This window comes from Rutilus rutilus, assembly GCF_951802725.1.
Source record: "Rutilus rutilus genome assembly, chromosome: 3".
Classification (NCBI taxonomy): Eukaryota; Metazoa; Chordata; class Actinopteri; order Cypriniformes; family Leuciscidae; genus Rutilus; species Rutilus rutilus.
The window spans coordinates 56,978,569-57,122,747 of NC_140211.1; the positions used below are offsets into that span (position 1 = coordinate 56,978,569).

The window sequence follows — 144,179 nt, forward strand, 5'->3', positions numbered from 1 at the left end:
CCAAACCACACCTATGAGTAATGAAGCTACTTCAGACCAACCCATTTTAGATTTGCATCGGGCGCAAGAGTCATTTATCCCGCCGGTATAATAGCAACAGCGCCCAAGACCCGCCCACAAAGTTACTTGCGTTTCGCGCTTGATACTTGCGTTTCAGATCGTTAAAATAGGGCCCATAGTATGTGATGTTTTGTCAAAAACCAAGGAGGTATATTGAATTATCAACTAAGATGTTATTATAGTGTTTGTTCCAATATTCAAACTAATGAATCCTTAAAGGGATAGTTCGCCCAAAAATGATATTTAACCCATGATTTACTCACCCTCAAGCCGTTCGAGATGCATATGTCAATCTTTTTCAGACGAACACATTTTCAGTTATTTTAGAAAATGTCTTAGATCTTTCAGTGGTTATAGTGTGAAGCTATGGGGTCCACCTCGTTCAAGTCCCAAAATGTGCATGCATCCTTCACAAAAGTAATCCATCCGGCTCCAGGGGGATAAACGAAGGCCTTCTGAGGGTAATCCGTGCGGTTTTGTTGTAAAAATATACATATTTAAAACTTTATAAACGAAAATAACTGGCTTCCGGTAGCGGTCGATGGGCGTTCACGGAGATGGATGCTGGCGTATGACGTAGGACGTAGCGTAGGAAGCGTCGTGACGTAGAACGAACGTGACAGTGCAGCCAGAGAGCAGAGCAAAACAAAACTCTACGTTCGTTCTACGTCACGACGCTTCCTACGTTCGCTATTTTTGGGCGAACTATCCCTTTAACTTTGAAATACATATGATAAAATGTATACTTTTTACAAACAAAGATTACACTTGATATATTATTGAAATTGTAATTGTTGTTGATTTACATATGAAAACTTTTTAATAAAATAGCAAAAAATATATTTACAAGGTAGATGTAAGCAACATCTTAATAGGTCAATATAAGCCTTCATATTAAATTATTTATTATTGTTTTTTATTAGTGACACATTTGGGGAGAGGATATATTCCAACACTTTCTGAAAATACAGTATGAGAATTAACTGCATAGTTACTAGAAATGTTTACCTTGGATATTATACAATTTGCATGCATACAAAATAAGTCATCACATTCTTTACTTGTGATATACCTCAAGTGACACACAATGAAAGGCTCATTATGCAGCTCATAATGCGGGTCATTGTCTTCTCAGGTGTGAATCAGAGCATTATTCAAGAACCTTCACACATATTGCCTTTCCAAACAAAACGTGTCTTACAAAATTTAAATCAATGTATTGTTTTATGTGAATGATTAGACAGGATGATTTTCAGATAATTTTGAAGCAAAAACTCTAGGCGACAACATCAATTAGTCAAAAGTCTTGGGCATGTCAAAACATCTCAAGGACCCCAAAAACACCTTAGACCCCAGAGGGTTAATATGTTATGAGACTATTCTAGACTGTTATATTTTTTATATTGTCTAGCCAGCATCTCGGAATTTTCCACTGGTTTCGACACAGAATACATTTTGTTCAAATGTTAGAATGTTAGGCCTAAAGGAGAAGTAAGGTTAGATGTTAGAATTATAATTAGTTTAAAATACAGTTTACTATTTTATTTATTAAAAAATCCATCACAAGACATAAATGAAATGTGTATGTATTTGAAATAAAATATATACATTGTGGTGAATGTCAGCTTGTCTCAAGAAAAGGATTTATTCATGATATGAGGCCATATGCCATGCATGTGTAGCAGGGTGGAATAACTCCACCTATTGGGAGATCGTGCGCATGCGTGTGGCTTATTGGCTACCCTTGTATGGAGTATAAAAGAAGTGGGTTTTGGCGACCGGATATGCGGCTCCTTTGGAGTTAATCGCCATTAAACAAGAAGAAGAAGAAGAAGACCGGATATGCGTCTTGGTATTGCCATCATGTCATCTGTTGCCGCCGACGGCTTAAGGCCTCATTATACTTCTGCGTCGGACCTACGCCGGAGCCTATACGCCGTAGGCAACGTGTTGGTTTTAATTTATACTTCTGTGTTGTTGTCCGCGTTGACGCGCACCTAGGGAGCATGTGAAACCCCGAGGGAGGGGTTCTGGCAGACCAATCACAGCGCTGGCGTCCGCGTAGAATTGACACGTTGTTACATTTTTGGAGAGGTGCACGTCAGGTTACGCCGTAGGGTACGCGCGCTACACACAGCCTACGACGTAGCTACGGCGGCAGTTCGACGCAGAAGTATAAATAGGCCTTTAGACCGTGTCCTTCTCTTCCGTCTGCTGTGCGCTCGCTGTCTACTTATCACAGGTATGTTCAGTTTCCTTATAAACAAGTGTTGATCGTGTTTAGCTGTTATCTGTTTTATTTTTAGTAACGTTAAATATTTATAGCATGTTATTTACAGCGGTATGTTTCGGATCGAGCGGCTGTATTCCCGCATAGCGTGCGACCATGAATGGTTTGTTTACGTTGACCATCCCCGCGGTATGTATAATTATAGCTTTGTTTAGTAATCTGTTATTCTCTTTTACATATTCTTGTTATGCTCTGCAGATCTGAGGGTCCTCCCCGCCTACTCGATGGGATTGAGCGTCAATATTAAATCGTGAAGCGTCTAATTGTGACTACGTTGCTGTTTTGCCTCTACGTCTAGTTTATAGTAACTGTGTGCACGTTGTTGCGGTGTCGTGACGCCTTGGTCGGGGCTGGCGCGGCTTGCTGGCTGGTCTGTCTTTACCAGCTGCCACCTGCTTGATCTTCTGATTGTGTATCAGTATATTGAGTCTTTGTTTATGAATGTTTATTTGTTTTGTTTTTTGTTATGGTTCATACTTCATTCTGGGCATTGTAAGTATAACTGCTGAATCTGAGTGAAGTGTGTGCTTTTAATTTGTTTTTGTTTCTTTTAAGATATGTCATTTGTATTTTGTTGTTTTCTTTTGCTGTGTTATACTTATATTGTTTTCTAGAAGCTTGTTTTGTTTGTATTCGTTTTTTTTTCTCTGCAGGAGCGGGGGGTTTCTGGAGCAGGGCGGCTGGCTGCTATCGTATGGTGTGTGGTGATTACTAGTGCCGTGTGTTTTCTTGCATCCAATCCTCACGTGTGTGTGTGTGTGTGTGTGTGTGTGTGTGTGGGCGTGTGTTTGGGTTACTGAGGTTCTTCTAATTGAGGCAGCCAGCCTGTGCTTCCAGGTACCTCCGCTGCTGGTCAACTAGCTCAACTTAAATATAAGTTTGTTATGTGTGTCTAGTACATATTGTGCACGTTACTATAAAATTGATTCTAAGAATCTTGCTGTAACATTTTAAATATTTATATTTTCAGTGTTGATGAAAATAAAAGTGTACATCTTTTGTCTTTCTATATGACCCACGTCTCCTCACCCATCCTTTTGATTAACGAACCTGTGCGCCCTTAGGGCTGTTATTCCCCAGTATTTTGGGGTGGCGTAGTCGACCATTGTTGCCGTTATTGGCGTCTCTGCTGGAGTTGCCCCCCTTCCCTCTTGCTACACATGCAAACAAGAAACTGGTTCTAACCACAGTTCGAGGGCTGTCATTCCACCCACACAACTTTGCGATGCTGTTTGCAAATGTTCGTTAGAAGAACTATGGATTCGGGAAACACAGACTCCTTGAACTATGCTGATAACGACAGAACTTGTGACCATAGTTGGCTACTAACAATGCTTTTGGGAAAGGCACAATGGACATTCGCAAACAGCATCGCAAAGTTGTGTGGGTGGAATGACAGCTCTCAACCTGTGGTTAGAAGCCTAGTTTTGAGCTGTGCGTAGCTGAATAGTTAGGCCAATTTTAATGTTGGTCATTATGGTGGTACTTGGAGAACCAAATATTTTCTGAGGTGGTACTTGGTGTAAAAAGTTTGAGAACCACTGTGTTAGATCAAATATTTAAAATACTGTATTTATGTTGTTTCTACATTAATTTGGAGATTAAATGTGAAATTATTACAATATAAAAATATATTAAAAACATTAATGTTTAATAATGAATTAATCAATCGCGATTAATCACAGAAATAATGTGGAATTAATTAGTTCATTATTTTAATCGATTGACAGCACTAATGAAAAGATAATCAAACATTTAAAAACATACATGGTGTTTTGATAGTTTTTTTATGGTTTTCATTTGATAGTTAAATTAAAACATTTTGACAACATGAGGTATCATGTCACTTTCTTTTTACATCAGTGCAAAACTTGGGCTTGTGTTTTAAACCTGTACCACTCCATTACATATGCAAAACAACCAGACAAACAGGACTGTAACCCAGCATCACGCCTCTTTAATGATCACTCTCTTGCTTGCTTTATCTGTGGGACACTCAGTTCTTCGAATTAATAAGGACACAAAACCTAATAGCCTACAGGAATAATGAAACTCCTTCAAAATGTTAATACATTTCTTCTCGTGTTGGCTGGCCTCTCAATAACTGGGTACGTAGTTACTACTTTGTCATTTGTAGCTGGCTTACTGTTACCTTTAGTGTTTGGATCTAAAATGAATAATCTACAACATATCAGTAATTAAACTACTTAGGAGTTTAAGTGTCATTTTTATTTGGACTGATAAAAAAAAAAAAAAAAAAAAAACCTGTACACATGGTAGCTTAATTACGCAGTCTAATTAACAGCAGTCTTTGTGGACTAAACTGTGGAAATTATCGGTTTTCATATTTTAAAATACATAAAAATATTTAAAATAATTACAAACTATTATACTTTGCTTTGCTGATATACACAAAAAGGACCATCTGGCCATAACTGTATTAACTTTTTGACACACTGCATGTACACAAAGGTCAAGTCCTGGTTGAAATCTGCAGACCCAGTTTTACAGTTTATTTTTATTTATTTTGTATCCACCCAGAATCACAATATTGTTTAGGCTACATGCTATAGAGCTGGTAAGTCCCGCCCCTTCCGTAAAACCCCGCTGGACCTCAAAGTTGAAAAACCGTCAATGCAAGTGAACGGGAGAAAATAATTATTTTCTCCCATTCACTTGCATTGACGGCATTCACTTGCATTGACGGTTTTTCAACTTTGAGGTCCAGCGGGGTTTTACGGAAGGGGCGGGACTTACCAGCTCTATTGGGCTGCTTGAAATTCACAGGCTGCATTTTGTTTCTTTTTACCAACTCGTCAACTGATTCAGACCAGAGCAATCAGTGTGGTGTGAAAAGGAAACAAAAAGGCTGAAAAATGCTACAATGTATACTTTTTAGCCCTTGGTCCGGACCAAATGAACCGAACTACAGATGTGAAAACACCCTAAATTATCATTACATATTTCCCCCATAAAAATAAATATTTATCATTAAAATAATCATAACATTTTTTTTTTTTTATCAACTTAATGGTTTATTTTTCTCAGTGTCTTAAGCATGTTTTCTTGTTTCTTTTTTTTTTCTAAAACGAAATTAAAGGTATAGTGGAGGATTTTCATCAAGACTATTGGTCCTCCTAAGTGTCAATCATTCTGGTGATATGTTTACGTAAGGCCGTCGTACGTGCTCGTGCACACGATTCACATGATGGCGTGCGCTCAAAACACAGGTTGGGCTTCCCACTGATGCCTCAGTCGCGAAGTTTCTACTTGACAGGTAAAGTTTGACATGCTATTTGGAAAAATCCATTTAAAATCACTGCTAGTAAAAGTTAATGTAAGCTATGATTAGCTCGTGTATGCTCTCTCGTGCACACGTTTAATAGGCGTTCCCTCTCGGGAGCAGGTAGAGTGTTGCGCATGTGCATTTTTTCAAAAAGTGGAAAAGTGTTTGTCTCGTGAACACTCAGGATTAATTGTTTATTAACTCTAAGAAATGTGCATTTCCGGGGCATGGGAAATGTCTTTCTTAATTTACAGTACTACTAAGAGCAATAGCAAAAATCTTAAATGATTAGTGACTCCAGTTATGAGCTTGAGACACGGACAACTTTACGTGTGACATGAACAAGATTTTATTAACTAGTCTAAACACTTAAACTACTCTAACATACACAACACATACATGCATACAGTTTACCAAGGGAAAGAGAGCTGAAGCAGAATATAGGAAAGCAAGAAATTATAGCATTGTTTGAAATTCAGCAGATCAACAGCCTTGAGCAAACCATCAGTTTAGTTCTAACACGCCCTTCTTTAAAGGGGTAAGGATACTTAGGCCCGGTTTCACAGACAGGGCTTAGACTAAGCCAGGATTAGACCATAGATCAATTAGGACATTTAAGTAATTTTTATAAACATGCTTAGAAAAAAACATTACCGATGTGCATCTTAAAACTAAAAAGGCACTGATATATTTTTAAGATCAGTCAGTGCAAGTTTATTTCAGTGGAAACAGCTCAGACTTACATTTTAGTCTAGGACTAGTCTTAAGCCCTGTCTGTGAAACCAGGGGTTAATGTATCAAATAATGAGACTAAGTTTGATTGTCCCTTTGAACATGCAATTTGATTGGATGTTTAACACAAGAATCTTTAAGATGCTTATAATACTAATGCGTCACAAAGTTAGCAGAATGTAATGTAAATGAACAAAACGGGGATGAAGATTGGAGTTTATAGATACCAAATATGCCACACATTTGATTTGGTTAACCATATTATCCAAAGTCTGAAATATTAACCATAGAGTTTACAAGAATACAAAAGACAACCACATTAAAGGAAAATCATGAGCAGTAGCGGTTTTTGGCACGGGCGAACCGGGCAATTGCCCGGGGCGGCATTTTTGGGGGGGTGGCACCGCCGGCACGAGCAGAAAAAAAAAATCTGCGCCGCGAAGCGGTTTTCTATTATCTATCATTTCACTGTGTGGGGAATTGGCAAATTTGCGCACCCTGCAGCTGCAGACGCCCCTGCTTGCTGAGAAGATGCCTTGCACAGAAGCTGTTTGTTTGAGAAGGAGAAAGGGGAGGGGGCGCGGAGGCGCGGGCGCGGATGACAGTTCACCTCTGGGTCTCTCCCAAATGGAACGGACGGACGGGGGGGGAGGGATCCTCGACTTTCCTCGACTTTCTTCCAAATAACGCACATTTCATTCATAATATTATAAATACAGTCCTCTATATTTCCTGCACATTTTTGTTTTTCTGAATGGTCTGAATGGCTAATAAAAATAGGTAATACAAAACGATTACTTGGTCACCACCACCAAGGTGAATTGGTTTAGTCTTGACTTCTGATCATGACTCGTGAGTGACAGTTGGTATGGGGGGATCAGGGGAAATCTGTTGATTGTCGATGTCGAGTGCCAAATAAGAGATGGACAAGAAAGGTCAAAGCCATCAGGTGCCCAATTTAGAAACGAGCGAAAGATAAAGGTATGCAATGCAACTATACTCCACTTTAAAATGAAAATTCTGTCATCATATACTCACCCTCATGTTGTTTCAAACCTGTATGAATTTCTTTCTTCTGCTGAACAGAAAGGAAGATATTTAGAAGAATATCAGTAACCAGACAGTTTCTGGTCCCATTGACTTCCATACAGTAGTATATTTTTTAGCGCAATTTTCCACCGGACAAAATTGCGATTGTTAACTCATGATTTCTGTTCTGTCTGTGCGCACCAAACTTGTACTTCTATCTACTCCTCAACCAGACCACCTAGAGACTTCGGGTTTTCGGCATTATGTTAAGGAAGGTCTAATCTCGGGAACGCACAAAAAAAATCCAGGAAAAGATTTACTATCTCTTACGCCGCCTCAGGGCCGGCGCTAGCTATAGGCAGAGAAGGCGATTGCCTAGGGCCTCGGGCTTTGAGGAGGGGCCTCCATAACCGTAACATCCCCTATATAGCCTATATAGTCCACCAGTCAAGACGGACAGAAATAGGCCTACTAGCCTCATTGTTCATTGGATATTGTTGAATTGTCACTCATCTGCAGTTAAACCAATTAATGTTTCCGTTTCAAAGCGGGTGCCGGCTTCTGAACGTTTGTGTAACGAACGCATCCATCAGGTGCTGCGAAGCAAAAGCCTAAATAGGTACTCAAAGAAGCACAGCTCGTAATGCAGGTGTGTGAGTTGTCGTCATCTATTTTGGAGTGATTGCAATGTATTCTAAATATAAACTTGTACTGTAGATCAGCGTCATTTCTGGAAAAATCATTCACCGCTTTATTACGAGTTTAAAAGAGCGCGAGCGTCATTAACGTGCCCAGACGCGACGCTTTGAATTTGCGCGTACAAGGAATAACATCGCGTCGGGAGCTGACTAGTAAAAAAGCTACAAAAGTAAAAGACAAGACGTTTGTATTCAAAGTTAAAAAGCCAACACACTACAGCATTTTTAAATGTTTCAAATAAAGGATCTCATATCTATGGGTCTATCTTCTAAATTCTGCTGATGAGTAAAAAAAAAAAAAAAAATCCTGCTCAGTAGCGACCGTGTCTTTCTCTAGCATATTTAAGGTAACAATGCAATACATAATATCATAATATCTGCAGTCAATATTGATTAAATGGGAGGGAAAAATCCTGCCCATACCGCAGCTATGAAAAAAATTATAAAAGCACTTATGTTCATCTACTGAAGTGGTATTCTGGAACTGTGAATAAATTTAATTAAACAGCAAAATAACAACAATAACATCTTCATTAAACAAAAAAGAGATTACCTTAGATAAAGTTTGACTAATATGTACATACAGTATACAGTAAAAAGTCTGGACCCATTACTATTTTTAATGTTAAAGTTTCATATTATGCTCTACAAACCTGCATTTATTTTTATCAAAAATACAGAAAAACAAAAACAAAAACAGGAATATTCAGCAAGGATGTGTTAAATATATAAAAAGTGATAGTGAAGACTTTTTTAAAACAACTTTTTAAAAATAAAACAATCCTGAAAAAAAGTATCACAGGTTATTAAATAAATATTAAGCACAATTTCTAACATTTGATAATAAATCAGAATATTAAAGTTTTCTGAAGGATCACGTGACACTACATTCAGCTTTGCATCACAGAAATATATTTTAAAGTATAGTAAAATAGAAAACCATTTTTTAATAATATTTCACTATATTATTTTTCTGTATTTTTGATCAAATAAATCCAGGCTTGATGAGCATAAGAGACTTCTTTCAAAAACATTAAAAATAGTAATTTGTCCAAACTTATGTACTGTATAAGTAAAAATATACTAAATTTAAAATTAAATGTTGTATAAATATAAAGGTTAGGAATCATATTTGTTTCAAGTGTTTTTTTATTGGGGATGGGGGGCCTCCAACATGAATTTTGCCTAGGGCCTCCTAATGTCTAGAACCGGCCCTTGTGTTGTGATCCCATGACGTCAGAAAATTGCGCTAAAACACTCACTGAGTTTTTATTACTTGTTTCCTACTATGGAAGTCAATGAGACCAGAAACTGTCTGGTTACTGACATTCTTCTAAATATCTTCCTTTCTGTTCAGCAGAAGAAAGAAATTCATACAGGTTTGAAACAACATGAGGGTGAGTATGATGACAGAATTTTCATTTTAAAGTGGAGTATCCCTTTAAACGGGTTTAAATGTAGGCAGTATTGTAGGCTACATGTTAAAACAAAATAAAATATATGCTGAAATGTTCTCATCCCGAAATAAAGGAAGATATCATGTAGCCTAAACGAGTGTTTGTCGTGTATTTTACAAAGGTTTAGATGATTACGTTAATAGTGTTTTTTTTTTTACAGTAAATTTGTAGTTGAGTTATGTGGTAATTGTTTATTAATTACACTGTAAAAAATAAAATAGTAAAAAAAGGGTCATTGACTGTCAGCTACGGCTGCCAAACAAAAACCGTAAAAATAAAGTAAAATATCCTAATTTAAATGAAGTGCAAAAAAAAACATTTTTATTCTCTTGCATTTGAGTAATATTGTGTATGTATTTAAAATAACTGTGTTCTACGTTATGTATGTACTGTATGTGAATGGTTTTGATACTTGATTTTATCTCTCTTTCTTTCTTTTTTTTCCTACTACTATTTTTTTCTCTTATTTTGTTTTTATTCTATTTTTTGTACTGTAAAGCACTTTGGATCAACTACGGTTGTGTTAAACTTGTGCTATATAAATAAACCCTGACTTGACTTGACTTGACTTGACTTTTACAGCAATTTTCCTTAAATGATTTACAGAAAAACACTGTTATTTTACAGCTATTTCCTGAATTATTACAATCAAACACCTTCATTGTAAAAGAAATCCCATAAAATAAGTCAAATGACTGTCAGCAACGGCTGCCATACAAAAACCGTAAAATTAATGTAAAATATCCTAATTTAAATTTAAAAAGTGCAAAATACTTTTACAGAAATCTTCATAAATCTTTTTTAACAGAAACACACAGTTAAAACACAGTTATTTCACATTTATTTTCTGAATTTTTTACTGAAAAACATGCAGTTAATTATATGCATGATTTGCTGTGACTACTATACGTCACTGCATCAGCAACTACACGGTTACTATCAGTTAAATAAAGCAACATGCAGCATATCATCAGTGTTTTTCTGCTCATTCTGAACTGAAGCTCAGGCTCTACTCTTCAACACAATGGTGACACACGAAACACACCATACAGAAACACTTTAAACCCCAACAGAACATTTAACACTACCAGATCTCTCAGGATCTCAGCATCTTCACTTATTACAATCCAGACTGTATTTCTTTCATATGATACTAACATTCTTATTGAGAATTAACAGTGGTTTAGAAGTTGAAGTTTTATTGAAAAGAATAAAGTTTGATGTCACCATGATGGAGATCAGAGTTTGCTTTAGTTGGGCTCTTGAACTTTTAGTGTCTAACTTTAATGTTTCTCTGGCTGCTTTAACTGTGTGTCTCTGATGCATATTTGTTTTAGCAGGAATCCAAGAGAAACTCAGATCAGATGATGTTGGTCACTTTTTAGTGATAATAGTCATCATGTAGTGTTCTGCCTTATTAATACCACCTGAAGTGAAATATCTGATTAAGTCGTTAAATATTAGTTGTTCATTTTGCATGACAAAACTCATGAAAATCCTGCAGTGCTGCGATACTCAGATTTTATGAAGTCGTTATACAGAAAATGTTCTGACATATAGACTCACTCAGACATCAAGAATCAGCGTATGAATCGCAACAATGGTGACAATGAAAAAAAAAATCTGAATTACTATAAAGTCACAAAAAGGCTTTATTGGTTGTCACCATTGTTGAGATTCATATATTGATTCTTGATGTCTCTATACTACTAAAAAAATTACCCAGCTCAAAACTTTTTCTGTGCAATATGTATATATATATATATATTTTTTTTTTTTCAGATTGTTATAATACTGATGCCACAATATTTCAAGGATCATGTGAAAAATTATGACATTAATTATAGACATTGTATAAAACTAAACTCCATCTACATATTATGTAATCTAAGCTAATGTATTCAGAGATTTGACTGACATATCATGAATCAGATCACCATATAGATGACTATAACATCACCATTAAATGACCAAGATCATCTGATATATTCTCTAGCATTTATTATTATAACAAATGTGTATCAAATACACAGTTAAAGCTGCCAGAGAAAACTAAAGTTAAACCTCAAAGGTCATGAGCCCAACTAAAGCAGACACTAATCTCAATCACGGTGACATCAAATTTATTTTAAAGTTTTTTACACTTTATTTAAATTAGCATATTTTACTTTAATTTTATGGTTTTTGTTTGGCAGCCGCAGCTGCCAGTCATTTGACCCTTTTTTTACAATTTTTTTTTACCATGAAGGTATATGATCGTGATTATTCAGGAAATACCTGTAAAATAACAGTGTTTTTCAGTTTATTTAATTTAGGATGTTTTACAGTTTTTTGGGGAGCTGACAGTCATTTGACTATTTTATGATTTAACTGTTTTGTTTCTGTTAAATTACAGATTATATTTGCAATTTTACATACGTTTTTATGTAATTTAAGAAAACAGAAAAAATACTGTATGAAAATACAATCATTTTTCTGTTATAACAAATGTGAATTACTGTAATTTGTCATTAATGTCACAATACCTAAAATAACAGCTGAATTTTTATTTTACAGACATTATTTGTAATTTTACAGTGTTTTGAGTACAATTTAAAATTAAAGAAAATTATCGTCAAAAAATCAGTTATTTTCTGTAAAATTAGGATTTTTTTTTTTACAGTTGGGTTCCCTATATTTTCACTCTAGAATACTGTTTCAGGTTATAGCCTAATTCCTGGATAATTATTTTATAATTCTTTATTAATGTAATTAAAAAACAGCACATCAGTGGCTACCTTACGGCGTGCCCTTTTAATTCCCATAGTGCAATATATTGTATTTTTTTCTGAATAAAAAGGAAATAAGTAGAAATTAATTGTTGCCATATGGCAATGCCATACCATAGACATAGAGGGTTAAAAAACATTTCTCTAGACCATGCACTTTTTTTCTCATTCCAGTGACCTGCGTTTCGAGTTTTTAACCGCAAAAACCACGTTCTGTGTGAACGACCCCTTATTTTTATTAACTCAAAGTTCTAGAATAACTGAAAAGAATGAAAATAAAACTTTTTATTTAAATAAAGTTTATAGAAGATTTGCAGGTTGATCAAGTTAAGAGTTCAGCCATAGCATTTTTGAACGAATTGGGAGAGTCATTCAGTGATCCATTCATAAAGACTGATTCTATGATTCACAATACTCACTGCACATCTAGTAATGATGTTTCTAGCTAAATGAATATATTTAAAACATTACTCTCATAACATTTATTTATGCAATTGTAATTGCAGTGTAAATGTTTTTTGATAAACGGTAAGATGCATTTTGATTTCATTTGATTGGTAACAGTGTAGATTAGTGTATTTAGTGTAAGTAACTGATGTTCATTGATGTGTCTGTGCAAGGCCCTGACTGATGATCTTTTTAGCTGCAAAGTTTTCTTTCACCAGCAGAGCCCAGTGTTGTGCAGTTTTAAAGTAATAAGTGAGTTGGCTGAAGAAGGTCTATTATACCTGGAGAAAGCCTTAGCATTCCCCTTCATCTCATGGCAGAGGACTCTGTTAAAACAGGACTTTGATCATGGAAGAACACATTTGAAGTTTGCCATCTTTCTAACATTTTAGAACATTCTAAAAGAGCTCATTTCAATGGTCCCCATATTTATATGGCAATTATGAACACATCACAAAGGGTTCCCAGAGTTTGGGTTAGGTTAACATAGAAACATACTGAAACTAGAGCAGACATCTTGATTGAAATATTACAAATGTTATATAGGTTTCAGATGAAGGGATTTAGTGTTTTTATGAGTATCAGCTCATGTGGGAGTAAAAGGAAATGAGATGAAAAGAAGAATCCATAACCTTCAGACTTCGGACATACAGCTTTTAATAAGAGGGGAACACGACACAGGGAAATGTGAATTTTGCAAGGAGAAAGAAACAGTAAAACATGATGAAGATATGTCCCAAATCTTATAGTGAAGGAATATAAATGATTTATGAAATTAAGAAGAGTTAACAAACATTTTGAAAAAGAATTTCAAAAAATGTATGTTTGTTTTTATGACAATAGTTGAAAACGACAGAGTTAGGTAAGACATTCATGGCCTAGTTTAGTTCACAATTCACATATTCAATTCAACATAGTAATACATTTATAAATTCTGATCCACACTCCATACCAGTTAGTGGTGGTAATGCAAACATCTTAAAAAGATATAAAACATATTATCAAAGTCAAAGCTTAGATTTAATTTTTTTTTTTTGAAAATCTGATTCTGAATCATCGAATTGCTTTCAGTTTCGTGAGTTTTATGACAGTCAGTCATTGTTTGCGGATACCACAAAAATACAATACAATCCTGTCGCAAAAATCTGTATTCTCTTATGAAACAGCATTTATTTTGTTGTTGTCATAATCTGTTTCAGTTTCAGTCTGGACTATTGGTGTGTATTCCTTTCTATTTTTTGTGTTCGTATCACTAGTTGTCATGGAGACTAATTATGTTGCGCACCTTTTTCTTGTTGAGTTGTTCATTACCCTGTGTATTTAAGCCCTCAGTTTGGTTCAGTATTTACTCTGCGTATGTAAAGCTGTTGGGGTTCTTCTTCTGTGGATTATCCTTTGTTTTGTTCTGTTAATAATGTATTAACAGGTTCATCCAGATCCGTATCTCCTCATCATTCCTTCATCTAGTGAAGGGAGAAACAAAGCTTTTCAAAACTTTGAATCAATTGAACCAGTTGATTCGCAAAATGATTTGTTGTTTCAAAGCGCTCAACATGCCAACACGGTGGTGGTCAAAACGGTGTAAATCCATTGAAAACTCAGAGAAACCATGCATAATAACCTTTTACAAACCAATTGCAAATGTTTTATTGAAAGTGTAATCTATTAAATGCAATTAACAAAATGCGTGAGTCATTTTTATTAAATTCTAGAGCTTGTTTTGTGGAGAGCTTGGTTAATCAGGCCAATAAGATACCATTAACTCTTCCTTTCATTATACATGTCATCAAACATGTCTACACATTTATAAAACTTTTTTAAACAGACACTGGGTTGTGGATTCACTGAGATAATCACCCCCTAGAGGCCAATCACTGACCATCGTAACAAAGCCTCGTTTACTCAAATTACATGACTTTGGCAGTTTGATACACGCTCTGAATCACTGGTTCGAAGCAAAGGATTCGTAATATTACAAAGCTACGATTACAAAAGAGCCCATCACTACTTTTATCTTACTCGACCCACCCTGACCTTTGTAAACTTCAAATATAGATCAATCCAAGATGAATGTTTAATGGTAAATGCGTTGAAGATTAGACAGCAATTCATAAAGTGATCTGAGGTTTCCTGTCAACATGCGTCTGATAATAATGAAAATCATGTCACGATTACAAAATTATACTGCAGACTATCATTCCAAAATAATAGGGCTGGGACAATAAATCGATTCATCACGATTCCTGGATAGATTCCAATATTTTCTGAATGCATCGCCATTCTCTCTCGAATCGATTCTGAGCTTAGTTTTAAACATAGACTGTTATTTATGCCTCATGGTGTGTATTGTTTTCTCTTCTGGTTAGTACTGAACGGCCTGTTCGACCCTGCTGGTAGATGTTGTAACTACACGTATCTAAGAACACAAGGCATCTTCCTTCTTTGATGGCCATTCAAACGTAAACGTGTAGTCTAGATAAAGTTACATATTTGTAAGTAACATATTGCAAATATTTCAATATATTATATTTTACCAGTGACTAATATATATATATATATATATATATCATCTGGTTGCCCGTTGACGGCAACATTGCCCAGCAACATTGCTCAAAAAGTTGCCCTGTGTTAGCCTGGCTTCGCCCTCCTACGTACTTCCGCTCAATTTTCATTTTCCTTCAGTGCTCCATCTGGGTTTGCGGTATATTCGCGGGTTTTCTCCGGCCAAATTTTTACCGTTAAATCAGCAAACAGAGGGAGTGGCTGAGAAGATGACGTTGAGGTTGTGTGCTTGTTTGAGTTGTAGGTTTAAGTCACAACCAAACGTTAGCGATTGGTTATGGCAGATCCAGAGTGGCTCTGGGCAGATCCAATAGTTTTAAACTTCAACAGAGTACCCGCCTTCAATGAAGTTAACGCTTGTCAATGGGGAGTGGCCAGACTCTCTGTACAAATGAAATGTATGCTGGTAGGACCAGGCTAGCCTTGTGTATCATCACCTTTACTGTGATACTTTAGGCCTTTAAAACCTGTTATATGGTAACTTTGTGAATAATCTCTTTGCTTATTTGAATGTTTGTGTATAATATACGCATGATATACATATGTCCTCATGTAGGACACCACCACCATATTGTCTGACCGGACTAAGATGTGGTGCCCTGTTTGGTCAAGTAGGAAGGGTTTGAGGGACAGAAAAACCGCCATCATTTACAGGCAGTAAAAATATAAAAACTTCTTAAAAGTGCGTGGTGCCAGAGACAGTCCGAATGGTTGGACCATGTACTGGTAGGCCACCACTTTGAACGCAAATCTCAAAAATGGTCTGTGATGGGGGGTTATTTGCATATGAAAGTATGCATGTGTTTTAATCGGTGTTGGTTTGTTAATTGGTTCTGTTCTCCTCCGTTACCGCCTGTTTGTTTCCTTGGTTACAGATTCATATGAGTTTCAGTTCAGGTGGGTCTAGCCAATTATCTCATTAGATTTTTTTGTTTGGCCTGTGTATTTAAAGGGTTAGTTAACCCAAAAATGATAAATCTGTCATTAATAACTCACCCTCATGTTGTTCCAAACCCGTAAGACCTTTGTTCATCTTCGGAACACAAAGACATGATTCATATCTTCCTCTGCGCTATAGTTCTTAGCCGGTTTTCACGTGTATGAATGATTCTGAAGACATTATCTTATGCCTAATCCTGATTTCAAGGTTAGAATTATGGCCAGTAACAGAAGAAAATGCAAACACGAGCCAGATGTTTTTGGCTACATTTGGGGGTTTTACTACATCGAAACAGCAACAAAATTACAGATATTGAGAAAAACAGAAAGGATTCAATTTTTTTTTAAGTCATCATAAATGAAATCAACTTGACTTAAAAAAAGATTAATCCTTTCTGTGAAGGATTATTGTGAGTTAATGAATGTGGTATTTGATTAAGGTTAATTAGTAATATTAATGTATTTGTTCACTGCTTTCTCTCTCTCACTGTGACATTTTTGTGTAAAATTTCTAAAAAGTTATAGGCCTACTTTATGTCTCCTTTTGTACAATATTAAATAAAAATGCTTTAATATATCCTTTAAATTCTTCGGCCTTATTCTTGACCTTTGCAGACATCACAAATACAGCTCTACTCTTTGTTTATTTGATTCTACCTCTTTATTCTGTTAGTCTTGAAATATAAATACATGAAAAACAAAAACTGATTCAGATCATTTTCTTTATGTAGCTTTTACATGAACATCAAAAAAGACTAATATAACAATTGAGAATAACAGATCTATAAGAATATCCCACTGACAATAAAATCTACTGCTTTTTATGATATAAAACAAAATCACTTCATATTGCTTCTGGATTCTGCATTTATTTACATTATTTATCAGAAACTTAAAATAAATACTAGAGAAAAAAGGTTTCTTTTAAAAGGTGACAGACATTAATTTTATCATGGCTGCGGGTGTTTTTGTTGAAAATACTCTGTAAAACAGTTCTAGGAAGATGTCGACCACTGGAGTGTGAAATAACAACGAGTGTGAAGCTGAGAAGAAAAGAATCTGACCACAATCGCATCACTGTCGCAAAAAATAAATGTGTGAACTTTAGTCCCTAAATTTAATCGGCCAACCGACTAACCACAGATTTACAGTAAAACAGAGTTCAATACAGCATTCTGAACAATTTAAATCAACAAAACATGAGTTTCTGTGCAAATATAATTGCAAGTGATCAACTGAGAGCAGATGAGAGCGAAGAACTGTAAGTGTAGAGAGGCTTTAACCGTGTTGTGTCTTTTAATGCTATTATCTATTCGATACTTGATCTTTTGATACTAGGTACACTGAAAAAAATGATTCATTGACTAGTTGAATTTACTAAAAAAAATTATGTTAATTGGATCCACATAATTGATTTTAGCTACATTTAAACAAATGCATTACGTTGAACTAAGTTCAGCTTAATGCATTTGTTTAAATGTAGCTAAAATCAATTGTGTGGAACCACTTACGATAATTTTTTTTAGTAAATTCAATGATTTCAGTAAATTCATTGAATTCACTAAATGTTTTTATCGTAAGTGGTTCCATACAATTGATTTTAGCTACATTTTAACTAATGCATTAAGTTGAACTTAGTTCAACATAATGCATTTGTTTAAATGTAGCTAAAATTAATTATGTGGAACCAATTAACATACTTTTTTTTAGCAAATTCAACTAAGTCAATGAATCATTTTTTTCAGTGTATTTTATTACACCACCAATGGTCAATGTAACTTTACCTATATCATGTCTCCTATCTAATTACTCCTCATTTAATGACTCACACTTTGATGTACATCACCTTCTCTTAGAATGCAGTGTGGATTCGTTATATCTATCTGAGTATTAATGAACAGAAAATAGTACTTAAGACAATGGCTCATAAATCTTTGTCACAGAGGAAACTCCCTCCAGAAATTCCACCCTTCTCATTGGGTGAGCCAGCCTGCATAGGGTTGTCCTTTGTCATGCTTTAAAAAGGCCTTTCCACTAGATCAGCCCACTTTTTGTGTTTGTGCTGCTGGCCTCCACTGTACTCCTCACGTTTAGAGGGGGGAGGGGGGAGGGGGGGACCCCTCCCCCACTGGGGCCCAGCTCCCAGGGCCCAACAGGCCTGAACAACGCCTGCCCTGCTTTCATACTCCCAAAAGGGAGTCAGACTCTTCTTCAATCCAGAAAATCTGCAACTTTACCATCACGGAACGGACAACGATCAACTCTTGGCCTTCTCGGTACGTTCAGAGTGTCGTGCTGTCCAGCGTGGCCTCAGCAGGCATCGACTCACAACAGCCATGTGCTCATCCGGAGAGAGAGGACTCTCTCTCCACCACAACAGCATCAAGGACAACCTCAGGAGTTCCACATCTTCATTCAATGCAGAAGAAGTCCATCACAACTCCCACCATTTGCTCGTGTCCTCTCCGGCCCAGGGCTGGCAGGCCACAATCTGCACTTCAGCTATGAGAACAGTGTTGAACTAACCACGAAAGTCCAGCATATCTTCTCCATCCAGCAGAGAAGAAACGATTGCAACTCATACAGTGACATTTGACACTCAAGGACCAAGCAACAAATTCAATCTTCAACTACTTCAAGAATTGACCATGCAAGTATAAGGTGCTCTGAAAATGATAAGCTTTTGGTTCTTTTCAATGTTAAATAGATCTTTTCCATAGTTCTATTTCCTGTTTCCAGTTCCACATCACTCACCCCCTTTACCTATGAATGTATGGATGAATGTATGTATGTTTGTGTGTGTGTTTGTTTAGTTTAGTCATGTTTAGTCATGTCATGTGATTTAGTTAATAAAACCCTTTTACGATCTTGATCTTGTTACATGCTCTAAGCGCTGTACAGGCTAAGGAATAATTATTTTTCAGTGACCATGAAAGATACATTGTTCTTAGAATAATTAATAATCAATCAGTTCGTTGGAACTGATTAATTGATTGTAATATTAATTTGGCTTACCTCAAAGTTAATCTAATTAACTGACCCAAATATTAATAATTAATCATAATTGGTAATTATGGATTATTATTAATATTTCCCCTTTGAGCTAATATCATTACACGGTTAAGAGAGGTAACACGACTAATCTGTTCTACCACCTCAAAAAAAAACATGTCACTGAATACCAGCATTGCCAGAATAAAAAAAAATATTGTGCTTTCATTTTGCCCTTTATTATGTTTTCATTTTAAGTATCTGTGCACTACACTTGGAAGAATTCTCTTTATTTAAAATAGCCATGCCTAATACTGGAAGAATTTCCCTAATTAACAGTATCCGTTCCTTTATTAACAAGACACCAGTTTTCATTTCATTAAGAGAACAAAATGTTTAAAACCAAATGCCTTACATTAGGCTGCAGGTAAGAAACTTTGTTTGAAATATGTTTTTATTTAAAGTATCTCTGCATTACACAAAATAATTTTCTTTGCCTAATACTGAAAGTGTAGTGCCTTTTAGAATGGTTTGCACTAAAGGAAAGAAACCCAATACTTTAAGCTTTTTCTTTGTTAAAGTCTCTGCAGCTAGTGTACTTGATTTTTATTTATCTGCAACATTATATTGTATAATTACAGTTTTACATAATAAGGGCCCTATTTTAACGTTCTGAAACGCAAGTATCAAACGCGAAACGCAAGTAACTTTGTGGGCGGATCTTGGGCGCTGTTGCTATTATACCAGCGGGATAAACGACTCTTGCGCCCGACGCAAATCTAAAATGGGTTGGTCTGAAGTAGCTACATTACTCATAGGTGTGGTTTGGGCGTAACGTGCAATAAACCAATCAGAGCATCATCTCACATTCCCTTTAAATGCAGGCGTGCTTGTTCCATGGCGGATTGCTATTTTTTTTAACAGTGGATTTGCCAGGCGCAGGCCGACGTTCTCGTCAGGGCCGGAAAAGACAGAGAAGTGACATTGTATGGGGATGGGAGAAACCCACCGAAATTACCTTCAGTTAAACAGGCATATAATAATTTGGGTAAATGTGTAAGCTAGATTTATGCCTATTTTTTCACATCTTCATTGTAGTGTGTGTCTCGCACTACAATGATTTCCAATGACATTTGTGTCGTAATATTTTCCTTGAAATTATGTATGGTTTGCAAAAATGGGAACTGCTACGTCTGTGTAGGTGAGAGAAGCAAAGTGTATGAGCCTTCTGCACACGCTACATGGCCAAGCATGCGCCCTTAAAATAGCATCTGAAAAACCTGCCACTGACTTTAGACTAGGTTTTTCCTGGTCTGTGGCGCAAATTGTTTTCTGAAACTGCGCCGGAACACGCCTCCTCTTTTCACTGAACCGCCCCCAGGAGTGCAAGTTCATTCCCTAATTTACAGACGTGCGTCTGTGGAGGGAAAAGTCCGCTGTGCGCCAGGTGCAAAATAGGAATGATACATGCGTCGGTGTACAAAGTCAATTGCGCTGGGTGCAAGATAGGGCCCTAAATGTTCTCAAAACTACACACAACGTTTCTTTCTTTCTTTTTTTTTAAATACATTTAGCAGTTTGGCTTTCCTTAGGGTCTATGTAACATGTTTTGAAATGGTTCTATTATAATTTATATTGTGCTCTTTATCGCAAGAGGCTGCAATGTATATTGCAATATGGATTTTAGGCCATATTGCCCATCCATAGTCCCTACCAGCCGTTTGTTGTAGTCCTTAAAAAATTGAGTCAGCCCTGCAAACCTGTTGGTAGACAACTTAGTGGATAGTGGAAATATGCACTCAAACACTCTGGAGACCATCCCAGATGATGTCCCACCAGCAGGGAGGCCTTACCAGGGTCTCTATTGTGGCCATCCTGGTCCAGCAGCACCACCAGGGTCTCCCTGCTCAGCTGAATAAAAGTCTACATCATTTTTTCTTATTTTATGTACTGTAAATTTAAATGTTTGTTGATTTTTATATGTTTAAGGTATGTTGTAAATAGTTGGAAAAAGTACTTTTACGTAGCCAATAGAACAAATGATTTTAATTTAACAATTTTATTTAAAAGGTATAGAAGAATGTTTCATGTAGAAATTATGACCGTCATTACAAAAAATAAACAATGTCCAGAACAATTCATTCTCTTTTATTTACACATTTAAAGTTGCTTAAAAATAAATAATGTACAGAATTTTTCTTTCCTTTTAAAAAAATAAGTGAAAAAAAGTTAAACAAGAATATATAGAAAAAAATATATATTTTTCAATCATTCTCTCAAGAAGAGAAAACAGCCTGTCCATCCTCTCCCTACTCTCCTCGCCTCTGCTTCTCTCTGTAGTTGCAAGTCTTCTCTGTCTCGCCGCCTTCGTGCTGCTGCTGCTGGTGCTGCGGGTGCTGGTGCTGCTGCCCCTGGCTCCTCCTCACCGTGGGCACCCATGAGGACAGGGGGGTTGGTGCAATGCCTCTGTCCCAACACCTCATCCATGAGGACAAACCAGGGCCAAGTTTCAGCAGTGGGTTTCCCACTCACACCTCACATGTCCCAGGACACTTGCAATCCTAAGGCAGAGCAAATTACCCATGGCTTGTTAACAACAACAGCACAATATATTTCAGCAAAGACGTGTGTATAAACTTTCTTTCTTTGTAAAAAATTATTAATATTATTTATTTTTTCTGCCTGAATGGGAGTTACGGTTACCCTCCCCAGCAGACCCATTTTCTCCAGAATTGCTCTAAAAAAGCAGAAAAGGGTACTTATGAAAAATATTAACACAGGGGTGCAATCTTAACATTAGTGCATTGTTAACACTGCAAAATATGACACATCAGGACATGCATACAAAATACAGAAATAATATTTCTGGATTCTCAAATTTGGTTAAACCTTTGTAGACATAGCTTGCATGACAGCACTACAAAAACAAATAAAAGTGAAACCCCATTGCCTTATCTACTGCGTTTCTTATTGTTGTGGGCTTTATAGGGTGAGTGATATTTCTTATAATACACAAGTGAGACAGACTAGTGCAAATATTACAAATAGGTTGTTGTCTTGCCTCCAGTTTTTCGCCCTGTTAAGAAATGGTCAATTTCAGACCGCAATTTGAAGCCACGCAATGTTGACGAAGGAGTTAAGATGAAGTTTATAAGAAAGAAATACTTGTGGCTTTTAACTGTGGTTTTGCTAGCTATTTGAGTAAATGAAAACATAATACTTACATTTAAATGTGAATTTGCCGTCCACCACCGAACTCTCGGGCGCAATTTTTTTAAAATAAAAATGCTGTCATCACCGGTGCGCAATGACTTATGGGGTAGGATAGGCCGTTAAGGATCCATTTTGGGTCCTGTCCCAAATGGAACCCTAAGCACTCGCGTCTCGCGGTCTTCCTCTGAGTCCGCACTTTCGTGACGTAATGCCGCTTTGACTGTCGGGAAGAAGTCTGCTGCGGAGCCCGTGTGCATCAAAGGCACAAATCGACCACATGGGGGTGCTCGCGAGCACCCTTCTGAGATCTAAAAATGACAAATGGGACACACTGCGGTCTCACGGACTTAACGGACACGCGCACGCGGCAGCCATTGTAAGTCCAGAAGACCGAAAGTGCTCATGAAATGTGCCATTTGGGACAGGGCCTATGTATCCTTCCTTTCACGGGGAAACGAAGGGTGCATTTGGCGTCGCTTTTGAATCAGGGTAGCCTTCGTCGTGCTGCGATGACGCAACCGGCCTTTGAATACGGCCTTCGAAGGATGCAGAATTGAATTGGGACAGCCTTCATCGCGCCGCGGTGACGCAATAGGCCTTCAAATGCAACCTTCCAAGGATGCAGCCTTTGAATTGGGACATCCTTCGTTGCGCCGCTATGACGCAATCGGCCTTCAAATATGGCCAATCGGCCTTCAAATACGGCCTTCGGAGGATGCAGCCTTCGCATTGGGACACAGCTAATGGATGTTGCACCGGTATTTTCTTCTTCTTCGGATTTTTAATGCCGGTTGGCAAACAACTTTTTAATGTGCATTACCGCCACCTTCTGAAATGGAGTGTGGACCAAAATGGCCTACTTTGCTCACTACTAATTAAATAAATAAATACATAAATATCTAACAAAATTATTAATATTAATACATTATCATTTACATCATTATTAATAAAATTTTACTAACAATTTGAACTTATATCCTTCAAATGAGCCCAGTTTTTTTCCAAAAAACTAAATATTGCTCTATACCCAACATGACCTGAATTCAATTGTAATATTTCCTTCATTTCAAATCTAATTTTTTCTTTACTTAGCCTATCTTTCATAATCATCCTTTCCTGCTTATACTTACGACAAATAATAATTACATGTTCTAATGTTTCACTACTATTACACTGCTCACACAACCCAGTTTCATGTTTCCCTATTATTTTAAGTGTACTATTTAATCCAGTATGCCCAAATCTCATTCTCGAAATAATGTCCTCTTCCTTTTTATTTCTATTATTTTCTCTCATTCCTCCTACCTTCTTCTGGATACTATAGAACATTTTCGCTTGTGTTTCCATATTCCACTCCTCCTGCCACTTATTTTTCATTTCTGCTTTGATTATGCTTTTAACTTCTGCCTTACTATAACTTACTGCCAAATCTACCTCTGTTTTTTCTTTTTTTTTTTTTTGCATTTTTTTGCATTTTTTGCATTTTTATCTGCCAATTCATTTCCGACTACTGGAATCCAGATACATTTCACTATTACTCCTACTTTATTGATCCTGTAAACAGTTTGGGCTATTTCCAACATAATGTCTTGTCTTGCTTCTGACTGCATGTTCTTGAATCTGGTTAGTGCACTACTTGAATCTGACCCTATTAACACTTTGTTTGGCTTTCTATTTTCTACCCACTCAAGGGCTAAAAGAATGGCCAACATTTCTCCTGTAAACCCTGACAATTTATCATTTATCATATCAACTCTTTTATTTAACATAATATTCATTTCTGGTATAATGAATGCAGCTCCTACTCTATTATCATCTGTTTTTGATGCATCAGTATATATCTTAATAAACACAGAATATTTTTATGGACGGTGATGACTGAATGTTTGTAAATTGATCTCTAAAAAAAAAATGAAAAAAAAAAAGTATGATGCAACATGAAGAAAAAAAATGAAAAAAGACTTCCCAGCAGAAGCATCGCTTGTATGTATATATAATCTTTGTTCTGGCTAAGTTAACTTTTAAGCATATTGATTTCGTGCTGTAAAAGTAATGTTCATGAAAGCTAGGTGGCTTAGCTAATTTTACTATTTTGCTGTTTGTTTCCTAGTTTCACTCTCTCATCACTCGTCTCATATGTATGGATTCAGTATAATGTGAAGAAAATAAATCTGCATACAAAGAACTCAGGATTTCTTCATGTTCATTAGGGATGTCCCGATCAGGTTTTTTTGCCCTCGAGTCCGAGTCCGAGTCATTTGATTTTAAGTATCTGCCGATACCGAGTCCCGATCCGATACTTCTATAATACATAAAAAAAGATTAAATAAGAGCGAAAAAACAGATCCAGGATGTTCCTTATTTTTTATTTAATTCACCTTATTTTAACATTCAACAACTCTGTTAACAAACAGAGCACTTCTGTGAGGTAGCTTGAACAATCAAGTAATAAATAAATTCTTCACTTTCGGACTTTAGTGCAACAGTAAATATAAAAAAGTCTAATATATAAACAAATATAGCACCTCAACTTAAAATACCCGGTAGCCATGTAAACAAATAAAAAATAAAAGTGCTACAGTGTTAGCAAAGCCAGTAATGTGCTTTTAGGAACTACATTACTAAAGGCCTCATTATACTTCTGCGTCGGACCTACGCCGGAGCCTATACGCCGTAGGCAACGTGTTGGTTTTAATTTATACTTCTGTGTCGTTGTCCGCGTTGACGCGCACCTAGGGAGCGTGTGAAACCCCGAGGGAGGGGTTCTGGCAGACCAATCACAGCGCTTGTGTCCGCCGTAGAATTGACGCGTTGTTACATTTTTGGAGAGGTGCACGTCAGGGAACGCCGTAGGGTACGCGCGCTACACACAGCCTACGACGTAGCTACGGCGGCAGTTCGACGCAGAAGCATAAAACAGGCTTAACTCTTACGCCGGTTTCACACTGCACTGTTAGCAGAGCGTGCAGTGCGTATTTTTTTCGGATTAAACCAGGCTTTAGAGCATTCACACCGCGCGCAGAGGCGGCGCGGCAGTGCGTAGCAGAGCAGAAGTGCCGCGATCGTTTCGGCGCCGAGTCTATTATTGCTGCGCTGCTTTTGCTGAATTAAAGTGACAATACATTGATCACGGCCAAAATACACCGCAGTTTTATCCAAAAAGTGCATTGATGATATCTATTGTGTTTTAAACAGTCAATCAAATGACCAACAGCAATAAAAAATAAAAATAAAAAATTCCAAAAACAAACTTGTTGCCATAACAATAAAAACAAAGATGAACCAAAAGTTATATAAATGAAATTATTAATAAAATAAGCTTCTTGACAAGTCTTTTCTCTTAAATGTATTTGAAAACGAAATAAAGCAATGCCAACTTATCCATAGAGTACTCTGTCTGTAGCCTACACAACCCGCGGTTCAGCCGCGCGTGACAAACACTGCCAGTGTGAAAGGAAAACGCGCGTGTCCTGCTCCTGCTCACCATACGCACTGCTCCTGCGCTGCTTACGCGCGTGCAGTGTGAAACCGGCGTAACTCTGTGCCACCGCATAACTATAGATGTGTTAAAAAATAACGAGAATATATATACATATATATCCGAGTCCTGATCGGGAGGTAACGTCCGATTCCGATCGAGTCTGAAAACACGTGATCGGGCCCGATTTCCGATCACGTGATCGGATCGGGACATCCCTAATGTTCATGAATAGAGAGAGTTTAGCTGACTGTTTAGTTGGAGTTGTTACACCTCAGCGAGAACAGTACAAACACACAGAAGAGAGAGAACAGGTTTTTACACATTACTCATTACTTTGACCATAAGTGTCCATCACACAAACTGCCAACAGGAAGGAAAACATTGCCACAACATGTCTGCTTAGAAAACCTCACCCTTTGCACTGTAAAAAAAAAAAAAAAGAGCCAGCAATACATAATACTCTATATCCCAACTATTTTTAAGAGTAGCAACTCACCAGAAGTTCAAGTTCACTTTATTTATATAGCACATTTACAACAGCCACTAGGCTGACCAAAGTGCTTTACAGAACACCCAGATAAATAATAAGAAAATATTACCTGCATAACAACACATAAAACACAAATAAAAGCAGCAAAGCTAAGAGCAACCTTAAAACCGGAGTAGCAAAACAGTGTCAGACTCAAATATAAAATAGTCAAACAGAATAACATAGCATAAATAGCATCTGCAAAGTTACAATGTTTAAAGTTCAAAGCAAACGAAGATATTTGCTTTTAAAGAAATCGTTTTTTAAGGACTACAACAAACGGCTGGTAGAGACTACACAACATTCCTCCCGGGTTAATGACATAACCAACCCTAGAATTTACATAAAACCTGCCCCCGGAATACAATTTATAGATTATCAGATCTAATATGCTAATCAATGACTAGAAGATAGTTAACTCCACATAAGCAATATAAATTCATCAACTAACCATTCAGAATGTCCTGTTGCTTCTACATGTTGTCACTTCTTGAGTCTCTCCATCATTGTCTGACTCCAGTTTGAACATTGGGTTAGGGTTGGACAAATTTCAGAGAGAATCCCACCAACAAAAATAATACAGCAGTTTCCTTTCAAGGGAACTCGAGCTTCGTCGAGATGCGGTGGGAACGCCCCTGTGTGATTGCGTCGTGAAGCACGTGTATAATCAGTCCATTGGAAAGATGCGACGTCATAGGCGGGTGAAGTCACTGACCAGGAAACTATAAAGCGCACCTGAAAACAGACCGCGCTAGCTTCTGTGCCTTCAGCAAGCGCTCTCTGTATACAGTCCCTGTCTATTTAATGTTGTCTGTCATTGCAAGCACAATATTTCACAGAAAGATGAGCATTGCGAGAAGCTGTCCGTCGAGGCACAGCGGCGACGTACATCTTGGGGTTCTCAAATGGATCTGACAACGGGGTTTGAGACAGGCCCAGCCCTATCTCAGCCTTCACCTGCCAGATCCAGTGCCTTATCTCAGGGAGAAGCACGCGCTGCTGTTTCTTCTCCCCGGGATGAGGCACCAATGCTGCGATTATCCAGTTCTGAGGAATTGGATGTCGTCAGCACTGATGCAGGGGATTATGAGACTTCGCCATCTCATGCCTCTGTTGATGAGGAGCTTATGGAGGTTGTGACTCGCACTGTTGCCAAATTAACTGGCCAGCCGAGAAACATGATGAGCATAAAAAGAAAAGTTTACTAGTTGAAAGATATTTACCATCTAGGTCACAGCCTCCTCGTCGGGGTTTGCCGTTTTTTCCCGATCTCCACACTGAGGTGTCAAAGTTGTGGAATAAACTGGTTTCTTATCGTGTTTTTAATCCTAAAACATTTAATTACAGCAATGTTATGGGTATTAAAGATTATGGTTATATGACAATGCCTTGGGCTGAAGAGACGCTCACAAGCTATCTCTCTCCCGAGCTCCGGCGTTACCCACCAAGCCATTAAAAGCCACTTCAGCGCTGGTCGGTAAAGCGTATTCGGTGTAGCGTATGCTTGCATACTATATCTATTTTGCAAGGATAACAGGCTGATCTGCTTAGGGACATGGATGATTGTGAGGAAGTCAGCACTGACGCAATTCGAGAATTGCGTTTCGCAACAGATCTATCTCTCCGGGCCACCAAGGAGACGGCCAAATCAATAAGCAGTTCTATGGCAGCCCTGGTGGCCACGGAGCGACACTTATGGTTAAATTGATCTGATATGAAGGAGAGAGACAGATCTGTTCTTCTGGACACTCCGCTTTCGCCTTCAAGTCTTTTCGGCGACGCTGTAAACTCTGACGTCGATAGATTCCAGGAGATGAAGAAGCAATCAGCGGCATTCCAGAGGTTTCTTGCTCACCGATCTAATGTCCCTGAGACTGCTGGGCGGGAGCAATCTCGGCCGACTACAAGCTCCTCGCAGCACAGAGTGCAGCAAAAACGGTTCCTCCACAATCAGGGGGGCCTAGGTGGCGGTCGCAGTCAAAGCCTGTTAGAGGTAGGCAAGATCTGAGGACTGGCATCATCTCTAAAAAAGCTTCGACAAAGAAGAAGTCCTGACGCCGAGGCTATCAGGATTCTGAGGGTGGTCCCCTCTGGGGAGGGATGGTTTCAAGAAACCGTTTCTCCTCGGCGCCCTCTGGAGGGCAACTCTCTGAGGAGGGTCGCAGCGCTGCCAGTTGTTGTTGTTCCTTGCCGGTTCGCCGTTTCAGGGCACCGAGGTGTCAGCGTCCCCAAACGATCCTCCGAGGAGGGTCGTAGAACCGTCAGTTCGGTTGTTCCCTGCCGGTTCGCCGCTTCAGGGCACCGAAGTGACAATTCGACCAAATCCAGAGGCAAGTCTCGAGAGACTGGTTCCCTTAGTAGAATTTCTGCCAGTGTGGAAACTACTGCCAAATATATCTCAATGGGTCCTGCATATAATAGAAAAGGGTTACAGAATTCATTTTGGTTCTCGTCCGCCCAGACTTCTAGGGGTCTTCCCGGCGGTGGTGGACCCCGAGCAGGCTCTGGTTATGGAGCAGGAAGTACTGACTCTTCTACGAAAGGGGGCTATAGACAGGGTTCCTCCTCCCAGCAGGGAGTCAGGATGGGGGGTTTCGTCCTATTCTAGATCTGCGCCAACTAAACCGCAGGGTTCAGAAACTCAAGTTCAAGATGCTTACACTCAAACAGATTGTGTCACAGATTCAGTCCGATGACTGGTTTGTCACAATAGACTTGAAGGATACTTACTTCCATGTATCCATCCATCCTTATCACAGGAAGTTCCTGAGGTTCGCTTTCGGGGGCAAAGCATACCAATATCGGTTTCTTCCGTTTGGCCAAGGTTTAATCACCCTGCACTTTTACGAAATGCGTGGATGCAGCTCTGGCTCCCCTGAGACCCCAGGCCATCTGCGTGTTGAATTATATTGACGATTGGTTGATTTTAGCTCAGTCCGAGCAGATGGCAGTTCAGCATCGAGATGTTGTTCTGTCTCACATGAAGATGCTGGGGTTGAGGCTCAACCCCAAGAAAAGTGTGCTCCTCCCGTCTCAGGGGACCACTTTTCTAGGTGTGGTATGGGATTTGACAACGATGCGGGCACAATTGTCACCAACACATATTCTCTATCGATTCTCTCAGTCATAAATGGTGTAAAATTACTGTAGGTCAGTCACTCACTCTGAAACAGTTTCAGAGACTGTTGGGTCTCATGGCAGCTACATCCAACGTAATAACTTTTGGCCTCATGTACATGAGACCCCTGCAGTGGTGGCTCAGGACCAAGGGGTTTTCTCCGAGGAGAAATCCGTTTTGCATGATCAAGGTCACGCGGCGATGCCTACGTGCCTTAGTCATGTGGAACAAACCTTGGTTCCTCGCCCAAGGCACAGTGCTGGGGGCTTCTTGTCGATGCATAACGCTATCAGCGGATGCTTCCCTCACAAGTTGGGGGGCGATCATGAGTGGTCGCTCAGCAAAAAGGTCTTTGGCAGGACCATCTACTTTCTTGGCACATAAATCGGCTAGAAATGATGGCGGTGTTTCGAGCTCTCAAGCAGTTCCTGCCAGACCTGAGAGGTCGCCATATGCTTGTTCGCATGGACAACACATCGGTGGTCTCTTATATCAACCATCAGGGGGGTCTGAGGTCACGTCACCTATGCAAACTGGCTCATCAGATCCTCCTATAGGTCCATAGGAAATTACCGTCTCTCAGGGCAGTATATATTCCGGGGCATCTAAATCAGGGAGCGGATATCCTGTCGAGGCAGGGGCTGAGGCCCGGGGAATGGAGACTTCACCCCGAGGTGGTGAAGCTCCTTTGGGAGAATTTTGGTCAAGTTCAGTTCGACCTTTTCGTATCGTCAAATACAACGCATTGTCCCATGTGGTTCTCTCTTACGCACCCAGCTCCTCTCGGGTTGGATGCTATGGTTCAGTGTGGCCGAGGCTTCACCTGTACGCTTTTCCCCCGATATCTATGCTTCCGGGAGCTCTGGAGAGGGTTCGCCAGGAAGGAGCCCGTCTATTGTTAGTAGCCCCGTACTGTACCTGGTGTTCCTTCTGGACAGCTCTGTGATGGAGATTCCGATCAGGAGGGACCTGGTGTCCCAAGCAGGGGGCACGATTTATCACCCTCGCCCGGAGTTGTGGAAACTGTGGGCTTGACCCCTGAGGGGGCCCAGCTCATAGAATCAGGTCTCTCGACCAAGGTTGTGAAGACCATACTCCAATCTAGAGCTCCCTCCATGAGAAGACTGTGTGCTTTGAAATGGAAACTGTTCTCTCCCTGGTGCGGAGAACGCCAAATGAATCCTGTTATCTGCCCTGTTGGTACTGTACTTGATTATCTGCAAGGGTTTCTCTGCAGGGTTTTCTCTTTCCACCTTAAAGGTGTATGTGGCGGCTATATCTGCTTACCACACTCCTCTGGGTGGTGCATCATTGGGAGAGATCCTCTCATTACTCTTTTTCTTCGTGGCAACCTGAGGCTGAGGCCTGCACTGAGCAATAGCACATCAAATAAAAGTTCTTCTTTTGGCAAAATTACATTTCCTTAATAGCCTAAACAGAGGCTTTACTCCCTTCAAACTTAAATTGTCAATGTTTCATTACATCACTGTTTGAAAACACTAATTTTTTGTACCTTTTATAAAGGGCATTTTCCACTAATTTTATTAAATGTATGCTCCATCTTTCATCTCAAATTTGATCAATATATTCAATTAAAATAATAAGATACTAGGCTGTTACCAATCAAATTAAATAATTAACATTGAAAAATTATAACTGTATTAAATTAGATTATTTTAAATATTTTTGAATATACAAATAAGGAATGTTGAAAAGAATGATACTTAATGAAACTAAACCGCCAGTAGGAGGCGGCAGGCGACCGTCTTAATGAGCGAGTCATTGAGTCATTCATTCAAACGATTCATTCAAACGGCTGATTTATTCTGAATGAGGCAGTTTATGAATGGGTAATTGAATCTTTGACTCAACCGATTCGTTCAAAATGCTGAATCATTCAGTAATGCAACAAGTGTTGCTGTGAGATGCGCGATGGTTCTGCTGTGATCTTTGTTTGGAACTATTTTCGCTGCTGAAACAGAACAAAAATAGTCATTGCGTCTAAAATGTAAGTGACTTAATTTTAACTATTTGTTTATTGACCTGCTATGAAATCAGTCTCGGTTTCAATCTTGATGGCATTCAGGAAAACAGTTACTTCTATAGCCTAACGTTACACACAGCAATATAAACAACATCTCTGCATGCTCTCTTCACGTCGTCCTTGTAAAATAATTATAATAAGTAAACGAACATCAAAATCACTTCGCTGAGAATGAAACGCCACTTACCAGCAGCCGCAGATTTGAAGATATCCTCTGGTAGTGCGCATGTGCGTGCAGCGTGAGGAATGAGTTAGGCCTAGTCAGGTGAAAGGTCATCATGTGGGTCATTTTATTTACGGCTAAATTATTATTCATTAATTTTACTAATAGTTAGATTGGGCAGGCATCCACAAAAGGGCCTTTAATTACAAAAAAAGTAGAGGAAATTTTGCCTTGACAAAAGGGCACTTTGGGCACCAAGGGGCAAAGGGGCAGGTGCTCAAGCTCAATACTCTTAGATCGACTACAAAATTATACTGGTGTTCAAGGACAAGCATTAAGCTGGTTCAGATCATACTTATCTGACCGCTACCATTTTGTCTATTTAAATGGAGAAAAATCGATCATAACTCCAGTAAACTATGGAGTGCCGCAGGGATCTGTGTTAGACCCTCTATTATTCTCAGTATATATGATGCCACTTGGAAATATTATAAGGAAACATGGAATTAGTTTCCATTGTTATGCTGATGACACTCAAATATATATTTCGTCACGGCCAGATGAAAACGCTAAATTATCCAAATTGACAGAGTGTGTTAACGATATAAAAGATTGGATGACGCGTCATTTTCTTTTATTAAATCCAGACAAAACAGAGGTACTACTTATCGGTTCAAAAAACCACCCGCAAAACCTCTCGCAATACAACTTTAATATAGTAGGATGTCCTGTTACTTTATCCTCTACAGTAAAAGACCTGGGTGTTATACTCGATTGCAACCTGTCTTTCGAAAATCATATTTCATATGTTACAAAAACCGCCTTTTCCACCTTAGAAACATTGCTAAGCTACGTAATATGCTATCAGTTTCTGATGCAGAAAAGTTAGTTCATGCATTCATGACCTCGAGACTAGATTACTGTAATGCTTTATTAGCTGGTTGTCCTGCATCCTCAATAAACAAGCTACAGTTAGTCCAGAATGCCGCCGCTAGAGTTCTTACTAGATCAAGAAAATATGATCATATAACACCGATTTTATCATCACTGCATTGGTTACCTATAAAGTTCTGTATTAATTATAAGGTATTGCTACTGACTTATAAAGCCCTAAACGGCTTAGCTCCAGTCTATTTAACGGATCTTCTATCGCCCTATAATCCATCGCGCTCTTTAAGATCACTTAATTCAAGGCTTTTGGTCATACCTAGGATATCCAGAACCACCAAAGGAGGGAGAGCATTTTCACATTTAGCTCCAAAACTCTGGAATAGCCTTCCTGATACTGTTCGTTGCTCAGACTCGCTCTCCCAGTTTAAAACTAGATTAAAGTCGCATCTCTTCAGCCAGGCATTCATATAATATTTTTAATCTTACAGTTCAAATTACAATCCGGCCTCTAGTTCATAAACGCCAGAGGAGAACTGGCCCCCGACTGAGCCTGGGTTCTCCCAAGGTTTTTTTTTTTTTCCATTGGGTCACCTGATGGAGTTTTAGGACACCATTAGGTCATTTGATGGAGTTTTTCGGTTCCTTGCCACTGTTGCCTTTGGCTTGCTCAGTTGGGGATATTCTGGGGATATTTAATCTGATTTTATCAATCAATAAATTCCACTAGAAACAAACCTTGTTGTATTATTTTAATTTAATACTGTGAAGCTGCTTTGATACAATCTGTATTGTGAAAAGCGCTATACAAATATACTTGACTTGACTTGACTTGAAGCAATGGACTGCGAGGTCTCAGTGGTTCAGAAAGCCTCATTTTGCCATCACTAAGGATGGCTGACGCGAAACAGTCGTTCCAAAGCTTTGCGAGATCCCGAAGCGCAGATGTTTCGAAACACTGATCCGAAGCGTGATTCAAAACACCTATGTCACGTGACAATGGCCAAACGAAGCCTCGAAGTGTTTCACTAAGTGTTTCATCAGGTGTGGTCCGCCGAATCAGCGTTTGATTGACACGGTCGGGAACAGACCACACAGTCGCACATCTGTATAAAAGTGAAATCAACGCATATTGACCTCGTGGGTTTTTGTGAGAGGAGTTTGATTTTGAGATTGCGGATTTTTGGTGATATAGTGACATAGTGCGATTTGATTAGTTATAGGCTATTTAGGCTTGCATTTAAATTTAACTGGAATTTAAATGAAACTGGAAAGAGATAGCAGTAATCTTTCCTCATTTGTATGTCCTAGCTAAAAAAAATATCTCTGCCGTCGGCGCCAATGGCCTCGTGGTCAGTGCGCCGACATGTAGCGTCTTTGCACTCCCGAGTTCGAGTCCCGGCTCGTGGACCTTTCCCGCCTCGTTTTTTTTGTCATCTCTCTACTGTCCTGTCACAATAAAAGGAAAATCACCAAAACAATATATATATATATCTTTGCATGCCAGCAACAAGTGTCCCTTGTGAGAGGATTTTTTCAAAGGCTGGAGAAATTATCTGTAAAAAAAGAAGTAGTCTAAGTCCTTCCACAGCAGAGAAATTTATATTTTTGAATAAAAATCTCTAAAAAAGTGAGACATTGTGGCTTGATTTCTTTTATTAATATTCATTTTGCAAGACCAAAATAACACTATGCACAGTGAGGAGCCTATAGGTTACAATCTTCACATATTAGAAAATTATAATATTAAAAAAACAACAAATTTTTTTAATGGTTCGTCAAGGTTGTTTCAGATCAACACCTGCAAGTGACCACTAGATGTCACCGTTGAGACGGGTGTCGGATTGATTCAAAGCCTCGAAACAATATGGCACATTTGGTTCAACTGTTTCATTGCTTCACGAGGCCTCGATCTGGCCATCACTAGCCATCACTACCTTTCCAAACAAAACTTGTCTTACTGTAATGATGAGGCAAGGACGAAGCAGAGAGAGAATCCACATGCAAGCTTTAACCCATTTAATCCCACCGGTCACAATAGTGACCGTAAAAAAATGTTTCATTTCTAAGGCTATAAAAATGTTACTGAATGATCTATCAATGCATTTCCAGCAGATATTGAAATAATAAAGGGTCTCAATGAAATATGTGCAGTGTCGCATGTTTACTGTAAATTGTCACATGACCAGAGCTGTTTACTTCCTGTTTGCGCCAAGAGAAGAGGATGGCAGCAAGAAAGCTCCCAAAGAAAAGGTTATTAAAGTATGTTAACATAAAGATAGGACATAGATTTTTGGTTCACATCATGTTTAAGGTGTCTAGTATTGATATATGCATTTGCAATTACTCAACTTTATTTAATGTGGTCATAGAACTCACAAACATGTCAACGGCAACAATAGTGACCGGTGGGATAACCCATTGTATCAACATGCTAATACACATAGGCTAACTGTTCTACCTTACTTTCTGCTGCTACCTAACTTTCTACCTAATTTTACACACAGACACTATCCCGTGACCTCGAGACACTATCCCGCTATCCCGTGGCCTCGAGACACTATCCCGTGGCCTCGAGACACTATCCCGTGGCCTCGAGACACTATCCCGTGGCCTCGAGACACTATCCCGTGGCCTCCAGACACTATCCCGAGGCCTCCAGACACTATCCCGTGGCCTCCAGACACTATCCCGTGGCCTCCAGACACTATCCCGTGGCCTCCAGACACTATCCCGTGGCCTGCAGACACTATCCCGTGGCCTCCAGACACTATCCCGTGGCCTCCAGACACTATCCCGTGGCCTCCAGACACTATCCCGAGGCCTCCAGACACTATCCCGTGGCCTCGAGACACTATCCCGTGGCCTCGAGATAGTATCCCGTGGCCTCGAGATACTATCGCGTGGCCTCGAGATAGTATCCCGTGGCCTCGAGATACCATCTCGTGACCTCAGGATACCATCCCGTGGCCTCCGGACACTATCCCGTGGCCTCACGATACTATCCCGTGGCCTCGATACACTATCCCGTGGCCTCCAGACACTATCCCGTGGCCTCCAGTGGCCTCCAGACACTATCCCGTGGCCTCGAGACACTATCCCGTGGCCTCGAGACACTATCCCGTGGCCTCGAGACACTATCCCGAGGCCTCCAGACACTATCCCGTGGCCTCGATACACTATCCCGTGGCCTCCAGACACTATCCCGTGGCCTCCAGACACTATCCCGTGGCCTCAAGACACTATCCCGTGGCCTCCAGACACTATCCCGTGGCCTCCAGACACTATCCCGTGGCCTCCAGACACTATCCCGTGGCCTCCAGACACTATCCCGAGGCCTCCAGACACTATCCCGTGGCCTCCAGACACTATCCCGTGGCCTCCAGACACTATCCCGTGGCCTCCAGACACTATCTCGTGGCCTCGAGACACTATCCCGTGGCCTCCAGACACTATCCCGTGGCCTCGAGACACTATCCCGTGGCCTCGAGATAGTATCCCGTGGCCTCGAGATACCATCTCGTGACCTCAGGATACCATCCCGTGGCCTCCTAACACTATCCCGTGGCCTCAAGATACTATCCCGTGGCCTCGATACACTATCCCGTGGCCTCCAGACACTATCCCGTGGCCTCCAGACACTATCCCGTGGCCTCCAGACACTATCCCGTGGCCTCCAGACACTATCCCGTGGCCTCGATACACTATCCCGTGGCCTCCAGACACTATCCCGTGGCCTCCAGACACTATCCCGTGGCCTCCAGACACTATCCCGAGGCCTCCAGACACTATCCCGAGGCCTCCAGACACTATCCCGTGGGCTCCAGACACTATACCGTGGCCTCCAGACACTATCCCGAGGCCTCCAGACACTATCCCGTGGCCTCGAGACACTATCCCGTGGCCTCCAGACACTATCCCGAGGCCTCCAGACACTATCCCGTGGCCTCCAGACACTATACCGTGGCCTCCAGACACTATCCCGTGGCCTGCAGACAATATCCCGTGGCCTCCAGACACTATCCCGAGGCCTCCAGACACTATCCCGTGGCCTCCAGACACTATCCCGTGGCCTCCAGACACTATCCCGTGGCTTCAAGATAGTTTCTCGTTGCCTCAAGATAGTATCTCGTGGCCTCAAGGATTTTATAAGGATTTTATACACTCTTATGCACACGCACACACACACACACACTCACACACACAAAAACACAAAAACACACACAAAAACACACACACACACACACACACACACACACACACACACACACACACACACACACACACACACACACAAACACACACAAACACACAAACACACACACAAACAAACACACAAACACACGCACAGGTCAAATAGACCTATATTCAGTCTGTCCAATGGTTGATACAACACAGTATCCCACCGGTCACAATTGTGACCGATCATAAAACACACTTTTTCACATACTTTTCCATGAAAATTTTAAAAAATTATGATTGATTGTTTCAAAGGGATACTAATGACACATGATTTGGATATTTTTGTGTCTGAGAAAAATTTGGGATTAAATGGGTTAATGAAACAAACAGGAAATCCAGGGCAAACAATGGCACACGGAACTCAGGACAGGAACATGGAACATGGAAACAGCTACAACAGGCAAATACACAGGCAAACAAGTACTAAATACACAGGCAAACAAGCTAAATAAGATAACAAGGGGGCGTGGTTAATCAGAAACACCTGGGGAGACTAATAAACAAGAAAAACTACAAAGGACTACAAAACATGGCACAGGACAGGAAATAACAAAAGTCCAGACAAGACAAGGGGAACACAAGACAGGAATCATGACACTTACAAAATCAATGTATTGTTTTATGTGAATGATTAGACAGGATGATTTTCAGATCATTTTGAAGCAAAAACTCATAGGCGACAACATCAATTAGTCAAAAGTCTTGTGGACACACATTTAGTATGTGTTTTGTGGCCTTATTTCAGAATTTTTTTGTTTTTCAATAACCATGCATACACATTATTCTTTCAAAAATACAAACATGTACATACATGTTGTTCACATATTATGGTATCCCTGTTTGTGCTAAACAGAGTGTAATTACACCTTTGCCATTAATATTTTTATAAGCAACTGAAAAAAGCACAAATGTCAGGGCATGTCAAAACATCTCAAGGACCCCAAAAACACCTTAGACCCCAGAGGGTTAATATGTCATGAGACTATTCTAGACTGTTATATTTTTCATATTGTCTGACCAGCATCTCAAAATTTTCCACTGGTTTCGACACAGAATACATTTTGTTCAAATGTTAGAATGTTAGGCCTAAAGGAGAAGTAAGGTTATATGTTAGAATTATGATTAGTTTAAAATACAGTTTACTATTTTATTTATTAAAAAATCCATCACAAGATGTAAATGAAATGTGTATGTATTTTAAATAAAATATATAAATTGTGCTCAATGTCAGCTTGTCTCAAGATAAGGATTTATTCATGATATGAGTCCACATGCCATGCCATGCCATGCCATGCCATGCATGCAAACAAGAAACTGGTTCTACAAGAAACTGGTTCTAACCACAGGTCAAGGGCAGTCATTCCAGCCACACAACTTTGCGATGCTGTTTGCAAATGTTCGTTAGAAGAACTATGGATTCGGGAAACACAGACTCCTTGAACTATGCTGATAACGACAGAACCAAATATTTTCTGAGGTGGTACTTGGTGTAAAAAGTTTGAGAACGACTGTGTTAGATCAAATATTTAAAATACTGTCTTTATGTTGTTTCTACATTAATTTGGAGATTAAATGTGAAATTATTACAATATAAAATATATATTAAAAACATTAATGTTAGGTGTGATTAATCGCGATTAATCACTGAAATAATGTGTAATTAATTACTTAATTATTTTAATTGATTGACAGCACTAATAAAAAGATAATCAAACATTTAAAAACATACATGGTGTTTTGATAGTTTTTTTATGGTTTTCATTTGATAATTAAAAGATTAAAACATTTTGACAACGTGAGGTATCATGTCACTATCTTTTTACATCAGTGTAAAACTTGGGCTTGTGTTTTAAACCTGTTCAACAGGATTGTTATCAACTGTTAATCTGTTGTGTAAAAGTGTAAAAAAACAAACAACCCGTCATCACTTTGTAACCCAGCATCACGCCTCTTTAATGATCACTCTCTTGCTTGCTTTATCTGTTGGACGTTCAGTTCTTCGAATTAACAAGGACACAAAACCTAATAGCCTACAGGAATAATGAAACCCCTTCAAAATGTTAATGCATTTCTCCTCGTGTTGGCTGGCCTCGCAATAACTGGGTACGTAGTTACTACTTTGTATTTGTAGCTGGCTTACTGTTACCTTTAGTGTTTGGATCTTAAATGAATAAACTACAACATATCAGTAATTAAACTATTTAGGAGTTTAAGTGTCATTTTAATTTGGACTGATAAAACAAAACAAAAAAACCTGTTCACATGGTAGCTTAATTACACAGTCTAATTAACAGCAGTCTTTGTGGACTAAACTGTGGAAATTATCAGTTTTCATATTTTAAAATACATAAAAATATTTAAAATAATTACAAACTATTATACTTTGCTTTGTTGATATACACAAAAAGGACCATCTGGCCATAACTGTATTAACTTTTTGACATACTGCATGTACACAAAGGTCAAGTCCTGGTTGAAATCTGCAGACCCAGTATTACAGGTTTTTTTTTTTTTTTTTTTTTTTTTTTATCTACCCAGAATCACAATATTGTTTACATGCTATTGGGCTGCTTAAAATCCACAGACTGCATTTTGGTTCTTTTTACCAACTCGTCAACTGATTCGGACCAGAGCAATCAGTGTGGTGTGAAAAGGAAACAAAAAGGCTGAAAAATGCTACAATGTATACTTTTTTGCCCTTGGTCCGGACCAAATGAACCGAACTACAGATGTGAAAACACCCTAAATTATCATTACATATTTCCCTTTAAAATAAATATTTATCATTAAAATAATCATACAATTTTTTTTTTTTAAATCAACTTAATGGTCTATTTTTCTGTGTCTTAAGCATGTTTTGTTTTTTTCTTAAACGAAATTAAGATGTTAGAGAGAATGTTAGGGATTGAAAGCTGCAGTTACCATTCGGTTTCATTTGCTTGTTTGTTTTGTTTTTTTTCTCCATAGTGTAAAGAGTGGTGACTGGTTGCTCTGCCTAATATCTCTTTTTGTGATTTTATGTTGAGTAGCATGGCTTCGAGTCTTCTTGTGTAAAATTCAGCATGAATGGAAATTGCGAATGTATTCATATCCATATGGCTTTTTGAAAGAGAATAATATGTATGGGGCTAACCTAAAAAAAATGCAGAAAGTTTTGTGTGATGGGTAGGTTTAGGGGTAGGGTTAGTGTAAGAGGGTAGAATATGCAGTTTGTACAGTATTAAAATCATTACGCCTATATGGAAATTCCCCTCAAAAAGCGAAACTGAGTGTGTGTGTTGTGTGTGTGTTACCATTTTAGGCCATTTTAGGTCTACTACTTAATTACTACTTAATGTTGGTCATTATGGTGGTACTTGGAGAACCAAATATTTTCTGAATTGGTACTTGGTGTAAAAAGTTTGAGAACCACTGTGTTAGATCAAATATTTAAAATACTGTCTTTATGTTGTTTATGTTGCCTGTGTATTGTAGCCAATCACAGACATATCTGATGAGCTTGTGAACACAATGGCCAATCAGAGGTGTTTATGATTCCGCTCAACAGTGCTCAAAGCGTCACATTTTTAAAATTTCAGTTCCGACTTGGTACAGAAGTCGGCACTTTTGACAACACTAATATGGCTTTCTTCTTTCATACGAATACAATCAGAGTTATATTAATAAACACCCTGACGCTTCCGAGCTTTATAAATGGCAGTGGATTGCAAAAAAGATTGAAGCTCAAAAAAGTTCATCCACCCATTATAAAAGAACTCCACACGGCTCCGGGAGGTTAATAAAGGCCTTCTGAAGGAAAGCGATGAGTTTGTGTAAGAAAAATATTAATTTCTTCATGACATAAAATTTTTATTTCATAATGACGTAACATGTGACGGCATACACGGAAGCTACAAAGGGACGCCGACACACAACAGAGTTAGCTTCTGCTGTGAAGCAAGTTGCTCCCAGGCAGAGGAAGGCGTGGCAGAGGGACGCAGTGTCTCGTTCCCTTCTCAGGGAACAAGTATTACAGTCGTAACCCGAGATGTTCCCTTTCGAGGGAACTCAAACTGCGTAGACTACGACACTTTGGGGAACGATACCCACTATGCCACAACGAGCCCTGCCTGTCCCAGTGTGAAGCTGTGCACAGGCACACTTAGGACGAGAGCACTAGAGTGCCTGGCGTAGAAGGAATGTCCAGGCTATAGAATCTGATGAAAGTATGAGGGGTAGCCCATCCTGCTGCATCGCACACTTCTTGGATCGGGGCCCCTGAAAGGAGGGCTCTAGAGGACGCCATGCCTCTGGTTGAATGAGCCCTCACGGCCAAAGGTGAAGGCAAGCTGCGCACCTGATAGGCCATAGAGATAGTCTGAATGACCCAGTTACTGATGGCCTGTTTGGATGCGGGAAGCCCCTTCTTGGGTAGTCGAAGCACACCAGCAACTGGTTTGACTTCCGCCATAAAGAAGACCTCTGGACATAAATCTTGAGAGTTCCGACAGGGCAGAGCAAATTAAGTCTTTCTTCATCCGCCGTCATGTGAGGTGGAGGATGAAAAGCCTGCAGAACCATAGGCCGTGCCACATTAGATGGCACTTTAGGCACATAGCTTGGCCTGGGATGCAAGATAGCCTTAATGTCACCTGGAGCAAACTCCAGGCACCCATGAGATATAAAGAGTGCCTGAGAGTCTCCTACTCTCCTCAGAGAAGTAATGGCTAATAAAAAAGCTACTTTGATGGAAGGTTCTTGGCCTCAGCTGACTCCAGAGGTTTGAATGGGGCCTCGACCAGCTCTTTATTTTGCCAGGTCCCATGTGGGAACTCTGGTATGAGCCGCAGGTCTCATCCTCCGAGCCCCACGGAGGAAACGTACAAACAGCTGATGTCTCCCCAGGGGCCCATCACCCAGAGGAGCATGGAAAGCCGCAATGGCAGCCACGTACACCTTGAGTGTGGACGGGGATAAGACCAGCCGAGAGGCGATATTGGAGGAGCTCCAGCACTGAAGCCAACCGAGTAGTTAACTGGGTCCAACTCACGCTCTCTACACCAACTCGAAACACATTCCACTTTAGGCTGTACAATCTCCTCGTGGAAGGAGCTCTGAAACTGAGTGTGGTCTCAACCACTCCAGCCGACAGGCCAGCCTCTAGGTACTGAGCCCCCTCTGGGGCCAGGCCCAAAGTTTCCACAGGTCTGGTCAAGGGTGAATATTGAGCCACCGGCCTGTGGAAGCAGGTCCCTCCTCAGAGGGGGCCGGCCAGTACAGGGCACCTAGAAGTAAGCTGATCCTGTCTCGACGGACCCTCTCCAGAACACCATCGGGATCAGAGCAATCAGGGGCAAAGCGTACAGGCGTAGCCTCGGCCATGTCTGTACCATGGCATCCAAACCCAATGGGGCTGGAGGGATGAGAGAAAACCACAGTGGACAGCGAACAAATCCACTTCCACTGGGCCGAACCTCTCGCATATCGACTTCACCACCTCGGTGTGAAGACTCCATTTCCCGGGCCTCAGCCCCTGCCTCAACAGGATGTCTGCTCTCTGATTCTGGTCCCCTGGGACATTCATTGCTCTGAGAGATAACAGTTTCCCCTGGGACCACGGGAGGATCTGATGTGCCGATCTGGATAGAGGGCGCAATCTCAGAACCCCCTGATGAATCAAGTAGGAGATCACCGACACATTGTCTGCGTGGTGACCCCTGAGGTCTGGGAGGAAGCTCCTCAGAGCCCTGCCATCCATGACCGCGCCCCAGCCCGTGAGGGAGGCGTCTGTCGAAGTGGCTTTCTGGCGACATGACGCTCCCAGCACGGGGCCTTGGGACAGAAACCAAGCTTTTTTCCGACATAGATAGGGATTATCCCTGATCATGCGGAAAGGGTTCCCCCTCGGGGAAAACCCCTTGGTTTTTAACCACCACTGCAGGGCCTGTATGGAATGACATACGAATGGAATGACGTTGGACGCTGCTGCCATGAGCTCTAACACTCTCTGAAATCTCTGAAACCCCAGGCTCTGGATGTGGCCAAGGACGACATCTCGATGCCGAACTGCCAGCTCTTGTGACTGGGCCATAATAAGCCAGTCGTCTATATAATTTAGCACCCTGATACCCTGAAGCCTCAACGGAGCTAGAGCTCCATCCATACATTTGGTAAACGTGCGAGGGGAGAGAGCTAGGCCGAACGGAAGAACCCAATATTGGAACGCTTCACCCCCGAAGGGAACCTCAGGAACTTCCTGTGAGATGGAAGGATGGATATGTGGAAGTATGCGTCTATTGTGACAAACCAATCCTCAGATTTGATCTTACTCACGATGATGGAAATAATGAGCATCTTGAACCTGAATCTCCTCAGAGACAGATTCAAATGCCTTAGCTCTAAAATTGGCGCAACCCTCCAACCTTCTTGGGAACTTTGAAGTAGCGGCTGTAGAACTCAGACTCCCTCTCCGGCGGAGGAACACGCTCTATAGCCTCCTTTACCAGCAGGGAGTTTACTTCCTGTTCCAATACCCGAGCCTGCACTGGGTCGACTGCAGTCCACACCAACCCATTGAATTTTGGTGGGTGGAATCGAACTGCAGCCTGTAACCCTATTTATTGTGCGCAGGACCCACGGAGAAATATTTGGCAGGTCTTGCAATGCTTTGAAATATTCTACTAAGGGAACCAGCCTCTCAAGACTGATTTCGGGTATTATTCGAGATTCGTTCTCGATCCCCTGAAGCGGCTCTCCGGCAGGGTTTGGTCGAAACAATTCTCGATGTTTTAATGATTCACGATTAATACCGTTCCCAATTATTCCCAAATCCTCCTCAGAGTTTATAGAAATAATCTCGCGGTAACTAAAGAGCCTATCCTTTAGTCGTGACCTTAAGGAGTTAGACGATCAGTCTATACAAGTTAATATTCTACTATAAAAATAATAGATATATCACAAGTATTATAAGTCTGTCTTTTGAGGTACTCCTTAAACCTTTTTCGCAATATAACAATCACTCTGTTACATGCTGCCTCTTTGGCTAGGCTATATGATCAAATCAACACACATGGTAATAATACTTTCAACAGAAAGAATGCTCACCCCACGTGTGCGTCTCCTTCACAAAAGATTTCCTGTCCCAGGCAGAAGAAGACGGTACTCAAAAAATCCAAGGTCCAGACAGATGATTATAAAAAATGTTGAACAAACTTTATTAAAATAATCAAATGATAAGGATACTTGTTACAGATTATAGATGAGTACTAACTAACAGATGTAAAAAATAGCTAAAGATAGCTTGCTTCTTGCGCCTGGTAAAGCTGGCGTACCAGGTTGTTGGTTGCAAGGAAGAGCAATAAATCTTCCTTTGTTTGCGTCTTATAGTCTTGAGTTCCTTTGAACTCAGGTTCTGCCTTTAAAAATAGTTTTCTAAACACCATGCAGCATAGCTCTAAAAAGCAAATCTAATGGCATAACATTTAGCAGTCACTGATACTGATCTTCTAGCCTAGAAATCTAGACGCACCCTAGCGGCAGCAAAATTATTTTGCAGCCAGGGTGGGTCTAGCAACTCTCAATAGACCTTTTTGCTGCAAAAACCTAAATTGGGTCAGGCCAATCACGTCGTGTATAGAGTAGGCGGGGGCGGGCTTAACATATGACGACAGAGTTGCGACGGCTCCCTGCCACTGAAAACAAAGAATGGCTGCTGCGGATGGAGAACAACGGTCTTTCGAATCGGCTTTGGCCGCAACTCTGGAGGAGTTGGAGTTAAGTTTTTCTTTGAGAAAAGAACAAAGAACGGCACTTAAGTCATTCTTAAAAAAAGGAAGATGTGTTCGTAGTTTTGTCGGCCAGATTTAAAAGTTGAATCTATCAATTAAGCTCCGCTGTTGGGAAAACGCTCTGGTTGGTTGAAGCGCTGTCCTATTGTGTGCAGAGGGAATTTGAAAGACAGCCGTTTATCCCGCCCATCAGATTGACCGTGTCTATGGTGAGTTGCCAGACTAAACATCTTGATGTACGTCTGGCTTGCCAGGCTACTGATCTTCCGCACAAGCTCGAGCATTTCAGCTTCCGTCATCTCATGCAGGGCTGGTGGTTTCCTGTTCTGCTGCGTTGACCCAGCAACGACGTTTGCAAAGGAAATGTCATCATCACACACTCTGTGTACAGCATTCTTCACAATGTGCGGACGCAAGTGCTGCCTGGCCGCAAGCCTGTGGGGCAGACACTGCAGCATGCATTCTACTAGATAATACTGTTTTAATATTTATTTATACGGTCACGTAATCTACACGCTGCCTCTGCAAACACGAGATTCGAGCCGTTACAATATATTTGGCTTTCATCCCTCAAGAAGAAAGTCAACAGGTGCGAGGCTGGAACATCCGACAGCACACCCTCAGGAGCTGACTGTGCATGCCTCGCCTCGCACCCACACAGAATCTTTATTGAAGAGGAGACTCATAATCTACGCGCTGCCTCGGCAACAAGAGATCCCAGCCACAGAATCTTTAATGCAGAGTAGACCCGTAATCTACGCACTGCCTCAGCAAACGCAAGATCCGAGCCACTATAGATTCTGTATTGCAATGCAGACCTTAAATCTACGCGCTGCCTCGGCAACGCGAGATCCCAGCCACAGAATCTTTAATGCAGAGTAGACCCGTAATCTACGCGCTGCCTTGGAAAGATCCGAGCCACTAGGTTCTATATTGCAATGCAGACCTTTATTTGGGACAATTCTTATGGGACAAACAACACCAAATAGGACAGACATTTTAACACAGAGCGCTTGCTGAAGAGCAAAAATCTAACTCTGCTGTGTGCCCTTTGTAGCTTCCGTGTATGCCGTCACATGTTACGTAATGACGCAGCACCAATCAGGATTGGATTATTATTATTTTTATTTATTTATTTATTTATTTATTTATTTATTTATTTATTTATTATTATTATTATACTATTTTATTATAAATATTACATCACATTATAATAAAATAATAATAATAATAATAAAATAAAAAAAATATACAAAAACGCCAAAAAATTAGCATAAATTCAAAGTTTTAGTAGCCTTTTTGTTACAAGAGGTAGATAAGGATTTGATATAAATCTTAACATCTTCTTGAAAGTGAGAAAAATTGGGGGTTACTTTCATAGTTTTACACTTGTGGATAAAATATTTTGCAAGCAAGATAATTAAGTTGCAAAGAAAAAATATATTCTCATATTGCTTCTCAAAAATGAAAAACCCAAATAAAACATCCTTGAAATAAAGCTCAAAGTCTTTATATATATAATTTACAATGGACTAGCAAATGTCTTGCCAAAGTTTTCTTGTATGATCACAATGCCAAAAAAGATGTAAGATAGTCTCAGGTTGTGAATCACAAAAAGTACAATTTGCTCAGGATTGGATTAGTTTCATTTATACTTCAGATGCGTTACGCTAAGGGCGTTCCCTAAAGTGTTGTAATCGACACAGTTCAAGTTCCCTCGAAAGGGAACTGTAACAATGTATCTTACAAGGTAACACAATGTAACCATAGACTGTAAAAAAGAGGATGTAACCTTGCTCTCACTTGAAATGTCTCCCCACATTAAGTCCTTGAATTTGAGGGTATTGGACCTGGAAAGTCCTTGAAAGGTCCTTGAATTTGAAGTTAACCAAGGTGTGGGAACCCTGGTTATTTTTGTTTTTTGGAACTTATATTAATAAAATAAAGCTCATAAGTAGTGAAACTGTTTATGATTTAAGGAGTAGTTTTCATTTGGGACTCGATTTCAGTTGGTTATGTGAATTACTGAAAACTGAATATAAAAGCACAAAATTCTTCACACTGTACAATTAAATATAAAAATAATAATAATAATAATAATAAAAGATTCATGAAATACACTTCACATAAACAACTGTAAAAATATATATTGAGTGTCTGATAGTAAATTCAGAGTTAGGTGGTAAAATGAATGCTGTGTGACGTGTTTTATTTTACATGTCTTGTCTAGTGTGCTTGATCAGAATATGCTACCAAATAAAATAAAAAGTACTAAATCAACTAAAGAGTTTCCTGAGAAAGTACTGTTGCTGTTTTTTGTGTGTATGTGAGACACACCCTGTACAAGACACTGATAAGTGGCGTAACTGCGGCGTAACTGCGCAAACCAATCAGTGTACAGCCCGCCGATTGAAGCACAGAGCCCGCCAGAAGGGGTGGGGAATCTATAAACCTATAAAAGCAGCTCATTTCGCAATATGATTCAGATTTAATCTCCTTCTGCGACGATCTTCAGACTTCACAGAATACTCAGAAAGCCTTCTTTGGGGGATCCAACATGGCGGCGAGCTAGATAGACATACGACTCAATGCTCCTACCACAAACAGCCAGATTTCTAAGGTTTATAAAACTTTTAAAGACACTTAGCTGACTGAGTATTACCCGAGTTTAACCGCGATCACAAAGAGTGTTGATTCGTCATGGCAAATCGAAGAACCACAAAGAAAATTCCGGATAAAACTGAGGAAACTACTGACAAAGCCGCAGCAGTTTCCGCGAATCCTGATTATGAAATTCCACAACTTCCGCGACCGACAGAGAGTGATTCAAGCTCCCAGGGAGATGGGAACAGTGAAGTATGAGTATGAGTGTTTTTCCCAGACTTCTCAGTAGCGGTGAGGAAACAACGAAAGGAATTCGATGATGTGAAGAAGCGTCTCCAGACACTGAAAATTTCATACAGATTTGTGTATCCAGCCGAACTGAGCTTGCTGTATAAGGGAGAGTGGAGGACTTGAGAGACGACAGGAGATTTACAGAAATCCATACAGGAATTCGGAGAAGCGCCGGGAGAGCAACGAAGAGATTCTAGCATTTGACTGAAACGTTATGCAGTTTTATTTCTCAATGCTGATATCATAACCAAGGAAATTCTCTATTGGTTTAACTCAGATATGTATACTGACATTTGTCTTATCAGCCTGTTAAAATTAAGACAACATATTTAAATGTAACTCGATCTGAGACTGAAGCAGTTCAACGAATATTTGAGGGGAGATAATCATCTATTCACTATGTTTAAAGGCTGTTTGTGGATAGCCTGGCTCCACCCTCCTACGTACTTCTGCTCAATTTTCATTTTCCTTCAGTTCTCCGTCTGGGTTTGTGGTATATTCTAGGGTTTTCTGTGGCCAATTTTTTGGCGGTCCAATCAGCGAACAGAGGGAGTGGCTGAGAACGATGACGTTGAGGTGCTCTAGTTTGAGTCGTAGACATACGTCACGACCAAACGTTAGCGATTGGTTATGGCAGATCCAGAGTGGCTCTGGGCAGATCCAATAGTTTTAAACTTCAACAGAGTACCCGCCTTCAATGAAGTTAACGCTTGTCAATTGAGAGTGGCCAGACTGTACGAAATGTACGAGAGTCTGGAAGGATCAGGCTAGTTTGTGGATAGGCTGAGGTCTAATGTTGTTTTTGCTGGCCAAGGATGTGTTCCTAGTTGTAGGACCAGACGAGCCTGTTGAAGAATCTTTGCTGTGTGGTGGGAAGGGGTGAACGCCGGGTTGTTCTGTTCAAGTGCGTAGTTCATTGCATTCAAAGCTTGTTTTCCACCCTAAGGTTTTTATTTATTTATTTAATTTTTTATTATACATTGTGGGTATGATCATAGAGTTATGGAAATGTACTGTTGTAAAAAATGTCAAGTGAATCTCAGATAACATTTATTTCTTGGAATGTTAGGGGGCTAAGTAAACTTTCCAAGTTAAAACGGGTCATGTCTAAGCAATTTAAAACATATATCGTGCTGTTACAAGAAACTCACCTTTTGTCCTGTGAACTGCTTCACTTTAACACTGTTATTGTGTTTCCTCACAGATTGATTTATTTTGGCTACACCCCCAATTCAACCAGGTGAGTGTTTTTCAACTGTGTGTGATAACTACACCCATAAAAACAAACTTGAGCAAATACCTCTAAAACATAAGCAGTTATTGGCCTACTTCTAGAAATGAATGGGATACTTGTTTTAATAGGCACTCTAAAAAATTGGAGAACCACTGAACTAAGGAAAAGGGATATGTAGAATTGCACAAGTGCTACTACTAAAGAGTGCAATGTCAATACAGCCTGTTATCTTGATTCTAATTTCTCATAAGCTTATTTGATTTGGCCTATTATATTTTTTAATAAATATAAAATAGTTACCAAAATTTATGTCGGTAACTGAAGTTTGACTAAAAGTAATGACTAAAAGTTGACAAAAAATGCAATGACTTTTCGTTAATTAAAACTAGACTAAAACTATGAAAGACAAAATATCTAAAATGTGACTAAGACCAATAAGCATTTAAACTGGATGTCATTGAAGTTCCCTTCGTACGGTCACTACGAGTTACGTCAGTGACTGACGAAATTGGGGGTTTCACTAAGAAGCCTATCATCTTCGAGTTCTATAAAACGAGCCAATGGCATGGGAAATGCCATGGGTCTGTGGAATTTGCATGGCACAACTCCGCCCCACCGTGTGGGTATAAAGGAGGAGCGTTGGCAATCTCACATTATGTTTTCGCTTCGGAGCCAAGAGTTTTCTTCACTCCCACAAGCCATTCTGAGTTATCTTCACCCTACGAGATGAGCGGCTCTCCAGTGTGTTGGTGCAACGGCGCTTTCCAGCAAGATCACTGTGCCTGCTGCTGATCTTTTTCAAGATGGCTCGCCTGTGTGTTTTCTGGATGTGGGCGCATGATCCATCTGCCTAACGGTCACGAGCACTGTTTGGCGTGTTGGGCTTAATCACGCTCGGCAGCGCTGGTGGATGAGTCATGTTTTCATTGCGGGAACATGACCATCGTGATGTTTAGATCGAGACACAATGATCTCCGTGTGGGTAGAGTTGTAATTGATTGTAATATAAATTTTACTACAGTAAGTTAATTCTGTTAACTGATCCAAATATTCATAATCAATTATACACAAGTTACAATAACATATTTTTTTAGAGCTAATTTGGAACACCGGCTACCGTCCAACTTTAGTTCTTGGACCAAACGATGGTACTTGCCAATTTGTTTTCTCACTCTCAAAATCTCATGAACCCACATAGACCGGCGTGTCCGTCCTCTCTTTCTATGTGGTTCAGCCATCCCTTCATCCAAAGCAAGGGACAGAGCAAGTATCCTACATTGTCGACATTTTTAGTATGGAACAAATTATCTGCGAAATCAGTTACAAGTAAACTGTGGCGCGGATATTCTGTATCATAGCAACGAAGCGTCCCAACTGAAAAAAACGCTGTGCTGGCAAACAGCGAAAAAACGCTGTGCTGGCAGACCTTAAAAAGTTAAATAATAAACTTAAAGTACAATCAACACCTTCACATTACACTTGAATATAGGTGTAATCTGCCGGTTGTCCTGCAGGTGACCACATAACTCTGTCTTCATACAATTGTTTTTACGATCTTCTTAGGCTTACGATGCTTTTGGGAAACGCAGCCCTGTTCGAATATAGGTGTAATCTGCCGGTTGTCCTGCAGGTGACCACATAACTCTGTCTTCATACAATTGTTTTTACGATCTTCTTAGGCTTACGATGCTTTTGGGAAACGCAGCCCTGTTCAGTTCCGGCTGTTGGAGCAGATGTTGCAATTGCAAGCTGTGGGCCCGTTCAAGTTCACGCCCCCGTGCAATTGACTGCTGTTAAAGCGAACAAAATAAAAAACTAAAATACTCGAGAAAAGAGCACTTTTCCTCTTCCACACCACACAGGTGTCCGTACCCTGCGCAAATGCAGTGCACCGTCCCCCGAAATGATCCAACCCATAGCCAGCTGGGCCGAGGCATGGAAAGCCATCCCTGGCTCTTAGACGAGCACGGAGAAACGGCTGCATATCAACTGCCTAGAAATGTTGGTGGTTTTGCTGGCCCTCCAAACCTTCCTACAACTGGCAGGTCACCATGTCCTAGTCCGATCGGACAACACGAGAGTAGTGTCCTATATAAACCGCCAGGGGGGCTCAGGACGAGACCTCTGTACAGGCTAGCCAGAAGTCTCCTCTTATGGGAGGGATACGCTGGCCCATGAATGGCCTAGCCACATTCTTTATGCTTTTCCCCCAGTCGCGCTCCTCCCTCAGGTCATCAAAAGGATCAGGGAAGGCAGACATGTAGTCCTTCTAGTGGTCCCTCTCTGGCGGACCCAACCTTGGTTCCCCGAGTTGATTCAGCTGCTCACAGCAGCCCCATGGCAGATAACCCTGTGGAAAGACCTCCTTTCCCAGGCAAACAGGACGATTTGGCACCCCCGTCCCAAACTATGGGCCCTCCATGTGTGGCCCCTCGACGGGAGCTTACGGACCTTCCAGCCAGAGTCCTAAACACTATTTGTGAGGCTAGAGCCCCATCCACGAGACGCCTCTATGCCCTTAAGAGGTCTGTGTTCTCCAGCTGGTGCTCAGCCAGGAACTAGGACCCTGCATATGCGAAGTACCACTGGTACTTTCATTTCTTCAAGAGCTACTGGATGCGGGCCGTGCCAGAGTACTTTGGGTCGTAGATAGAGCCAACTACGGAGAGAATGCCTCTTCTTGTGGGTGGCCTCTCTTGGATGATGATCTTAAATTTGAAGTTGTCGCTCTCAATACACCATCGGACCCCCAATGCTCGTTCGACAGGTAGCATATCCAAGTCAAGATTGAGGTCTCTTAGTTCTTCAGCTCTCTCCTCCACAGGGATTGCAGACAGCACGGCTCTGCTGTTGCTCACCCACTTCGTAAGGCGGAATCCTCCTGAATGAAGGATGGCCCTCAAGTCGCTGTACATAGATACTGCTTCCTCTTCTGAGCAGACAGACTTGAGGCAGTCATCAACATAAAAGTTGCGTAGTACTGTGTCAACACTTGCAGCATTGTACTGACCTCTGCTGTCGTGTGCACACTTCTGTAGGGCAAACGTGGCACAACTCGGAGATGAGGTGGCACCGAATATGTGCACCCTCATTCGGTACTCTGCGATGTCTTGTCTGATGTCACCAGAGGGCCACCAGAGAAACCGCAGAAGGTCAGCATCTTCAGACGGCACCCGTACCTGGTGGAACATGGCTTCCACATCTGCCATGACAGCCACCACCTCTTGCCGAAACCTTGTGATGACACCAAGCAGAGTACTCGTCATATCCGGGCCCTGTAGGAGCTGATCATTCAATGTGGTGCCTTGGAAGGACGCCCCACAATCGAACACCACTCGGATCTTCAGCTTTTTAGCATGATATACGCCATGGTGTGGCAAGTACCACACCTTTCCATTGCTACGGCTGATCTCTTCATTGGGAACCTTGACAGCGTAATCCTTCACGATCCAGTCTTCCACAAATGCAGAGTATTCAGCATGGAACTGAGGATTCTTTGTGAACTTCTTCTTTAAGTTGAGAGCTCGCTGTTCAGCTACTTTCCTGTTGTTCGGCATCTTGAAAACTGTGTTCCTCAGTGGTAAACCGATGCTGTAGTGACCCTCTATAAGTTTTGCTGACTGCGAGACCATTTCCAGAAACTGGATGTCTTCCCTTGACATCTCTACACGGTCGTTTTGACACTCTGGAAAGTCAATCTTGAACTGTTGATGGTTCCACAGCTCATCTAGCGTAGCCACTGATATGCGATTGGAAGTGACCTGTATGAGTCCACTAGTCGTGTCATGGCTGTTGACTCCACGGAGAGGACCATTGACAATCCAGCCCAGTCGTGTTTTTACCGCGTATGGCCCATCTTCCACGCTGGGTACCACCTGCCACGGCTCCATGGCCTTGGGTACGTCAGTCCCGATGAGAAGATCTACCTCTGCCTGAATCTTTGGGATCTTCACTTGACTGAGATGAGGCCATTTGTCTACTTCCTCCTGCAGAGGGATGTTCTGTTCACGTGCCGGGATCACTCTCTGAGAATAGATGTTGGGCAGCTCCAGGAAGCTGTTGCCATCCATGCCGCTGACTTCCAGACCAGACACCACTTGGCTGCTCACCAGCCGCTCGCCTCCCATGGTCTTCAGCAGAATACTTGTTTTCCTCCCTGTGACATTGAGTGAGGCCATTAACTTCTCTGTGCAGAAGGTGACATTGCTGCCTGGGTCGAGGAACGCATAAGTAGTCACAATCTTATTACCTTTCTTGGCCTTGACATGTACTGGAACGATCGCCAGAACACTATTAACATTGCCGGCCCCAGTAGCTTTGCAGGTCCTCATCTCTGCATTGATGCATCCACTTACTACTGAACTGGATTCTCCATCTGCTCGTTCCACCTTGTGCTTTGTGTTTTTGGACGTGTCAGTCAATGGCTCCTTCTGCCTTGCTTCATCAGTAGCATCCTTATTCTTCTTATGGAGAACTGTCGGGTGAGTAAGCTGGCACACCTGGCAGGCCATCTTCTCATCGCAGGCCTTGCTCATGTGTCCTTGTTTCAGGCAACTGAAGCATAGTCCTTTACTCTTAAGAAAGTCGATCTTCTTCTTGTGAAGAGACCTTTTCATCCTTTTGCAGTGTTCCAAGGTGTGCTGTTCTCCTTGGCAGAAGAGACAAGGGTTCGAGAAAGCACACAATGATTCTCCCTTGGGCTTTAATTTTGTCTCTGCCGGATTCTTGACTGCTGTGGCTGCAGTAGTGAAGCTTCTCTGAGCACCACTCGTTCTGGCTGATTTCTCAGTCTTGTGAGCCCTTACATGGCTCTTGTTTCCATCCGTAATGTCGCCGAAGAGTGGGTGGAGGGCTTCTTCCGCTTGCTGAATCACAAAGCCGACAAGGTCCCTGAACTTAGCGCTGCGTTGCTCCTTCTCTAGGAGAGCACATGCTTTGCTTCTCCACCTCTCCCTCTGCTTGTATGGAAGCTTGGCAGCGATAGCTCTCATATTGGACACACTGTCAAGCTCTTGCATGTACTCTACATCCGACATTGCGTTGAGGCATCCTGTGAGGTAAAGGCCAAAGGAGTGAAGTGCTTCTCCGTCATCTGACTTGATTGTCGGCCAGGCCAGTGCTTTGTCGATGTACGCCATTGAAATCTTATATCCATTACCAAAGTGCTCCTTTAAGAGCCTCTGGGCTTCACGATAGCCAGTTTGCGGTTCCATGTGAAAACAACTTCGTATAAGCTCTCTCGGCTGCCCGTCCGTGTACTGCTCCATGTAGTACAGCCGGTCCCTGTCACTATCCGTCTTATCCTCTACTCCATGTTCAAAGGCCCTGATGAATAGCCTATATTCCATAGGGTCCCCCTTGAATATTGGAATCTTCTGAGGTGGCAGGGTAGCGAGGTTCTGTTGTTTCATTAGGAAGTCAATAATGGATAATGGCGAAGATTCTTGTAGCAAAGTCTCCTGTTCCGTCCTCACATCCCTAGTAGGGGCTCCATGGCTACCTCTGCGAGCAGGTTCTATTCTGACTTCTGCTTGGGGAGTGGTCGTAGCTTGCCTAGGAGCTTGTGGTACCGTGTGCTTTGCTTTCTCTATGTAAGAGTTCATACCATCTTGCTGGCTAACTCTAGACCAGGCTCTGATACCTTCAAACTCCTCTAGTACTCTGCACTTAGCATCGGAGGCGGCAAGCGCGATCTGCATTTGCAACTCCTCTCTCTCAGCTTTTATCTTAGCTTCCTGTTCATCAAGTAGTTGCTTTTGTTTTAGAGTGAAAGCTCGAGCTTGTAGCTCAGCTCTCTCTAATTCAGCCTTCAAACGGGCCGCTGATGCAGAGGATGCTTTGGAATGTACTGAGGATGGTGCTTTAGACCCTTTCCTTAACTTTCTCGAAGCAATAGCCACTGATGCACTATCTTCAGGAGAAATCTCCTCATTTGTCTTTTTAGCCTCAGCTATGCGCTGATGCACCTCTTTTATCCATTTCTCAGCCTTAGTAGCAAAGTTATAAAACATATCGGCCTTCGGCTTAAACCATCCTTCCTGATCTGCATTCATTTCTGACGTTTCATCCAGTAACACTTTGACTGATGTATTTAGTTCACAAAACTCTCCAAACAGCTTATTGAACTCTACTGATAACATTTTCTCTACAGCTGGCAGGTTACTGTCGTCACCTTCATCCATTGACTGAGTTATCTGATTCATTTTGCTGGTTAGCTGACCTAGCTTGTTTTTCCTTTTATTAATGGCATGACGGACTTTTTCTTCATAAGCCTTGGCTGTGACTTTAACCTGTCTAGCTTCAGTAGGTTCAGGTTGTGGGGTTGAATAGTCTGCTTGGCTCATCTTGATGAATTTAAGTTACAGTGAGAACCAAAAAATAAATTTGCCTATTTGCCTGGTGAAGACGTTTCTCTATAACTCTCACAAGAGGCTGTCAGCACTTGCTACAAATAGTAGCTAAAGTTGCACCAACTTAGCTAATTATCAACAAGTATGTTAAATTTTGACGTCTCCACTCAACAGAAAAGGCACAAATAGCATCCACAATCTCTTTTATTCAGTTCTCACTGCCCACCAATCTGCTTCTTTTCCTTCCTTACAGAGCTCCAGCAGTTCGTGATTCTTGAATCCTTTTTCCTCCTAGAGCACAGTTTTCTTACTATGTCAGGGCCAGCAGTCCAATCCCTTGCATAAGTTAATTACTCGTGCCGTAGAACGTTGTATCAGGGCAAAAAAAAGCTCCACTGGACTCCAATGTCAAAGGATAACAAAAATGACCGTTTATTTAGGTCCCACAGTGAAATCTTCTTACAGGAGTAATAAAATAAATGTTTCTTAAACCAAAACTAATGCTGTCTGATATTTCTAAGACAATGTAACGTCCATAGGCTACGGTAAGAAAACTATATCGCTCAGGTATTTGTTCACAGCTGGCTCCGAGCGTCCAAAGTCAGTTATGACGCTTCAACGGTATTGCGGGAAACCCAGCACAATTCTCTTAAAGGGGCGGTAGCCCTAAATTCAACCTAAACCCTGAGCTAAACAGAAAATGGTTTTCATTGTTTCCAAATCTCAAAAACAGCATTTATAATTCAAATTATATCAATGATAGTTTTCTGTAAACCTCCTTAACATTACTAAGAAACATAACTGAGAAATAATAATCTTTTAATAAAGTTATGTTTGACTACTATTAGCAATAAGCTGTTAATGTAGTAATATAACCCTTATAAATCAAATATAAGGTTATTCCATATCCCAAATAATATGTACAGTGTTTTGGCTCCTATACCTCTGTTGCCGATCCATCGTGCAGTGTCAACTCAGCAGTGACTGATGCTACCCCAGATAGGCAGTGTGAAAAGAACAGCGACCTCACTACTTTGAAAATCGTGCAGTGTGGACTCAGCATAAGAGTATGGGGTCTCTGCGGAACAAAAGTGGGTGTTTCTAAATTTGTGGGTGTTTTCAAACTGGTACTGGTGGGTGTTTATAAATCATGCAATGATAATGGTGCCCTTCACCCGACCCGACCCCACACCTAAACCCTACCCTATCTGTGACTTAGGCAAATCAGGTAATGCGGTCGAAAACGTCCCTGTGTTTATGGCCTCGCCCACTGATCTGGTAACTTCTATTACTCTCCTGCAGAGACCTATACTTGTTACCTAACAACAACACGGTATATATGTATACCAGTGTATACCACGGTATTGTATACCAATATCATATGTAACTTTAGAGACGGTCCCTAAATGTGCGAATGTCCAATGTCAAGCCAACTTTATGCCAGTATATCACTGGGAAACGCTCAGTCAGCATTAAACTTTGCGCGTTAAGTTCATATTCTGAGTCCATCTGCTTGCCTGCTAGTTTGGTCTTTTATATCACTGTATTAGTCCATTAAGCTAAGTTAAGCGTTTTATATGTCCAGCAGGGGAATCCTGAAGTATTGAGGGAGACCCTCACCCTAGTAGCCTACTGCATGCAGCACATCGCCGCAATATAAAGTTTAGGCAACTAAACAACTAAGAGAGATATACGTCAACCTCAAATGTAACATTGAATCTGTACATCCGCATCGGGGTTGTAACATTATAATCTCATTCACGGTAGAGAAAGATGCATGTAGGCTACACAGGAAAAGTAACCGTGAAGACACTGAATTGAACATAAAACAGCCATCACAATAATCACAAATACACTTACATTGCTGTAAATGAGTTTTATATATACTGACCCAGATAATCATTTTGATTTTATGAATGAATGGCTTGATCTAACTGTAGCAAACACACATTATTGTTGAGAAAAGTTTATAAGGGTTAAATCTGTTCCTAAATGCCCAGCAGAAAGACTGTGGAGTTCATTTTCAGGAGCTGCTGTGGTGTCATCATTACTTATTTCAATGTAACTCTAATCAACTAATGGACAAATGCAAAGTGATAAAATATAAAAAATCGTGATATAACTGACAAGATAGTAGTAACGTAATAAGTGACTTTTACAATAATTAGCCTACTTCACATTCTCTCTTTCACTTCCAAATAATTTCAAGATTGCTGTGATTGATTAATAGAAGCTCTTTCAGCACCTGTTGCAATAGGATCAGGGCCTATGGAAGTAAAATAATGGCAAATGTTTTTGAAACAAAAAAGCCTGTTGAATTGCACTACTTGGGGAAAAAATAGGCATTGCATTAACCATGCTTGCATTTTAATGCATTGTATTTTTAGGGCTTGCATTTTTATGGGCTGAAATTCAACATGGTTGAATATTTAAGCTGTGAATATTTCAATTAAAAACATTTCAAACACATTTTCATTATTAAAAATTCTCAATAATTCACTTCCAAAATATTCAAACTGTTTAAAAATACAACCTATAATATTCAACAGGCAATTTTCGGTCCATTTTATTTTTCGCTCTGCAAATTCGCTTCCACAAATTCAAGTGGTTCAAATTCGACAGTAAATTCAACATTGACATCCAGGAGCTGCAAGAAAAGCAGTAGTTTGTCAAGCATACTCTCCATCTGCTGTTAGTCTACCTCACCAGCAGGTGGTGCAAAAGCGCGTTGTTGACGAAGACCAGCAACAGTTAGAACACTGTAAAACCTCATCAAACTACTGTGACAGGTTCATGTGTATCGGTGTATTAAATCTGATAATTCAATTGAGAAAATATATGATCTGCTTCACTTTATCACTCATGATCTGTTATTGTGTTTCCTCACAGATTGATTTATTTTGGCTACACCCCCAATTTAACCAGGTGAGTGATTTTCAACTGTGCGTGATAACTACACCCATAAAAACAACCTTGAGCAAATACCTCTAAAACATAAGCAGTTATTAGCCTACTTCTAGAAATGAATGGGATACTTGTTTTAATAGGCACTCTAAAAAATTGGAGAACCACTGAACTAAGGAAAAGGGATATGTAGAATTGTCAATACAGCCTGTTATCTTGATTCTAATTTATCATAAGCTTAATTGATTTGGCCTATTATATTTTTTAATAAATATAAAATAGTTACCAAAATTTATGTCGGTAACTGAAGTTTGACTAAAAGTAATGACTAAAAGTTGACAAAAAATGCAATGACTTTTCGTTAATTAAAACTAGACTAAAACTATGAAAGACAAAATATCTAAAATGTGACTAAGACCAATAAGCATTTAAACTGGATGTCATTGAAGTTCCCTTCGTACGGTCACTACGAGTTACGTCAGTGACTGACGAAATTGGGGGTTTCACTTAGAAGCCTATCATCTTCGAGTTCTATAAAACGAGCAAATGGCATGGGAAATGCCATGGGTCTGTGGAATTTGCATGGCACAACTCCGCCCCACCGTGTGGGTATAAAGGAGGAGCGTTGGCAATCTCACATTATGTTTTCGCTTCGGAGCCAAGAGTTTTCTTCACTCCCACAAGCCATTCTGAGTTATCTTCACCCTACGAGACGAGCGGCTCTCCAGTGTGTTGGTGCAACGGCGCTTTCCAGCAAGATCACATTGCCTGCTGCTGATCCGTGCAGTGATCTGCCGATAGTGTGTGTGCTTGTCCCTGGGTGCGTCAGCACTCTGCTGAGCTTTATCCTCTCTCTAAAAGAGCTGCACGTGGCACGTCTTTTTCAAGACGGCTCGCCTGTGTGTTTTCTGGATGTGGGCGCATGATCCATCTGCCTAACGGTCACGAGCACTGTTTGGCGTGTTGGGCTTAATCACGCTCGGCAGCGCTGGTGGATGAGTCATGTTTTCATTGCGGGAACATGACCATCGTGATGTTTAGATCGAGACTCAATGATCTCCGTGTGGGTAGAGTCTCCTCTGCCACACCCCAATCTATCTCTTCCTCGAGAGGGGATACTTTGGCTGGTGGCCAGGGCAAGCCGTGGAGCTTCCGTGTGAGCCTGGTTTCTCTCGGGGACCCAGTGTTTTCAATCGGGGCTCCGGCAGATGATGTCATGTCACTCACAGCATCACAAGGCAGGCTTGATTCCTCTGGAAATGAGCATCCGACTGCGTTGCCTCCCTCGGGAGTGCCAGCGTTAGCTGAGTCAGATCCAGAGCTGATGGCCATGCTTTCCTGGGCGCAGCTTAAAGCATCGGTTGGAGTGGCGCCGCCCTCCCCCGAGCACTGTAGGCTGGACGATTGGTTCCTTGGCGAGACGCGTGCATCAGGACACCACCGGAACGCTGTGCCTCCCATGTCCGGGCCGGTCGTTCCGCTGCGCACTGTCCGACCTCGCTCTACGGGCAATGTAGGTCACTGCGTGATCCCTGGGACAGGTGATGTCCACATGTGTGGTCCAGGAACGCCATTAGGGCTCAACCAGTTTGATGTGCAGGAGACTGAGAACTTGTTTTCTCAGCACCCCAAAGGCTGGGTTCTTCGGCGGTGTGGTTGAGGACTGCGCCCAACAGTTTTTGTCCACCCAGAAGCAGACTGAGGCCCTTCTGCACCTACGGCCAGCCGTCCAGAACTTGACCACGCCCCCACTCCGGGACGATATGCATACCCATGTCTGGGCCGGTCGTTCCGCTTCGCTGCCCCATCGTGTGTACGCCTGTAGTTCCTTGACCCTGCTGGTTCATTTCTTGAGAGCTTGGCTTCCCAGCCTGCTCCGCTGGCTTGTGCGAACGACCAGGTTCGGCTGTGCGATTCAGTTCTCACGGTCTCCTCCCCGCTTCCAGGGAAGTCCGCTATACCATGTTAGGTGGCTATGCCCCTGTCATGCGTGCGGAGGTCGCCACCTTACTGGTGAAGGGTGTGATCGAGGCCTTCCCTCCAGCCAAGATGAAGTCCGGCTTCTACAGCCCATACTTCATTGAACCCAAGAAAAGCAGTGGGTTACGACCAGTCCTGGACCTGCGCGTCTTGAACCAATTCCTTCACAGGCTTCTGTTCAAGATGTTGACAGTGAAACGCATTTTCGAATGCGTTTGTCCGTTGGATTGGTTTGCAGAGATCGACCTGAAGGAGACCTACTTTCATGTCTCCATTCTTCCTCGACACAGACTGTTTCTACGGTTTGCTTTCGAGGGGCATGCATATCAGTACGCGGTTCTCCCACTGGGTTAGCCCTGTGCCCTCACGACGTCACGTAAGTCATCGAGGCAGCCCTTGTGCCAAGTCGGCAACACGGGGTTCGCATCCTGAACTATCTCCACGACTGGCTGATCCTACTCACTCTCGAGACCAGGTTTGGAATTCGGGCCAGCTAACTCTCACGTGAACCTGAGACCCCAGCCTGGATACGTGCCCAAGGTTCCCACCACTCCTTTCAGAGATCAGGTGGTGAACCTGCGAGCTCTGCTCACGGAGGAGGCAGACCCAGCCTTGGCACTGCTCTGTCCAGTACGCGCCCTCCGTGCTTACGTAGACAGAATGCAGTGTTTCAGGACCTCAGACCAGCTCTTTGTCTGTTATGGTGGGAAGCTGAAGGGAAAGGCTCTTTCCAAGCAAAGGTTGTCTCACTGGATAGTGTCTTGGCTTGCCAGACGCAGGGCCGACCATGCCCCCTTGGTGTGAAGGCACACTCCACCAGGCTTCCTCTGGGGCTCTAGCGCATGGTGCCTCACTGGCAGACACATTCGCATTATTCTATATTCTCTGAGTTGAGCCAGTGTCCTCCCAGGTACTCGCCCCAGTGGCCGGGAATAAGACCCGCTCGGTGTCATTGCTTGCTGTGCCATTCCACTCCATGGACTAAAGTTCTTCTTCCTAAGACCTTGAGTTCCTCCTACACTGATGATACCGTCACGAGAGTGCATGCCCGGTTGGTCAGCCCACGTGATTGGCTAGGTATTCCATGTGCATGGTTCCCCTGTTGGGTGACTCTCACATGTGTATTTCCACAGTAAGTCTCCACCGAGCTTGTGTCTTGCCCTCTCTCTTGAGGTTGAAACATTCCACCCTGCGGACTGGATTTTCTTACATATTCCTCCTGGTATATGTTACCCAGTGTACCTTGGTATTCTTGCGTTAAGCCTAGCCCTTCGTCCGTGCTAGTCCCATGACAGGGAGCTCAGTCTTGCGCAGGGCACTGGATGAGGTGTGATTATACTGGGACCCCCAATTTCGTCAGTCACTGACGTAATTCGTAGTGACCGAAAGGGAACGTCTCGGTTACGTATGTAACCCTCGTTCCCTGAGTAGGGAACGGAGACGTTACGTCCCTCTGCCACAACCGCTGTACCGCTGAAACGGCCTAGAGTTCAGTCTCGGCTCCTCAGCGAGGAAACACAATGTGAGATTGTCAGGGCTCCTCCTTTATACCCACGCTGTGGGGCGGAGTTGCGCCATGCAAATTCCGCAGACCCATGGCATCTCCCATGCCATTAGCTCGTTTTGTGAAACTTGAAGGTGATAGGCTTAGATTGACTTCTAAGCGAAACCCCCAATTTTGTCAATCACTGTCGTAACATCTCCTTTCCCAACTCAGGGTTACATACGTAACCGCGACGTTCTGTTGCTTTTATATGAAAATAAATATAATGAACAAGACACCCAAGTACTTGTTATTTAATTCCATTCCAAATACGTGTTTATCAATCATTTTTATTTTAATACAGACATATGTTAATATATTTTTTTTTTAAATGACATCACATTACCCATATAGAGATCACACTGTCAGAAAGTTTGGGAATATTCGCTCATAATTTATACACATAAAACATGAAATCAGAGTTTTAAAATCAAACATTTTAAAAGAGAACAATACATCACGGTTGTTTAAACCAATGAGCATTAAGCTATGTCGTCAGCAAGTCGTTTCCCATTGTGCTTTTGATCAGCACACTTGGTGGAGAGAAACTGCAGAACCCGACACGTCCGCCGTCGTGAGTTTTTTTTTTTTACATACGTCAGCATGACATCAGAGCAAGGCGTACCGCACTCTGACACATTTCTAACCGGCATGCATCTCCCGGTGATCACCGGTGATCGGTTCTGCGCAGATTTTGCTAATCTCAAACAAGCCTAATAATACAGTGAGAATAAAATAAAAGCCTTCTTTTAGCAAATCAGAAAACACAACGACAATTCAGACAAAACAGAAAAGGTAGGTATATGTGGCGAATGGAATACTGACCGCTGATTGGACGAGACATCTGTCAATCAAGACGTGCAGAATGTACAGCAGGAGGAAGTCGATTCGCGTGTCCATGTGTAAATATTAGAGCTGAATTGTCTACGATAATTATTGTTGTTGTTTTTTTTTATGATGTGCGAGGCTGCGAACTGACATTATCGAGAATGTCACTCACTATGCAAAAAACAAACAAAAACACTATTAGAATGCAGTAATGTCCCTGAAATTCCAGATATAAAATTCCTCTGCATGAGCTTTTGTCTTATATTATATTCATAGGCTATAGTTAAGCACACAAGCAAGAGTGCTGTTTTTTCCACATGTGATATTAATTTTATACAGATAAATACACAAGAAGTTAATATTGCAACATGCCTATAGTCAAAGTTTAGTGGTGGGTGTAAGCCCGGCTCAATCGGCCCAAAGGAGGCATCCGATCAGCGGGTGAAGGTCTCTGTTCTGACAGAAGGTCTACTGTCTTTCCTCGTGGCAAAGTAATTTGATTAAATGAAATATATTTTTTCATATGTATTAACTCATTATTTCATCTGACTCCATAAATGAAAAGGTTTTAATTATATCTGTGCATCATTAAATGTCAGCGAATGTTTGACTATTCTTTTTAAATCTTTACTGAAAATAATGTCAGAGTCGATTAGAATAAAATAAAATGTTTACAATTTATTATGTCAGGTAAATGTATAATGGCAATTTCATAATCAGTTCAAAGATAATAGATACAAAACATCAAATGCTCTGGAATAAAGAGAGAAGATGCAATACTTTGACATTATAAAATACATGATCTGATCTGGGTTACAGAATCGCCCAGAGTCTCTCGTTGCATTTCATTATATAGACAGAAAGTTCTTTCACATGGAAACATATGCTAACAATGGTAATTTGCACTGATCGCCATCCCAGACTTACTGGGGACAGAATTTGCATTGAGTTTAAACCTTTGAGAATAGGATGTCATTTGCCTGGAAGACACACCCTCCTCTGTGTGCGGATTATCTCTAAACTCTTAAATACTTTATTACCTTTCAAATGATACCAAACATGTATAATACTGTATGATAATTGTTCATATTAAACCATATAGATTTTTGGGTGAATTCAGGTAGGGATGGGTGAAGGGAATGATGTGTATATTGGGTAGGGCTGGGTAAAAAAATATTGATTTCTCGATTTTAATCGATTCTCATTTTTGCGAAACGATATCGATTCTTAAATCCCAAGAATCGATTAGTCATCCTGTTTTCAGTTGATGAATGAATGGAACATTGTTGCATGCATGCCATCCAATAAATCGCAATAATCTTTGTGCTTTGTTATTATTGATATGAAACAAAGTGTCAGATTTCAAATTATGTCCATTTTCTTACGAAATTCAAAAACATAATTACCGTTTTTGGCGCTGTGGCGTGAGATCGCTCTGGCCCAGCTCAGCTTAAGAGAAGCAGCAGTGCGGAGCGGACATGACCTTCTCTTCCGCCTTAATAATACCAGTTACAGCGCGAAATAAACATGAACGAGCATCTGAAAGTGTGTTAACAGATAGAGTACAACTTATCGAAGTCCGTATCATGTCACATGGAATTGCTCAATCAGTGTTTCAACCGAAAGACGTTAGTAAACAATGTCATGTATGTCACATTTACCTCAGAAAAAACATATCCAGTGAACATAAACTCGTTAGTCAGCTAGAAAAATTAACTCTAGAGAGTAGCATTTTGTTAAATATATGCACCATATTACATATTCATTATAATTTTTAATGTTCTTCAATATTTAATGCATGTTTGAATAAATCTGGAAAGTTTTTATGACAGCCACTATTTAAATTTTTATATAATTTCATATAACTTTATTATTATAAAAATAAATAAAAGTTTATTTTAAGTGTTTGTATACAAATCAGTTAATTTTTATCTTCAATATTATAGTAGGCTAATGAAGCCTACAGGCTACAACTGACTCCCATAGTTTACAATAATAATTAAGAGATTTGTTTTCCTTGAGAAAATTTGCAATGTATTGTACCTAATATCCAAAATAATCAATATTGAATCGAATCGAATCGAATCGTAATCGAAATCGAATCGAATTGCAAGCTTGTGAATCGAAATCGAATCGAATTGTGAAATTTGTGTCAATACCCAGCCCTAATATTGGGAGGTGGTCAACTCAAGTGTGATCGTGTCTCGAATGGGGACGGTAATATAGCAAGAGAGTTCAAATATTATTTTCCTTTGTTTTCTCAGAGAATAGCCAGCAGAATCTGCTGTTCTTACTCATTAAATCTACACGCCACTCTCCCACTTTACCTGATCGTGTTCTTTTAAAATTTTCTCTGACCAAACCAGATGGTAGGAAGATTTTGATATAAAAAAGTTTTTTTTCTCCATAATAATCGCATTAAATTAGCTGGTTAAATAGACAGCTCTATGCACACGCAAATCGACTCTCTCCTGTCGCAGATGTGTAGTAGGCCTACGTTACTTTCTGAAGTCTTGATTGCAAGTCATTTCGTTTATGAATTTGTTGTTTTGTTTTCGGAATTGTGTTTTGTTTTGCACAAACTCACCCACCGTAATCCCTTTTTTCTGAATTAGGGGAATGTATTGTGACCATGCAGTATTTCAGCATTATAACCATATATATGTTTCAGATATGAAGAGCAAAGTTCCTGCCTTAAGTAAGTACTGCCACTCTTAATGCACTCACTGAAACACGCTCAAATCACACACTTACACATACAAAAGCGCATTTAGAACCATACATTATGCACATGTCCTACACTATAGGCCTAGTGCAAGTTCAAACTTACTGTCAGCATGGCCAAGTGATTAAAAAAACTTCATTTTATACTACGTATTTTATCTCTGCTTCTTTCCTGTTATTGGACACTTTTGCTTGATTACTCTAATGACCAGTAAGGCATTACAGTAATCTAGCCTTGGGGGTCATGAATGCATGAATTAACTTTTCTGCATTTGACACTGAGAGTATAGAGATATTTTTAAGATGGAAAATGCGGTCTTACAAATTTTACATCAGCATAACAGTGAAAACTAACTCCATGCTTCCTACTGATATCTTCAAAAAATGGCATGTATTAGCAACAGTTTTAGAATTAAGCTTTGCAGGACTCCATACCAAACTTGAGATCATCGAGTAATAATAATAATAATACTTTTTATTTATACAGCGCCTTTTAAGAACCCAAGGACACTTTACATAATAGTGACAGTTACAAATATACAATCAGGATATAACAACATGAAACAGGATATAACAACAGGCAGACAGACAGTGATCATGTTACAAATAAAATAAAGCCAAAGTATACAATTGGTTAACAGAGCATAGTGTAAATAAATGAGTTTTGAGATCAGTTTAAAGGTCTGGAGGGAGGACACAGTGCAGAGGTGTTGTGGGAGTTTGTTCCAAAGCTTAGGAGCTGAAATGCTGAATGCCCTACCGAAACCGATGAGTAACAGCAGGCTTAGCAAAGAGGATGAGGACCAAGTGGTATGCATATTAAGACACCTGATCTTTAAAAATTGTTCACAAACAGTAGAAACAAATGTTTTAGAATTATACAAAATAATAAAAAAAATAAAAGGTTCAAATTAAATAGTAGTGGACATTGATAACCTGCATTCTTTCCTGGTCCAAGATCTTAGAATATGAAACTTGCTTTCCTTCTATGTCATGCTGACATAATGAATGTTATTTTAAAAAGACGGAAATCATGCTTGACTTGGAATTTAAACATTTAGAATCATATACTTATGTCTAAAGTTGTATTTAACACTATTCCATTTATATTCCTCAGACGTAAACCCAAGAATAGTTTATTTGTAATATTTTCTTTTTTTATGCTAAAAACAATTAATATAAACAAATATAGCTAAGTATCAGTTTAATCAGTTTAAACTCTCTAAACATACTCTCTAAACATACAAATACACATGTACACGCACATGTGTATATCTTAATTATTGTTTGATCATGTTATTTGCAGTGTTGGGCAAGATACTCGGAAAATGTAGTGAGCTAAGCTACAGCATTATGGCAAAAGTAGTTTACTACATCTAAGCTTTTTTTTTTAAATTTCGTTTTTATATTGAACCAACTTCATTCCAAGTCAACGCTATCTCGGTGATAAATAAAACTGTCAGTCAAACAGATAGGCAGGCATAATTTCTCAGTCCAATTTTTATATAACCATATAACAAACAAACTATAAACTATAACAAAACCAGGTGTCGAGAGTGTTTGCATCTTTCCATTAAGTAAAATTCTCACGTGTCAGCCCAAGGATTGAGATTGGTACGTGATGTCACCGTCCGGAGCAAAAGGTGGTGGTAATGCACCAAAAAGCTAGTTGTAGGGGCTATGAAATCAGTTTTTTTTTTTTTTTTTTTTTTTTTTTTTTTTTTGAACTCCCATTTTAATGGTTAGATTAAAATTTAGAAATCAAAAAGCATGTCTAATTAATTGAAATCATGAAACTTATACAATTTAACAATAATTTATTAAAAAAAAAATTTTTTTACGTTTTCTTGACTCTATTTAAATGGTTTAATTAAAATGTAATGATTTAAGGGTAACCCTTTCTTTTACAGTCCCCTAATTACTAGGTATTTACCTGGTAAATATATGGTAAGTTATAGTTGGTTATTGGTAATTACCACAGGTAACAAGTATGTAAATGCAGAGAAACTACAAACTAATTACTAGGTATTTACCTGGTAAATATATGGTAAGTTATAGTTGGTTATTGGTAATTACCACAGGTAACAAGTATGTAAATGCAGAGAAACTACTAAGTATTTACCTGGTAAGCATATGGTAAATTATAGTATTTTAGTGTGTAATTACTTTAAGGTGATTAGTATGCAATTACAGAGAAACTACCAGGGAAAAAAACACCACTGTTAAATATCAACTCAACAAAGTACTGTGTACTTGTTACCTGTTTAGGTTGGTAATAACTCCGATTTAATTGTGTACTTCCTCAGAATGTAGGCAGACTATTTTTAGAAACACCTCCAGTATTACCCATCAATTCAAGTTAGGTTTGTAGTTATCCTAGGGTTATGTTGGTAACAGTCCATGTTTATTTATTACTATCTTGAAATTAAGACAGTAGTTTCCAATAAATTACCTTGTCTTACATAGTTGTTGTTCATTGCTACACCCATTTATAGAGGGTTTATCAAATAATTTACCTTACACTTACCTGGTAACTACCCCGCAGGAACAGTTTTCCCTAATGTCATGGCACATCTTAAAGGGATAGTTCACTTTGAAATTAATTTTTGATATGTTTTAGCTTACCTCAAGGGCATCCAAGATGTAGGTGTCTTTGTTTCCGCAGTAGTTTCAATCTTGAACACAGCACACGTCCAAATGATCTGACGGCGCGGGCGGGTATAAATATATACATAGATGTCGCCTTGGCTACGGTTTCGTTCCAATGAACTGCAGTAGAGAAGGCGACATCTAGTGTATACATCTATACCCACCCGCGGGCGGGTATAGATGTATACACTAGATGTCGCTTGGCTACGGTTTCGTTCCAATGAACTGCAGTAGCCAAGGTGACATCTATGTATATATCTATACCCGCCCGCGCCGTCAGATCATTTGGACGTGTGCTGTGTTCAAGAGATAACAACGATATAAATACTGTTCGTTTTCTCACACAAACCGCTCGTTTCGTGTCTTAGGCCATCAATGTGTACTTACGATGGGGAATTGTTTAATTTGGACGATGGGGAATTGTTTTAATTTGGACTCTGTGCTTGTGTTTTGAGACAGTGACCATAGACCTGCATTATATGACTGACAGACAAGAAAGGTTTGACCTAAAAATATCAAAATTGAAACTACTGCGGAAAAAAAGACACCTACATCTTGGATGCCCTTGAGGTAAGCTAAAACATATCAAAATTTTATTTCAAAGTGAACTATCCCTTTAAATACTGGGTATGTTCTTGCAAATGTTTTTACAATTTACTCAGTAAGTAAAGTGCAACTGTACTGTAAAATGAAGCCTTGTTTATTTCCATGGTATTACCGGAATTGTACCATATCATTCCCTTTTCCATAGTCACATTTTTATTTATTTGTTTTCCTAGTATGTCCTGCAACGTTACCAAGGAAAACATGACAATTTATTTAGTAAGTAAAGTGTAACTGTACTGTAAAATGAAGCCTTGTTTATTTCCATGGTATTACCGGAATTGTACCATATAACTTGATCATTCCCTTTTCCATATAGTCAAAAAATTTTACCTCATATGTCCTGCAACGTTACCAAGGAAAACATGACAATTTACTCAGTAAGTAAAGTGAAACTGTACTGTAAAATGAAGCCTTGTTTATTTCCATGGTATTACCGGAATTGTACCATATAACCTGATCATTCCCCTTTTCCATATAGTCACAATTTTTTTTACCTCATATGTCCTGCAACGTTACAAAGGAAAACATGACAATTTACTCAGTAAGTAAAGTGAAACTGTACTGTAAAAGGAAGCCTTTTTATTTCCATGGAATTACTGGGATCTTACCCTATAATCTGTTATAGCTACGTAACTGTAGCTATTACAGATTATAGGGTAAGATCCCAGTAATTCCATGGAAAAAAAAAAGGTTTCCTTTTACAGTAACGTTCCAGTTTCACTTTACTTACTGAGAATGTTCAACGTGATCTCATGAGAATACGTGTGTATTTTTACGTAAAGTGTAATTCTACCATACGTACATTTACTTACATTTTATACACACAGAAACGTATAGTATTTACAGCACTAAAACGTAAAATGTTTGCATAACAGCACAAAAACATAAATTATTTACGTATGAACAACTCTATACCGACGTACATATTTGTACGCATTCTTATTTATGCATATTAAAATCGTGGCATTAATGTTTTGACTCTATTGCATTCAAATGTCTTATCAATTACGTTTTCAGTCGCATTTATGCAGTTTACTCAAGAAATAGACTAATAACATTTCGCTCTGTTCGTGCCTTCTGCTGCAAACTCGTTTCGGAGGATTAGCATGCAGTTAAACAAGAATACACTTTAAAACCTTAAAAGTACCTTATTTAATCGTTTAACCATTTTAATATTTAGTTTATTTACAGTGAGACACAAAATGCGTTTTCTCCAATAGAACAATAATACACCAAAACCCAACATAAATTCACAAAAGACATCAATTTTATTATAGCCTACTTGATATAATCCAAATCTTTAGAATCCATACGTTTGCAAGAAAGAGATCCAAATTCAGCCCTTTATCCAGTGAGTGATCTTCATCTCCATTCCACAGGCTTTAACAACAGCGCAGTCTGTAACTGTCAAATCCCGCCGCGGACCCGCGCTCGTGATGATGAATTCAAATTCAAAAATTGCGCCCTCAAGAAGCGTTACGACATGTTTTACGGCAGTGATATCAAACGCTCATTGGCTCTCGCCTGTTGGTCTATGTTCGTCACAGATTGCGACATGCCGTATTTCAGTCGGTAAACTATATTTGAAATGGAGAAGCACGCGCGCCTTCACACAGAGCGAAGCCGGTGTTACGGATCAACTGGGGATCATCAGAGAATGTCTAATATGGCGAGAAGTTTCACTCTCAGTACACTTCCGGCTTCTGAACTGGTTGCAGTTCCTCTCTGATTCCATATGAGGGCGCTCACAGGACGAGTGCAGAATGAATGGGGGTCTATGGCGCTATACCAATAAAAATCCACTTTTCTCAGGATATAATTTTTTGTCTAGTAATTTGAATGTTGTATTCGAAAGGAGATGCAAATAAATTTGCCAGAGATACTGCTTAACGGCAATCCTTCACTCACTCTGGTGCGTTCGCGCTCTGCACTTTCTTTTCACTCGAGGCATCGACAACACAGCTGACACAGGTAAACACACGTGCTAGAAGAGTTTTTGTTTTGTTTGTTTCTGGTCCCGCTGCGGATGACACGATGCCATCAAGCGGTATCTCTGGTCGTAATCAGTCCTTCACTGACCAATCAGCGTTCATTAGCAGAATGCTAGCGTGTTATGGGCAACAACAACTCAACCTGTAAGAAATCAAAAGGACATAAGTACTCGTTCATTCAACTTTCGACCTAAAACCCATGTTGAACTTGCAAAATCTACAATCAGATCTGAGATTTCTCAACGGCAATCGGGTGAAAGAGACAAATTTAGCTGTCTAGCCCCATTGACTCCCATTCATTTTGCACTCATGGCGATCGCCCCCAGTGGAACTCTGGTGGTACTACAACCAAAATTCGGTACAATAGAGCTTAATAGGGAGTGGGCAGGCTCTCCGTAGACGGGCTCTGGGATCACGTTAACTGGGGATGCGCGCGTGCACGCAGATAGTTTTACCTGGATTTCCAGCAGATGTTGAACGGTGACAGATTCGTCACAGCGAATCTTTCACTGAGCAGATTTAAAAGCTTTCCACGTTATTGGTAAATGTTTGTATCATATTAGGACACTGTTGTTTACTCTGTCACTGCTCCGCTGAATGTTTCAGACGCATTTAAGGGAAGTTTTAATGTGTTTTAATTTCACGACACAGACCACGCCCACATTATTTTGTTACTCGTTTTAATGAAATTGAATATCTGATGACAACTGTAAGTAGATTAAATAAATTATGCTATTGACATTGTGTCTTTGCAGTGCATGTGTATTCGCAGATTATTGTTATGATGCCAATTTGTGGCTTAATTTAAATTGAGCAGCAATACTGCTAAAAGGGATGTCAAGCATTTATTTATTATTTATTTTAAATGTTACTGAGGAATGAGTTAAAACATAAAGCATACAGTAGGCTAGACTCCATAAATGTTCCTAAAGAGTGTTGAAAATTGAGAAGCCATAGTTTATGGATCCAGTGAATTATCCACAGCATTTATTCAGGGGAATGTTCAACAAACATATTCATTAGCTAACAGGTATGAAAGCAACAATAACAAAAGGAAGAAAAAAAAAAAAAGGAAAAAAAAAATAGGCAAATGTGCATGCATGGACAGCTGTATTTGCCAACAGTGGAAGATCTGACCACACAGTCCCACCTTCCACATTCTGAACATTCAATCTAAAGAAGGGAGAACAAACTATAGACTAAGTTACATGTTAATGAAGAACAGTTACTTGTTTTGCATTGTATAAGTATACATTTTTCTTACCCATTGGCCAGTTTGGCCTTCATACCTATGCTGCTCTCCATCTAATATAATCATGTTATATTAGTAAATAAATGTCACAGTTGTATTATCTTTTGAAGAACAATTTAACACACCATCACCCTTCATTGTGAAATTTTCACATCTCCTCTTTATATAATCACGCTCCTTTCTTGAGCAGCGATCGGGATATTGGTTATCCTTCAAAGTTTTTGATTTGTATAACTTTAATTGCATCCATTTGCTGTGGCAGTATGTGGCCTAACAACAATGACACTTCATTTATAGACCTTTTAATCTGTTCCTAATGGTTAGCAGACGACAATAATGAAAGCACATGATGTGATGGATAACAAGTAAAGAGAATATGTTAATGAGATTCATGGTACCAGTCAACTGAAGAGAAATGGCATAATTTAAATTTATATTACATAAAAGGATTGTGTCATATTTCTTTTGTTAAAGAGGTCAGCAAAAAAGTAAACAATAAAGCATTTCCTATTGTTTTAGAGAGGGTCATGCTATGCGTGTGAGGTGACAAATGATTAAGAGGTTAGTGACAGTAGGCCTATGAGAATATTAGCCATAGAGAATATCATTATATTTGTAATAATTCATTATCACTATATCATATATTTTGCTTATTTCAGTAATACAATTTGTGGTTGCCTTTCAGTGTTTTTCACAGGACTTTAATCACTAAAGACAAAGTGTTTTCTACATGTCCAATACAAGACATTAGATACACAACATTCAAGTTCATGCTCCTACTGAGCATAATGCACTTTTGGCAGACACTTCTATCCAAAGCGACTTACATTGCGTTACAAAGTACACATTTACATTTATAAGTTCTTACTTTCCCTGGGAATCAAACCCATGAACGTGGCGTTGTAAGCACCAACACTCTACTGTTTGAGCTACAGGAAAGCTCGACACAACATACAATTCAATATTACTATATATTTGCAGAATTGTTCTGAAAGAAGAAGAGTCAAAATTCGTTTTTATTTTTTATTTATTTATTTTATAAATCTGTTGAAAATGTTATAAGTTCATGAGATAATTAACTTCATGACCCTACGTGTATAAGCATAGCTGCTTTATGTCCAGGGAAAAGGATACAGAGGCGTCAGAGCTGGTGTACAGAAAAGAGATCTTAATATAATCAGCAGAGTAAAATAAGCTGATAAGTGTTTTTATATAAAAAATAATAGATCCATTATAAAATTAGGCTATATGCAGATCAATAAATGCAACTTGAAAAAAATGTAAATGACTTTGCAATTTATGTTTCTTTTAGGTAGCCTAGCTACTTTAATTTAATCTACATCTGTTGTTATTTGTGATTAGAACTCATGACAACACACTACAGAATATATGATACACTAATGTTGAGAAGAAGATTCTTTACGTCTTTTGAAGTGCACTGACAAGTCTGTTCATCCAATGAAACCGAATGCCCCATGTTAGCATAGGCGTGGCTTCTGAGCTTGACACTAAAGTATGTTAAACTTATTTGAAATTGCGTCAAATACGCAGGAATATACACTTCAAAAACAAATCGCTTTATTATGCATGCCATACCAGTGTGGATACAACTGGTGAAACCTACGTTTTTAATCATGGATCCGTGAAAAATGGCTGCGACGAATCTGTAGCCGTCTAACATCTGCTGGAAATCCAGGTAAAACTATCTGCGTGCACGCGCGTTTCCACAGTTAACATGATCCCCAGTTGATCCGTAACACCGGATTAACATTTTCATGGATTAATAACTTAAATTCTGCTCTGTACCTCATTCAAAACTATTATATACTGAAAGAGAGGACTGTGACTGCAACGCATCGTCATGTGAACGACTTTTGGTACCGGTTTTGACATTTTCACAATAAATAAATTATTGTGATTACACGTATGTTGTTTTTCTTCATAACTGTAGCCTATGTAGTTTTCTATCTTTGAAAATTACGTGTTAATACTACGCATTAACAATGAGACCAGGCTGGAATGTTTTAGTTAAGTTGCAGAACACACGGTAAAAGTTTGTGATTTCAAAAATGTTTAAGCAGTAGCAAAGGATGTGGTAAGAGTCTGGTAATACCATGGAAATAAACAAGGCTTCCTTTTACAGTACAGTTGCACTTTACTTACTGAGTAAATTGTCATGTTTTCCTTGGTAACGTTGCAGGACATATGAGGTAAAAAAATTTGACTATATGGAAAAGGGAATGATCAAGTTATATGGTACAATTCCGGTAATACCATGGAAATAAACAAGGCTTCATTTTACAGTACAGTTTCACTTTACTTACTGAGTAAGTTGTCATGTTTTCCTTGGTAACGTTGCAGGACATATGAGGTAAAAAAATGTGACTATATGGAAAAGGGAATGATCAAGTTATATTGTCATGATTCTGCCTTCTTGTCTCTGATTTTCCCTGGTCTTGAGGCAGGATCATGACAGGCCCATGTTTCATGTGCAGCACATGGCCATTTGTTTGGCCATGTGCTTGCGTTGTCTCGTCATGTAACCCCGCCCCCTTGTTTAGTCATTATTGTTTCACCTGTGTCCCTGGTTAGATTATTGCTTTACCTGTGTCACCTGTTCCTGATTAGTTTCTCCCTTTTTAATCCCCTCATGTTTTCTGTCCTGTGTCGGTTCATTGTGAATACTGCTGTGATGTTACTCTGTGAATCTTGCCTGTGCTATTATTTCATGTGAGTCATTGCAAAATAGTTCCTGTGAGTATCCTGTCTTCGTTACGAGTCCTGTGAAGATCCTGTTCGTGTATTTGCTGTTAGTTAGTGTCTAGTCTTCTGTCAAGTTTATAGTCTAGTTAGTATCCTCAGTCTTGTCTTGTTTTACCCCATTGTGGGCTTTATTTTCCCCTTTTTGCCTATAATAAATCGTGTTTAGTCTACTTTGTCTGCGCCTGGGTTCTCCTTCCTCATCATCATAACATATATGGTACAATTCCGGTAATACCATGGAAATAAACAAGGCTTCATTTTACAGTACAGTTACACTTTACTTACTGAGTAAATTGTCATGTTTTCCTTGGTAACGTTGCAGGACAAATGAGGTAAAAAATTGTGACTATATGGAAAAGGGAATGATCAAGTTATATGGTACAATTCCGGTAATACCATGGAAATAAACAAGGCTTCATTTTACAGTACAGTTTCACTTTACTTACTGAGTAAATTGTAAAAACATCTGCAAGAACATACCCAGTATTTAAGATGTGCCATGACATTAGGGAAAACTGTTCCTGCGGGGTAGTTACCAGGTAAGTGTAAAGTAAATTATTTGATAAACTCTCTATAAATGGGTGTAGCAATGAACAACAACTATGTAAGACAAGGTAATTTATTGGAAACTACCGTCTTAATTTCAAGATAGTAATAAATAAACATGGACTGTTACCAACATAACCCTAGGATAACTACAAACCTAACTTGAATTGATGGGTAATACTGGAGGTGTTTCTAAAAATAGTCTGCCTACATTCTGAGGAAGTACACAATTAAATCGTAGTTATTACCAACCTAAACAGGTAACAAGTACACAGTACTTTGTTGAGTTGATATTTAACAGTGGTGTTTTTTTCCCTGGTAGTTTCTCTGTAATTGCATATTAATCACCTTAAGTAATTACACACTAAAATACTATAATTTACCATATGCTTACCAGGTAAATACTTAGTAGTTTCTCTGCATTTACATACTTGTTACCTGTGGTAATTACCAATAACCAACTAAAACTTACCATATATTTACCAGGTAAATACCTAGTAATTAGTTTGTAGTTTCTCTGCATTTACATACTTGTTACCTGTGGTAATTACCAATAACCAACTATAACTTACCATATATTTACCAGGTAAATACCTAGTAATTAGGGGACTGTAAAAGAAAGGGTTACCGATTTAAGCAAAGCTTTCTTCAAAGGTTAAACTAAACTTTTATTTTTACGGGTTGCCGTGTAGACCTTTGAGTCTCTCTGTGTTTTTATGATATGACAATAGTTTTTCTCAAATCAAGCTAAAATGCTCCTGAAGTGACTCTCAGAGCGGCTGTGTAGATGAAGTTCATGCATTCATGTCCATATACAGTAGGCTGAAAACATCGCGAGCATATATATGTGTGTACATGTATGTGTATATACTGTATATGCGTACCTCACTGAGAAATGTAGTTAAACTAGTAGCGTCACTTGTAGAGACGCTACTGCCCAACACTGGTTATTTGGACCATTAGAGGTTTACCACTCCCCACAGTTATTAAGGTAGGTTACATGTTAGTTGTAATGTGTTAGTAGCGCCATCACACATGTTCTTCTACCTGGCAAATGCATGCATTATTGCAGTTGCTAATAATGTATACTGTGCAGTAAGCCTGCACATGCATCCACATGCTAATAAAAACACACAAACACAACAAAAGTTATATTACAGAACACAAAAATTCACTGCTGTATCTCCTATTTCTTAGACAAGAAAAAGAGCACCAGGAAAATTATCCGTTGCAATCACCACATGGGTAAGTACAAAAAAACCCCGGGAAAACCGGGAAAAAGTCTTAAGTCTAAGTTCATCTTAGTTCTCTTGTCATGCACGTCTTCTCCACACACACACACGCACACAAACACACACACACACACACGCACACACACACACACATATCATGGAAGAATCTTTGTCCAACGTCATACAGTTTTAACTCTAACATAAAACCTGACCAAACAAATGTCATTCACCCAAAATTGTTCAGTTTAGGATGCAGACCAGATAAGTATTTATTCTTCCTCTTTAAAGATTTTAAATACACTTTTACAAGTTACACTCAATCTGTCTGCCTCTTCTCCTCTTCGACCATTACTTTACAAATGATGCGCGTTATGCACGTGTACTACCAGCCTGGTTTCATTGTTAAAACGTAGGTAATAATCCGTAATTTTCAAAGACATAAAACGTACTTTTTTGTACGTTTGGATAGATGCTGAAATTTATAATATGGACGTATCTGCAACATACGTAGCATTATTACGTTTTTTTCAGCTACAAAACGTTAACTATTTACGAATCTTTCATAGCATAAAGATACACTATGTTGCCAAAAGTATTGGGACACCCCTCCAAATCATTGAATTCAGGTGTTCCAATCACTTCTATGGCCTCAGGTGTATAAAATCAAGCACCTAGGCATGCAGACTGCTTCTACAAACATTTGTGAAAGAATGAGTCGGTAAATTCAAGCGTGGTACCGTGATAGATTGCCACCTTTGCAATAAGTCCATTTGTGAAATTTCCTCACTACTAAATATTCCACATTCAACTGTTAGTGGTATTATGACAAAGTGGAAGCAATTGGGAACAACAGCAACTAAGCCATGTAAAATCACAGAGTGTGGTCAGCGCATGCTGAGGCACACAGACGTCACCAACTTTCTGCAGATTCAATAGGTACAGACCTCCAAACTTCATGTGGCCTTCAGATTAGCTCAAGAACAGTGCGTAGAGAGCTTCACGGAATGGGTTTCCATGGCCGAGCAGCTGCATCACCAAGTGCAATGCAAAGCGTTGGATGCAGTGGTGTAAAGCATGCCGCCACTGGACTCTAGAGCAGTGGAGACGTGTTCTCTGGAGTGACGAATCACACTTCTCTGTCTCGCAATCCGATGGACGAGTCTGGGTTTGGCGGTTGCCAGGAGAACAGTACTTTCCTGACTGCATTGAGCCTAGTGTAAAGTTTGGTCGTCAGTGATTATGGTGTGGGGTTGTTTTTCAGGGGTTGGGCTTTGCCCTTTAGTTCCAGTGAAAGGAACTCTTAATGCTTCAGCATACCAAGACATTTTGGACAATTTCATGCTGTCAACATAGTGGAAACAGTTTGGGGATGTTCCTGTTCCAACATGACTATGCACCAGTGCACAAAGCAAGGTCCATAAAGACATGACTCATTCATGTCTTTATGGTCCTTGCTTTGTGCACTGGTTTCGTGTGAAGGAACTTGACTGGCCTGACCTCAATCTGATAGAACACATTTGGGATGAATTAGAGCGGAGACTGCAAGCCAGGCCTTCTCGTCTAACATCAGTGCCCAACCTCACAAATGTGCTTCTAGAAGAATATAGGACAGGAAGTGAAACTAGCATTGCATTCGGACGTGCCTTGATGACTTCCGACCTTAGCATTTATCAGTTTTCGGATGCAGCCGCAGACTTGAGAGAATCGAACCATTAAAAATACCAGAAGACACTGTGGGCAGTGGACGTACGGAAGCCTGTAAGCTTTAAACTTCTTGTTCTCACTTAAGGGATTCCTGCTGCAAATTCAAAATATGTGACGGCTCGTGAAAGTAAACATTTGTCCGTCTCTTTTTCTTAATTTTAATAAAGTGATAATAAGACCTTAAGAAAGCGGCAGTTTTTATATTGCCATATTAAAAATAATATGAAAGGGCATTTTGCAGGTTAGAGTACCCAGTGACTCAATGTATAGAAAAATAATGTAGGAACTAGATTCTAAAAATCTGAAAATCGCCAAAATCAGAAGTGACGTAACAGGAGGGAGTGCAGCCAATTTAAACAATGAAAGCAATGGATCTCAATGACAGTTCGGACGCTGAGGAAATTGCAAATGTTTACTCGTATGACAGACCTCAGCCATATAATTATGAGCCTGCTATACAACCCAGAGAGCAGGGACAGGCCAGGATTAGACAGAACAACGGTCACAGGAGACTAATTGAGTTGTGGTATGAAGAGAACAGGGCAGGTGTCTTGGTGAGAAACGTCTCAGGTTACGACTGTAACCCTAGTTCCTTGAGAAGGGAACGAGACGATTCGTCAACGACGCTTTGGGAACGCCTCCGTGTGATTACGTCTGAAGCACGTATGTCAACAAGTCCAATAGGAAGAAGGAGTGTCACGAGCGGGTGACGTCATGACCAGGAAAGGATAAAAGCACATCCGGTGCAACTGGCGCTAGCTTCTAGAGCCGAAGCAAAATCAATTACAGGGATGCAGGAAGTATGGCAGGGTGACGCATCGTCTCGTTCCCTTCTCAGGGAACTAGGGTTACAGTTGTAACCTGAGACATTCCCTTTCAAGGGAACTCGCAATGCATCAACAACGCTTTGGGAACGAGAATACCCAACACGCCAGACTTACAATTGCCTGTAATTAACACTGTCGGCAACCTAAGTATTAAGCACCTGAGAACCTGGGGCAACAACCAGGTCCAGGCTATAAAACCTCATGAATGTGAGCAAGGACCAACCCGCCGCATCACAAACCTCCTGAAGGGAAACCCCAGATAATAAGGCTTTAGAGGCCGCAATACCCCTAGTAGAATGAGCTCTGACCACCAAAGGGCACGGCTGGCCAGAGGACTCATAGGCAAGAGAGATAGCCTCAACTATCCACTTACTGATTGTTTGCTAGAGGCTGGAAGACCTTTCTTAGGTGATCCAAAGCAGACAAATAACTGATCAGATTTTCTCCACGGGGCAGCCCTCTGGACATAAGTGTCCAATGCTCGCACTGGACACAAGAGATTCAGTTTTTCCTGGTCCGAAGATGTAAAAGGAGGAGGACAGAAAGCCTGCAGCACAATAGGCTTTGGAATATTGGTTGGCACCTTAGGGACGTATCCCTGTTTAGGGTATAAGAATGCCTTGACCATCCCGGGTGCAAATTCAAGGCAGGTGGGAGAAACCGAAAGGGCCTGAAGGTCTCCGACTCTTTTGAGGGATGAAATCGCTAGAAGAAATATAGTCTTGAATGTCAGAAATTTTTCTGAAACTGACTCTAGGGGCTCGAAGGGAGCCCCTGAATGGCCTTCCAGAACTATTGCCAGGTCCCAAGCCGGTACCCTAGTTGCAGGCGAGTTGCAGGCCTCAGCCTCAAGGTGCCACGAATGATATACCAACGACCGGGGCGTGGAAGGCTGCAATGGCCGCCACGTAAACCTTTAAGGTAGAAGGACATAAACCTGATGCAAAGTGGTCTTGGAGAAACTCAAGTACTGTACTAACTGAGCAGTTAACTGGATCCCACTGACGCTGGTGACACCAAGAAGTGAACACTTTCTACTTTAGTGCATATAATTTCCTCGTAGCTGGAGCTCTGGAGTTAAGAATGGTCTCAACAACCTCAGTTGAGAGACCACTCTCTATAAGTTGGGCCCCCTCAGAGGCCAAACCCATAGTTTCCAAATCTCTGGTCGGGGGTGAAATATTGTGCCCCCTGCCTGAGACAGAAGGTCTCTCTTGATCGGGATCTCCAAAGGACGGCCGTCGAGGAGAAAAATTAGGTCCGCAAACCAAATTCGACTCGGCCAACATGGTGCTACTAGCAGTAGACTTACTCTGTCCCGGCGGACTCTCTCCAGAACTCCTGGGAGCAGAGCAACGGGGGAAAAGCGAACAGACGTAGCCTCAGCCACTTCTGTACCATCGTGAGGGAGAACCAAAGTGGACAGTGCATCGTGTACTGAGACGCAAACAGATCCACTTCCGCTTGACCGTAAAATTCCCATATCTGCTCCACCACCTCGGGGTGAAGTCTCCAATCCCCTGGCCTCAGCCCCTGCCTCGACAGGGTGTCTCCTCCTATATTTTGGCACCCTGGGATATACACTGCCCTCAGGGAGAGTATCTTCCCTAGGGACCACAGGAGGATCTGATGCGCCAGTTTGCAGAGTGGACGCGAACGCAGACCCCCCTGACGATTTATGTAAGAGACCACCGATGTGTTGTCTGTACGGACAAGCACATAATGGCCCCTCAGATCTGGGAGGAAATGCTTCAACGCATTGAAGACTGCCATCATCTCCAGGAAGTTAATGTGCTAAGAAAGATGATGACTCCTCCACAGACCCTGAGCTGTGCGGCCTTCCATTATCGCTCCCCAGCCGGTGAGGGAAGCGTCTATCGAGATAGCAACTCGATGGCAAAGAGCTCCCAACACCGAACCTTGGGATAGGAACCAGTGTTTCCTCCATATAACCAAGGCGCGGAGACAGTGCCATGTGATCTTGATCGTACGAAGTGGGTTTCCCCTTGAGGAGAACCCTCTGGTTCTGAGCCACCACTGCAAGGGTCTCATGTACAGTAGCCCAAAGGGTATCACATTGGACGCTGCTGCCATGAGGCTCAACAGTTTCTCGAACTGTTTCACAGTGCGTGACTGGCCTAGCTTCAACTCTTTCATGGCTGTGAGGATAGCAGCTACACGAACGGGCAATAGATTGGCTTGCATCGTGACTGAATCCCATACCACACCAAGGAAAGTGGTTCTCTGTAGTGGAGAAAGCACACTCTTCTTGGCATTGAGTCTCAACCCCAAATTCTTCATGTGAGCGAGGACGACATCTCGATGCTGAACCGCTAACTGCTCTGATTCCGCTAGAATCAGCCAGTCGTCGATGTAGTTCAGAATGCGTATGCCCTGCAGCCTGAGCGGGGCCAGAGCTGCATCTATGCACTTCGTGAACGTGCGGGGTGATAGAGCTAGACCGAATGGAAGCACCCGATATTGGTATTCTTTGCCCCCAAAAGAAAACCTCAGGAACTTCCTGTGTTGAGGGAGGATGGAGATATGGAAGTAAGCGTCTTTTAAATCTATCATGACAAACCAGTCCTCAGATCTGATTTGAGTCATGATCTGTTTGAGTGTAAGCATCTTGAACTTGAGTTTCATGACTGCACGATTCAACACACGAAGATCTAAAATGGGACGCAACCCCCCATCCTTTTTTGGAAAAATAAAGTAACGGCTGTAAAACCCTGATTCTCTGTCAGGCAAGTACACCTGCTCTATAGTTCCCTTCGCTAATAGAGACTCTACTTCTTGCTCCATTACCAGAGCCTGCTCGGGATGAACTAACGTGGGTAGCACCCCGTTGTAACGAGGTGGAGGAGAACCAAACCTTTGTGAGGTAACCTTTCTCTATTATCTGCAGGACCCAAGGAGATATGAAGAGTTCAGATGCAAATGCCTCTAAGTGCCATCTGACATTTTCTTCTAGAATGATCATTTTTATCAAGCTCGTATATTTAAGTTCAGTAATTTCACTTAAATAGCAATGAAAATAGGTTATATTCATTGCTATTTAGGTGAAATTACTGAACTTAAATATACGAGCCTCGAAATACCCGCACTTCTGAGGTACTTTTTCCATTATTATTATTCCTCACAGCGCTGCGAGACGGTGTAAACAAGTAATGATCTGAATAAACTTGTGTTTTCTCGAGCTGATATGGGGGCGTTCACATTTTGCGTGGATTGCCTCAGTCATTTGCGTTTGAATAGCGCGCGCTCTCCGTGGGCGGAGTCACATTACAAGTAATTAGATGAGATGAGAACGACTGACATCTCGCTCTTTTCTTACAGATTACATGAACTGAGAATATTTGTTTTTTATATAAATTACTTCATTTAAAAGAAGAGAATTCAAGCTTCATGCCTGTGTGTCTGTATGCCTGATTGACTGAGAATTCGCTGAGTTATTGTTCATTTTTGGACGCGTTTCAGAATGGACTACACTGACAGAGAGAAGGCAGAACTCGCTTCGTGTTTATTTTTCTTTATTTGGCAAAAAGCACAACACTTTGTTTTTATTGTGAGTATACACAAAAATAATACACATTTAACAGAATCGATTGATGTATGAAACTTGTTTGTAAAATCAAAGTCAAAACAGTATTTCGGGTCTCAATTCAACTGATAAGGAAAAAAGCGAGCAGATCACGCCGGCGTGATTGCCGACCTCAGAGGGTTAATGTAACAGCCCCTTCGGTGTCCTGAAACATCCTGGCAGGAAACAACCGAATTGACTGTTTTTGAACCCCCCTCAGAGTCTGACGTTGAGCCAAGAGCTCGCTGAAGACCGCTGCGCCCCGAGGCACCAAGGGTGGCGGGGTTGGCAGAACGGTCCCCTGAGGACCCCGAAATGGAACGGGCACCGTGAAAAGAGGTGAACACCGCTCCACCCCGGCTGGGGCTGTCCTCAATGGTCTGACGTTGGTGACGAAGCCTTCTTCGCCATAAGAACGGTCCTCAGATCCGGCTTTGGCTTAGAAGACTTCGGCTGAGAGTGACGGCTCGTTCCCCATGGTTTATTAGGGGGAGCCCGAGATGCGACACTCTCTTTTTGCTGTGCATGATATGAAGTGCTCTGTTGAGGATGCTCACGCCCAGCATCATCGGGGGCTTTGACTCATCGAGGGAGAAACTTTTTAAATGCCTCTGACTGTTTCTTAGTTTCTTGAAAACGTTCAACGACCATATTCACTGAGTCGCCAAAAAGACCAGATGGTGAAATAGGGGCATCTAACAAAAAAGCTAGATCTTTTTCCTTTTTTTTTGCTAGATTTAGCCATAAATGCCTCTCAGCAGCTACAAGGGCTGCCATCTCCTTTGTAGCTCTGAGAGAAAGATCTGTAGTCCGACGAAGCTCTCGAATATCATCAGGACTGACTCCCTCACTCTTGTCAATATCCCCCAACAGGTCTGCCTGATAGGCTTGGAGCACTGCCATGGTGTGCAGGCAGGCTCCAGCTTGACCCGCTGCTGTATAAGCTTTGCCCACCAAACTAGATGTAGTTTTTAGCGGTTTAGTGGGCAACACGGGCGCTTTCAAGGACGATGCTGACCCGGGAGACAGACAGCTCGCGAGCGTCTGTTCCGCCGGGGGCATCGACCCATAACCATATTCCTTCAGTCCCCTTATATCAGAATATGTGTGCACTTGGGGACTGAAGAGACGTGAAGAATATGGCTTATTCCACGATCTACATAGCTCACTATGCAGACTGTAATTAGACTGTAAAAAGTGCTCGTCAAGCTTGCTTTTAGGACGAGCGCCTTTTCTCTCTGCTGGCCAGTCAATCTTTAATTTGTCTACAGCACGAGTTATCACCTCCACTAGCTCATCATATGCAGGAGAAGAAGATGGCGAATCTTCTTCCCTTATGTTTGTGTCCTCGGAGCTAGAGCACTGAAGCATGAGGCTCTCTTCCAGGGCGGAAGAAGCCGCAGGGCGGGCTTCCGACACCGGCAAGAGAGCACTGGATCCCCCGGGTAAGGGAGGAGATAAGGCAGAGCCCATCTCCAACCCTGCCGAGAGATCCATTTGCGAACCCCAGGTCTGCATTCTCCGTGCTGCCTCAGGAGCAGCGGGTCCTGCACCCCGAGGTTCGCGAGCCTGACCACTTTCATCAAACAAGGACAGGCGGGAGCGGAGGATGCGGAGCGGGAGAAGCTCACAATGCTGACAGTCAGCCCCCTCGAAGGCTGACATAGCATGCTCCACTCCCAAACAAACTACACAAAGATCGCCTTGAATAGTTGAAGAGTTCAGATGCAAAACCCTCTAAGTGCCATCTGAAATTTTCTTCTTGAATGATCATTTTTATCAAGCTCGTATATTTAAGTTCAGTAATGTCACTTAAATAGCAATGAAAATTACCTATTAATTGTCATTTAAGTGAAACTACTGAACTTAAATATATGAGCTTGATAAAAATGATCATTCAAGAAAATTTCAGATGGCACTTAGAGGCTTTTGCATCTGAACTCTTCAGTTGTTTCGCCATGACTTTTAGATACGTGGCAGACAAACAATAAATATACAGACAGTTTTGACATAGAGCGCTTTGCTGAGGCACAAAAGCTAGCGCCGGTTGCACCGGATGTGCTTTTATCCTTTCCTGGTCATGAAGTCACCCGCCCGTGACGCTCATTCTTCCTATTAAACTAGTAGACATACGTGCTTCAGACGTAATCACACGGAGGCGTTCCCAAAGCGACGTTGACGCATCGCGAGTTCCCTCGAAACGGAACCAATGTTAGCTTAAATATATACATGTTAGCTGACTATACATATAACACTATGCTCAGATCATAATATTGTACAGATTATTATCATGTATCAGGCAATAGCAAAGCTAGTATTGGACCCTTACCTGCATGTGTTGTGTCAGCCATTAGGAGACATTATAAAGGCTTTAAATTGCCCCATTTTGGTGACAATGAATAAAAAAATCACAATCACAATTGTCTTACTGTATAAAAACTTTATATGTAGTGTTTTTTTTTTTTTTTTTACTTTATTTTAACAGGGAACCAGACTGAGACCGAGAACTCTTTTTCAGCTGAGCCCTGTGAAACATATAAACATATACAGGTGCTGTTCATAAAATTAGAATATAATCAAAAAGTTGATTTATTTCAAGAATTCAACTTAATAGGTGAAACTAATATAGTATATAGACTCGTTACATGCAAAGTGAGATATTTCAAGCCTTTATTTGTTATAATTTTGATGATTATGGCTTACGGCTTATGAAACCCACAAAATCAAAATCCCAGAAAATTAGAAATTAAGAAATGTACATTAGTAAATAAAGATAACAATTTTGTCATTTACAATGCACAAAATACCATAGTATAGCCAGGTCCATCTCAGAAATTGACTTGTAGTTGCCAGTACACTCGAATATGATTCATCAAACCATCCAAGACCTTTACAAAACAAACAGATACCGCTTTAACCACAAAGAGTAACAACTGTTGAGCAAAAATGTATTCAAGTTTCCCTTTCCAGGGCTCTGTCCACCAACAATTCTTGGAATAAGGACCATGTCATTCTCATCAAGGTCCTTTAAATTATTTTTAAGTAAATAATTGGTGCTGCAAATGTGTCCCCTGCCCCTGAGATTTATTTTATAGATTGTCATTTACCTTCAGACAAGAAATGTGACTGTCATCCACATGTTTCTTGTTAGTGAAGGATCGCCACCAGAGAATGTGTGCACCTGTAAAGCAGTTCCACCAGAGCTGTGCAATCCTTGTGTCAAGAATCTAAAAGAAACATTAGATTACAATAAAATGTTGAATAATATAAGAAGTACATATAGGAGGTTCGTGGACAAACGGCCATACAAATAAGCTGCCACTGGACGCATAATGACTCGGAGGGATCGTAGAGTGAATTGGGATGACAGACTGATGCCTCTTATTTAATGGTCATTCGAGCCTTTTTCGATCACCCTCGCAGGCTCCCCTGAGTCTGTAGCAAGTTTCATCCCAAAATTCCACTGTCCACAAAGCCACTATTTTGTACAATGGAATAAATTCTACATGGGATCTCCATATCTCAGCTCTGGAATGCTCTAGAGCAGGGCTATTCAATTAGCTTCATTTGAGGGCCGGATTATCAAATCGAAAAGTTTAGATGGGCCGGTGGGTTGGTTTGGGGGTTTAGCTTATTTATTGAAACATAACAGTTTCAATAAATAAGTTAAAGTAACCCTAAAAAAGTGTGGTATTTACGTGGAAATGTGGTACCCAACAGTATGCAGATATATAAATCCATAATTAATAAAAACTTGATAATTTACAGCTGTGTACAACTATTTTCCTTGGAACAAATTAATTATACAAACGCATAGCTGTTGGTGAGAAATAATAATTATTTTATTTATAATTGATATGCTTAAATGAAAATATTCTGACAGTGAGACTTGATAAACACAGGCTACTCACTCCCAGTGCATAAAAATGCCTAAACACAAGTTAAAAACTATATGCACCTTTACAAAGAAACTGACATAATTTCATAACAAACATTAATTATATATTCCTCTACCCACCTAATAAATCTAATGCAATATAAACCACTATATCTACTATTATACTAATATATATATATATATATATATATATATATATATATATATATATACTATTGTAAGAAAAAATGATGTGGACGTCGAAGATCTCAAAAATGAAGTTTATTACAGTATAGCAGTGGCAAGGTACACAAAGCACCTTGGGTTCACCGGCGTCAGAATGAACCCAGAACATCCAAATCTCAAATCTTTTATCCTGTTACAGTTTTACCACTCTTAATGTAAATGAAGTTGCTCTTGTTCAACAGCTGTGATCTGTATTTTAATGAAGTTGTGACACCCCATTGTCTGAGAAGGTTCTCTGTGTCCCACACCCAGTCCCATTCTACAATTGACTACCATTTGCTCAGGATGTGATCAACCCAAATGGTCAAAAAAACAATATAACTTGACTGCCTTAATCTCTATGATAATTAAGCCATTTTGGGGATGAGCTCATTCTAAAATATATTTAGGAGTGGAATCTGGGTCGAGGCAGACAACAATTTATTACACTATATTTATTTTTATATATATATATATACACTATATTTATTTATTACTACATAGTATTCAATATAAATATTGCACATTTCTGGCCAACCCATGGTAAATTACTACAGTACATTCATGGTAAATGTTTGTAAAGGTGGTTACGGGATTTAAAGTCTTCTAATTTCGTTCATGCCACAATGTTTCTCCTGCTTTCCTCATCAGTCTTGTTGGGAATGTTGAGGCTGTTTCATCCGATTTAATACTAGTTAAATCATCAAGTGATTTGTGGTTTGTAACAGATATGTTTCTGTCGAACTGAAACGCTTCCCACTGGTTGTCGCAGCGCTGTTTAATAATAGTGACCGGGAGTAAACCCAACTCCATGCTGGGCTGTGTTGAAACAACTAGTGAAACAAATGAAAACAGCCCTATTTGTTGTTACTGTAGCCTACTGACCGAGAAACCGCTTCAGATGATTCAGTGACGGAGCGGTCCGAATGAATCCGAGTGCGTTTAGAAAGAATCGAACCAAAATAATGATTCATTCACGAATGATTGGTATCACTGGTTCATTCGACATAAATAACTGCTAAAATATTCGCACGTAAAACGTTTCTCAGGTCAATCGGAGCGAGGATCAAACTAAATTAGCCACACCGCCAGGAAAAGAGGAGGAGGGAGGTTGGTGCCGTCGGCGGATGGAGATGATTGGCGGACCGCCAATTGAATAGCCCTGCTCTAGAGCCTCCAATCTTGCACTCATGTCTCTAGAGCCTTCCAGAGCTGAGAAATGAAGATCCCACGTAGCATTTATTACATTGAACAAAATAGTGACTTCGTGGACAGTGGAATTTTGGGATGAAACTTGGTGCTACAGACTCAAATACTTTTTTAGACTAAAATAGTTTTTATCATGACAGGAACTTTAAATAAAATGTCTACCAAACAAACTGTCTAAAGCCACATTCAATAGATTGCAGGTAGGATTGTGTCCAATTGCAGCTTATTGTTTGAACGTTTTCTGGAAACCGGGACTAACTAGAGGTATTACAAATATGTCTTCAATACAAAAATTGGATCAAATTGAAATTCTAACGTCGTCATTCAGCCATGGGAAACTTTTCCTCTGTGGACACAGTGTCTCGAAATCTTCAATTGTGGCCTAGCATCTGAATGAAAACTGAATGAGTGGCCACTTTCTGTCGGTTTCCTCACTCAAAATTCTCATATAAATTTCCTAGAAAAAATAATGCTTTGTAATTGTCTTATAGTATTATTGTCACGTGTCAGCGTTTGTTTGGACTTATATTTCATCATTTAATAATTTCACATTTAATCTCCAGATTAATGTAGAAACAACATAAAATGACTAAATAAAGACAGTATATTTTAAATACTTGTTTAATGACATCTTTTTATGAATGAAAGCCAGTATCACTGATACTAATACAGCTACTGATGTCTTAAATATGACCCCCCATACCACCAACAGGTAGGAAATATACAGAAATTGAATAAAGCGATCAAACACTCTGCACAGCATAATTTATAAAGTAAATATAAATGAATCCTTATTAAAGCTACAAAAGTTATTTAGTTAAGAGCAGTGAATGATTTTCTCTGTTCCCTTTCAGTCACTCACGTTCGACGTAGTCGACGTGTCGACTGATTGGTATCACGCTTAGGGAGCCTGTCATCTTCGAGTACTGTTAAAACGAGCCAATGCACATTGGCGTTTGAGATTTGCATCTCACACTTCGCCCGCGGGTATAAATACGGAAGTGGATGCACTCACCAGTTGTCTTTCGCTTTGGAGCCGATCGGTCTTCATGTCGATGTCTCTGAAGAGTGTTGTTATATTACAACGAGCGAGTGTGTCGGTGCTTCTTCAGGAAGTCTCTACCGGTGCTGGTGGTTCTACAGCACGAGTGCAGCGGTGGTCACAAACTTTCTGAGCTCTCAACTGCTGTTTTAACAGCATCACATTTCTGTGTTTGTCTGATGGCCGGTTGAGGGCGAAGAGAGTGAGTGTTTCACTGTTACAGGCTGTCAGTGTTGCTGCGATCATTCCCCTGTGTGCTCCGGCACTGGTGAGTTTTCCATTTCCTGAAGGAGCAACATGGGTGCGTTTGTGTCTTTTTCAAGATATCATTCTACCCGTGCATTTCTGGATGCGATTGTTCCCTGTCCCCCTCTGACGGTCACATTAGTTGCATCACGTGTTTGGGATTACAGCATGCTGAAGCAGCTTTTGTGGATAGTTCTCATTACGGGAACATGACTATCGTGGTATTGAGATTGAGACTCGCCTTCGTCCGCGAAGGTGGATTCCCCATTACCACACCCCACCCTAGGGTGCCATAAGGGATGGGTGATCAGAGGATCATAGTGATGGCTTCCCCACCCAGTAACCAATCCCTGTGGGCCCCTTACTCCTCTATCACACTGCAGCCGGTGGAGCTCCGCACCAGCCGTTTCATTCGGTTCCCTTCCAGAGGACAGGATGCCGATTGCAGCATCGGAGGGTGAGCTGAGCTCTGGAGAGGGTTTCTCGGGGCGGGCCGCGCTGGTTCTCAGCCCACCGCCCAAGTGCCTTTTCTTTCCCGAAGTGCATGGAGAGCTTGCCAGGTCATGGACGGCACCTTTCTCTGCTTACAAAGCCTGTGGGCAAGCCGCTTCCTCTTTGCATGGCATGGCGTTACTACAGGTCTATCAGGCCAAGGCACTCATGGACATGCACGAGGGTAGCCTAGACCATGCGCTCATGAGTGAGCTCCGCACTGCAACCGACTTGGCTCTCCGGAGCATGAGCGTTGCGGGTTGCACGTTCGGTCTATCGATGTCCACCCTGGTGGTCAAGGAGCACCATCGTTGGCTGGTTGATATGGCAGATGCGGACAAGGTTCGTTTCCTGGACTCCCCAATTTTCCAGGTTGGGCTGTTCGACGACGCGGTGGAGAACTGCGCCCTGCTAAACCAAGTGGCAAGTGCAAGACCAAGCGTCCCTGATACAGGCCACGCAGGGTACAATCAGGTCGCTTTTCCCTAAAGATTGGCCGGCCACAGGAGCATGGAAGGCTGCTTTGGCGAATGTATACACTTTGAGTGTGGAGGGGGTCCGGTCCGCATCCAGCAGCTCTTGGAGAAAAGAAAGTACCAGTGGTACTTCACATGAATATGGGTCAAGGTTCCGAGCTGAGCACCAGCCGGTGAACACTGACCACTTAAGGGCGTAGAGACATCTTGTGAATGGAGCTCTAGCCTCAGCAATAGTGTTAAAGACTCTCTCCGGGAAGTCCCTGGATACCCGTTGAGGGGCCATACATGGAGGGCACACAAGTCGGGACGGGGGTGCCAGACTGTCCTGTTCGCCTGCGTGAGGAGGTCCTTCCTCAGCAGAATAGGCCAGGGAGCTGTCTCTAGCAGCTGCATCAACTCGGGGAACCATGTCTGGGTCCGCCAGAGAGGGGCTATTAAGAGGACTGCACACTTGTTCTCCCTGATCCGTTCGATGACCTGAGGGACCATCGAGACCGGAGGGAATGCGTAAAGAGGCGGGTGCGTAAATTGAAACTGGCCCGTTGTTTGCAATCAGAACATCTCCATCCGCCTGAACTGAAGAAGCATGCAAGCTATTTTCAGGGGTGGTCCGGGCACAGCGAGACCGGCCCACTTCTCTTTCTTTCTGCTGGATTAGGACGGCCTCCGAGCCGAGGCTCCGGGTCCAGCGTAAATTTAGGCCGGGGACCCTGGTGCTTTGGAAAGGGGAAGTGGTTGGCTGGTTTAAAGTGCTGGCTGGTTTCAGTTGCTGGGCGGGACTGAGAGACCTGAAGCCGAGCTGGAGCGCTTGGGAAGGAAGTGTCGCATGGCCTACGAAGACTTCTGTGCTTCAGTGAAGCGCTCAGCAAAACCCTTTACCAATGGGCCGAAGAGACCAGAGGTGGAAACCGGGGAGTCCAGGAAAGCAGTTCTGTCTGCGTCCTTAATCTCTGTGAGGTTAAGCCACAGGTGGCACTCTAACGCCACCAGGCTGGCCATGCTCCATCCAATGTCAGGTCGGTGGCGCTGCACAGATCCTTGAAGATCTAGTTTTCCAGTGCAGACTCGTCCAAGGAGCGGAGGAGTTTAGCCTGGAAAACTTGAAGGACCGACATAGTGTGCAGGGCTGAAGCAGCTTGATCAGTGGAAGCGTAGGCTCGGCCAGCGAGAGCTGAAGTCGTTATGCACGCCTTAGAAGGATGTGCCACATTAGACCTCCATCCAATGGCGGTGGGAGGGCAAAGATGTGCAGCCACCGCTTCCTCCAGGTGGGGGCAGTTTCTCATACCCCCTTTCCTCTGTGCCGTCAATTGTTGAGAGCGTCGCTGAGGTTGAAGTACGCAGGCGGACCGAGTAGGGCATGCGCCAAAACTTTGTGAGCTCCTGGTGGACCGCGGGGAAAAATGGAGCTGCCCGTTGGCAAGGGGCCTGTTGGCGCCCCAACAGGAACCACTCATCGAGGCGGCTTCTAGCAGGCTCTTCCGGTGTAGACCAGTCGAGACCCAGCTCTTCGACGGCCGGGTGAGGACACGGAGAAGCTTCAGGAAGCTGAGCAGGAGGCTGCCGGTCGCTGAGCTGCTGCTGCAGGTCGCTGCGTTCCGCTGCCGAGCTGTTCAACGAGAGAGAGGCTTCTTGTCCAGAGAAGTCAGCGAAGAGATGCGTCGTTCGCTGAAGGAAATTAAATCTGATTCCAATGGCGAAATGGGCCGCTTATCAGCTGCCACGCATGCGTGAGGCGGGAAGCGTCCTGATAGGTTTGCTCGTCCTCGCTGCTTCGCCATAGGTTCGTGCAGTTGCCGCAGCCCAGCCAATCAGCGTGCTTAGACAGCCTGCACTGTGCTTGCTGTGCAGCTACATTGCGTTTTAAAATAAAGGCTTCAATATTCTCGAGAAAATAAGTTTTCCTATAGCGTATAGCTACAAGTGTTGTGCCTGAACGCGTTCATTGAACGATAATTCATGAACTCGTTCATATTTTGGGTGAACGTGAACTGAACGTACTGTATTACTGCCTGATGAACGTTACTGTGAACTCGTTCATTCTGGTGTCTGTGAACGGCACGCTCTCTCAGTTTAACTTCGTTCAATAGAGTGCCAGATTTCTGTAGAGCCTTCCAGTCGAAAACCCGTAAACCGGCCTTAATATGTAGCGGAAAAAACACCCAATCTGGCAACACCAGCCACCAGTGTCTACTGACTCTCTTGTTCGATCTCGTTCATTAAAATGATCAAATCTTTTTTCGAGTCATTTCGTTCATTTAAGGGGCTTTAAATGTTATACTATTAACTGGCAAATTCCCAGAACACATCCACCTACGCAATCTTGATCATATTCTGAATTAATAAATCATTATAATGCCGGTAAAAAATCGTTTACAGGGAACATAAATAATTACTTTACCTTCCAAGTCTTTCGTTCATTTGTCATGTGACAGACGCAATGAATGGATCGTTCATGAACAACTCATCACTTACGTTACAAATCAAAACAAAAAGCAGCAAGGAGGCGTCGTATGATCATTTAAACGAGTTTAATGGCAAGGTCGGTGAGGATGGGAAAAATCTGACGCATAGCTTCAGTGTTAAAACTGATAAAATAATTGTCTGTGGTTCTATATGGGCTGTGGCAATCATTTTGAAAAATAATATCTCGCAGCCACATGGAAAAAAAGAACTATGAACTAGTTCATTTTTGGAACTGTGAACTTAGTTCAAAATTTTGAAGTATGAACTATGAACTGAACTAGTTCATTTTAAAATTTGTGAACTGAACTTTGAAGTAGTTCATGTAGAAAGTGAACTTTCCCAACACTGATAGCTACGCAATACTAGTGAACCGTTCTCGAAAGGGAACTACACTTTCTTTTTTTTTGTTAACAACTGTTTATTGAGTTTTCTTTTTTAAAGTCAAGAAAAACAGAAAAACAAAGCAAAAAGCAACTATACAAATCTAGAACCCACCCCATCCCACCCCTGGTAGACTTCAATAAAATCAAAATCAAATACAAACATAGAATGAAGACGTAAATAAATTGTGTTGACACAATATCAAAAGCAGCATGCCATAAATTCACAGTCTTAACATTGGATCCATGTATACAAGAAGTTGAGAGTTCCATCGATATAATGTCCAATAAAGACACTGTCCATGTTCGTCTGTCCATTGTGTGAGGAGGATTCCAGCGGTTAACTAACATTTTTTTTTTTGCCACTGTGAGAGCGGTTAACAGTAAATATCTTTATTGAATGGATAAGGTAAGGTCCCTTAAAATCGTTCAAGAAAAAATTATGTGGGGTAAATATCAGTGTCCAACAGTCCTGTGAGAGCTGGGTCCAAAAAGGTGAGAGAGAGGGACAGTCCCAAAAGAAGTGCAAGTACGTGCCTAGAGATCCTTGAGAACAAAGATTACACGTGGGAGAGGAGGATAGATTCATGGAACTACACTTTCTACTTATACACGTATTCTCATGAGATCACATACGGATTTCTTAAAGGGGAAGCGTCATGACAACGGCATTTAGATGTTTGTGTTTCTATGAACTCTTGCTCAAATGTAATACATTTGAACTTATTCATACATGGATTATGAAACATCATATTTATTATCTCTGTTTTTTTTGTTGGAATATTATGAATTTCAGAGTTTATATTATATGTATTCATATAAGCTGGTGGGTTACACTTGTGTGTTGGAAACAGGATTTTATTCAGAGCCCAGGGAAAGCAATCCACTCAAATCACTGAGCTTTTGTTTTACAGAAGTTATGTTTATATGGCGGCTTCCGCTAAAAAACGTTTTCAAACTGCAACAAACTGTTATGATTTGAGGAAGTCATTGATCTAGATTGTCTTAACACTTTGTAAATTGACAAAGGAAAAGAAAGGGAATCTCTTTTAATTTTTCCTAAATTCTGTTTTTACTTTACCAAAATTCTGGTTTGCAATTGACTTTTATTTTAATTTTGTGCTAATGTTATAAATGTAATGGTATTGTATAGTATTCTATTCAGAAAGAGTGGCTACAAAAGACTAAAGTGTGTGGGAAGGTGCTGAGGTATTAAAGGGCAAGACTGTAAAGAGCATTTAAAGTTATCGTTAGATCTTTTATTTGATAGGTAACTGGTTTTGGTGTAATGCCCTGCAGAGTTGTAACAATAATAAAGTCAACTAAGATTTACGATGTTAAGATCCAAGGTCAGCCCACTGTAAGACACATCATCTACAACAGACGTTACAAAATGTTGAATGACAAGTTTTGTTTGTAGATAATTACAAGACATCACAACTGTTCACAACTGAATTTTTTTTTTTTTTTTTTTACAGGCTTTCTTACAACCAGCCCAGTGTACTGGGGTAAGAACATTTTTATACATATATTTTTTCTTTTATACTACTATGTATTTGGATTTGGATTTGATGCATATGTGAATATCACATAAATGTGAATTTCCTCATTTAAAAAACAGTCCAGATGGGCAATTTTTTCCTGTGACACCATGGTTGGCCCCAGTTGTACGGGAAGGAACTTTTGATCCAACATTGATTGATTCAATCTACAAACAACAAAACATCACCGTAGCAACTACAATCTTCGCTCTTGGAAAGTAAGTATATATCTCTCCTATCTCTGATCTTCATTGACTTAAATTTAAACAATATTAAATAAACCAGAATGCCCTTTCAGCAATGCTGATGCTTATGTTAACCCTCTGGAGTCTGAGCGGTTTTCTGGGCCCTGGAGGTGTTCTGACATGCTCTGACATTTGTGCTTTTTTCAGTTATTTATAAACATGTTAATGGCAAAGGTGTAAATTCACTCTATATAGCACAAACAGGGCTACCAAAATATGTGATCACCATGCATGTATATTTTTGAATTTTTAAGAGAATAATGTTTATGCGTGGTTATTGAAAAAAATAAAAATGAAAGTTGCTGAAATAAGACCAGAAAACTCAAAATAAATATGTGTCAATAAGACTTTTGACTAATGGATGTTGTCGCTTCGAGTTCTGGCTTCAAAATTATGTGAAAATAGTCTTGCTTTATCGTTCACATAAAACAATACATTGATTTAAATTGATGTAAAACAGGTTTTGCTTGGAAAGCCAATATGCGAGGGGGGCGTGAACGAGGAGTGGTTTACACCTGAGAATACAATGTCCCACCCACTCTGCATAATTAGCCATTCATTCAGGTGTGACACTGACTGAGCCACAATGCAAGGACAAAAGATATATTTAGAAGAAGACTTATATTGACCATTTAAGATTTTGCTTACATCTATCTTGTAAATATGTATTGCTATTTTATTAAAAAGGTTACAATTACAACAATAATTACAATTTCAACAATATTTCAAGTGTACTCTTTCTTTGTAAAAAAAAAAAAATGATTATAGGCCTACATTTTATCTATGTATTCATTAGTTTGAATATAGCCAACATTGGAACAGCTAACATCTTAGTTGATGACTTTTTTTCGACAAAAATAGTATTTTATATATATAGAAATTGCTAAACAAAAGCTTATTTGATGTGGCAGTATATTCTACAGTAAAAACTGTACCCAAATCTAGTCAACAAAATGTTGTCTTTCATATTTCGCCTGACTGTAACGTTGTTTTTATGAAATATTAGGGCATATAAATGTTAATTTGCAGTTTAATACGTTGCTTATACAAATAGCCTACATTTTATTTCAACATATTTCAGTAAATTTTTACTCCTCTCAGTATAGCAATACAGTTTGCTAAAACATCATCATTCATTCACACACGCGATTTAAATTTAAACTGTCTTTTTGCAAGCTGTGGTAAACAGCGCGCATCTCTGCCGTTCATTCATTCATAAACAGAAACCCGATTCACGTGAGAAGGGAAAAAACTTACTACAGTATTCCTCAGCTCGCTCCTCGATATACCCGCACATCTGAGGTACATTTTCCATTATTATTATTCCTCACAGCGCTGCGAGATGGTGTAAACAAGTAATGATCTGAAACTTGTGTTTTCTCGAGCTGATATGGGGGCGTTCACAGGTTTGCGTGGATTGCCTCATTTGCGTTTGAGCGCGCGCTCTCCATGGGCGTGTCACATTACATTTGAATGAGCTGTTTTTTTTGCCAGTTTATTACTTTACAATTTTGTCACTCTCCCTCTGTTTTTCAGGTATACACAGTTTCTTAAAGATTTCCTGGAGTCTGCAGAGCAGAATTACTTTGTTGGATTTCGTGTGCATTATTATGTGTTCACTGATCAACCAGAACAGGTTCCTGCAGTGAAACTGAGTGAAGAACATACTTTGACGGTGTTGACAGTCCCTAGTTCTAACAGATGGCAGGATATCAGTTTGAGCAGGATGGCAAGACTAGAGAGACTGATTGAAAGCCGACTTTTCAATGAAGCCGACTATATTTTCAGCCTTGATGTGGATTCAAAGTTTTATGGTCGCTGGGGGGTGGAGACTTTGAGTCGTCTGGTAGGTGTCATACAAAATTGGTATTATCGTACGCCTCGTGAACAATTCACATATGAACGCCGACCAGAGTCTCAAGCTTTCATTCCTTATGGTGAGGGTGATTATTATTATGGCGGGGCTGTGATTGGTGGCTCGGTGAAAGACGTATATCAGCTTGTTAAAACCTGCCGGGAGCAGCTGGACATTGATGCATCTAAATCCATTGAGGCAGCATGGCAGGAGGAGTCTCATTTGAACAAGTACTTCCTTTATAACAAACCCACTAAACTGCTTTCACCCGAGTATCTGTGGGATGACAGAAAATCTAAACCAGAGGAGATCAAAATCGTTCGCTTCTCCCAAGTTATCAAAAACTATAATGAAATTCGCCCAAACCCTTAGCAGCTGTTAACTGAAAACCAGCCAAATATTTTTCCATCAGCTGCACAACATGTATGCTGCCTGATGGATGAAATATATATTATCTGACTTATTTTTTTGCTTCACTAAAGTGCAAAGAGCAGCTTCCCAGCTAACAAAAAATATGTTCTTAGAATGGTTTGCTAACAATCCAATTAGGTTATGAAAACGTTATTTCTGAATGTTTTTTAAACGTTGAAAACGTCCAGTTTTTTTTTTTATGTATTAAGAATGTTCTTTCTTGGTTAATGTGAGCGTTAAAAGAACATTCAATTCAGTCATTTTGAAAATGTAATGAAAACGTTATTTCTGTAAGTTTTCTGAACGTGCAAACAGTTTTCTGAACTTTTTTTTTTTTTTTTTTTTTTACGTATTAAGAACGTTTTTGGAGTACCTGGAGTGCTACCCACTGAGTCACTGCGCTGCCCTGTTTCTACTTGTGTTTATATGAATTCAAGTGATCAAAATTTTAAAATGATCAAATGTAAGCAATTAATTGCTTACAGCCACAGGTCTGGATTTCAAAGTAACAGTATTTTTAAGTACCAAAAACTGTGTTGACACATTTGTCCAGAGGGTTTACAGTTTCTAAGTGCATAAAATATTTGAATAAATACATATTTGAAGTTTCTAAGTGCATTAAATATCGCTCCTGCATCACATTATGTAAACGGAATTTATGACAAGTGCAGATGCTGATATCATGACAGTCTATCCATAAACACAGACCTCTACTTTCCAGAACGTGGATGTTTTGAATGTTTAAAAAATATTCAGAAATAATGTTTTCATAACAATTTTCAAAGTGATAGAATGGAATGTCCCTTTAACATTCACATAAACCAAGAACAAAATGTTCTTAATACGTTAAAAACGTTTTCAACGGGTTTTTTTAAATGGGAATGTTAGAAAAACATTCTAAGAACATATTTTTGTTGTCTGGGAATGTTGTACTAAGAATGTTTTCTCTCAATATTACGAGAATGTATTTTAAGTATGAAAACATTATAAGACTTTTCAAAACCATTATTTTAGGAAGGTTTTTTTCTAACATTTACATAACTTTTACATAACGTTAGTGATTAGCTGTTTCCTGGGTTACTAATCTCAAATGCTGGTTAAAACGCAATCAGCACTTGCATAGGTGAAGGGGAAGGCAAAGAAAGGCACTTTGCATCTAAAAAAAAAAAAAAACTGGTGAAAGATTTGCATGGTATATGAAAAAAAAAAGTTAAAACCTTATCTAACATTGGGAGTGATGTAATTCTTATTCCCAAATTACAAATATTTGTACTTTGCAAGAGATTTTTTCACACTTATTTTCTTTTTTATCCCTATGGGTTTGGGTTTCATCATATGTCAGTTTGGTTATATGTGTTCTGTCTCTGATGTATGTGGAAGGAATGTCACTGTGATCCATTAAAGAGTATAAAGTTCACTCAAAAATGTAAATTCTGTCATTATTTTCTTCACTCTTATGTTGTTCCAAACCAAAGTCCCTGTGAAGCAGTGACCGTGAGAGGAAAGTGTCTTCACGTTCTGTTTTTGCTGAGGAAAACTACAGTGTGATGAGGGGTGAACGCAGCAAAAACTTTACAGTGGATGGAAAACGAATGCAAATAATAAGCCTCGGTCTGAAGAAAATGCAAAGTCACGCGTGTAAAGTAGTGGGCGCCGCTCAAGCAAACATTTCAGCTGATGCCATTCTGGATAACGAAAGAATAGGATGCAAGAGAAAAATGTTTAACACTTACTTTACCAATAAAAACAAATAAATCTATAGTAATTTTTGCTAATCTGAATCATTGAAGGTCAGAAGCAAATACATTGGTCAATGAAGTGAGATTAAATGCAAAAAATGTATGCTTTAGTTAGCATACATATGGGGATGAGTTTTTTCATTTTCATATATGATGTTAAAAGGGGACTTAGGCGATCACGAATTTGTGTACAGATTACAGAGCTAATATTTTTTCATTATTTATTATATTTTATTGTATTTTTACAGCTTAAAATGTGCCGGTGCTGCGTACCGGTGCGTTCTGGCCTACTTCGAGCACTCGCCAAAACAAGAACATACTGACTATAACTGTAAAAACAACTAAAAAAGAAAAATTAAATCTGACCCCACTTTTAATGGTGATATAAAAAATATCTAAATAATACTATCCTGTATCATTCACTCACCCTCATGTCATTTCAAACCTGTATAACTTCCTTCTGTGGAACACAAAAGAGAATGGCCTATTTGTTAAAAAACTTTGGTTGTTAGTACAAATCTCACCAGACAAATGTCTTCAATGATTCAAATCATCATGAACATGTAAATATAGGCTATATTGTTCTAAAAGAAACAACTTAATGTGTTGCTCAACAAGCACCTCTAATGTGTAGCTAATACTTATATTTTGCTAATAATATTTTGACATTATGAATACAATTGCTGCCCTCAAATGTTAATCTGAACTAAAATAAACCTTTGTAACTACTACAATATTACATTTCATTTTTTCTAAGGAGCTGTTTTGTTTAATATGCTCCTAAAAAGAGTAAATTATAGCTCCAGAATTGTTCAAAGTAAAAAAAAAAAAATAAAAAAAAAAATCATACTTTATGATTACTACTATTACATACTCTGGCATTTCTTTCTTTTTGCTGTATCGAAAACATACCGAACCGTGACACAAGTGTATCGTATCGAACCGAACCGTGAATTTTGTGAACTGTTACACCTCTAGTAGCTAAGTAATCTCAAAGTGAGATTTTAACAATAGACTTTAGTAGATACTGCAATTAAGGACACTAGGGGGCGGTTTCCCGGACAGGGTTTAAATTAAGCCAGGAGTAGGCCTTAAGAATAGTTAATCATGTCTTAAAAAAAAAAATGGCTTTCTGTAACAGATTAAGTACGGATAAGTTACACCTGGACTATGGAGTCCTGAACTAAAATAAACCAGATTAATTTAAAACCAACTGTGCTAATCTGAATTAGCATGATAGAGGTTGCCTATAAAACATGGAATGAACCAAGAAAAGCTTAAAATTGCATGGAACTGAGATGCAAATCCAAGGAAACAATGGAATCAGAAAAAGACTGCAATCAAAAAAAAAAAAAAAAAAAGTACACAAGAGAAAATTATTTTAAGCAAGCTAAATAAACTGCACACACCAGCTATGGAATAAAAGAAAATAAATGCTGGAAGTCTGTTTGTAATATATATATACACTACCGTTCAAAAGTTTGGGGTCAGTAAGATTGTTAATGTTTTTAAAAGAAGTATCTGTCACGGTTCCGCACAAGGAAGAGAGCGAGATGGATCCAAGTGCAGTAGAGTGAGGTTTATTAAAGGGTAATCCAAAGTCGTGGTCAAAAACAGGCAGGGTTCAATATCCAGTCAGGCAGTACAAAAACAATAAACAAGCTCAGGTAGGGAACACAGGAAACCAACACGGTGTGACATTAACAACGATACACACAGAACATGGAACAAACAGGGCTTTAAATACATGAACAGACGAGATGACAACGAGAGACAGCTGGGTAAACAGATTACAAACACCTGGGTGCAATAACACAGACTGGAATTGTGGGAAAGGTAGTTCCTGTGAATGACACCGTGGGGGAAGGAGGACATCTAGTGGATACCCGGGGAAACACAACCAGACACTGTGACATGACCCCCCCTCTACGGAGTGGCTCCCAGACACTCCAAGACAGGACACGGAACAAAACAAGAGTTCAGGAGGGAGGTGGCACGGTGGAGGATCAGGGGGAGGGACGGGGGGCCAGGTCCATGAAGGGAAACAGAAACAGGGGGTAACAGACTCAAAGGGGGCCAGGGTGACACAGACAGTACATCGGGGGAACAGGGCGAAGCAAACAGTCCATCCGGTGGCCGGGGCGAAACAAACAGTCCATCCGGCGACCAGGGGGAAGCACCCAGTCCATCCGGCGGCCGGGGCGAAGCCAACAGACCATCGGGCGGCCGGGGCGAACCAAACAGTTCATCCGGCGGCCGGGGCGGAGACTTTCCCTCGGGCGGCCAGGGCGGAGACCTTCCCTCGGGCGGCCAGGGCGGAGACCTTCCCTCGGGCGGCCAGGGCGGAGACCTTCCCTCGGGCGGCCAGGGCGGTGAAGACCCCTCGGGCGGCCACGGCGGTGAAGACCCCTCGGGCGGCCACGGCGGTGAAGACCCCTCGGGCGGCCACGGCGGTGAAGACCCCTCGGGCGGCCACGGCGGTGAAGACCCCTCGGGAGACCTTCCCTCGGGCGGCCAGGGCGGTGAAGACCCCTCGGGCGGCCAGGGCGGTGAAGACCCCTCGGGTGGCCACGGCGGTGAAGACCCCTCGGGCGGCCACGGCGGTGAAGACCCCTCGGGCGGCCACGGCGGTGAAGACCCCTCGGGCGGCCACGGCGCAGGAACTGGAACAGACACTAGCGGCTCAGGAACTGGAACTGGCACCAACGGCTCAGGCACTGGAACTGGTACCACCGGCTCAGGCACTGGAACTGGAACTGGCACCACCGGCTCAGGAACAGACACCACCGGCTCAGGAGCAGACACCACCGGCCCAGGAACAGACACCACCGGCCCAGGAACAGACACCACCGGCTCAGGCTCAGGAGCAGACACCACCGGCCCAAGTGTGTGCGTAGCCCACACACACCACATGGCTGTGGCCATAATGGCCAGTGTCGCAGTCACTGAGGGCTCAGGAACAGACGCCACCGGCTCAGGCTCAGGAACAGACAAAGGCTCGACGGCGGCCATCTTGTCAGGGGACACAGGCTCGGCAGGCGTGACGGGAACAGGCTCGGCGGCGGCCATCTTGTCCGAAGACACAGGCTCGGCAGGCGTGGGCGGAGCCGGCAGGGCTAGCAGCGTGGGCGGGACCGGCAGGACGAGCAGCTCGGGGACGGCCTCCGGGACGACGGCGGGCTGCTCGGGGACGGCCTCCGGGACGACGGCGGGCTGCTCGGGGACGGCCTCCGGGACGACGGCGGGCTGCTCAGGGACGGCCTCCGGGACGACGCTCTCAGACATGACTGAGTCAGAACGCACCGCGTTCCTCGACGCGCCGCTTTCCCCTGCCGGCCTCTTCGGAACCTCGGTCAAAGATTTCGCCGATAGGTTCGCTGAGGTGCAGAAAGCGACCCAGGCCATGAAGCACTTCCTCCCGAAGCGCTCCAGTTCTGCAGCAGGCCGTGCGAAACCGTCTGCTCAGAGCTCACAGCCTAAGCCTCCGCCCACCGCCTCCTCTTCACAACGCCGCCAAACCCAGAGCTCGAGACCGCGCTCTCGCTCATCCGGCCGCCGCCCCGCCCCGCGTGGCCCGCGGCAAAAGATTGCGTTGAAGCAAGAGGCCCCGAAATCGTCCTAGCACGCCTAGGAAAGCGACGGTGTCCAAGTCCCGCTGTGGTCGGACTTCCACCAAAGCTTGCCGCTCGTCCAGTTCCAGGAAATGTGACTGGTCCAGCGTATTTAGCAGCCAACAAGCTGGTTCCATTGCCCGCTTGCCTGCACACAAAAGCCGTTTTTACGGCTACCCAGATAAATACCTTAAAGAGTGCATTTTCTGGTGTCCCGGCCACGGCCGAAGGTGTTTTATGTGTAGAAAAAATGCCCACTACTCAGTGCCCATTCCTACACACAAGCACAGCCCTTCACACAGGGCTCGCGCACATAAAATCGACTCAGATCGATTGCGCTTCAAATGTAGCATGCGTGCCCACTACCCAGTGCCCACAAACGCTACTTCCCACATGTCTCTCGGTCCCTGTAAATACAGGACCAGTATGCATATGCTCTGCTCACGCGAGCAATGCTGTAAAGGTGGTGTATGTGCCCGCTGTTCTGCGCCCACGCCCACACACAGACATGAAACTAGCCCAGCCCTCCTCCTCTCAGCTAGACACTGCAGAGGAGTCGAGCGCGGGCATTCTGCCCGCTGTTATCAGCGCGCCCCCTGCCTCAGATGTCATGAGCGCGACGTTTATGTCGCAGCACACAAAAGCCGCTGTATCGCGAGCCGATCAGAGCGTGCTTCGCATCCAGCCCCTAGCTACTCGCGCACCTGCGTGGGAAAAGCTTCCCGGGGTTTCGAAATGGGTGCTGAACATCATAAAAGAAGGCTATTCGCTGCAGTTTTGCCGACGCCCTCGCCGCTTCATGGCGCGCGTGGAGACCACGGTAGAATCAGAAGTAGCTCATCTACTTCGAGCCGAGATTCTGAAACTGTTGAGCAAAGGGGCTATAGAACCCCTATCTCAAGCTCAAAGCGAAGGGGGGCTTTACAGCAGATACTTCCTGGTGCCCAAGAAAGACGGGGGTCTCAGACCCATACTAGATCTGCGGCAGCTGAACAGAGCGCTTCTGAAGCGCCAGATCAGGATGCTCACAACCAGAAAAATCCTCGCGCATGTCCGCCGAGGGGACTGGTTTGTGTCAATAGATCTAAAAGACGCGTATTTTCAAATACAGATAGCGTCACGTCACAGGCAATTTTTGAGATTCGCCTTCGAGGGCCAGGCATATCAGTACACAGTCCTGCCTTTCGGCTTGTCCCTGGCACCCCGTACATTTACGAAGTGCATGGACGCAGCGCTCGCACCCCTCAGATTACGGGGCATACGAGTGCTGAACTATCTGGACGACTGGCTGATTCTAGCCCAATCTCACTCAGAGCTCGTAGAGCACAGGACCATTTTACTCGATCACCTCGAGAATCTCGGTCTCGCAGTGAACTGGGAAAAGAGCTCGCTATTCCCCAGACAGATTATATCTTTTCCGGGAATAGAGCTGAACTCGCTGCTAATGACAGCACGCCTGTCATCTCAGCGCACACTGGACATTCGGCGCGCAGCCGGCTCGTTCCGCTGCGGCGCGATAGTCCCTCTCAAAACATTTCAAAGGATGCTCGGTCTGATGGCCTCAGCATCTTCAGTTCTCCAGTTGGGCCTTCTGCGCATGCGCCCACTGCAGTTCTGGCTTAGAAAGAGAGTACCACGCACAGCGTGGGCCTCCGGTCGCCTTCGCGTCAAGGTCAATCAAGCGTGCATTGCAGCTTTGAAACCTTGGAAGGCAAAAGACTGGTACCAGTCAGGTGTAAGCCTGGGGACTTCCTCGAGAGTGATGGTGGTGTCCACGGACGCATCCACCTCGGGATGGGGAGCGCTGCTCGAGGGCAGACCGCTTTTTGGCCAATGGTCAAAGCGGGAGAAGCTCTTACATATCAACTGCCTCGAAATGTTGGCAGTGAGCAAAGCGCTCACGCGCTTTTGTCCCCTCATAAAGGGACACCACGTGCTAATACGTTCAGACAACGTCTCAGTGGTGTCCTACATAAATCGCCAGGGCGGCCTCAGGTCCCTGACTCTGTACAGGCTAACCAGGCGCCTCCTGATATGGGCCCGCAGCAACCTGCTCTCGCTGAGAGCAGCGCACGTGCCAGGGCTCCTAAATATAGGACCAGACAGACTGTCCAGGAACCAGGTTCCGACAGGGGAATGGTCTTTGCACCCACAGACAGTCCGGCTGCTGTGGGAGAAATTCGGCAGAGCGGAAGTAGACCTGTTCGCGTCTCAAGAAAACGCTCACTGTCCAGAATTTTTCTCGAAGAGCAAGGACGCGCTGACCCACGAGTGGCCTCGCCGTCCTCTCTACGCTTTTCCCCCCGTCTCCCTCCTGACTCAGGTGGTAGAACGGGTCAGGGAAGAAGGATGCTCAGTGCTGCTTGTAGCCCCACTTTGGACGAGCCAACCTTGGTTCCCAATTGTGATGCAGTTAGCAAGCACCGCCCCGTGGCCAGTGCCTCTGAGGAGGGATCTCCTCTCTCAAGCCAACGGCTCGATCTGGCATCCTCACCCAGAGCTGTGGTCCCTCCATGTGTGGGCCATCAACGGGTACCCGCTGACCTCCCACAGGGAGTGTTAAACACTATCACACAGGCCAGAGCTCCGTCTACGCGACGTCTCTATGCCTCAAAATGGTCAGTGTTCTCTAGCTGGTGCACAGCTCGTGGTGTGTCACCCCTGCATTGCGGTGTGACGGAGGTTCTCTCCTTCCTACAGGAGCTGTTGGATAAGGGCAGGTCCTTTTCCACGCTCAAAGTCTATGTAGCAGCCATAGCAGTGTTCTCTTCGACCACGCTTGGCCAGTCTATTGGAAGGAACGATTTAGTCATTCGCTTCCTTAGGGGAGCTAAGAGACTGAATCCTCCCAGACCTCCCACAGTCCCTATATGGGACCTTTCTACGGTACTGGAAGCCATGAAAGGTCATCCATTCGAGCCCTTGCAGAAGATTGATCTTAAACACCTGTCTTTCAAGACGGCGTTTCTTCTGGCTCTCGCTTCTGTGAAGCGCATAGGGGACTTACACGCGCTCTCAGTAAGCGCGACGTGCATGGAATTTGGGCCGAATGACTCTAGAGTTATACTCAAACCTAAGCACGGTTATGTTCCTAAATCCCTCAATACACCGTTCAGAGCACAGGTCATCTCCCTGTCTGCTCTGCCGGTCACTGAAGGAAATATGGACGAAAGCTCCCTTTGCCCAGTCAGGGCGTTAAGAGCTTATGTGTCTCGCTCGTCTGTTTTCAGACAGACGGAGCAGCTCTTTGTTTCGTTCAGCGGACGTTCTAAGGGACTAGCCGCTTCGAAACAGACCCTATCCAGATGGGTAGTGGACGCAATAGCGCTAGCTTACACAACCAAGGGCATGCAGTGCCCGCTGGGTGTCAAAGCGCACTCCACGAGAAGCATGGCTTCATCGTGATCCTGGTCAAGTGGGATTGCCTTGCAAGATATTTGTATGGCGGCAGGCTGGGCCTCTCCGTCGACATTTATAAGGTTTTACAACCTAGAGGTTCCCGCACTACAGGCCAGACTACTGTCGGTCTAGTATGGCCAAATCTCATAACTGGCGCTGTCCAGTTATGCAGCTATTTGAGTATTGCAATCCTTGCTCTATGCTGCCATAGGGAAGACGGTGGCTAACCCCCCCTCTCTTCCAGGATTCCCTGTGAGTCCCCTGGGTGATTATGTACTGTATGAACTCCGGGCTGTCGCCCTTGAGTCTATAGTATCAGATCCCAGCAATGCACGGCGTTTTACAGTAGGTTCCCCTAGCGTATTCTACGCAGTACGAGAGAATCTCTCGTAAGAGAACGTACTCGGTTACTAACGTAACCTCGGTTCTCTCGTAAGAGAGGAACGAGTACTGCGTATCCTGCCGTGCCTGCACGCGCTCTGGTTGCTTCGACTATGAAAAACCAGAGATATAATGCCTGCGAGCGGTATTTATAGACCTAAGCCACGCCCGTCTCGGCGGGACGTGACGCAGAGGGCGCAAAGCGCCCTCATTGGGTCTGACGTCACTCTAGGTCTCGCTCGATAGGCTTAAGCAGTTGCCAGCAGACCAGCCAATAGGCGCGCGAGCTGCCTCGCCTATGTCTGTATGCTGCCGCAACGCGTTTTACATTAATACAAAATTAAGGATAATTTTTTGGCTTCAGTATTCTCGTGGAAAAGGATTTTCCCCTAGCGTATTCTACGCAGTACTCGTTCCTCTCTCTAGAGAGAACCGAGGTTACGTTAGTAACCGAGTACGTTTACTGAGAGTATACTTCAAAGTTGCTACAAGTATTAAAATAGTAAACTACTAGTATACTCATAAGTTCACTTGCAGTACAAATGAGAAACATAATTATGAACTAGTTGTGCACTTAAAGTTTACTACTGTTACACTTATAGTATACTTAAACAAATACTTTTATATACTTCAAGTGGGCCAATTTAGTCCCAAGCGGTATTAAAATAGTACACTTACAAGTTTACTACTAGTACATATTGACATTAGTATACTTACTACATAATGTATACTTAAAAATATACTTGAACATTACTCAAGTATACTTCATAAAATGAACTTGAAGTATACTTTTTTTTGTAAGGGCAGGCGGGATTTGCAGATTCCGTTACCCTCGCATTGCTTGCTAAGGACGGGGCCTACGCCAAAGACTTTATAAAATGTATGCTTGCTGAGCTATTAATAAATGTACACTTGTTATATCATTTTATCTCCCGAGTCTTTCTGGTAGAACTGACTTTTAAAGTTATGACTGTCACAGTCATCGTCTGCACCATTCTGTCTTCGTCTTCACTACACTTCCCAGAATCCTCCTTGTCTCCACACCTGAACTCACTCTCTCAATTACCCACCTGTTCATCGGCTTCATCATCGGTGTCACCTGTCCTCACCTCGTTATAGTTCATTAGTGTCTGTATTTAGTTCTCTCTGTTCAGTCTGTCTTGGTCGGTTCTTGTTTAGGCTATGTTACTTTGTATTTAGCGTGTGAGTGTTACATGCCTGTCTGTACCTACCTGAAGCAATATTTAGTTGGGATGGGTAGTGATGGCCAAATGAAGCGTTTCGAAGCATTATTGCTTTCTGATACAATTGTGTCGAAAATGGTTCATTACTCGAAGCTTCATTCAGATAGAAATTGCAGCACCATCTCCTGGTGAAGTAAATGTAATGCAACAAAGCTGACAACCATAACGCCCCGTTTATTACGTGTTTACCGAGGTGATCAAAGCTGAAACAGTGTTTGCTGTGAAACTCATTTATGTAGGTGAATTTTACAGATACTAATGAATTTCATGTGTTCACCTTGATAATAAACGATTAAGCAGGATGTGTCTGTGTAATTATTTCTTTAGACAAGGACAGAAGATCAAAAAGTTTGAAACCATCACAGAAATTCTAATGGTTTATATTAAAATAGTAACCATTGGCTTTTTACCATTTAAACCACTACATAATTATTTTTTGTAGTGTGTTCGGGACATATTCCATTAGGATTTAATGCCCCCACCAATACAACCCAACACATAGAGACCCACAGAGACCACTACAATTCCCATTACAACCAATAAATTCCCATGAAAAACATTAAATCCAATAGAATTTCTGTAATGGTTTCTATAGTTTTTTTTTTTTTTTTACCTTCACTTTTATAAGAAATACAGCCGCCAGGTTTCAAACCTGCCAACACTGGATTGGGCTGTCAAAGCAGCCATGTGGTTCACTACAGGAGTGAAGCAGTGTGTTTGCTTCAGACGTCATTTTCACGTGACTAGTGACGTAATGATACAAGCTCCGAAGCAGTGGTTCATTGCAAGGACCGTTCGAGTTTGAAGCAAGCTTCGGAGCGTCGGTGTCAGACGTAACATCACTAGGGATGGGTAAATGAAGCCTCATGAATCACTGAGGCTTTCCCCTGACTGTTCCGGAAAAAGATTCAAAGCTTTGAGAGTGTCGAGAACTGGTTGAGAACAGCGCCATCTGGTGCTTATTTAAAATAAAGCAGCCAGAAGCCTGTTTTAGAAGCTCTGGCAGATGAAGCAACCACAACACACTCCATATTTTCAATGTTATGTGTACAAATAAAAGCCTTACATGTTTGTGTTTGATTTGTTCATTAAACAAATTAATTTTCCCATTAAAGTGTTACAATAAGATATAATATAAGCTTATATGATTCAACAAGATTTAATGTAGACCTTCTCTCTCTCTCTCTCTCCACACACACACATACACACACACACACAATGAATAAGGACATTGTCTGATAGGATCATCTGTTATTAAATGTGCTTATGACACTTGTTACTGATAGTGCTTATGTAACTGTAGGAATGACAGAAAGGTGATAAAGTTTTTTATTATTTTTATTAATTTAAATCTAAATACAAACCCTTCACCAAACACCAACACCCTATCCCTTCCCCCCTAATCCCACCCTAAACCCAAATACCAACATCAAATTACCTAAAATCACCAAAAAGTGCAAAGATTTTACAAAAACAAAAAGACACAAAAACAACAAAAAATAATAGCCTAAGTAGTGAAAAATAAATTTTGCCTATTTCAATGTAATATATAGATTAACTTTCAAAGTACAGCACTCTCCTCACAAACCCATTAACCAGACTGAGGCAACAATAACTCGTTAAATAAGATCTGGAGGTCGAGCCTTCTGACACCCAAAGCGAAACGCGCACGTGATTGGACAGAAAGTGAGGCTTCGTTTGTCATCGATCACCGATACGGGGCTTCACTAGAAATTGTGTCGCTTGTGTGATACGCGCATCGAAGCTTCAGTGTCATACGTAACATCACTAATATTTAGTAAAAGAGTTTATATTGGAATTCTTGACTGTTCCCCATGTCTTCTTCCAACACCACACCGTGACAGAAGAACCGACCAAAGATGAGTTGGGAGCTCGTTGGACAGATCGCGGCTTTGGCCCTGGATAGCCGCAATCTGTTCGACTACAGCAGGAGGTTTTGTCTTCTCGCTGTCACCAGCTCTTTAAACGATGAGACGATCAAGGCATGTTACCGGCGTGGGGCCAAGGTGGTCGATCCGAGGGAGCTTCCAGATCTCTCCGGTCTGGACTGGAGAGAGGCACTCTCCAGGTGTCTGGAAAGCTTCATCCCGTGGCACGCCATGATACCACCTGATCGTCACATCGCCGCCCTGGTGTTCACTCCCGGTCCTGGGTCTCGTCCCGCCTAGCCTTCACCGCTGGTCCCGTCCAGCACAGCTGATCCAGAGTCAGTCGCCTTCACAGCTGATCCAGAGTCAGTCGCCTGCACAGCTGATCCAGAGTCAGTCACCAGCACTAGCGACCCTGCACGTCACGCCAGTCATGCTGAGCCCGCATTCAATGCAAGATCTGCTGAGGCCAATGCAGACAGTGTCATGCCCGCCGAGCTAGAGACTGAGAACGTCACGCCTGCAGAGAGGTTCTTTTCGCTGGTTCCGCCTGGCTTGGATCTCCCTTCTCCACTGCTTCCATCCAGCTCAAAGCCCTCTTCATCGCTGGTCCTGTCCAGCTCAGAGCCCTCTTCGCTGCTGATCCTGCCCAGCTCAGAGCCCTCTTCGCCGCTGGTCCTGCCCAGCTCAGAGCCCTCTTCACAGCTGGTCCCATCCAGCTCAAAGCCCTCTTCACCGCTGGTCCCACCCAGCTCAAAGCCCTCTTCGCCGCTGGTCCCGCCCAGCTCAAAGCCCTCTTCACCGCTGGTCCCGCCCAGCTCAAAGCCCTCTTCACCGCTGGTCCCGTCCAGCATAGAGCCTTCACCGCTGGTCCCATCCAGCACAGAGCCCTCACCGCTGGTCCCGTCCAGCCCAGAGCCAGCGCATCACCTCAGCCCTGCCGAGCCTGCGCTCCACCTCAGCCCTGCCGAGCCTGCGCTCCACGTCCAGCACAGAGCCTTCACCGCTGGTCCCGTCCAGCACAGAGCCCTCACCGCTGGTCCCGTTCAGCACAGAGCCCTCACCGCTGGTCCCGTCCAGCCCAGAGCCAGCGCATCACCTCAGCCCTGCCGAGCCTGCGCTCCACGTCCCGTCTGCCCAGCCAGAGACTGTTCACGTCCCATCTGCCCAGCCAGAGACTGTTCACGTCCCATCTGCCCAGCCAGAGACTGTTCACGTCCCGTCTGCCCAGCCAGAGACTGTTCACGTCCCGTCTGCCCAGCCAGAGACTGAGCCTGTCCCGGTCTCAGTTCCTGTCCCAGAGCCTGTTCCAGACCCTGTCCCAGAGGCTTGTCTTGAATCCGTCACTCTCCCCAAGAATTTTTTTTTGGGGGGGGGGGGGGGGGGGGGGGCATAGGTCCTCGCCCACGGCCACCAGAAAAGTCCTGGCCGCCCGAGGGGTCCTCACCGCCCGCCATGGCCGCCCGAGGGGTCCTCACCGCCATGGCCGCCCGAGGGGTCCTCACCGCCATGGCTGCCCGAGGGGTCCTCACCGTCATGGCCGCCCGAGGGGTCTTCACTGCCATGGCCGCCCGAGGGGTCTTCACCGCCATGGCTGCCCGACGGGTCTGCTCAACATGCTCCGCCCTGGCCGTCTGCTCAACATGCTCCGCCCTGGCCGTCTGCTCAACCTGCTCCGCCCTGGTCGCCTGCTCATCCTGCTCCGCCCTGGAGGCTTCCTGCCACGCCTTAACCCTCTGAGGTCGACAAACGCGCGGGCGCGTTTTGCTGGATTTTCTCCACATTGTAGCACTATAAACTTAAATTACTCCGTCATTTATGGTCATACAGAAAAAAGAAATATAAAAAAAGAATCTGTGATATTTCTCCTTTTGTATGTGTCCACTTACAATCAAATCAAAACATTGTGCTTTTGTAAAATAAAGAAAATAAACAGGGTGTGCGTTCTGCCTCTCTGTCGCGGTGAACTTTTTTTTCTTGAGCACGTCTATAAACTGAAACAAAACTCAGCGAATACTTGTCACACATTTATGAGCCATATACCTTTATAAACATTTAAGTGTGTACTTTTAAATGATCGGATTCAAAACGAAAACAAATATTCTCTGTTTAAGTAATTTGTATAAAACCAACAAGATGTCCAGCTTCTCAAACGCTTGCTCATTACAGTTAATTTGGCCACGCCCACTCGCGCAAAAGATATTCACATGCAAATCTCCACATGGAACGTGGACTCGCTCATTACCTCAACAACAAAACACTTCACTTCACTTTTCGTCGAGTTTGAAAGATGTGCCTGAGCTTACATTGGATTTAGGCTACCTCAGAAGAAGAAGAACGCGATTTGAAGACAAGAAAGATGTAAGGTAAGAAATTCTTACATATTAGTTTGTTATTGTTGCATAAATGTCACGTTGCAGTTGAACTGTTGCTAGATATATGGGGAATATTATAATATTTAGACCCGTGTTTACTGTTACTGTGTTTGTGGATATCTGCTCAAACGTAGATATGTATATGGTAACCATAATGTTTTATATTTGAGCGCGATCGCGTTTGAATGTATCATATTTTGCTGCGCGATCGCGTTTGAATGTACTGTATCATATTTTGGATGAAAGCAAAACGCACCAAACGGCTTCATGTTTTTATTATTATCTCATTTCATATCATCATAACGGATGGAAACATTTGAAGTAACATGATAATCAATATATTTTTCTCTAGCTTAGTTGTTACTGAAATCTTTTGGAAGATTTATACTGCTATAGGTTATTTATTGTTATTATTATTTTATCCGGCACTGCGCATATACCTTATGCCTACAAGGCACAACAAACCTGGTGTTCATTATATTATATATTGTTGGAAACATTTGTGTGTGTGTGTGTGTGTGTGTGTGTGTGTGTGTGTGTGTATTCTGTGAATTTTAAAAATGAATTTTAAAAAGCAATTTTAACCAGTAAATAAATCCAAACGATTTAAAAGCCATTCTTTTTTAAATCTCCTCATTTACAGTATTGTGCAAGGTTGCTCAGAATGATAGGGGCCTGATAGCTCCTAATAGGGCCGTTAGGGGAGGTTCTTTGTCTTTCTCAGGTGTGAAAAGCTTACATATTAATGAGCTCCCGCATAAAGCTTTTTCACACAAAACACGTCGTAAAATTTTTAAATCAATATATTGTCTTATCTGAATGAGCAGTCAGGGTGATTTTCACATAGTTTTGCAGCAAATATTCTAGGCTACGTCATACAATTTTCAAAAGTCTTGTGAAGAAATAATCAGTATGGGTTTCATGGCCTTATTTCAGTGAGATTTTTTTTTTTGTATTTTCACAAACCACGCATAAATGTCATTATCTCAAAACTACAAACTTTTACATACATGCTGCTGATATATTATTGTAGCAGAGTTTGTGCTGAATACAGTGTAATTAGACTTTAGCCATGAAAATGTCACAAGTAACACAAATAACCAGAAATGTCAGAGCATGTCAGAACACCTCCAGGGCCCAGAAAACAGCTCAGACCTCAGAGGGTTAATCAGCCTTCAGGGCGACAACAAAATAAGAAAATAAAAATACTTTTAAAACTTGTAAGACTTGTCTAAGCAGTTTATACAATCAGCCTTGATCGCTTGCAATGATTCCTGTGCAAGGGCTGTGCAACGATTAATAGCGATTAATCACATCCAAAACAAAAGGTTGTGTTTGTATGATATATGTGTGTGTACTGTGTATAATTATTTTGTAAATATAAACACACACACATCCATGTATATATTTAAGAAAATGTTATTTATATATAAATACTTATATTTATATATAATATAAATGATGTATAAATATATATATATACAGTATTTACATGCAAATATTTCTTAAATACATGCATGTGTGTATATATAAAAAAATAATTATACACAGTACACACACATATATTATGTAGCCCTCTGCTTTGATGATTCTGAAAGTGAAAATGTTGCACATTATATGACTGAAAGGAATTATATTGTTTTGTTACCCATAGTTTTATAGTTTTATATAAAAGAATTATATTATTTTGTCACCCATAGTTCCAAACACAAATTATGTTACTTTAGTTAATTTTATTTAATTAAACTGAACAAGAGGCAAACAAAGCAAACAAAACAAACAAACATGTGTATAGCTAATAACCACAAATCACAATTTCTCATTGAAGCGAAAAATCAGCAAGGAGCTGCCAAATATCAAGCATAGCGTCAGTTCTGGCTGGTCATGTTAGTCAAGTTTGCATCAGTGACTCTCAGCTGATCCACGTCTACCTATAGGAATACGACGCCTATCACTGTATTATAAGCTCCTTCAGTATTATCAGCAGCTATCGCGTTTCTCAGGAGCTAATTACCCTCCTCCCTCCCCAGCTCCTCCTCTCGTCAGTCAGGATTTGGCATTCTGATTCCCCCTGAATCAGACTAAATTCTCAAATTATGTTATACATTAAAATGAATTAATGATATCTGCAATACATTAATGTTGGTTCTTTTCTGTTTACCCTAAGGGGGGTTATTGCTGCTCTCCCTGATCATATCCATGAGAGGCCTCATGGATGCGCAGGGAGTTCTTTCCCAGAACAGAACCATACTGCCAATCCTAACTATATGCTAACTGTCAATTGTATTTGACAATAGTGGTCCTGACTGAAATAAACCTTCTCTTCTTCTTTGTCCTTCAGAGTGTGTCTTTCCTGAACTTTATTGGAAATTGTATATTGGGTCATCAATGTAATTCAATTATATAAAAACAGCATCCCCTTGTTGTTCCCTTTCGTAGTCACGACGATTTACGTCGTGACGACGAATGGGGTTTCGCATAGAAAGCCTCTCCTCTTCGAGAATTAAAACGAGCCAATGGCAAAGAAATGCCATGGGTCTGCGGAATTTGCATAGCGTAACTCCGCCCCAGCTCGTGGGTATATTGTAATGAAAACCAGAAGATTCAATTGCAAATACAAAATCTCTTTATTGAGAGTAGATCAGATGCTGGGATCGTGGTGGTGTAAAGTCCAGTAAAGCCCTTGGCAGCACAGGGACGCTGAGGACAACCCGATCTCTCCGGAGAAGAGATGATGATGATGATGATGAAGGTTCGGGAGCGGAGATCCGGAAGACGGCGACGTGACGAACCAGGAGTGCAGAACGCGGAGATCACAAAGGACACAGGAGACAGACAGGGAAACACAAGAGGGAACATCCACAATGATCTGACAAAGACAAGGCAACAACAGAGAGACTAAATAGGGTACGCTGATCAGTTGCAACTGGCGCGCTGATCAAAATCAGCTGGCGTGCGGATCAGCGAATCTATAAACCGTGACATATACTGTATAAGGAAGTACGCCGGCAACATGCAGATATGTTTTCGCTTTGGAGCCAAGTGTTTCACTTGACTCCACAAGCCATCCTGAGATCATCGATGATCTCTTCTTTTCGAAACGAGCTTCTCTCTCCAGGTGTTGGTGTGATGGCGAGTTCCAGCGAGTGCACATTCCCTGCTGATCTGTGCAGTGATCTGCCAGTGTTTGTGTGTTCATCTCCCTGGTCGCTTCAACACTCTACGGAGACCTTCCTCTCACAAAAGAGCTTGCACGTGGCACGTCTTTTTAAAGATGTCAAGCCTGTGCACTTCTGGTTGCGGCCGACTAGTTTCTGACTCTGATGGGCACAATCACTGTCTTGCATGTTTGGGCATTGATCACGCTAGGGCAGGGTTTGTGGATGAGTCATGTTCTCATTGCGGGAACATGACCATCGCAATGCTCCGGTCGAGACTCAATGACCTCGTCAGAGGGAGAATCCCCTCATCCACACCCTGATCTACTGCCTCCACGAGAGGTAGTACTTCGGCTGGTGACCAGGGTGACCTGAGGGTGACGGTGTGGAATAAAGCGCCGACAATTCCTCCTTGGCCCACACCCCCCTCTCTAGCGTTGCAACCTGCATTTGGCGCTCCAGAAGACGATTCCATGTCGTTTGTAGCATCACAAGGTGGGCAGGAGTCCTCTGGAGATGACGATTCGGCTGTGCTGCCGCCTTCGGGTGTGCCAGCACTGCCCGAGTCTGATCCTGAGTTGACTGCCATGCTTTCCCAGGCAGCCGCAGCCATTGGGTTAGAGTGGAGCCCTCCTCCCTGCCCAGTGCATTCGCAGCTGGATGATTGGTTTTTGGGTGGGGCCGCTGATCCCCGTCGGCGTCCAACCCCAATACCTTTCTTCCCGGATGTGCATGAGGAGGTCACGAGGTCCTGGAAGACTCCTTTTTCTTCCTGTGATCATTCGGCGACCTTCTCCGCCTTTCCTCCCCTCGACCAGGCCGCTGCCAAAGGGTACTCTGGGGTTTCCCAGGTTGAACGCTCTGTTGCGATGCAAGTGTGTCCGCAGAGCGCTTCTTCCCGACTCTAAGCACCCCTAGGTTTTCATCTACTCTGGTGGCGAAATCCTATAGAGCTGCATGCCATGGCCACTCTACAGGTCTACCAGGCCCAGATGTTCAGGGACATGCACGAGGGAAGGACTGACCCAGGGCTCTCTGATGAGCTGCGTGCCACCACTGACCCCGCTCTCTGGGCGATGAAAGTGACCGCACGCTTCCTGGGTCAGGTGATGTCCACAGCCATGGTCCAGGAGAGACACCTGTGGCCGATATGAGAGAGGCCGAGCGAACACGGTTCCTCGACACTCCCATATCCCAGACTGGTCTCTTCGGCAGAGTGGTCGAGGACTTGAATGAGGTCCGGGTTCTACAGTCCCTACTTCATTGTGCCCAAGAAAACCGGTGGGTTACGACCAATCCTTGATCTGTGCGTCTTAAACCGGTCCCTTCACCGGCTCCCGTTCAAGATGCTCACGGCCAAACGCATTTTCAAATGTGTGCGGCCACAGGATTGGTTTCCAGCGATCAACCTGAAGGACGCCTACTTTCATGTCTCCATTTTTCATATGGCGGGCATACCATTACGCTGTCCTCCCATTCGGGCTAGCCCTGCCTCTTTGCGTCTTCGCGAAAGTTGTTGAGGCAGCCCTTGTGCCGCTATGGCTACACGGGGTTCGCATCCTGAATTCGATGACTGTGTGAGTGCGATCCCACTGAAACTATTTCAGAGGCTCCTGGGGCATATGGCATCCGCAGCCGCAGCAACGCTCTTCAGCTCTGGCTTCGTGATCGAGTCCCAAGGTGGGCATGGCAACATGGCACGCTCCGACCTGCCGTCAAACCTTCACCCCATGGACGAACCTCAGCTTTCTACGGGCCGGAGTGCCCTTAGAACGGGTTTCCAGGCATGTTGTTGTTTCAACAGAGGCCTTTACCATGGGCTGGGGTGCCATGTGCAATGGACATACTGCCGCGGACTCCTGGACAGGACCCCAGTGCCTTTGGCATGTCAATTGCCTCGAGTTGCTGGCAGTACGTCTCGCCCTGCACCGCTTCCATGCGCTGCTCAAGGGTCAGCACGTACTAGTCCGATCAGACAATACCGTGACAGTAGCGTACATCAACCAACAAGGCGGTCTGCACTCCTGCCGTATGTCGCAACTCGCCCGCCACCACCTATGGAGTCAGAAGCATCTGAGGTCACTTCGAGCCATTTATATCCCGGGAGACCTGAACTGTGCAGCTGACGAGCTCTCACGGCTTCAGCCTCTTCCTGGAGAATGGAGACTCCATCCCCAGACGGTTCAGCTGATTTGGGATCAGTTTGGGGACGCACAGGTAGACCTGTTTGCCTCCCACGACTCGTCCCATTGCGACCTGTTTTACTCCCTGACCGAGGGCACGCTCGGCATGGACGTACTGGCGCACAGCTGGCCACGGGGCCTTCGCAAGTATGCGTTTCCCCCAGTGAGCCTTCTTGCATAGACCTTGTGCAAGATCAGGGAGGACGAGGAGCAGGTCATTTTGGTTGCTCCTCATTGGCACAACCAGACCTGGTTCTCCGAACTAGTGCTCTTCGCGACAGCACCTCCCTGGCCAATCCCTCTGAGGAAGGACCTCCTTTCTCAGGGATGAGGCACCATGGCACACTTTGAGGCAGGTTTGAGTACCCTACAACCAGCGGTGGTGGCCATCACTTCCGCTAGAGCATCGTCCACGAGACATGCCTACAAGTTGAAGTGGAACCTCTTCGTCACCTGGTGCTCTTCTCTTCTCTTCTTCTCTTCTTCTCTTCTCGAGAAGACCCCAGAAAAAGCCCGATCAGTGTCGTGCTTTCCTTCCTGCAAGAAGGGTTGGAGCGAAGGCTATCTCCCTCCACCCTGAAAGTGTATGTTGCCGCTATCGCTGCACATCACGACACAGTTGAAGGTAAGTCCGTGGGAAAGCACAACCTGGTCATCAGGTTCCTGAGAGGAGCGAAGAGACTGAATCCTCCTCGCCCTCCTCTCATACCCTCTTGGAACCTCTCAGTGGTTCTAACTGCCCTGCAGAGTGCTCCCTTTGAGCCTCTGCAATCAGTGGAGCTTAAGTTCCTGTCAATGAAGAAAGCGCTCCTGGTTGCATTGGCCTCCATCAAGAGGGTAGGGGACCTGCAGGCATTTTCGGTTAACGAAGCGTGCCTGGAATTCGGGCCGGCCTACTCTCACGTGATCCTGAGACCCCGGCCTGGATACGTGCCCAAGGTTCCCACCACTCCCTTTCGAGATCAGGTGGTGAACCTGCAAGCGCTGCCCTTCGAGGAGGCAGACCCAGCCTTGGCACTGCTCTGTCCAGTACACGCCCTCCGTGCTTACGTAGACAGAATGCAGTGTTTCAGGACCTCAGACCAGCTCTTAGTCTGTTATGGTGGGAAGCTGAAGGGAAAGGCTCTCTCCAAGCAAAGTTTGTCTCACTGGATAGTGGACGCCATTGCATTGGTACACCAGCAACAAGGTCGACTGTGCCCCCTTGGTGTGATGGCCCACTCCACCCAGAGTGGCGCATGGCGCCTCGCTAACAGACATCTGCAGAGCTGCAGGTTGGGCGACACTCAACACATTCGCGAGATTCTACAATCTCCGAGTGGAGCCAGTTTCTACTCATGTACTCGCTTCAACCAGCCACTGATTGCATATTTCACTGAGATATGCTTCCCAGTGTACCTTGGTATTCCTGTGTTAAGTAGGAGTCCTTAGTCCGTGCTAGTTTCACGACAGGGATCTCAGACTTACGCAGGGAACTGGAAGACAGCCGAGGTGGCGTGATTAGACTGGGAACCCCATTCATCGTCACGTAACTCGTTACGTCTCCCTGACACTTCTGCTGTCCTGCTGGCACGCCTGAGTTCAGTCTCGGCTCCTCAGCAAAGACATATCTGCATGTTGCCGGCGTACTTCCTTATATGCCCACGAGTTGGGGCGGAGTTACGCTATGCAAATTCCGCAGACCCATGGCATTTCCATTGGCTCGTTTTAATTCTCGAAGAGGAGAGGCTTTCTAGGCGAAACCCCATTCGTCGTCACGATGTAACGTCTCCGTTCATTACTCAGGGAACGAGGGTTACATACGTAACAGAGACGTTATGTTTCATAAACCTGATTTAATTAGGTTACAACAACAAAATTTGAATTTATAAATCAGGTAGAAATGCCTCCTTAAAGCAACAACTGCACATGTTCACTTTTTACAGTGTGTGTGGAATGGTATGTGTGAAGGAGGATTTGAAACTACATAGGTGACAGAATAATGACAATGACTTTAGGGTGAACTATTCCTTTCAGTCATACTGAAGAATATAGGCCTACTGAAGAACAGGTGACAGATCTTAATTTTTATATAAAGCATGATCTCTCTTTGTGAGTTTGTATTTTTTATAACCAACTTTGTATTTTTCAGTACAAACACTGTGTGTGCATGTGTTAAAACCTTTTGCATATCTATGTCAAGTTTTTGAATGTCAAAATAAATTAAGCTCAAAAAGCTGAATTTATTTTCATCATGTCTTGTTAAATAGTTTATGTATACTTGGTTTCATTTAGTGTTTTGGAAATCGTCTTTGTGCTGTTCTATGAACAATCTGCATTCCTTCTATATATAAGTTGTAGTAAAGTGACCCCTTCTGTTCAAAGTTGGATATTGCATGTAATATTGTTTTAGTCCTTATATGATGACATCACAAATGTGAGCCTAGTTGCAGCAGCAGCAGTTATGGCAAGCCATTTTCAAGATATGAATTCTTGATATCAACAATTAAATTGTCACTAGTTGAAATGATAATTCTTGATATCGGGAATTACATTTCCACTAGTAACAATGGCAATGTATTGTCAATTATATTGTCACCAGTTACAGTGCTATGCATAAGTTTAGACACCCATGCTAAAGTTGACTAAAAAGAGGAATAAAAAAATCATCTTTTGGAAATTGAACTTAATGCCTTAATTAAAAAAATTAGGAAAAATCCAACCTTTAAGGACACCAATTTTCTTTGTGAATGAATAATTATTGTAAATAAATAAATGTTCTTCCTTAAAATACAGGGTGCATACGTCTGGACACCCCTATATTAAATTCCCATACAGGCAGGCAGATTTTTATTTTTAAAGGCCAGTTACTTCATGGATCCAGGATACTATGCATCCTGATAAAGTTCCCTTGGCCTCTGGAATTAAAATAGCCCCACATCATCACATAGCCTTCACCATACCTAGAGATTGGCATGGAGTACTTTCCATAAGATCATCTCTCAATGCAAATCAAACCAGCTATTAGGCTAACTGAAATAAATCTTGAAAAATGAAAAATGAAAAAAAATCTCTAGGTATGGTGAAGGCTATGTGATGATGTGGGGCTATTTTAATTCCAGAGGCCAAGGGAACTTTATCAGGATGCATAGTATCCTGGATCCATGAAGTAACTGGCCTTTAAAAATAAAAATCTGCCTGCCTCTATGGGAATTTAACATAGGGGTGTATTTTACTTTTTATGTATTTTACTTAAAAATTAAACTTTTTTAAATTATATGAATAATTACATAGTTGCAAATGACAATTCTTGATATCAGCAATTACATTTTTTAAATCAATAATTCGATTTTCACTAGTGACAATGTTAATTTTTGAAATCATGAATGTGATTGTTACTAGTAAGAAAGCTATTTTGTGTATATCTGAAATTATACTGGTATCAGAAATACATTTTCAGATATCAAAAATGAACATTTTTACTAGTGACAATTCAATTATTGATATCAGGAATTCACATTTTTACTAGTAACCATGTTATTATTGATATCAAAAATAAAGGTTTTTACTAGTGAGAATTGTATTTCTGATATGTGAAATTGGAATTTCAACTAGTAAGAAATCAATTATTGATATCAACAATTGAATTAGAATGGCAGCCTATGGTGACATTTAACTAGTAAAAATACAATTACAGATATCAAGAATTATAGTTTTTACTTGCTGAAATTCAATTCTTGATATCTGGAATTTTGTATTTCTGTGAGTGATGACGTCATTGTTGATATCAAGAATTAACATTTCTACTAGTGGAAATTATTTCAAATATTGCCATTGATTATGGCAAGCCGTTTGAACTTTTATTCATTTCCGGGATATGAATCCTTGATATCAACAATTCAATTTTCACAAGTTAAAATGATAGTTATTGATACCAGGAATTAGATTTCTACTAGTAACAATGGCAATTTTTGATATCAGAAATTACATTTCCACTTGTAACAATGCTAATTCTTTATATCCACAATAAAATTTTCACTAGTTAAAATTATAATTCTTGATACATGACGTATTCAGCTAGTAAAATTGAAATTGAGTAGCAATTGAATTTCAGCTAGTAAACACGACACTCGGTTACTAACGTAACCTCGGTTCTCTCTAGAGAGGGAACGAGTGTTGCGTAAGTTTAGCTTACGCTACGGGAAAACTCCTTTTCTCAAGAATACTGAAGCAAAAAATTATCCTTAATTTTTAGAATGTAAAACGCATTTGTTGCACCAGGCAGACCTAAGCGAGACAACTCGCGTGCCTATTGGCTGCTCTGCAGCAACTGCTGCAACCTATCAGTGTGTCAGACATGACGTCAGCGCCAATGAGAGGCTCGCCTTGCGCTACGTCATGGTCCGCCAAGATGGGTGTGGCCTTAGCCTATAAATACCCATCGCTCAGGTTGCACTATGATTTCAGTCGACTGGAAGCGAAACCATAGCGCAGCACAAGCACGGCAGGCTACGCAACACCCGTTCCCTCTCTAGAGAGAACCGAGGTTACGTTAGTAGCCGAGTGTCATTCTCTTACGAGAGTACTCTCGTGTTGCGTAAGTTTAGCTTACGCTACGGGAACCCTATGTAAAGCGCCGTGCGTGCTGAGGTTCCAACACTTATGGCCCAAGGGCAGTAGCCTGGGGCTCATGCATAAGTGGAGCGGTCGCAACGGCAGAACAGGGCGGGACGACTCAGTATTGTGAGATAGGTGCATACACATATATACAGTTAAGGCAGTATATCAACCTTGAAACTGCATAAGCCCACAGGACGTTGCAGCATATCAACAGTCTAATCAAACTGAGTTGGGCAGACAATGTTAATATGGCATAATCAGACTGAGAATAGCCTGGCCTGTAGGGCGGGTACTTATAGGTTATAAAACCTTACAAATGTAGACAGTGAGGCCCAGCCTGCTGCCACACAAATGTCATGAAGTGAGACCCCACTTGTCCAGGCCCACAACGAGGCCATGCCTCTAGTCGAGTGGGCCCTAACCCCCAAGGGGCAATCCAAGCCCTTGGACGCATAAGCCGACGCAATAGCGTCTACTATTTATCTGGACAGGGTCTGTTTCGAGATGGCTAGCCCTTTGACGCGGCCACCGAACGAGACAAAAAGCTGCTCCGTTTGCCTAAAGGCAGCAGAGCGCTCCACATAAATCCTTAAAGCCCTTACTGGGCAAAGGAAGTTAACCCCAACCTCACTGTCGGACGCAGGGAGGGCCGAAAGGGAAATAACTTGCACTCTAAACAGAGTCGCAAGCACCTTAACCAACGCATAGAGAGGGCGTCTGGGCCAGTTTAGGGCCAGCGCGTCTCTTTCTTTCGAAAAGAACACTGGGCAGTGAGCGTTGGTTTGCGACGCAAACAGGTCTACCTCTGCTCTGCCGAAAATGTCCAAGATGTTTTGCACCATCAGGGGATGCAAGGACCACTCCCCTGGGGAAAGCTTGGCCCTGGATAGCATATCTGAGCCCACGTTCAGGACGCCCGGCACATGAGCCGCTTTCAGCGAGCACAGATTGTCCTGGCCCCATATGAGGAGGCGTTTTGCTAATGCAAGAAGGCTCCGGGACCTGAGGCCGCCCTGGCGATTTATATAGGACACCACTGACGTGTTGTCTGTTCTGACCAGAACATGGTGGATCCTTAATGCGGAGAGGAAAAACTGAAGGCCGTTTTCGACCGCTTTCATCTCTAGACAGTTTATGTGTAGACACTTCTCCGCGTCTGACCACAGGCCCATAGAAGGTCTCCCTTCGTAAAGGGCGCCCCAACCCGTGTTGGAAGCATCTGTCGAGATTACTTTGATTTGTGAGGCGATGCCCAGGTTCACGCCAGACTGGTACCAGCCGGCTCTCATCCACGGTTTCAGAGCTGCTGCGCATGTCTGATTCACCGTGAGACGAAGCAAACCTGATGTCCACGCTCGCGCTGGCACACGCCGTCTCAGCCACAGCTGAAAGGGGCGCATGTATAGCAGACCCAGCCGCAGCACCGTCGAGGCTGAGGCCATTAGACCCATCATCCTCTGAAACACAGGGGAAGATTCTTCCCTATAGTAAATGTCGCTGCTAGGCGCTGGATCGCTGCCGCACGTTCTAGCGTCAGGCGCGCCACCATAGACCTGGAGTCCAACTCTATCCCCAGAAAGGATATTTCCGGGCTGGGGGATAGAATACTTTTGGCCCAGTTGACTCTGAGACCCAGCTGTTCCAGATGGGCCAGCAGTAATGCTTTGTGTAACACCAGTTCCTCCTTCGACTGTGCTATAATTAGCCAGTCGTCCAGATAGTTCAGGACTCTCACGCCCCTTCGTCTGAGAGGCGCGAGCGCTGTGTCCTTGCACTTCGTAAATGTACGAGGTGCTAAAGACAGGTCGAACGGAAGGACGGTGTACTGATAAGCCTGGCCCTCGAAGGCGAATCTCAAGAATGGCCTGTGTGTGGGCTTCCGGTTTGGGCGACAGCAAAATGGCAGCGTGAGTGAGAACGAGCTGCTCCCGACTAAGTGACGAAAAGGGTCTAAACTAATAATATTACTCGAATTTATTTACTCTAATCGACTTGAAAAAGTCTTGGGCCATGACAAAAGACAGACAAAATAAAGCTAAAGGTAAGAAAACAGTACAGAACATTGAAGGCGCCTCCGAGGCTAATGACGCCGAATCGTTAGCTAATCATAGTGAGGAAGATGGGGACATGGAAGTGGATTTGAAGACGATATTCAGAGAAATAAAAGATTTCCGTAAAGACAACAAGAAAGAGTTTCAAGAGCTCAAAGAGGACATCAACAGAGCAAACCAAAGACTTGACGAAACGGAAGAACGGATAACAACAATGGAGGATCGAATGCAGGTTACAGAAGAGGTGATGACGGACATGATAAAACTTCACGGCCAACTCGAAGCAAAGCTAATTGACCAGGAAGGACGTGACACGCGCAACAACATAAGAATCTACTCTGTACCCGAAGGATCTGAGAAAAAACACTCATCAATGACGGCTTTTATTGAACAGTTGCTAACAGAAAATTTGAAACTTCCTACGGACATGAATCTACAGATTGAGAGAGCCCACAGAGCTCTTACTCCTCTTCCACTTTCTAGATCAGCACCACCACGGTCTATCATTGTGAGATTTCTGGAATATAGAACAAAAGAAGAAATCATTAAAACTGCGTGGCAAAACAAAGGGTTTGTCTAGAGGGGCAAGCAAATAAATTTCGATCACGATTATGCGTCAGGAGTGTTGAAAAAGCGAAGAGAATACACGGAGGTAAAGAAGATCTTAAAAGAAAAGGGGATACGGTTCCAAACCCCCTTCCCTGCCAGAATGAGGGTCTTCTACGAAGACGGGGTGTGCATGTACAATTCTGCTACAGAAGCGACGCGAGACATGGCTGAGAGGGGATTACCTGTTGCCGTAGTTAAGCAGCCGGAGACGCTGATGGAGAAAATCCAGAAGATGACGTGGTCTACGAGAGATCGAAGAGGAAGAAGCAGTAGTAATAGAAGAGAACGTAGGAGACGAGCAGATCAGTCGGTAGTAGAGAAACTTCAACAATTTAGACGTGAATCTGCGGAGGATGGTTAATCCATTGGTTCAACGCACTCAGTGAACTAAGCGCTGTATTTTTCTTTGCCAGGAAATCACGAGTTCACCGCATGGACTGAATTTCGTCTTTCGTTAAGTAAACTCGGGTACACTTATTTGAGTGACTAAACCTAAATAAAATTTAAGTTTAAATGGGGAGAGGAGTATTTGAAATATTTAGGGGTTCAAATACCCAAAGATATCACACGACTATTTGATGTAAATTACAAACCACTGTATTCTACAATTAAATCAGATTTGGCTAGATGGAATCTTCTACCATATCTAGGATTATATGGTAGAATTGAATCAATTAAGATGAATATACTCCCACGATTTTTGTATCTTTTCCAAACACTTCCGATAGAGATAAGTAAACAAAACTTTATTGAATGGGATAGATTGATATCACGATTAATATGGCAAGGGAAAAAAACAAGAATAAAATTTAAGACACTACAACTACAGAAAGAAAAAGGTGGCTTTGGCTTGCCATGTTTAGAGCAGTATTATCGTGCAGCCCAATTACGACCTGTATTATGTCTATGTAATCCATATTTTAAAGCCAGATGGAAAGAAATAGAAAATGAAAACCTTAAAAGACCTCCAATTCAAGCTATAATGGCAGATGAACACTTGACTAAAATGTATACACAGGAACTCAATCCGTGGACAACTAACTTATTAAAGATTTGGCAAGATACAAAAAAAAAAAAAAAAATTGATAGACTTGGTATCAATCTTGAGATGGCCTGCTTATGACTCAACTTTTGTTCCAAATACTATAGGCGACAGCTTTAAAGCCTGGACTAAACGAGGCCTCAGACCAATCCAACACTTGCCCTTTACGTAAAAACGTACAGTATGCTACTGTACGTTTTTACGTAAAGGGCAAGTGTTGGATTTTGAGACACTCAAATGTGAACACTTGTTATGTAATAAGGATTTTCATAGGTACTTACAAATAAGACATACAATTAATAATATTGCAAGGGAATATAATGACAAGGAAAACAGTATTCTTATATAGTATTCAATATATAAAACGGGTGACATGACAAAAATAATTACAAAATTGTATAAAAGTCTACAAGACAGAAAATTTGAAAATACCCAATATATAAAAAAAAAAAAGGGAAATGGAAGGAAATCTGGAAATCCTAGAGGAAGATTGGGAAAGTATCCTTAAATCACAGTGGAAGACAACACACTCCTCATCCTGGAGAGAATTTGGTTGGAAAAATATCACTAGATTTTTCCTCGCCCCTAAGCAGAAAAGATATCGAAGCAAAAATGCAACCTGTTGGAGAATGTGCGGCTCAAATGAAGCCAATCATAGCCATATATTCTGGGAATGCTCTAAAGTTCAGAAATTTTGGCAAGAAATTCATAAGAGTTTAGAGAATATATTTATGGAACCCATCCAATTTAGTTTTTCAACTCTATACTTTGGTCTTAAAAGTCTTAAAACAGAAGACAAATCTGATTATATTTAATAAGAATTCTGTTGATAGCTTGCAAAAAAGCTATAACCAGAAAATGGTTGCAACCTGAAACACCGGAAATTAACGATTGGCTGGGAATTGTGAACGAAATTTACATAATGGAGAGATTAACAATGAATCTTCGGCTTCAATCCGAGAAATTTATCAAGCTATGGGGAAAATGGATAGACTACATTCTCCCACTAAGACCAGACCTAGTTTAGAGATTACGATATTTTAAGAAAAGTAGGGAAATCTTAAGAATTATTGAATAAATAGAGATACCTTTCGTATAAGGAATGAAAAAAGTAATGGTTGGAATAAAAATAAAATAAATCACATAAATAAATAAAAAAACCACATTGGGAATGAGAGTACTTCTGGAGTAAAATGTAGCATCCTCAAGTTTTTCTTTTGTATACAGTTATAAAAAAATTTTTTTAAAAATTAAAAAAACTGACTGGATCAGGTACCCAAACTACTGGCAGAGTAATAAATATAGAACTATATATCTGAATAAATTACAAACAGATAATGTGTTGGCTGGCATTGCCTTGTAACTAACTGTATTGATACTACACTTGATGTATTTTATGTCCCCTTTTTTTTTTTCTTTTTTTTTTATAATATTTGATACTGTAATATCTGTTTCACAAAATCTATTCTGCTGTTTTTTTTTTTTTATTATTATTATATATATATTTTTTTTAGCCAATATAACCAATTGTTGAATGTCTTTTCTAAGTTTTCAGTTACCATCCAAATGTAAGGAAATGTTGTAATTACTGTAATAAAAAAAAAAAATAAAAAAAAAGAATGGCCTGTGACGGGCTGCTATTTGGATCTGAAAATAGGCGTCTTTCAGATCCACTGATATAAACCAGTCCCTCGGTCGAATTCGAGCGAGGATTTGTCTGGTTGTGATCATTTTGAACGAGCGTATCATCAGTGCTTTGTTCAAACGTCTGAGATCTAGTATAGGGCGGAGCCCACCATCCTTCTTTGGTACTAAGAAGTAACGGCTGTAAAACCCCGACTCGCTCTCGGCCAAGGGGACGGTTTCCACTGTCCCTTTTCTCAGCAAATTCGCTATCTCGGTGCGAAGTAGGTGTGCTACTTCCTGATTCACCAAGGTTTCGACCCGGGCTGTGAAGCGTGGCGGTCTGCGAGCGAATTGTTGCGAGTAGCCCTGTTTCACAATCTTTATTCCCATTTTGAGACCCCTGGGATCAATTCCCATGCTTTCGCGTGAATGGCCAGGGGTAGAATGAAATCTGGGCTCCGGTCACTCGTATTCGGGGACCCGGAGACCCAGCCATGATGACGTACTTCGTTCACCATGTTCATTTTGAATGGGGCAGTCGGCACAGAGTGCTTTTCACAAAGTGTGTGCGCTGAGAGGGAGACACGTGATCTGCACTTGAAACGCTGCCAGCTCGAGCTGGGTTCATACACTGAGGCGTTATGTGTGTGCGTAGCACAGATACAGTCGTTTTCATAGGCAGGGGGGAGCGCTGTACAGCGGGCACATTTCCTACACTTAAAACATGAACGGCCTGAGCATGTTTGACTGATATGGACCCTGTGGTGGTGTGACACACAGAGAGGGTAGTGTTTGTGTGCAGGGGTGGGCACTGGGCAGTAGGCACCTTTCCTACATTCAAAACACCTTCGGCCTGAGACGGAATATGACCAAACATAATGCTCTTTTTGAGATTCATGTGGGTCGCCGTAAAAACGAAGTTTGTGTGCAGGCAGGCGAGTTGAGTAACTGACTCGTTGGCTGTTGAATACACTCTTCGAATCGCCTCTGTTGAGGGAACTGAGAGAGCGGGTCGTGCTGATGGCGGTCCGGCCGCAGCGGGACTTAACCACCGGTGCTTTCCTAGGGGGGCTAGGAAGACTTAGGAGGCTCGAAGCTTGGCGCGAGCTTGGGCCTGGGTTCCCGGGCAGGAGGCGGTCTGCGGCGGCTAGTAGAGCGCGAGCGCTGACGTGCATCCCGGGCCTGGTGATGTTGCGGGGTGGGTGGAGGAGGCGGTGGGGGCGCTGTTCTTCGAGCGGGCGGTTGCTTCTTAGTGTGGCCTGCTGCAGAGCTGGAGTGCCGCGGCAAAAAGTGGGAGGGAGGCCATGTTGCGGCCAATGGCCTGGGCGGCGGCTTTAGTAGCTCTGAGAGCTAAGTCCGTCGCGCTCCTTAAGTCCGTCACACACTCCTTCGTTGGTCCAGCCTCGTCCAGTGAACGGAGAAGGTTGGCCTGATAAATATGCAAAACAGCCATGGCGTGTAGTGCAGATGCGGCTTGACCGCGGAAGCTTCAACGCCGAAGTGGTCCGGCAGGCTTTGGTAGGCAGACTCGACTTGGACCGCCATCCCGCAGAGGGCGGACACAAATGCGTCGCTACGGCTTCCTCCACCGGAGGAATAGAGATATCTCCTGTCTTTCGCGCCGTCAACCGCGGAGAGCATCAAAGAGACAGAGGACCTTAGCCTGGCCGAGTACGGGGCTCCCCACGACTTGGAGAGCTCATCGTGCAGCTCGGGGAGGAAGGGAGCGGGCCTCAAAACAGGTGCAGAGCGGCGTCCCGGCAGAAAACAGCCATCCAACCTGTTGGGGCGTGGGCTCCTTGGGCATAGTCCAGTCAAGGCCGAGGTCCTCCACGGCCTTCGTGAGGAGGCGGAGAAGCTCAGCGTCGACGGAAGCCCTCACGCTGGACTCCCGACCATTACTCGCTCCCGGATGCAAGGAGAGAGCACCTGTCATCCTCCACGACATCCCCCTCCATCCGCCGTGGGGCGCTGGCCGTCAAGGAAGGAGACGGGGGACTCAGAGAAAGAGACTCGCAGGGACGCCGCCGACGAGTGCTCTTTCACCGAAGCTTCCGGCGCTTCTTACGGCGCGGCCCAACAGAAGGCATGGGAGAGGCGGACTTGATGACGAACAAAGCCTGTCGAGCCTGCAGGGTCGAGAGAGGCAATGACTCGCATTCCCGGCAGCCGCCGTCGGCGAGCGCGTGGTCCGCGTGGTCTTTACCCAGGCAGGAAGCGCACAGCACGTGGCGGTCCCCGTCGCTGAGAACGGCTCTGCACGAGCCGCAGAACATGGAAGGCATTTAGAAATGCCTGGCTCTTTTAGAGAGAAACGTGTGTGTCGCAGCGGCGAACACACACAGAGCAGTAAAGGATATAAGCGCTGGATAGCGCAGCAGGTACGGCGAGTGAAGGCGGCGAATATCCAGCCGGCATCCTCAGAACTCGAGCTCATCCCGCTGATAGTGCTTTTCGATGGCGCAGCTTCTTCTCTCAGAGATCCAGCGAAGTGTAGTCACTCGCTGAAAGGCGACGAAATCATAGTGCAACCTGAGCGATGGGTATTTATATGCTCGCCTTGTCGAGTTGTCTCGCCTAGGTCTGCCTGCTGCAGCAAATGCGTTTTACATTCTAAAAATTAAAGATAATTTTTTGCTTCAGTATTCTCAAGAAAAGGAGTTTTCCCGTAGTGTTAGCTAAACTTACGCAATATGAGAGTACTCTCGTAAGAGAACTATAATTCTTGATATCTGTAATTGTATTTTCACTAGTGAAATGTCACCATAGGCTGCCATTCAAAATCAATTGTTGATATCAAGAATTGATTTCTTACTAGTTGAAATTCCAATTTCACATATCAGAAATATAGTTATTACTAGTAAAAACCTTTATTTTTGATATTAAGAATTCAATTGTCACTAGTTGAAATGTCTATTCTTGATATCAACAATTGAATTGCTACTAGTAACAATGTTAATTTTTGATATCAATAATTCCATTTTCACTGGTGAAAATGTTAATTTCTGTTAGTTTTTATCTTTGTTATTTTTAACCTTTAATAATAATACCAGCTGACAGGGCTCTGTATGTTTACAGCATTAGGTGAGATATATTTTTTGGAGAACAATTAACATAACACATTAACGTATCTAATGTACCTAATATTTATCCAAAGGAATCGATATTGAATCAAGATCAGAATCAAATCACAAGAATTTAATTGAATTGAAATTTTAAAATTTGTGTCAAGCAATAATAAAAACAGTAGCATACCAGTCATTGTACCATGTAAACATTGTGTTGTCACTAAACTTAATCAAATTCTGTTTAGTTACCAAACGTTTTGACAATCACAATACTTATTTAAAAAAAATAAAAAAAATAAAAAAATTGTTTACATCCCCCCAATTCCAATCCACCCATTTTATGTTATGTTATGTTATGTTATGTTATGTTACATTTTCACTGTTTACAAAGGCAGGACCTGCCATCTTTTTAGCTTGTTGTTTAGTCTGATTGCACTTTAACTCCAAAGGGGGAAATCCAGATAAAATCCCAGAAGGGAAAATCAAAAGAAAATAAAGTTAAAACTTGTTTTCAACCATTTCTTTGTCATCTGCAGATTGATTTTAAGTAGGGGATAAAAAAATCGTAATTTAAATCGTAAATCAGATTTTTTTTTAGGCTATATCACCCAGCCCTAATTGGATGTATACTGTACTCACTGCTATAGGTATGGCAGTAGCGATCATTTTGTGGCTGGTTGTTGAGAACGAGGCCCAACGATATACAGAGAGCAGTCGTTAAACGGGACAGGGTCACGACTGCGGGACGAGGAGTGACCAGATATTCAACGATGTCCCCACAAAGCTGGGTACAGTGTGGTATCACAGGTTCGGACTTTAGACTGTGACAATGCGCTGCCTTTACACAAACATTGTATTGTTCTTAAGCATGTCATGCTAATCACTGGAAAGTCCATATGAAACAATGTAACCAGACAGCAAGAGTACACACAAATTCTGCAGTGCACAGAAAGAAATGTGAAGCCGACAAGTCTACACGTGCCGCCTTTGTAGGAAAACAGTGTCTAGTGCTGTGTTACCTTCAAGGGCTCCTTGTTGATGCATTGTGGGATTCAGGATCTCAAGTTTGTATAGTGGATGAACTGTGGAAAAGTGAGCATTTACCAAACATCAGATTGAGAAATGTGGTTGGGGTAATTGACGCACCTGAAGGACTCTGTCTATTGGCGGCAAACGGACAGGAAATACCTTATATTGGGTGGATGGAAGTGAGTTTTGGTTTAGCATCAAATGAAGTGGAAACAGATGAACTTGTCATACCTGTGTTGGTGATAAAGGGGTAGTCAGCTTCATCATCCTATCGACGGGTATAATGTGATCGAGCAAATGGTGAACACCAAGAGAATAACGCAGCCAATCACAAGTGAATCCCAGAAAACAGCCTGTCCATCCTATCGTCGGGTATAATGTGATCGAGCAAATGGTGAACACCAAGAGAATAACGCAGCCAATCACAAGTGAATCCCAGAAAGCAGCAACAGGAACAGTTCAATCTTTCATTAAACAAATCCATGCTGAAAGACCATGTGAATATACAGTAAAAACAACAAAGGAAAGTGTTCATTGCCCAAACATACATCGGTACAAGTGGAATGAAGAGTGCAGACATACAGACAAAAGCAAGAGACTTTGCTCATTTTTTAGCCTGATGTTAACCCACAGTGGGCAGAGGGGTTGGAGTTCTGTGAAACGATTGTAACCTTGCGATGACATAGATCTCCACACATAGTTGTCAGTGCTCAGAACCCTATGGATCATGACCTACATGAGCAGTCAAGATGGTAACCTGTGCAGGCCGTGTATCCAACAGCAGCTTTTGAGGAACTTGGTTTAAATTCTGTGACAGTCAATCAAATCAAAAATAAAACCAGCCATACCTCCGACATCGCATGGATTCCGCCAGTCAACTTGAACTAAGAGACAACATCTGCGTTCCTTATCTGGATGACACGTTAGTTTTCAGTAAAACCTTTGAAGACCACGTGAATGATGAAAGGAAAGTCCTGCGAAGATTGAGACAGTATGGAATAAAACTAAAACCTGGCAAATGTGAACTGTTCAAACGTGAGGTGCGATACCTTGGAAGGATTGTCTCGGCGGAAGGGAGTAAGATGTACCCGGCTGATACAGCTGCCGTGAGAAGTCTGAAATATAAAAGACCAAGCACAATTGGACAGTTGAGAGCAGTCATGGGTCTATTGAGCTACTATTGACAGTATATAAAAGATTTCTCCAGAATTGCGAGTCCGCTGTACGACCTGCTGAAAGAAACTGAGACAGAGAAGGAAGAATGCAAGGAGACACGTAACCGACAGGCTAAAGGAAAGAAAAGGGGAGTGCCTTCTCACAGGCCGATTCTATGAACGGACAAGCACAAAGAGATAGTGGAGGGACTGATTGATTGCCTAGTTGAGCCACCAGTACTTGCGTTCCTGGACTTCTCACAGCCGTTCATTCTGACGCATCGAATCAGGGTCTTGGGGCAGTTCTATGCCAAAAGCAAGTGGGAAAGCTTAGAGTAATCGCTTACAGGTCCCGAACCCTGACAGTCGCGGAAAAGAAGTATCACCTCCAACGAAAAATTCAAGGATTATCTGTACTATGCCCTCACATTCACTGTGTATAGTGATAATAATCCACTTACTTATGTTTTAACCAGTGCAAAGCTGAATGCGACAGGATGTAGATGGGTGGCAGAACTTGCAGATTTCCATTTTAACATCATGTACCAACCTGGCAAAGAAAATGTGGATGCAGACACCCTATCCAGGATGCCATTGAACATTGAGACAGTAATGAAGGAAGGCACAGAGGAATTGCCATCTGACTGTGTCAAAGCAACCATCCAATCTGTTGAGGCACCACACTTCTGCATCTCCTGGACTGCAATGATTTCTCTTGATGACACCATGGCATCTGAGCATGCATGCGAGCCATTACCTGTGGAGGAGATTGTTGGACCTGTTCTACAGTTTAAGCTGTCCAATAAAAAGCCAACAGGACATCTGTTTAAGACCTTGAGTGCACAAAGTAAATGCTTACTGCGCCGTTGGGACAAACTTACAGGGACTCTTCCGGGACTCTTCCAGGAGTGAACGCTGGAGTGTCTTGCTGCCGCTGCTTACCAGACGTTTGTTTGAATTATTGCTAGACTATATGCTAAGTTAATTCTTAAACTTGTTATACCTCTACCGCTGTGGTATTTGCTGTCTATGTTTTGGAATATTCTTGGCTTACCCTGCTGCTGACTGCTTCCACGTCAACTGTAAACGCCGCCGGTCTACTGCCTGCTGTCAGAGCTTTTGAAGATCCTGCAGCATCACCACAGGCAGCAATATGTGGACATTTAAAATGCTACTCTGGATTATCCTGCTTGTCACCATCGTAACAGCCATTCCACGGCTGTCTTACTCGGCAGCGGAACTTCACCGGCTTCGATTACGTTCCGTGGCCTCTTCCTGCCTCATCAGCCATCATGACTTGCTGATTCTTCGCCGACCAAAATACATCCACCGTGGATCCCGCAGTAACTTCTCATACAATAACTCTAATTCCATCAGCTCCTTTTGGTCTACTGGTCCCCACAAACCCCACAGCATAGAGAGAGATTGACCATAATGTTCTAGCTCCTCTCCTAGCTGACCCCACTGTTCCATCTAAAGGATTCAAATTTTCACTCTTTAATATCCAATCTCTCTCCAATAAAGCCCTTTTAATCGCCTCCGGGGTTTGTTTACACCTGCAAACCACGCCTCTCTGGAAGAGGTGGCGGTCTCACTCTAATCTATCGTGAGAAACTTAAACTTAAACTGTTCAACTTAACAGTCATACTCCAACCCTTATTGTGTCTACTTACCATCTCCCAAGACCCTCTGCAGTTTTTATTAGCGAACTTACTGCCATTTTAAACGATTTATGTGCATTGTGTCCCAATCTCATTTTAATGGGTGACTTTAATATCATTGCATTGTGATAAACAAACTGACACTTGAACTAAAGATTTTATTTCCATTTTAGGTAGTTTTGGCCTCACTCAGTACATTAATTTCCCAACTCATAATAAAGGCCATGTTTTAGATTTAGTCTGTTGCCTAGGAGTGACACCATGCAATTTTAATTTCTCAGAGCTTCCCATCTCAGACCATAAAATGGTTTTCTTTAATATTATTCTGCCACTCCCAATTTTAAACTTGAAGCACTCAATATCATTCCGCAATATTAAAAGCATTAACCCAGATGATCTTAAAGGGATAGTTCACTTTGAAATTAAATTTTGGTATGTTTTAGCTTACCTGAAGGACATCCAAGATGTAGGTTTCTTTTTTTCCACAGTAGTTTCAATTTTTATATTTTTAGGTCAAACCTTTCTTGTCTGTCAGTCATATCATGTAGGTCGATGGTCACCCCCTCAAAGAGCATGCACAGAGTCCAAATTAAAACAATTCCCCATCGTCCAAATTAAACAATTCCCCATCGTAAGTACACATTGATGGCCTAAGACACGAAACGAGCGGTTTTTGTGAGAAAACGAACAGTATTTATATAGTTTTTACCTCTTATAACACACCCACGTCCAAGTGATCTGAGGGCGCGGGCGCTTCCTGCTGTGTGACGTGTACGCAGACTGGTGCATAGATATATATACACTAGATTTCGCATTAAAGACATTCGTTCCAATGAACTGCCGTAGCCAAGGCGACATCTAGTGTATATATCTATGCACCAGTCTGCGTACACGTCACACACCAGGATGAGCTCACGCCCTCAGATCACTTGGACGTGGTGGTGTTATAAGAGGTAAAAACAATATAAATACTGTTCGTTTTCTCACACAAACCGCTCGTTTCATGTCTTAGGCCATCAATGTGTACTTACGATGGGGAATTGTTTTAATTTGGACTCTGTGCATGCTCTTTGAGACCGTGACCATAGACCTGCATGATATGACTGTCAGACAAGAACGGTTTGACCTAAAAATATCAAAATTGAAACTACTGCGGAAAAAAAGACACCTACATCTTGGATGCCCTTCAGGTAAGCTAAAACATACCAAAATTTAATTTCAAAGTGAACTATCCCTTTAATAGATTAGTTAATACCTCTGTTTGTCTTACACCCTCTTCACTTTGTACTGCTAACCTGGTGGATCATTAAAATTACTGTTTATCCCATTCACTTAAATTCCTTAGCTCCCTTGAAAACTCATACAGACTCATTTACTAGGTCTTCTCCATGGTACACCTCTGAACTCCGACATATGAAAATGATGGGTCGATGACTTGAGAGACTATCAAAGAAAACTGGTCTAACCATTCATCAACAAATGTATACTGATTATCTTCTTTCATATAAAAGTGCCCTGACTGCTGCTAAATCCTCTTGTTATTCTGACATTATCAGTACCAATGAAAATAACACCCGGACTTTATTTTCCACTATCAACAATCTACTTAAACCTGTAGACACTGCAAATCACCTCACCTCCACAGCTCAGTGTAACACATTTTGGGATTTTTTTAGTACAGAAATTACCAATATTCACCACCAGTTGAAATCATCTGCCTCTGCATACAGCTGCTCACCCTGGACTACCACACTGGTTCCACCATTCTCCATTCTATCCACTTTCCAGCCTCCATCAGTCAAAGAAACCACTAGACTCATCACTAAGTCCAAGAATTCTTCCTGTCTGCTTGATCCCATACCTACCGCCCTAGTTAAAACCTGTCTGCCCTCTATCGTATCGATCATAACATCTATAATCAACTCCTCTCTACTTACTTCCACTGTTCCTACCATCTCTCAAAACTGCTTCTGTCACCCCGATTCTAAAGAAACCTGGTTTGGATCCTAGTGACCCAAATAACTATCGCCCCATCTCCAACCTCCCATTCATCACCAAACTTTTGGAACAGACTATAGTGACTCAACTTCAAGCCCACCTGCACAACAATAGCCTCTACAAACCTTTTCAGTCTGGTTTTCGCCACAATCACAGCACTGAAACAGCCCTGGTAAGAATCACAAATTATCTCCTACTTGCAGCTGACAATTTTATCCATCCTAATTCTTCTCGACCTCACTGCAGCCTTTGACACCATCTCTCATACAATCCTTTTGGAACGCCATCGGGATCGCTAACAATACACTAGTCTGGTTCAGGTCATATCTACATAATAGAAAACAGTTCATTTAGGGAAAAAATGTCTGGGGCCACTGCTTTTTATCATCTATATACTACCTCTCTGCAACATTCTCCTTCCTTTGGGATCAATTTTCATTGTTACGCCAACGATACACAACTTTAACTTTGTCTCTCCACAAAACCTAACACCTCTATTCCCCCCTCCGCTCTCACCTCCTGTCTGCAAGCTATCAACAAATGGATGTCAATCAATCTTCTCAAACTCAATGGAAATAAGGCCACACTCTCCAAAAGTCACCCGTTTACCATGTCAGTTGATGGCTCTCCGATTTCCACCTCCTCCCAAGTCAAAAGTCTCGGTGTCATACTAGATAGTACACTTTCCTTTGGCCCTCACATCAGCAATATTACTTGGACTTCTTACTTTCACCTCCGCAACATCTCTAGACTCCGCCACTCCCTCTCCCAACACAATACACAGGTCCTTGTTTATGCCCTGATCACATTCCGCATTGACTACTGCAACGCCCTCCTCATTGGCTCCACAAATAAACTTCTCCATCGCCTCCAATCCATTCAGAACTCGTCAGCTCGGATTATCACCCGCACCAGATCAACTGACCACATCACACCGCTTCTTACTCAGCTCCACTGACTTCCTGTTCCTTACCGAATCAACTACAAAATTCTTCTGCTTACCTTCAAAGCCCTCCAAGACCTTGCCCCCTCATACCTCTCAGACCTGCTTCTTCCCTATAATCCTCCTCGAACACTTCGTTCCTCCACGGCTGAAATTTTAACTGTACCAACATTCAGACTTAGCACCATGGGGGCTAGAGCCTACAGCCGCTCTGCCCCACATCTCTGGAATTCTCTCCCACTTCACATTCGCCAACTGGACTCTTAAAACAATCACAACTTAAAACAAATCTTGTTAGATTAGCTTATCCTACATACATTTCATCATTCCAATTAAATTTCCTGGACTTTATGGTTTTTAGCATCAAGATTGTACTTATTATTTTGATTTTACTATTGATATTATTGTTGGGCTTGTATTAATGTCCTGTTTATTTTTTTCTGTAAGGTGTCCTTGGGTGTCTTGAAAGGCGCCAACAAATAAAAGGTATTATTATTATTATTATTATTATTATTATTATTATTAACTTCTCCTGGGAGACGATGGCATCCTCCATAGAAAGACGAACACGCAGACACAGCTAGCATTACCTGCAAGGTATAAGCAACATGGATCAAGGACCACGCTCTATCACCCCCAGGGAAATGGGCAGGTTGAACATTTCAACCGAACGTTATTTCAGATGTTGAAGACGTTGACTGAACAGCAGAAAACCAATTGGAAAGAATCACTAAACAAACTCATCTTTGCATACAACAGTACACAATGTGAAGTTACATGATTTTCACCATTCTACTTACTGTTCGGAAGGTCCCCGAGATTACCCATTGATCTATTGTTCAGTTTGACATCTGAAACCGGAACTACTGATTATAAGGAGTATGTGAAGAGATGGAGACAAGAAATGCAGGAAGCATTGGAAATCACCAGACAGACTGCAAAGAAGGTGGCAGAAAGAAACAAGAGGAACTATGATGGAAAAGTGAGGGGTTCTATGTTATGTCCTGGAGATCGCGTCTTAACTGGGAAGCTTCAAAACCATTAGGAAGATGTTGTACACACAGTAGTTCATCAAGTAGGAGGAAAAGGCCCAGTTTTTGAAATGAAACCAGAACATGGTAAAGGAAGATCACGTGTTCTCCACCATAACCTCTTGATGCCTTGTGATTATCTACCATTGGAGACTGATCTTGGAAAGGAAGAAAAGACAAAGGGACCAGTGAAAAGACCAAAACCAGTAAGTGGAGTGTTAGTAAGTGGAAACTTACCAGTTATCCTGCACAGTGAACCTGAAAAGGAAAGGGAAGAAATTGGTCAAGAAGTGGCAAAGGATAGTGGAACAGAAGTTTGAAAGGAAAATGAGGATACCTCAACAGGAAGTTGATTTGATGGAGGAGGAACAACTTGGAGGAAGACCGGATGAAATGGAAAATGTACCTGTAAGACTGGGTGAGAATGACAGGGAAACAGGACAGGAATACAGATGGCCTAAGAGAGAAAGGAGACCACCAAAGACATTTACTTATGATTACTTGGGTACTCCGGCATGTTATAATGTAAAGCATACAAACACAACAGCGTTTCAACCCATGTCATATGAGATGCAGAACTTACCTCCATAGACTTACCCAGTGCAACACTATCAACCAGTATACTTATATGCATGCTGAAGAGACTGAGGATATGGAGAAAAAGAATGGGGTTTGAAGAAGGAAGACTATGCAGTTTCCAACACATGCCCTTATTCACACTTAACATGCAGTACACATAGGCATTGAGACATTGCATACAAACAGTAGGACATTGAGATAAAACAACATTATCAGGAGAAATTAAATTTCTTATTTTGGGTTGAAGCAAAAGGAGAATAATGTCGGGACGACATTTATTTTTGACGGGGAGAGTGTGGTGGTTACAAAAATATATAAAGAAAAAGAGAAAAGAAAAAAAATAATTAGTGTCATCAGAATATGTTGTTGTCATTCAAAAAGAAATTGAATGGCATTAATGCATACTGTATGATTTTGGATGATGGCGGTTGATATTCCTTGCCTATGGACGATCGATTATTTGATTACTTTTGCCTTGGGACTTGTTCACCTGCTGGGGGAGTGGGCACGCTGCTCAGACAATACAGATACTCAGAAGATGTTGCAGCCGCTCCGTGTCCTGTGTCTTTATTGACTGGTATATCTCTATGGGGTTAGGATTGTTGCATTATTCCAAATAAATAGATTGAGATTCACAAAAAATGATCAAATTCACAAATAAATAGATTAAGATCCACAAATAAATGTAAAGAGTTTCACAAAAATGTATAAAACTCACAAATAAATAAAAATGAGATTTGGGTAAAAAAAAATATTTACAAATGTATTTTATGTCACAAACACAGCTCTTCCTAGCATTTATTTGTGAACCGCTTTTTTGTGCATTTGTAAATCGCTGCTAGCCTGGGTTTCCCCATGCTGCCTTGCGTGCAGCGCGATTTTATTCACGCTGCTAGGCAGCCTGGACACCATGGACCAGATTTTCCCCTCAAAAAGGGAACCAATCACAGAACACGGGGAGGGAGCAGCAAGACGATGACGACGTCTATGCGACACACCGAAGCAGTTTGTTTATATCTATGGATCCAACATGGCATCAGACGTGAAGTTACCTTTCGATGCAGCCTTAGATAGTGTTCTAAGTAGTTTAGTCGCTGAACGCCATCGTGTACACATAAATCTCTGACCCATCGTCTTCTTCCTCGTCGAATTTCTGTCGCTCTACGTACGTCATCTGGTATTATTGAAACGATTGGCTATGAGCTACGTACAGGTGCATTTGATAGACATTCGTAGCGGCCAATAAACGGCTCTGGGCATTCGTAAACCACGCCTCAAATACGAGAAAATAAACATGTGGTTCCCAGACCACGTCTCAATGAGACAAGGTCTGACGTTAGCCAGGCTAAATCGCTGCACGCATTTGTGAATCTCTTCTTGTGCATTTGTAAATCCCCTCACGCATCTGTGGATTTTTAAACACTTCTAGCATCAACGTGCAGACAAATCCACAAACAAGTGGACTCCACCCACCATTTACTCAAGCCAATCAATAATGGCTACACTGAGTTGACCAATCGTAGTACGTTCTCGCTACAACCAATAATGTTTGGTTTTACAATCAGGGTGGTCGTGCCCTGAAAAACTCAAGGTTGTAATCTTTCAGCCGGATACTGAAGCTTCCCCAGGCGCCGCCATTGATTAGGAGACCATCACCTGCTGTTAGCATTCCATTGACTCCCATTCATTTTGGCGTCACTTTGACCATGTAGCGAATAACTTTACATCTGAGGCGTTTAAAAACTCCATTTGTCCATTATTTATTTCTAAAGAAACACGAAAATGTATAAAAGGCTCCATTACCTTGTATCTTACGTTATGGCCCCGTAGAAGCAGTTTTTGTAAAAAATAGGCTAATGATTGCGTCATAACCACGCGACTCTCTGTCACACAGTAGAGAAATTACCGTATGGACAGGAGGAGAAGCTCGCGGGCAATCGGGGGGACGTGGAGGCAAAATGACAAAATAATTAATCAGAATACTTAGCAAAAGTTGCTCCTGCTCCTAGCTCATGGACAGCTCCTACTCACACTCTCCGTCTCTGCAAGTTTCGGAAGGGAATGATTCAGATTTCTCTTCTTTGCTCGTTCATCTGCATTGGCTCAAATAGAAAGTGTAAGGCTAAGGCCTATAAAATTGCTACAGTAAAAGATGTTTAAAATTTGGATTTCAAGTCAAGACACATTTTTATGAGCTTTTGAAAATGCCAGAAAACCAGCGCTTACATTTCTGTTATGGGAACAACGCGTTAAGGAAGCGTCACGTTATTCAAGATAGAACACGCTGTTTCTGAGGCTCGATTGTGCTTTAAAAGACAAAAATCATCCATTTTGCCATTTCTTACATCGTGTCTACCCCGTGCGAGGATGTCTACACTGGACAGAGAGAATGTGCAAATAATTTGCCTACTTCAGAAGTAGAACGGGTGGTGTTTACTGTCAGTGAATCATCGTGTCCAGTCAAGTCAAGTCACATTTTATATAGCGATTTTTACAATACAGATTGTTTCAAAGCAGCTTTACAGAGATAACAGGAAAATAATGCAAAAAAGTTCGTTTCCAGAAGAAAATAGCATCACAATCCAGCTTAAGTAATTAGTGATGTTTCATTTTTGTTTAAAAAAAAGATTTTACTCTGGAGTAAACCATGATGTCATCGCCCAGCTCAGTTCAGTTATTGTATAATAGTGTCACCCCTTATAGTTCTTTCCTTCAACCCTTCCAGAAAGGACCACACGAAGACGTATGCTGAGCTCAATCATCGCATGTTTACTGGGAACATCCGCGAACATATGAAATGACACCAAAACAGACATGAAATACAGCTTATCCGGTCAGGTAACACTCTCCTCAACAGCTTGCATGAAACTGAGGAGAATATGGCCGACCTCACTCATAGGTCACTCTAATCGCCTGTAGGTGTCCCCATATCCCTTTCTTTTAGATGCACATTATATTTAACAAATATTTTAGGATTATTCTACATAATGAACAAACATTTTGGCAAAATTCATTACAAATTTATTTTACCCGTTACAAATGCAGGCAGATCAATATCATTGTTGAATATTAGCCTAAATTAAATGTTACATTTTATTTCTTTGTGTAGACAGTGTCACGAATTAGTCAGCACTAGTCAATAAGGAAGATTATGCAGACACTTTATTTCTGCAGGTAAGAAAACAGACGTCATGGGCAAAATGTGAAACATGTTAGTTTTACATTATTTGAAACTGCTACGGCAGCAGGGAAGATAATGGGCTATTTGATTTTGACGCGCTGTCGCGCCACTTGAGTCCTGTGTAGAGAGGGTGTTATGATGCTCGGGATCTGTGGTGATGGAAATATAAAGAAGCCTTAAACTCCAATAATCTTTTGGAAACGGGGTGTTTTAACCACACAAACAGCTCAGTATGAATAAAGCGCCCATTATAGCTCCTTTCAGGGGTGCAAATGTCTGCAAAATGAATCAGATCCATTTCCCGCCCAGTTAAAGCCTAACGTGATTAGTTGAAGCAAAAACGTGCTACGATTGGTCAGCTCAATGCTAGAAGTGTTTAAAAAAAAATCCACAGATGCGTGAGGGGGTTTACAAATGCACAGAAAGCGGTTCACAAATAAATGCCAGGCAGAGTTGTGTTTGTGACATAAAACACATTTGTTAAAACAATTTATTTAATTATTTTTTTTAAATAAATCTCATATTTAAATGAGATTTATTTTAAATCTCACATATGACACATTGTTTGTGTACACAGAGTTTACTAAAAAGAAAGATTTTGAACAACTCACTGTAGCTGTGTCCACCGGCATTTTGACAGTCAAAAATAGTCGAGATCATCGCCCCCTAGAGGCCAACCATTGAAATTTCAAAACATTTCGAAACAAGTGACATAATGAAGCCTTGTTTACTCAAATTACATGACTTTAGCAGTTTGATACGATTGGATTGATCTATACCAAATATAGATCAATCCAAGATTAATGTTTTATGGTAAATACATTTAAGAGTAGACTGTAGACAGACTTCATAAACATGAAGACAACATAAGATTTCGTAGACATGAATTCATAAAGTGATCAGCTGTTTCCTGCCAACCTGCCTATGATAATAATGAAAATCATGTCATGATTACAAAATTATACTGCAGAATATCTTTTCAAGACAATGAAATTACCTCACATCAGTATGGCAAATGTTTCTCAATGAAAGCAATTGGACATGCAACATTGTCGGTTTGCAGCTGAGAGCATCTTTATGATCATACTCCAATACGCCAACATAATCATGCATAAACAAATCACCACCAGCAAATCTGCCAGATTTATGAACTTTCAGGAATCTGCCAATGTATACAGTGTTCAGTTGAGATCCAGGGGAATGCAAAGTGTTTAAATACAAATACCAACAATGTGTTAATCTTCTAAAAACAGCTTGCTCCATTTCGCAAGTCCTTCTGTAAAAGGATAAGGTAAATCCTATTTCCCCCTCAAACCATGCCAACTTGGCTTGACAACTAGGGAACAGTTTGACCGAACAGGTTTTTTTAGCATTGATGTCACAAATTCTTGCCATTTTAAAATAATTTGGTGCATGGAATGTGCTGTCAAGATAAGCTGTAAAAAAATATTGCTTGGCAACATCAACCTTTAAAAACAAGCAAGCAAACCTTTAAAGGAGTTTATGAGCATTTCAGCGACTTAAATAGTTCAGTACACAATCAATAACAGATATATAACGCAGAAAATTGTACTGTAGCTCAGGGATGGTAACACAAACCTTGCAGTTTCACTCCCTGGAAGGAGGGACTCATGATCTGGCAAGATAAGATGAACTTAACACCCCTCGGCCTCAAGAGGATTTTCACTGTAATTAATGTCACATAATCTTCTGAATGACTAAAGTTGCAATGAAACAGAAGTAGTGGCAGGTCTTTTCTTCTGTGTTGTGACGTACATCCTATTGTAATGTATTCTAATACAATGTATTCACCTAATGTATTCACAGTTTTGCTCCTCACGTCAAAATTATAATTTCATCTAGCGAAAACTTTTGGTACTGCGGCCAAACCAAATCTTACTGAAAACACATTTTTTGAGATATCAGCCTCAAATTTGGAACACAACTTGTTTTGATGTATGTTTTTTTTTTTTTTTTTATATATATATATATTTCATATAAAAAAATTAATTTGTATTTTTGTGCATTTTTTATAACAATAAGCGTAAAATTCTGTAACTTTTTATCTTTTTTTCACTTCAGCAATAATCTGCCAAGAGCTGTCTTTGAAAAGAGATCAAACTTCAGTCTGTGCTCTGAAGCATTCAAAATTTACGACAGTTTAAGTTACAGGTCTATGCTCGAAAAGTAGGCCTAAATATAATTTAGTACCATAAAATCCCCTAAAAATACAAAATATTAAATAAAAAACATTATCAAACTAAAATCTAGTACATTCATTTCACTGAAAAAAAAAAAAAATAATTCCGCTAATTTTTGACCGACATGCGAAGAGCAGTTAATTAATGTCTCATAATCTTCTACATGACTAAGTTTCATTGAAATGGAAGTAGCGGCAGGTCTTTTCTTCTGTGGTGGGACGTACATCCGAGTGTAACGGATAGAAAAATGTGGGGCGGGGACCCCTTATACTGTCTATTTGTATGTGTATTTTAATTACAGTATATCTTTAAAAGCCGTTTTTTCTCAAAATGAGTTTTTTCTCCTCCTCTGAGTCAGAAATCTCCACTTCAGTAGCACTTACATACACTAAACTTGTCTATATTCTGAAGGTTTTTACAGAGGGGTTTGGTCATATGTAATTTTCCTGATTTTTATTCAGGAATAAAACATTTTATTCCTAAAAAAAAATGGTGAATACATTTTTTTTTTCTGGCAGCTGAAAAAAAGAGATCCAAAATCCCCTCTGTAAAATCCTTTGAATCTAATATGTTTAGATTGTTGTTCTAGAAATGTTTACAAATTAGTGCATATTTAATTATAATGCCTCATTTGCATATTTAAACA

At 41.8% G+C, this 144,179-nt stretch overlaps 1 protein-coding gene across 1 annotated transcript; it reads left to right on the top strand.

Moving 5' to 3' along the window:
- The first annotated feature begins 38,915 nt into the window (after positions 1–38,915).
- LOC311287955 (globoside alpha-1,3-N-acetylgalactosaminyltransferase 1-like) lies at positions 38,916–98,196 on the top strand. The gene is made up of 8 exons (XM_084405082.1): positions 38,916–39,040; positions 48,803–48,838; positions 58,072–58,107; positions 65,109–65,135; positions 76,166–76,213; positions 94,209–94,238; positions 94,352–94,489; positions 96,053–98,196. The coding sequence occupies exons 1-8, from the start codon at positions 38,979–38,981 to the stop codon at positions 96,741–96,743; spliced, it is 1,068 nt and encodes a 355-aa protein (XP_084261208.1). The 5' UTR covers positions 38,916–38,978; the 3' UTR covers positions 96,744–98,196.
- The last annotated feature ends 45,983 nt before the right edge of the window (positions 98,197–144,179 follow it).

What these genes read in the sequence shown, in the direction of transcription:
- LOC311287955 (XM_084405082.1), top strand. Translation starts at nt 38,979, where the DNA reads ATGAAACCCCTTCAAAATGTTAATGCATTTCTCCTCGTGTTGGCTGGC. An exon ending in GAGCAAAGTTCCTGCCTTAA is followed by an intron (nt 65,136 to 76,165) that starts GTAAGTACTGCC and finishes CCTATTTCTTAG; the next exon opens with ACAAGAAAAAGAGCACCAGG. An exon ending in CCGTTGCAATCACCACATGG is followed by an intron (nt 76,214 to 94,208) that starts GTAAGTACAAAA and finishes TTTTTTTTACAG; the next exon opens with GCTTTCTTACAACCAGCCCA.